Source organism: Tetrao urogallus (genome assembly GCF_951394365.1).
Source record: "Tetrao urogallus genome assembly, chromosome: 9".
NCBI lineage: Eukaryota > Metazoa > Chordata > Aves > Galliformes > Phasianidae > Tetrao > Tetrao urogallus.
The window spans coordinates 14,392,849-14,514,744 of NC_136822.1; the positions used below are offsets into that span (position 1 = coordinate 14,392,849).

At 49.4% G+C, this 121,896-nt stretch overlaps 4 protein-coding genes across 6 annotated transcripts; 3 read left to right on the forward strand and 1 right to left on the reverse strand.

The window, feature by feature from the left end:
- Positions 1-29,324: 29,324 nt before the first annotated feature.
- On the forward strand, positions 29,325-32,972 carry LOC306949714 (deoxyribodipyrimidine photo-lyase-like; the record flags this gene model as incomplete). The annotated part of the gene is given in 12 exon segments (XM_079539719.1): positions 29,325-29,438; positions 29,442-29,463; positions 29,466-29,523; positions 29,525-29,616; positions 30,397-30,542; positions 30,617-30,799; positions 30,913-31,071; positions 31,360-31,558; positions 31,654-31,806; positions 32,070-32,191; positions 32,300-32,459; positions 32,827-32,972. Coding segments are annotated over 12 exon segments (1,554 nt in total).
- Positions 32,973-35,580: 2,608 nt separating this feature from the next.
- RUBCN (rubicon autophagy regulator) lies at positions 35,581-58,960 on the reverse strand (the record flags this gene model as incomplete). The annotated part of the gene is made up of 23 exons (XM_079539984.1): positions 58,902-58,960; positions 53,993-54,146; positions 52,090-52,173; positions 51,119-51,278; positions 50,006-50,112; positions 49,393-49,533; positions 49,033-49,189; positions 48,402-48,938; positions 47,770-47,814; positions 46,414-46,509; positions 45,370-45,485; positions 44,703-44,904; positions 44,311-44,412; positions 43,434-43,508; positions 40,728-40,788; positions 40,110-40,242; positions 38,464-38,609; positions 38,052-38,116; positions 37,323-37,561; positions 36,876-36,937; positions 36,627-36,780; positions 36,190-36,283; positions 35,581-35,747 (listed from the first exon to the last, which is right to left on the reverse strand). The coding sequence occupies exons 1-23, from the start codon at positions 58,937-58,939 to the stop codon at positions 35,581-35,583; spliced, it is 3,135 nt and encodes a 1,044-aa protein (XP_079396110.1). The 5' UTR covers positions 58,940-58,960.
- A 2,324-nt stretch (positions 58,961-61,284) lies between these two features.
- FYTTD1 (forty-two-three domain containing 1) lies at positions 61,285-72,753 on the forward strand (the record flags this gene model as incomplete). Its single annotated transcript, XM_079539982.1, has 9 exons — positions 61,285-61,387; positions 63,795-63,926; positions 66,665-66,810; positions 67,780-67,892; positions 68,897-68,993; positions 69,921-69,982; positions 70,716-70,790; positions 71,529-71,655; positions 72,658-72,753. 9 exons carry the CDS (start codon positions 61,285-61,287, stop codon positions 72,751-72,753), a joined length of 951 nt encoding a protein of 316 aa, XP_079396108.1.
- A 3,163-nt stretch (positions 72,754-75,916) lies between these two features.
- Positions 75,917-121,200, forward strand: LRCH3 (leucine rich repeats and calponin homology domain containing 3; the record flags this gene model as incomplete). 3 transcript variants are annotated; one of them, XM_079539850.1, is made up of 23 exons in its annotated part: positions 75,917-76,154; positions 93,081-93,225; positions 94,154-94,280; positions 94,615-94,720; positions 94,894-95,030; positions 95,991-96,100; positions 98,924-99,017; positions 99,140-99,260; positions 101,508-101,656; positions 103,868-103,944; positions 105,825-105,917; positions 106,348-106,399; positions 106,547-106,687; positions 107,327-107,374; positions 108,510-108,563; positions 111,761-111,841; positions 112,695-112,766; positions 113,624-113,672; positions 114,124-114,237; positions 114,849-114,967; positions 116,414-116,551; positions 118,724-118,801; positions 121,000-121,200. In XM_079539850.1, 23 exons carry the CDS (start codon positions 75,917-75,919, stop codon positions 121,198-121,200), a joined length of 2,544 nt encoding a protein of 847 aa, XP_079395976.1. The 3 variants fall into 3 exon arrangements, with proteins under 3 accessions (XP_079395976.1, XP_079395977.1, XP_079395978.1); XM_079539851.1 differs by lacking the exon at positions 105,825-105,917; XM_079539852.1 differs by lacking the exons at positions 111,761-111,841; positions 112,695-112,766.
- Between the last annotated feature and the right edge of the window lie 696 nt (positions 121,201-121,896).

The window sequence follows — 121,896 nt, forward strand, 5'->3', positions numbered from 1 at the left end:
AACAGTGACTGAGGAGCATATGCTTGCCACCAGATTGATGACAGGGGACGTCCCAACGCCCAGTGCAGATTTGTCTCCTGCACTGATACATGTCCCTGCAACTCCTCTGGTGCTGGGAACAGAAGCACCGTCCTCAGCCACCAGCACAGCGATTGATAACGATGGGTTGGTGCAGCCTCACCGTGTTGGCACCACAGAGAGGACACCAGGGACAGCACAGACCGTGGTGCTGTCTGATGTCCAACGCAGCACAGGGACATCACCCCACTCCCTCACCTGGATCCCAGCTGAGCTGCACACAGCCGCTGTGCGCCAGTCCCAGGAGGTGACAGCAGGGCTGGATGAGGCCACCTCTCCTCTTGTCACAGCAGCCAGCATCACTGCAGGGAACACCGAGCCTGCACCAACCACGCCTGACCGTGTCACATCTCCCACTGTGCCAGCAACCACAGGGTCTCCGCATCATGTTGGAACACAGAAATCAGGGACCATGATCCCCCCAGGCACAGCCTCTGCAACAATCACTCCTCCTGCCATTGACGTTGTCAGTGAGGCCACAGCCCCTGGAACATCTGGAGATGGGCTGCACAGAGACGCAGCTGTCAACCTTCCCCGTGTCACCTCTCAGCTCCACGCCTCCACTGCAGCAGCTCCAGGCACATCAGGCACGGCCATGGATGTCAGCACTGCAGCACGTGTACCCACCACCCCGTATGCAGCCCTGGCCAGTGCTGAGACAGTGTCCACCACTGCTGTAGCCACCACAGGCACTGCTGTCCTGCAGACTGAGGACACCCTGATGGGGCTGGATGTGGGGACAGTCTCCAGTGTGGTAGCTGATGTGTCGCTCCCAGATGGTGTCCCTGGAGGAGGGTACAGCAGCAGGACCTCGGCAGTGACAGGTACCCCTGCTATCCACCCTGCCAGCAGCACCTCTGGATGGGTAGGTAGGGCTGTGACTCCAAGTTTTGGCTCTGACTCGTATGAACCAGCCACGGGCACACTGTCAGTATCTCCACTTGTACCCATGGAGAAGTGGACGAGCGCCTCTGTGCCACTGAGCAGCAGCACAGCTCCCACAATGTCTGTGGGGTCACCCGGAGCTCTGCAGAGCACCACTGGGCAGCCTGCATCAGGAACATCTGTGCCTCTACAAGAAGGGATCACAGACAAGGAACACGTGAGTGACAGCAGCATGCTGACAGGAGATGTTCCAGCACCCAGTGACAGTTTGTCACCACCTGTGACACTCGCCCCTGCAGCTCCTCTGGTGCTGGGAACAGAAGCACCGTCCTCAGCCACCAGCACAGCGACTGATAACGATGGGTTGGTGCAGCCTCACCGTGTTGGCACCACAGAGAGGACACCAGGGACAGCACAGACCGTGGTGCTGTCTGATGTCCAACGCAGCACAGGGACATCACCCCACTCCCTCACCTGGATCCCAGCTGAGCTGCACACAGCCGCTGTGCGCCAGTCCCAGGAGGTGACAGCAGGGCTGGATGAGGCCACCTCTCCTCTTGTCACAGCAGCCAGCATCACTGCGGGGAACACCGAGCCTGCACCAACCACGCCTGACCGTGTCACATCTCCCACTGTGCCAGCAACCACAGGGTCTCCGCATCATGTTGGAACACAGAAATCAGGGACCATGATCCCCCCAGGCACAGCCTCTGCAACAATCACTCCTCCTGCCATTGACGTTGTCAGTGAGGCCACAGCCCCTGGGCTGCCAGCCCCTGGAACATCTGGAGATGGGCTGCACAGAGACGCAGCCGTCACCCATCCCCGTGTCACCTCTCAGCTCCACGCCTCCACTGCAGCAGCTCCAGGCACATCAGGCACGGCCATGGATGTCAGCACTGCAGCACATGTACCCACCACCCCGTATGCAGCCCTGGCCAGTGCTGAGACAGTGTCCATCACTGCTGTAGCCACCACAGGCACTGCTGTCCTGCAGACTGAGGGCACCCCGATGGGATTGGGCATGGGCACGGTCCCCAGCACAGTTCCTGCTGTGGCATCCTCCAGTGGCAGCACAGTTGGGCAAGTGATGGGGTCAGTGGCCCTGGGATTGGGCAGCCACACACAGGCATTAACAGGCTCAATCCCAGTTGAAAACCCCACAGTGGCTGTCCTTATCCCCACAGCCAACACTAAGAGCACTTCTGCGGTGTCAGCACTACCAGCGCCATATCCTTTCAGTGCCAGCACCGCTGCTCAGCTAGGCACAGCCACGCCAAACCACAGCCATAGTGCTGCTCAGGTGACAGGGGATATGAACTCCTCCTCAGCCACTACCCCCATGGCCAGAGGTGCTGAGCCGGGTGTCAGAAGGGCCACCCCAGTGTCACCATCTGCAGTGGGCAGCCAACGTCCTCCCACATCCCTGGCATCGGTCACAGCACCATCCCCTGCCCTCAGTCGCAGCACTGCTGAACCAGATGTGAGTGTGTCCCCTTTTGTGTTCCAGAACAGCAGTCTGGCAGTGGTGGCATCCTCTGCCACACCAACTGTGGTGGCATCCATCACACCCAGTGCCAGTCTCACTGGTCCAGCAGTGGTGGCACCCTCCGTCACACCCAGCGTCAGTGCCAGTGGTCCAGCAGTGGGAACAAGAGATGCCTCTCTCGGTATGGTCACAACACCCTCCTCTGCTGTCTCTAGCAGCTCTCTGGGGCCACACAGCCCCCGTGTCACCCCAGAGACACCCATCAAGGCCACCAGCAGTTCCCGTGACCCAGCCTTAGAGGATTCCAGCACAGACACATGGGAAGCCACAGCCATGTCCTGGAAGAACACCATCCCCTCCAGCAATGCCATTACACCAGCTGGCTCACCCAGCATTGACACCTCCATGGTGACCAGGCACACCACGGTGTCACCTCCTACAGCAACGGCCAACAGTGGTGCCCAGTCCCCCTCTGCTATGCATGATGTCCCCACTGCCCTAAGAGTGACAAACCACAAGGCCACCTCTGCATCTACTGCCATGTCCAGCCCTGCTAAGGGCATACCAGCAGCCAGCAGCCCCACCAGAGCAGCTCCAGGCTTAGGGGCACAGAGTGGACCAATCACAGCACCAGGGGCATCCACTTATGCCACCCCCCAGAATCCCGTGGCCAAGCCTGGCACTGAGCTCGGTAAGTTGATTTTCTTCCCCTTTGCCAACGTGAAGGAGAGAAGGGGGCCCTCAGCCTTATTTTCACAGCTTAAGGGAGAGAATCCAAGTTCTTGCCCAGCTCCTGGCCATGCTCTTACCCCAGAGGCGATGAGCATCTGCAGGCACACCCCCCTTACCATACGTGCCAGGGTTCACATCAGGTTCATTATTCACAGCATTCCAGCCCAAAATCGGAAGAGTCACCGAGACTGAAGTGCCTCATTTCCTCCAGTTGCAATCCCTGCCTCCTGAGTCACCACAAAGAAAGCCAAATTGGGTTAAATATCATGATGGCATTTTGGGGGAGGGCGGGAGGAGGGAGAAGGCATCCTTGAGGGTGACTCTTGGGATTCCACCAGGGATGGGGGACCCACCACCAAAATCACACCCCAGGGCGAAGAGGCAGCTGAGCATAATGAAAACTGGAGCAGAAGTTAATTGTTTAATTGTTTCTAACCTCCCCCATTAATGTCCTGCCTGTGTCAGTCCCAGCAGTGTCACTGTACCCATTTGGCGCAGCAGAAGGGGACACGGAGTGCATCCAGAGAACAGTGGACTTTAACTCCCCATTGCTGGAGCCCGAGATCGGGTTCCCCTTGGGGAAGGCACTGCGGGACACCCTCTACGTGAGTTCTTATGCCTATATAAGGGATGTGCAGCCTGTTCAGTAAGAAAAAAAAAAACAAACAGCCCACACAAATGGGACAGAAACCTGATTTAATGTTAATTTTTCACCACCTAAAATTGATTTTTTTCTTCTTGGATGTATGGATGCAACCTAACCTGTCATTCTGCTCAGTTTACAGACAATGGACAAATCATTTTTCCTCCCACGGACAACCACGTCCCCTCCAGCCCCCACCCCCCTTCCCAGGGCTTCAGTGGCCACGAGGCTTTACCCGTGGTGGCCGCCTTTTGGGACGATGCGGATTTCTCTCGTGGTGTTGGCACAACCTGGTACCAGGTCAGGGTCATTGGGCACCTACAGGCTGTGACCCTGCTGCCTCCAATCCTCACCCACTGAAACCCCCCTGCAACCACAGGAGTACCCCACCCTCGGCTCCATCCGAGATCCTATTATCCATGATGTGGAAGCAAAGATTCAGAAATACATGCGGGTGCCATACTCTGCTAAATGGACCCTGAAGGTGACGTGGGAGAAGGCTCCATCGTACCCATCCCAGCTGGATGATGCACAGGTGACAAAGGGGAACTGCCACTAACAATGGATTGCAGTGCCACTAACAATGGCACAGCAGTGGGGTGCTGATGGGGCTCTATGGGTTCCCCAGACCAACACGTACCAGGCGGTGCTCTCCACTGATGGCAGCCGCTCCTTTGCCTTGCTGCTGTACCAGGATGGTGGCATGCGGTGGGACTACACCGGGCTGGCAGCCAGGGACGCGCTCATCGGCTTCTCCAGGTGCTGTGTCCTTGTGTGTGTGTGTCCCCAGAGATAGCCTCAGCTCTCTCCTCTAATGTAGCCGTGTCCCACTTCAAGCTTCACTCTCCAAGGAAAACCCACAAAGCTGCCCAGCCCCAACTGGAAACCCCTGCCCACAGTGTACTGGGTGCAGGAACATAACCCTAACCTAACTCTAACCCTAACGCCAGAGCTCCTCTCTTTACCTAGTGGTGATGGCTATGCCCAGAACAGTGAGCTGACTGAAGAGCCACCAGCTGTTAGGTACCGTCCAGACCAGCACCGCAGCTCCGGCACTGGTATGGCACCAGGGGAGATCTTCAATTCACTGCTGGGTGGGATGGAGGCTGTTGAGACCCTTTTTTTGCACAAGCCCCACTGCGGGGTTTCAGTGGTCGCTGCAGTCCTGCTGTTCTTTTTTCCTATTGCTCCCCAGATGTGCGTGGGCTGTGGCTGTTCCGGCTGGACAACCGCAGCCGGGTGAACTACAGGCTGCAGTGCCTGACGTGGCTGCAGGCACAGCCACCACCGTCCACCTGGAGCATGGAGCTGCCACCCTGCCCCTGCTCACGGCCCCAGGCAGAGCTGGACCCCCGATACCGCCGGAGCAGAAGTGCTGAGTCCCCTCCTGCACCTGGGGTGACCACTGTACCCCAAAACACTTCAGATCTCTCTGTGATGGTGCTGCGCACCACATCCCCCAGCCGGATGGGAGCTGGGGTGCGGTGTGTGTATCGCGGCGCAGGGTTTTTGGAAGGATGGCAGGAGAGATTCTGGAGCCCACCCAACAATCTTTCAGACAGTGAGTGGGCACCACCTTGTCCCGGCCCTAAAACACCTGCAGGGTCTGCCTACACTCTGCAGGAACAGTGGGACCCCCACCCAACACCCAACCACTGTATCCCCACAGACCAAGAGCTGGAGGCATTTAAATGGTGCTGCCGGCAAGTGGGGAAGCCTCATTTCTGCACCAGGTACAGCGAGAAGAGACCAAGAGCTGGCTGTGAGGGATATGTGCCTCCCACCCCTGGTAGGTCCCCTTCCTCTGTGGCGGGGCACTGAGCAGATAGCATGGCCATACCCATGTAGGCTGTAGTTCGCAGTATCCCAGTGGAAACTGTTGAGCACTGTGGTTTGCTTTCCTCCATGCAATGATACCAGTGCTTGCTTTCCTTTCCCTTCTCAAAACGACTCCATTTCCTTCGGACCGTAGCCAATGCCTTTGGGGACCCCCATGTCACTACCTTGGATGGCCTCACCTACACCTTCAATGCACTTGGGGACTTCATGCTGCTGCTGGCCAGTGATGCCCACACCAGCTTTGTGCTGCAAGGGCGCATGGCCCGCACCGGTACAGCCCGGGCCACCAACTTCATGGCCTTTGTTGCCCAGTACACCTCCAGCACCACCACAACAGTGAGTAGAGCTACTCTCTGCACCCATTTTGGTAAGTGATATCTCCCATTGTCACCAAAGCAGCCCTTGAGAGGGCTCTGAGCCCGGAGCCAACATGTTGCAATGGTCAACCATTGGTGATCAACCAAGCAGTGGTGGTAACCCAGATGTGCCCTGTGACAGTGGCAGTGGAGAGCACTCACCATCCTTACCCATGCAGCCATCAAAGCTGTGTCGTCATGTGTTTGCTGGGGCAAGGATTGTGCCAACACATCTTCCAGGATGAACACCTCTTCTGGGGGAGGACAGCATCCAGCAGTTTGTCCTCTGCAGGGGGTGGGGAGGGACAAGAAGGAGGGACATCCTGAGCAGTTATCCATTTGCAGGTTGAGTGGACCTTGGGGAGCTCTAATGAGGTACAAGTTCTGCTGAACTATGAAACCATCCAATTTTCCTACTCCCGAGGTAAGGGGGACATGCTGTTAAATGTTAACTGTATCCGAGGAGGATCAGAGGTGTACCCATCCCATAGGGACTTGGCCAGTGAGGTTGGGAATGCTCCCCTCTCTGAATTCAGAGACATCATTTCAGATCTCAGACTTGTGTGGGCTCCTTCTGTGTCTTCTTTCGCAGACATGGATGCTGAGGTGTACTACAGCCCCAGTGTCCTGCTGGTCAACACCTCCTCCATCACAGCCATCTTTGATGGGACCATCTCCATCTCCGTCTCAGCCAACTCTGGGATGCTCAGTGCGGTATGCAGCCTGCTGGAGCAGTACCATAATGGCACCAGGGGCCTGCTGGGTGAGGACTCTGCCAGCATCCTCTCACCTGTCCTCCAGCACTGCTGCAGGGCCAGGGGCAAGGTCCCCTTCCCACCCCATAGCTGCTGGCAGACACTGGGGACTCCAATCCCACAGTGAATTTCCATCAGGTGTATGGAACCATAACCCAGCAGATGACTTCCAGATGCCAAATGGAACTAACATTCCTGTAAACAGCAGTGAGGAAGATATCTTCAGCTATGGGATGACCTGTAAGTCAGAGCTTGGGAACCAGCCTGGCCATCCCACGCTCTGGCGCCTTCTGGCCATGCACTGGCTGGAGAGGTTTGGACACTGAACAAAACTAGTGCCAAGGGAGCCCTTCAATTTCTTTACCACTGCATGGAATCCAGCCCTAAAAACAGCTAGCTTTAAAAACACGAGGTCCTACTCATGATGTGCTCTTTTGCAGGGGCTGTTGGAGAGCACAGCCTGTTTGCCCAGCCCCTGGCTGCACCAGTAACAGCCTTCAACCCCATCTTCTTGTCTCAGCTGCGACAGGAGAACAAAACCCAATATCAGCTGGCAGCCTCGCAGTGCCACGGCTGCAGGGAGTGCATCTATGACATGCTGAGCACAGGGGATGTGGCCCTGGGCTTGGCCACCCAGAGCCTGGTGGAGGACTACCAGAAGAGAAAGGCAGCACTTGGTAAGTGGGGTTTGGGGAACTGGAAGAGCCCTGCTCCCTCCTTGGGGCTATATGAGGCAAGAGAGATGCCACCAAGTTCTTGAGTTGCAGTGCACAGCTGGCTCATCTCCAATCCTGGGAGATGCCACCAAAGTCTTGAATTGCATGGCACAGCTGGCTGGTGATGCCACCCAGAAGGGATTTTGTTGGGTGGCCATGGCTACATCTGCCCAGGGCCACCTCATCACTGCGAGGTACATTGACCAAGAGATGCCAAGAACTCTTGGTGAGCACACAGGGCTGCTCTTCCCTCAGATTCCTTCCCTCCCGTCATCACCGGCAGCCCATTGCTCACAGCATTCAGGACAGAACAAGTCACCAGGCAGTACCAAGCTACGGGGCCGGCTGTACGCTTTGTCCCTCACGTCTCATCAGAACTCAACATATCGGGTAGGGATGGAGAGAGGGGACAGGATGGGGGCAGGACGGGCAGCGCACAGATGTTGGGTTCTGGATGGAACCCCTCCAGGAGGGCTGGAACGTGACCACTATCACGTGCCCCCTCCTCCTCTGCTTCCTGCAGAGAACGGCATGCTGACATGGGAGCCCCGTGGGACAGCCCCGCTCAGCATCACCCTGCAGGCTGTCAGCCCACACCTCCCCCCAGCCTTCCTGCAGCTCAGCTTCACCCTGTGCAGCTGCCGCAGCATCCAGCAGTGTGACTACAGCAGCACGACCACCATCGCCAGCTCCTCCTTGCAGGTAGCAAAGCTCTTGGGATGTCTCCCTCCGCCAGCCCCATCCCATCTGTTCTCGTGTCCCCTAAGCTAGTGTCACAATCCCTTGGCAGCTGGCAGCCTGCAGGTGTGACGATGGATACTGGGGCCCCTTCTGCCAGCACGCACCAGACCCCTGTGCCCAGGGCTGCTTCCCTGGGGTGGGCTGTGACCCGCACACAGGCTGTGGTCCCTGCCCACCTGGGCTGACTGGCGATGGGCAGCACTGTGCAGGTGATGTGGGCTCATTATGGGAATGAACACTGGGGCCCCGAGGGGTTTCGCCCGGTGCCATGCTGCATTGCACTGCAGATATCGATGAGTGTGTGCAGAAAACGGCGTGCCAGGGGAACCTCACCTGCACCAACACTGTGGGCAGCTATACCTGCTCCTGCCCTGCCGATGCAGCAGGTGAGTGCAGGCATCCTGGGATGCACAGCTTTGCATGGGGTAACAAGCAGAACACCTTGGCTCCAAAAAGCAGTGTCTGCCTCCTGCATCAAGTACTCCCATCCCACAGGGGAAGGTCTGGGATGTGGCACTGCCTGCAGGTCCCACTCCTGCCCTGAGGGCTTCTGCAGCAACGGGGGACGCTGCCGCCTGCACCCCCCTTCCTGTACACCCACCTGTGAGTGTCCCCCAGCATTTACCGACCAGCACTGCGTGGTGGCAGGAGGGGACTTTCTGCCCTTGGCCAGCGCAGGTGGGTGCTGTGTCCTACATGGGGCTGTCACCCATCCCAACTCACCCAGCCCTGAGACACAAAGGCACCAATGCAGTTTTGTCCCCAGATCTGCCCCAGAGGAGTGTGCTGCTGTGGGTCAGGGCAACGCAAAGTGCCACAGCTGAGGAAGTCAATGCCACTGTGCGTAGTGGTGGGGGAGGGGCTCTGGCTTGTGGATGGGTGGGACGCTGCAGGTTGGGGTGCTGTTGCATTACCCCCCCCCCCCCCCCCCCCCCCGCCCAGGGATCCAGCTCCACGTGCCCCATGCCTGACAGGCAATTGGGGCTGGGGTATAGGATCACAGCCCACATAAATCTCCCACCCAATCCCTTGGCACAGGTCTCAGCCATCCTGGGCTCTTTGGAGGTGAAGGCATTTTGGAGCAACACCAACATCACCTGCATGTGAGTGCTGAGCAGACAGGGCAGAGCTTAGAATACAAAGAGTTTTGCCCCTACGGATCTGCTTTTCCAGCCCCAGTACTGCTAAACCTTTACAGCAGTGAGCCCCCTCCCTTCTTTCCCCAGTAAGTCATGGGGAAACTGAGGACAGCAGCCAGCTCCTCTCCCAACAGGACAGCTGACGGCCTCACCTTTGCTGTGGTGGCCAAATTTACCTACAACAGCAGCAGCTTTGTCATCCAGTTTCTGAATGAGGAGCTGACAGTAGCCATCACCAATGCTTTCAATGGGCAGAGGGCACGGCGGGAGTTGGCACACTTTGCACACTTACACCTGGACAACATCACGGACCTGGTGAAATGTGAGTGCCCCAGTACCAAGGGTGATGGGACTCCCGTGGCTGTCCCCTGCCATCCAATGCACCCTGGGGTTGTGATGGAGATGGTTTGGTGCTGATCGCCACCAAGGGGTCCTGGGGATGCAGCAAGCGGTGATGCTGCCCCAAACCCCCATGCATGGACCCATCCCTCTGCAGTATCAGTGCCTGAGCTGCAGCATTACTTCTCCTGCTCGCTATATGGCTATGAGGGTTACCAGCTCGACTATGTGGGGACAAGCGGACTGATCTGCATCTCCCCCTGCAAGAAGGGCTACTGCCAGCACGGCGGCCACTGCCAACACCTGCCTGAGGGTCCCACGTGCAGGTAGCTGTGACACTGAGGTGGGCGACACCACCCACACAGCAACCCCTCCCTGTATCCAAATCTCCATCCCTTCCACAGCTGCGTGCCCTTCTCCATCTTCTCCCCGGGCGGTGCTCACTGTGAGCAGCTCGCTGTCAGCCTCGCTGCTTTCATCAGCATCATGGTGGGGGCCCTGGCACTGCTCTGCCTCCTGCTCTCCACTGCCTGTCTGGCTGCACAGCTCTGCCGTCGGCATCGGGAGCCCCGGAGGTGAGCGAGGGATTGGGGCTGGGCCCATAATGTGGGTGCTATGGAGCAGGGTGTTAAGAGTGGGTGTCAGGAGAAGCTTTGCCATGCTGAAAAAGTGGAAAATCCATCCCAGGTACGGGACAGGGGTGTTTTGGGGAAGGAGGCTGAGCTCAGCATCATCCACCCTATTTGCAGTTGTCCGCTGCAATGAGGAGTGACAGCTTCCTTCTCCATGTCTGAGAGCGGTCATGTTTCTTCCCTGTCCCACCCTGTGTTTGGTTACAGAAGGGCTTTCTGTTGATTTTAATTTGAATGCCATCCAAATGATTTCCGCTGAAATTCATGTGTTGCTGGGAGGAGCAGGTCTGGAGCAAGAAATAAAGCACATTGCAGGGGTAGAGCTGGCTGGGGGAGTAGTACCAACCCATCCCCATCTGCACCCTATCCTTGGTATGGGATGTGTGGGGTGGGAAGCTCTGCATCTGAGCCCCCAGCGTGCCAGAGCATTTGTTTGCATTTGGGACAAGGCAAGAAATGCAGTGTATGCAGGAGCTGGGGCTTTTCCTCCTCAATCCCTGTCTACAGCCCCACACTCAGTCAGTGCTCCCCACTTGGGGGGCTGAGCACAAGACAGGGGCTCTCCTGCCCCACCGATATGTTGTCCCCATTCTGTCCTCCTCTCCTAGGACCAAGGGGACCTTCTGGAGAGAGCGGACGTTCTCCTGTGAGTACACTCCCAGCCTGCTTTGTAGCCCAGCTCTGAGCAACAGAACAGGCAGTGGAGTGTCCCTATGCCCCCCAGTTGTCCCCACAGTGCTCTCCCAGCTCTGATCTTTTTCCTCATCCCAGCTCTGATGAAGGCAGAAGAGGGGGCAGAGGCCTCAGGAAGGCTCTGGGAACCACAGCTCCGGGCCATCGATCCGTCCATCCAGGTGTGCCAGGGGTCACTGTCCCTGTGTATGGGGCAGCACAGCAGTGTCCTTGTCCCAGGGCTCAAAGTCTGCTCGGGATGCTGGGGACAGCAGGATCTGCACTGCTGCTGGGGCTCAGTGCAGGGATTGTGCAACTAGAAGACCACTTGTCCTGTGCCCCTTTTTGCAGATGCGGTTCAAGAGACCCCACATCCTGCCTCCAAGCCAAGGCACTGTGCAGCCCTAACATGCTCTGCTCCCAGCAGTGGGGCAGCGAGGTAGGGCTCCGGGCATGGGAAGGGGATGGAACATACAGGGCTGTGGGACATGGCTGTGCCACCAGGACGTGAGTCACCAAAGCAATGGGATCTTCTGCAGAGGACCTGAAGAAGTGATTGGAGTCATCCATAGGAGTGTCTACCACGGAGTGTGCCCCAGCATGGTGCAGCCAGACCCAGCAATCACACTGCATTATGAACTAATCAGAATAAAAATGAGATGAGGGCATTGTGCTGAGTGATGCATGCAACTCCAGCTCTCAATGTCAGATCACACAAGCCAGTCACTGCTCCAAGCCCACTCCCATCCCACCCACCAGAGAGGTAGCTGCACTTCACTGGTGATGCTCAGACCCTCTGATGCTTTACTGAAGGAATGCAACCTGACAAGAACTTTGGTGCTTTTGCAAGAATTCAGGTGTTCTCACGCACACAATATTATTTTTCTCCTATTATTTCCAATCACAGGGTTGAACCAATGCAAGGTGTGAAGGCCCAGATGCTGGGGGCTAAAATCCCCTGTAGTGCCAGCCTCAGGCAGGAGAGCAGGGGCAAGGAACATGGTGACAGTGCCTGTTCCATCACTGAGGGAGCAGAGGCATGCAGGGGACACATAGGGTACAAATGGAAGTGAAGGGTTTGGAGGATCATCCACGGCCCAGAGTGTGTTGTGTGTATGTGACCCGCAAGTTACTCCTCCTCCTCATCTGCAAAGAAATAATAAGTAGTGAAACCTCATCCCTAGCCTCTCCAGGGTATGGGGTGAACCCAGAACCCCCTGAGCCCCTCACCTCTCTGCTCCTTCGAGTCGCTGTCTTCTGAGGAATCCTCTGTGGATTGCAAGAAAGACCAAAGCTCAGTCCACACCCACAAGGCTGCCTGATACTCCACACATTTCCTCTCCTCTGCTCCACACATTGCCCAGCTCCATAGTGCTGTGTGTTACACCAGCCCAGAGCACCATCCTCCTCCAAACCCAAACCCAAACTCGTCTCAGGGCTTTCACTGCATTCACCATGGAGGAATTGGGATGTCCCCCTCCAGCCCTGGGCACATGCAGGCAGGGAACCAACCTGCACTGTGTGCCCGGTACCCATCGCATCCAATCCGTGGTCTCTTCTCGTTGTAGCGGGCACAGAGGCGAGCGCTCCCTGCTTGGTTGCAGCACCAATCATACAGCTTCAGCTCCTGGTCTGGGGGGAAGGAAGCACAGTATCATGGGCTGGGAAGGGGAGGAGAGCGTGGCCATCCACAGTGTGTCCAGAGATGGGCTGGCACAGGGATGCTTCCCCCCTGCACCCTGGTGTCCGAGCTTACCACGATATGGGGATGCCTGTCGGGACGCCCTCCAGTATCTCTCCTGCCGCCCCTCCACCAGCTGCCCCCGGCCATCGTACAGGCAGCGCACACCAGCACCGTGTGAGTTGGGCGAAGCAGAGTGCAGCATGGAGACACGAGCAGACCCCCAGCCTGGAGCAGGGATGCAATCAACTCATTTGGCACTCTGGGGACACCCGTGGGGGATGCCATGGGCTTACAGGGGACACACTGGGAATGGCGGTGCCACTTGCCTCCATGGCCACTCCTGAAGCGCCGGTCCTGCTGGCCTTGCTGCAGGGAACAGGGGCAGGCAGGCAGGTCGTGGCTCCATTCCTGCGGCTCCTGCTGCTGCCCCGTCCACGCCAGGCACTTCAGGCGGTAGTTGATGCCCACGCTGCTCTCCAGCTTGTACAGCCACAGCCCACGAAGATCTGAATGGGGAATGGGAGATAGGACCGTGGGCTGCTCCAGCAGAGAGAACGGATGCTGATGCTGTTGGGTCCCCACCACAGGACCCCAACACCAGGGGGGAAATGGGAGAGAGGCTCTTGCTGAGAAGAGATCTCCAAGAAATTGTATTGCACAAAAAAGGTATGCATCATTATAGAAAACCCCAAAGATGTTCCCAAAGTTTAGCTCGTTTCCAGGGCATCACTCATATTCAGGGAACTCAGTTTATGTGTCTGGATGGGAATGGTGTTGATAGTAAATTCAGTGCCCCCCCCCCCCCGGCCTGGAGCTGTCCCCATGCCTGTGCAGAGCATCCCCCAGGCCATATGTCTACCTGTATTGTAGCCTCTGTAGCGATCAGGGCGATATTTTGCAGCTGGAGATCCTTGGGTCAGGTCATCATTGCGGTAATGCCCATCCCCACTGCACAGGGGGAAGGGGAACAGTCAGACATTGTGGAGTTACTCCACCCTAGCATTGAGTCCCTGTGACACCCTGTACCTGGTGTAGCCGATCAGCACATTGGTGGCCGGCAGCTGGGTGTAGTCCCACTGCATTCCTCCATCCTTGTACAGAATCAGGACATAGGACCTGAAGCCATCAGTGGTGAGGACAGCCTGGTATGTGTTTGTCTGGGGAGAAGCACCAAGGGCAGGTAAAGGACTGAGCAGAGCTGATGGATTTACCATGAGGTAAACCTAATGAGGCTTCCTGAGAAATGGTACTTGGACACCCCCACCTCGTAGGCCCATACCCTGCGGCTGTCACCACGTGCCCCGTAGGCAGGTGCCTTCTCCCAGGTGATCTTCAGGGTCCAGGCTGCGGAGTAGGAGGACCTCAGATAGTGCCGGACCTTCGCTTCCACGTCACGGATGAATGGTGGCTTCTCTGAGTTCAGGGTGAGGAACTCCTGTGGGTTTGGGACACAAAGGGATGAGACCCCAGTGGGACCGTTCATGATGCTGCAACCAGGCGTGCGGTTCCCAAGAAGGGAAATGCCACCCATCACCTGTTCACTCTGCATCTCAGGGGGAATCCATGGACAAAGCAATGAATGAGAACCATTTGAGTTGGAAGGGACTCTTAAAGGCCATCTGGCTGAACCCCTGCAGTGAACAGGGACACCTACAACTCCGTCAGAGCCCCGTCCAACCTGACCACAAGTGTCTCCAGGGTCAGAGCACCCACCACCTCTCTGGGCAACCTGTGCCAGTGCCTCAATCACCTCAATGCAATCACACAGAAGGATGGCTTCACCGACCTGGTAGAAGGTGGTGCCGGTGCCCCTGGAGAAGTCAGCATTGTCCCAGAACACGGCGATCATAGGAACACTCTCGTGGCCGGTGAATCCATGGGCAGGCGGGTTGGGGAGTGTGAAGATGCTGCTGTCGGAGGCTGGGAAGATGATCTGCCCGTTGTCTGTGAACTGTGCACAAGGGGATGGGGTTGGAGCTTTTCTACATCAGGGACTGGAAAGAGGTGCACTCAGGGCAGCATGGACTCACGTAGAGAGAATCATGCAGGGTTTTCCCAAACGGGAATCCGATCTCGGGCTTGAAAAGTGGGGAATTGAAGTCCACTCTCCTTTGCACATATTCGTGGTCATTCTCTCTTGCTCCATACCTATAGAGGGGCACTGCTGGGACTAAAAGAGAACAATAAAATTCAGAAAAAATGTTCTTATAGCAAAACCCCTTGGGCTGTGCCAACAAAAATAATTTTGCTTTCAAGGTGACACCGCCTGGGATGCAGGAGGATGGGGGCACACCGGAACACCCCACTCCTGCTCCCATCCCTCTCCCTGCCCTAGCCCTGCATCACCCACCTGGGGGAAGTGGCGGTGGGGTCGGGGTAGCAGCCGGCTGTCCAGGAGCTGGGAGCATAGAGGATGATACATGGGAACCAACAGTGGACCTGCCACTTGCCCCCAGCCCCGTGAGCCCCATCTTGTCCCCAGGGCTGGAGGCTGGGCCGCAGGATACAGCGGAGAGTGGGGTGGCAGAGGTGGACCCTCTTTGGGCTCCCCCTGGGACCGGGATGTATGCAGGGGTGCTCACCCTACTGTCAGCCCCACGGGCTGGATTGGCGATGGTGGGGCCATCAGCATCCCCCCTGCCTTCAGCTGCTGCAGGGACCCCACGCTGGAGGGGAGGCAGCAGCAGGGCAGCCCCACCTGCAGAAGCAGCTCCCCATTCCCCTGCTGCCCACTCACTTGCTGAAATCAGAGAGGAGAGCTGGGGACTGGTGGCTGCTCCCTCCTTTAGGTTTTCTCTTTCGGATGCAGAAGGCAGAGCTGGGGCAGCATTAGGGGCATGTTGGAGCTCTTCTCCCAGTGGAGCCAGCATCCCAGAAGCCATCTCGTCCACAGGGGGCCGTGGCACTGCTGGGGGGCTGCTCCCACTCTGGGTACTGGAGGCAGAGGCGGGGCCTGCGTTGGGAACTGAGATGCCCCCAACCCCCCTGGCAGAGGCAGACGCAGCCACCATCAATGGGCTGGAGGCAGCTGGAGCCACTGGGACCAGGGGCTGTGTCTCCTGGGGTGAGGTGGGGATGGAGGGGGACGACACTCCCGAGGCGATCTGGATGACAGTTCCCAGCCCGTTTCCCCCACTGGCAGGAGGTGACCCCTGGGCTGAGGCTTCCAGTTTGCCTCCAGCCAGCTCCACCACGTTGACTTGGCTGAGTTTGGCATCAGGAGGTCTGACATTGGCATTGCTTTGGGTGGTGGGGGGAAGGATGGGTATTTCCTTGTTGCTCTGGAGAGCAGCAGCCCCAAAGCCTGAGCTTGAGCCAGCTCCACCAGCTCTGGGGATGCCTGCTCCTGTATCTGCTCCAGCAGCTGCTTCAGGTAATGAAGATCCATCAGCAGATGGGGAGGAAGATATAGAGATCAGTGTAGATCCCTGCCTTCCATCCGAGGCTACAGCTGCTCCTGTCCCAGTTTGGTCCTGAGACTGCCCTGGAGCTTCTCCATCTGCAGAGACAGCCTCAGCTCCATCACGTACTCCTCCTGCAGCAGAATGGAGCCCGGGTGCAGCAACCAGGGAGGGCTGCAGAGCACTGGGAGCACCACCTGCTCCTCCCAAGACACTTGGACCAGCTGTATCTGAAGCAGAGGGAGCTGTGAGCACATCACTGGGGGAGGCAGGACCCGATGGGGACAGAGCAGCAGGCAGCAGCTCCGTTCCAGCCTTCAGCCCAGTGCCTGGTGAGGAGCTCAGGGATGGCTCAAATATAGCTGCACTGCTCACTCCTCCCAGCACCTGCCCCTCTGCTCCCAGCGCTGTCAGACCTGTGCCAGGCTGCGCTCCAATGCCAGGAGAGGGTGACCCTTCAGGTCCATATGATGCTGAGCTAGGGGCATCCAGCACCGAACTAAATCCACTGCTTGGTCCCTCAGCCCCAGGGAGAGCTGTGTCCTCAGGAGCACCAACTGCTGTGTCCCACGGCTGCGATGCACTGAGGGATGGGGATACAGGTGCTTCGGGGGCAGCACCGAGGTCGGGACTCACTGCTGCCTCTGCTCTAGTACCAGGCAGAAGACCTGTTCCAGTTGCAAGTCCAGCTACTGGAGAGGAGCTTAGGGATGGCTCAAATGCAGCTGCACTGCTCACTCCTCCCAGCGCTGTCAGACCTGTGCCAGGCTGCGCTCCAATGTCAGGTGATGGTGGGCCCACAGGTCCAGATGATGCTGAGCTGGGGGTATTCAATGCTGAATTGAAGCCAGTGTCTGGTCCTTCAGCCCCAGGGAGAGCTGTGTCTACAGGAGCACCAGCTGCTGTGTCCCACGGCTGTAATACATCAAGGGACGAGGACGCAGGTTCTCCTGGGGCAGCACCAAAGTCAGAGCTCACTGCTGCCTCTGCTCCATTGTTGGCCTCAAACACAGCACCATCCACAGCAGCTGCAGGTGGGAGAGCAGCACCAGGGGCACCAAGGGCCTCAATGGGCAGGAGTCCTGATCCTCCAGCTCCAGAGAGGTCGTGGCCAGGAGCTGCAGGACCACTTGGGGACAGTGCTGGTGCCAGGGCTCCTTCCCCAGGAGCAGGGGCAGGAGACAGTTCAGTATGGAGCACAGCTCCTGGTGTGTTGTCAGTGGGGCCCTGCTGGATGCTGGTGGCTGCAGGGCTTGTGTCTGTGTAAGGATTTTGGCTCTCTGGGATTTCTGCCTTTGCCATACCACCTGCGCTGTTGATCCCTTGTGCCACAGTGAGCTCTGGGCCATATGCAGAGACCTGGGATGGGACGGCAGAACCAGGAGCTGCTGCTGGGATGGGTGCAGCTGCTCCATCACTGTCTGAAATAGAGGAAATTGCAAGGATGCCACTGTGGGAGGCAGAGTTGGGTGAGGACCCAGTACCAGGCAGAAGACCTGTTCCAGTTGCAAGTCCAGCTACTGGAGAAGAGCTTAGGGATGGCTCAAATGCAGCTGCACTGCTCACTCCTCCCAGCGCTGTCAGACCTGTGCCAGGCTGCGCTCCAATGTCAGGTGATGGTGGGCCCACAGGTCCAGATGATGCTGAGCTGGGGGTATTCAATGCTGAATTGATGCCAGTGTCTGGTCCCTCAGCCCCAGGGAGAGCTGTGTCTTCAGGAGCACCAGCTGCTGTGTCCCACGGCTGTAATACATCAAGGGACGAGGACGCAGGTTCTCCTGGGGCAGCACCAAAGTCAGAGCTCACTGCTGCCTCTGCTCCATTGTTGGCCTCAAACACAGCACCATCCACAGCAGCTGCAGGTGGGAGAGCAGCACCAGGGGCACCAAGGGCCTCAATGGGCAGGAGTCCTGATCCTGCAGCTCCAGAGAGGTCGTGGCCAGGAGCTGCAGGACCACTTGGGGACAGTGCTGGTGCCAGGGCTCCTTCCCCAGGAGCAGGGGCAGGAGACAGTTCAGTATGGAGCACAGCTCCTGGTGTGTTGTCAGTGGGACCCTGCTGGATGCTGGTGGCTGCAGGACTCGTGTCACTCTGGATGTTCGCATAGAGGCTGCCATCTCCTGCATCTTCTGCCTGTGTTTTGTCCCCTGCTCCTGTGCTTCCCTCTGCCTGTTGCCCTGCAGCAGGCAGTGTTGTGCCATCAGGTGCAGAAGATGATGGGTTGGTGGCACCCAAAGCTGAACTCAAGCTGGTGTCAGGTCCATCAACTCCTGGCATGCCCAGACCTGTGCCAGGCTGTACGCCAAAGCTGGGAGATGGTGGGCCCACAGGTCCAGATGATGCTGAGATGGGGGTATTCAATGCTGAATTGATGCCAATGTCTGGTCCCTCAGCCCCAGGGAGAGCTGAGTCCTCAGGAGCACCAGCTGCTGTGTCCCACGGCTGTAATACATCAAGGGACGAGGACACAGGTTCTCCTGGGGCAGCACCAAAGTCAGAGCTCACTGCTGCCTCTGCTCCATTGTTGGCCTCAAACACAGCACCATCCACAGCAGCTGCAGGTGGGAGAGCAGCACCAGGGGCACCAAGGGCCTCAATGGGCAGGAGTCCTGATCCTCCAGCTCCAGAGAGGTCGTGGCCAGGAGCTGTAGGACCACTTGGGGACAGTGCTGGTGCCAGGGCTCCTTCCCCAGGAGCAGGGGCAGGAGACAGTTCAGTATGGAGCACAGCTCCTGGTGTGTTGTCAGTGGGGCCCTGCTGGATGCTGCTGGCTGCAGGACTCGTGTCACTCTGGATGTTTGCATAGGGGCTGCCATCTCCTGCATCTTCTGCCTGTGTTGTGTCCCCTGCTCCTGTGTTCCCCTCTGCCTGTTGCCCTGCAGCAGGCAATGTTGTGCCATCAGGTGCAGAAGATGATGGGTTGGTGGCACCCAAAGCTGAGTTCAGACTGGAGCTGGGTCTGTCAGTTGCTGTCCCCCATGGCTGTGACTCCTCTAGGAATGGGGATAGAGATACTCCTAGATCAGCACCGTAGTCAGGGCTCACCACTGCCTCTGTGCCGTCATCAGTTTGCAGAAGGGATCCAGCTGCAACCCCTGGGGGTGGTAAAGCAGTGCTGGGTGCACCAGAAGTGCCTGTAGGGGCTGGTGGATCAGCACCAAGCAGTGATTGCTCTTCTCTGGTGGGGCTCAGCCATGGGGATGGCTGCTGGGAGCTTTTGGCTAGATTTACAGCCCCTGTGGACAGGGGCACGCTAGTGCCTGCATCTGGGACATCTGCATCACTCTGCACCTCGGTGTCTGGCAGCAGAGTGGCTGTGTCCCCTCTCACCCCAGGTGCTGCAGGTGCCTCACTGTCTGACAGGGCTGAGCCAGGGTCAGATAACAACACTGTTGGGGCCCCCTGATTGTCCCCATCACCAGGTCCTAGCAAATTAGCAGGGCTCGGTCCTGCCTGATCGGTGAGAAGGGAGCTCTGCCCTGGGTTTTCTGCTGTTTCCAATGCTGCCACACTCTCTGGAGGCAGTTGTGATGTATCAGCTGTGCTGAAGACACCATTTGCTGCATCTCCCAAATCTCCGGACTCCAAAGCTGCCCACCCTGGGGTGTCACCCACGGTTCCACTCACAACCTTGGTCGACGGTGTTGGGAGAAACCCAGTGGCACCAGGGCTGGGGATTGATGAGAGGGCACGTCCATCCCCTATGCTATCCCCAGGCAGGGTGACACCTTCTACCTCTGCTCCCGCAGCTGGGGGCAGAGCAGTGACACGGGGGTGCAGGGGGGTGGTGGTCAGCGCCTGTGTCCCTGCAGCTGTAGGAATGGTGACACTGGGTTGGAACATGGCATCAGTTGTGGACTCCAAGCCACCTCCTGCAGTTATTGTGGATGCTGGGACATCTGCAAAGATAGGGGTGCTCCCCGAGGGTGCAGCAGCGGTGGTCCCCGTTACGTTGTGCTTGGTACTGGGGGTAAAGTTGGGCTGTGGGGTGACAACAATGGCAGCAGCTGTGGCAGCTGCCAAACCACTCTGGTTTTTCTGTGTTGCATCAAGAGATGTGGCCACATCCGTTCCAACCTGAGGGACTTCAGTAGGTGCCTGTGTCACTTCCCCAGTGCTCAGCTCTGCATCTCTCTCTGCACCCAGAGAGGAGTTGTAACCAGTGGTCTCGGTCACCGAATCTGGCTCAGCCCAGGAGGGGAAGGATGGGCTCACGCTGGCACTCACGAGGATGCTCTCAGCCATCACGGTGTCACTGACAGTTCTTGTCCCCACAGTGCCCAGCAGCAGGGCAGTGGGTGCCTCGCTCTGCGATGGAGTGGCAGCAAATGGTCCCTCTGTGGTAACAGGGACAGCGGCGGTGGTCCCCAGCCCTGCATGGAGCACAGAGCAGAGCATTACAGTGAGGACAGGACCAGTGGTCCCTTGGCTTGGGGATAGCAAGAGGGAGCACACAGGGTGGGTGGGAGGGTTACACTGGGGATGACAGCAGTGGGACAGGTGGGTCACCCCTTCCCCGGAGCTCCCCAGGGCCAGAGCTGCAGGAGCTGAGTGTGTACAACCACAAGAGCCATCAGGGCAGACAGCAGCACCTGGTGAAATCCCACCGAGGCTTATTTTTAGCACAGCGGTGCAACCACTGGAGGGACTGAGCTGGAGGATCTGCTGACTGCTGGCTCTGGGTGGCTGTAATTAGGGGAGCCCTAATTAGCACCCAGCAAGTGAGACTGGGCGCTCAGCCCTGGCGCTCCGGTCCATCAGGTTCCCTGCGGGCAGCCAGCCCCCAGCACCCAGCATGCTGCGTGCCAGCAACCACGTGCCAGCATGGTTTATGGATCTCAGTGTCTCCTGCCCATGTTACGGGGGTTCCCAATTTCCCTTTCAACCCCCTGGTTCCTCCCCTTCCTCTTTTCTTTCTTCTTCCCCTTCCCTTTCTTGCCTTTCTCTCCTCTTCCAGTGAATAAAGGAATTTGCAGCGGCATCAGCATCAAGGCTGAAGGATGAGATGAGGAAGCTCTGCTGCACTTCAGTACAGCCTTCAGTGTCCTTGTGCAGGGCAATGCCATGCCCCCTACAACACTTTCTTAGCTCTTTGGCTGCAAAGGACCTCAAGCATTGGACTAAGAAAGGTTTCTGACATATCCAGAAGGAAAAAAGCATCTCCCAGCCATACCTAATAGGTAGAATAGCAGGAAAATATGGGACATACCGTGCAGAATCCATAGGCAGCATCCCATGAAGGTCGAAAGCATCCATTCCCTGGTCCCCATGCCTCAGGCAGAACTTTGAGGCGCTGGAAGGGAAGGGAGAGCAGCACGGAGCAGCTCCTGCAGCCAGAGTCCCACAGGTGTGGTCCTGCTCCAAGTCCCTCCTATTTATGGGGCTGGTGAAGGAGGCAGGTCCCCTCCCTCCCCTGCCGCTCTCCCTCCACATCCCCATCCCCAGTCCCATCCCACGCAGCTTTCCCCTGCCGAGGGCCACACGGGCTCAGCACCCACCTCCTTTCATCCTCTCCTGGGGGCTGTGGGTGCCGCATTGAGGAGCAGCCCCTTACAGACAGGTGTGTGTGGCATCACCCTATAGCCATCAACTAGAACTGCTGGGCCTTCTGTGCCCAGGGCAAGGATGCAAAACCCTGCCCAGCTCATGGCTTCCACAGGAAGGTCTGAAAGTAGGGGAGGTAGGATTGGGACAGCCATGAGGTGACCTCAGAGGAGCACTGGGAACCCCCCAAATCTGGCTATGCCAAGTGTGGTAGCAGATGATGGGCAGCCCTTCTCCCATTCCTCCCTCCTTTCCCCCACACTCCCCCTTCCCACCCCCCACCCGGGGCTTCCCAGTGAACGGCATTGCACAACGCCCACCAGCGCACGCTCTGGGAATCGATTAAACGCTCCTTAAGCAGCGATGCCCGCGGGCAGCTCTCGCAAAGCGTCATTAGAAGTGTTGTCAGGCAGCAGCCGGGTACACGCTGTGCCGCCGGAGCCTCCATTCAGCAGGATGCGGTGGCACGGCCAGCGACACCCGGAGCACCAACCCACGCATTGCCCCCTGCCCGCACACCGCGTGTCAATCACACCGCTCCACTCACCCGCAACGAACGCCGACAGCGGGAGTGCTGTGCGAGGCGGGGAGAGGGGCAGGGCGGGTGATGGGTCCTGCTAAGAGGTGACCCAGCTGATGCTCTGCTCTCTCTCTCGGCACGCATACTATGCCCAGGGATTGGAACCATTCAGAGCCCCCCTAAAAGACCTCTCTGCCCTTTGCTCTCCAGCCTGGGGGAATGGCACAGATTAGGGTGAGGATAAGAGCGCATCCTGTGCTGCAGCATCCACAGCATGCAGCAACTGGGGCAGTCATCCCTATCCTCATCCCTATCCTCACCATCATCCTCAGTCCCATGCCAATCCATGTCCTCATCCCCAACCTTATCCCCAACCTCATATCCCCCATCCTCATTCCTTAACCACTCCCATTCCTATCCCCATCCCCATCCCCATCCTCATCCCCATCCCCATCCTCATCCCCATCCCCATCCCCATCCCCATCCCCATCCCCATCCCCATCCCCATCCCCATCCTCATCCCCATCCCCATCCCCATCCTCATCCCCATCCCCTCTCCATCCTCATTCCCATTCCCATCCTCGCTCTGTGGATGGTCCTGCTCCCACCCGACGAAGGATCTTTGCACTGATCCTCATGCTGTGCCCAAAGCTCAGATCCCAGCTGGCCACTGGCCCCCACAAGGATATCCCTCATCCCCAGTTATGGAAGCACAGGATGGACACAAGAGACAAGGACTGGGGCAGAGAGCACAGACAGCAGAAGTGTATGGAAAGAACCTCATTTCTGTTGGGTGTCTTGCACACACCGAGGAGATGCTGGCTCCATACATGGGACTTATTGGGATGTGAGTATGGGATCAGCACTGCTGGGAACCCCATTGCCCGGGGGCTCAGCACCATCCGGCGCAGCCCGGCACAGTGGCCCTTATCGGCCTTCCTGGAATTAATGGGCTGCTTGTTCCAGCCCTGCAGAGATTACGGCATCTCCTGCCGGCAAGGGCAGAGGGAGAGAGCTGGAGGGCCGGGTTATCCATCAACCCTGCGGGTTCTGGATCATTTGGTGTGCTGGGCACTCTGCAGCAGCACTGCCACAGGAGGGGTGAAGGGAGGGGGGGGTTGGAGAGGACACCAAGGTCAGCGGGGGCTGGTGGTGTGTCCCAAAGGTGGGGGTCCAGCTGGGTGCCCAGAGTGGGGTCTGCTCCCAGGGATGATGCCGATGAGTGGGAGTGGGTGGCAGCACAGAGGCTGAGAAATGCTTTCATGGTTGGAGGAGCCCCGCGCTGCGAGGGACGTCTCCAGCTCACATCCCATCACATCTGTGTCTCCATCCCAGGATGGGGGCAGAGGGATGTGGCCAGCCCACAGCATCTCCTCCCCCAGCCACTATGCCAGCCGGGGACTGTGAGCGCCCCGATCCCCTTTTCATCCTACTTCAGGACCTTTTCCTCCTTTTGTGACGCACTTTGGCTGCAGTGTCTCAGCCTTGGCCTCGTGCCACGTCCCGGGGTCTGAATTTATGGATTCAACAGGCGGTGGAATCGGCCCGGTGGGACTGAGCGTGGGAGGGCTCCTGGCCCCATGCCACGGCGTGGGCAGAGCACAAGGATGAGTTCCCATTGCCCCACAAAGCAAAGGGGCTGGGGACCCTTCCAGCAAGTAATATCCCGCTCCCCAACTCTGCACCCTGGTGCACCTTTGTATCAACTGCTCAAGACCTGCACAGGGCTCCATAGCCTCAAAAAGACCCCCCTAAAACCCTACAGTTATACCCTATAGCCATGCTAGGTCCTCACAGAGCCCCATAGTCACCTATAGGACCCTCATATCCCTCTCCAGAATCCCCAGAGACCACAATAATTCCTCCATACGACCTCCATATCCACCTCCAGGATCCCCTTAGGACCTGACAGACCCCTGTGTCCCCGATAGGACCCCCAAAACCCCCCATCACACCAGACTGGCAGCACCCTACAGCACGTGGGAGCAATCCTGGGATGTGTAGGAGATGTGCACTGCCTTTCCCCGTGGACAAATGGATGCACGTGACACCAAGGTGTCTTTGCCCATTCTGCCTGGCTGCAGGGTGACCAGTGTCTGGGAATGGTCCCCAGATTGGGTCCCACAGACCCAGATGTCCCTTTCCCAGGTGGGATATGGTGCCAGCAGGACAGGGCTGCAGGAAGAGACTGTTCCCCCATGAACAACACAAACATTTTTGCTCATTATTCCACTTTTTAATCTCCCTGCGAGGTGACTTGCTTAGAGTAATAATTGCTTCGCTCTCATTTTATCTGGCTAATTAATCAGTTAATAAATGACTTTGCTGCAGGGGAGGCAGACGGTGCGGCCGTCTCCTCAACCAGGGACTGGAAAAAAACAGGGAAGGAGCTCAGCCCACAGGATTTTCATGGCCCCATGGCATGCACAGCTTGTTGGGGGTTGGGGGCTGATGGAGCCTCCTGCTTTACCCTGAATTCCAGCAGGGCCACTGCTGCATGGTGATAATGGGGCAGGGTGGGGGGCTGTAGAGCTATTTCTTAATCATCAGTGTTATGGGGCTGCAGAGTGGCTGTGGGAAGGGGTAGAAAATGGGGCACAGAGGGGTACTGGGGTGCAGGGAAGCAGATGGGACTGTGTGGGTTACCCAGAGGGACAAGGACAGGAGGTGCAGGATGGCTCAGTCCTGCCCAGCATCCCCCGGTGATGGGCTCAGACCAGCTTCTCCCCTCTCCACTGCAGCAGGACCCTGGCATGTGGGAAGGCAGTCTGCAGGTCCTTGTGGATCTGGGGCAGAGCACAGCATCAGCACATAGCAAGCACAGACATCACGGGACAGGGGGCTCCTGTCCCCCCCTCCCACCAAGGAAGGGACCCAGGAGGATCCTCCATTCATTTGAGGGGGCTGAGGGCACAGCTCACCTTGGCCAGGAGCTGCTCCTGCACCGTGGTGTTCCCCATGTCCAGAGGAGTGATGAGATGCATGGAGAGGAAGAGCTGAGATGCACCTGGGAGCAAGGGACACAGCTCTGGTTGTGCCCCATCCATCCTGCACTGCAGCAGGAGCACACCCCACAAACCCCCATGTCTCCACAGAGAAAGCAGTGGGGATGCAGGCCCCCCTGCACTGGCGATCAGGAAGCCCAGTGGCCACCACAACAACAAGGAGGTGATGATGCCCATCGGGCACATGTGGCCCTGCCACCTGTCCCCAGGAGATAGCACTTACTGGCATTGCTTGGGGCATTAGGGCAGGCTGGTGGCAGCTCTGCAGAGGGACTGGTGGTGCCATTCAGGCTCTGTGCTGAGGTGGTGACAGGGGGGGAGAGCTCCGTGCCTGGGCACAGCAATGTTTTGTTAGTGCTGCTGTCACGGAGTGCTGCTACAGGTGGGGGTGGCACTCACCTGGGGTGGCACTGGGGCTCTGTGGTGCCGTCGAGGTGTCTGGAGGTGTTCTTGTGGTCAGTGTGGAGACATCAGGGCTGGTGCTAGTGGTGCTCCCCAAGGGTGGGCTGGGACTGGGGGTGCTCCTGGGGACCACTGTGCTGATGATGGAGATGGTGGTGGTGTCTACCACAGTTGTAGAGGGCTCAGGTGGTGCAGCTGTGTGTGCTGAAGTGGGGGCAGCACTGCTGGTCGCCTGGGTGGTGCTGGGCATCGCTGGGGTGGGGGCTTCTGTGTCCGGGCTGGAGGGAGGAGTGGTGGCTGCGGTGCTGAGCAGCGACACGAGGGGCTCTGTGGATTTTGGCACTGTCACACCCACTGCTGTGGTCCCTGCAGAGAGGTGGCAGAGGCATCAGCCAGTGTGCTGGCACCGAGGCACCCCACGCTGTGCATCGGCCGTGGGCAGCCAACAGCGGGGATCACCGTCCTGAGCAGATCCAGATCCGTGGGGATCAGCCGTGTGGGAGGACAGCACATCCCCAGGCCGACAAGCGGGCACAGCTCCGGGCAGGACCCCCTCCTGGCGCCAGCGATGGCCCCGTCCCACCGCCTCCATCCAGCCCTGCGGCACTCAGAGCCGCCCGTCGGACGGGAAGAGCCGCAGGAACCGGTTACCCGGGGTCGGGTTGGGAGCTCCTCTGCAGCGTACACAAAGCTGCGTGCAGATGTTCAGGAACCGATAACGCGGGGCACAAAGAACGGGAGCGGGGCCCAGGGGAAGGAGAGGGAGAGAAAAGTGAATCCTGGCTCGTGCGTCAGGATTAGGTTTAGCAGAGATGACAGCAGGGGGCTGCTGCTCCGGGCAGCCCCAAAGAGGAGCGGAGGAGAAGGTCCGCATGCAAGCAGCAGAAATAAAGCCAAGCTCATTGCTCCTGCGGTGCATGGCACAGCAGCCACAGTGTTCTACATCCCTGGGCCGCGACGCTTCCTCCCCGTGCATCCCGCTCAGCCCTTACCCAGTGCCAGCTTTGACCCAGCGAGGCTCAGCAGCAGGAACAGGGGCAGCCCTCCCCTACGTGCAGCCATGTCCAGGGAGGCAGGAGCCGATGCCTCCTGGTGGGCACCGCTCTGAGCGCTCCCCGCGGCCCCGGCACTGTGGTTTCCGCTTTGCCTTCTCCCGGCAGAGGATGAGCATCCAGAGGCGTCCCTTTATTGCCCAGGTGCTGGCATTGCCAGAAGGGCTCTCACCCAGCACGGGTGCTCCCAGGGATGGGCACAATGCCCGGCAGCCATCAGCTGCACGGTGGCCCCAGAATGGCCACAAGCAAAGTCCCTGAAGCCAGAGACTTGTGCTGAGCAAGGGCAGTTCCAATGGGAAAAGCCTTGAAAGAGCCTGGGACCCCCTAATACTCCGAGAAAAGGGTGATATGTAGCGGCTGCCGACCCTGAGGCCCTCAGAGACAGCAGTCCACCGTATGTGCAAAGAGGCAGAGCCAGGAAGGGCGTGCTCTGGGCTGAGGACTCATCTCCTGGGCTGTCCGTGCAGCATCACTTCCACAGCACGTGTCACAGCCCAGCGCTGCCTGCAATCAGAGCTGCTTCCTTGTTGCTGGGGTCAGGGATGAGGCCCCTCAGAGGCGCTGGGCCAGGACACAGCGTCCTGCGGGTGTGCTGGGACACGGCCAGAGCACGGCGCTCTGCTGGCGCTGTCACACTGCAGGCACACAGCTGGCTGCCAACATAACGAAGGCACCACCAGTGGCGTGGGCAGGATGCAGGCACCCAGGGGTGCTGGGCTCTCACCGTCGGGCTGTCACCAGGCTGTAGGTGGTAGGACAGGTGGGACGGCTGCTTGGATGCGGCACAGGCACGTGGATGGGTCGTCCTTGGGGTGCTGCTGACATGCCCACCCGAAGCCATGCCCGCAGACCACTCCCACTGCGGCCACACCTCTCAGCTGCACCTTATATAGGGCACATGGGGCAGGAGGTGGGTGCCCTTTAGGGGTAGGGTGTTGTTACTTTGTGTCCCTGTCCTACAGCTGCACTCACCTGGGGTGGCACTGGGGCTCGCTGGGGATGTCTCTGCAATCAGGGTGGACAAAGCAGGGCTGCTCTCAGTTGTGTTCTCCAGTGGTGGGCTGGGAGTGAAGGTGCTCCTGGGGACCACTGTGGTGCTGCTGGTGGTGGTGTTCACCAGGGCTGTGGAGGGCTCAGCTGTGTGTGCTGGTGTGGTGGGAGCTGGGGCTGTGCTGGTCCCTGCTGATGTGATCTCAGCCCAGGTGGATGCTGTGATTGTAGAGAGGGGGCTTGGGGTGGTGGTGGTGGTGATCTGAGTTGTTGCAGTGCTGTGTGTGAAGGCATCTGTCTGCGGACTTATAGCGGAGATATCAGAGCTGGTCTGATCTGTGCTCCCCAGCGTCTGGCTGGGAGTGAGAGTGCTCCTGGGAGGCACCGTGCTGCTGGTGGAGGTGGTTGTGATGTCCACCAGGGCTGTGGAGGACTCAGTTGAAGAATCTGACTGTTCTGGGGCACTGCTGGTCCATAGGGGTGTGCTGATGGCACTTGTGCCAAGAGTGGTGTCCCCTGAGGTGTGGGGCAGAGGGCTGGAGGTGGAGGAAGGCAGTGTAGTTGTTTCAGCTGCTGCCAAATTAATGGTTGAAGCTGGGGCTGTGCTAGTCCCTGCTGATGTGCCAGACCTGGTCTCAGCCCATGTGGTTGCTATGGCTGTGGAGGTTGAGCTTGGGGTGGTGGAGACGAGTTCTGGGCTTGGAGTGGTGGCTGTCATCTGAGTTGTTGCAGTGCTGTGTGTGAAGGCACCTGTCTGTAGAGTTACGGTGGAGATATCAGAGCTGGTCCTAGCTGTGCTCCCCAGCGTCTGGCTGGGAGTGAGAATGCTCCTGGGAGGCACCGTGCTGCTGGTGGAGGTGATTGTGATGTCCACCAGGGCTGAGGAGGACTCAGTTGAAGAATCTGACTGTTCTGGCATGGTGGGAGCTGTTGCTGTGCTGGTCTCTACTGATTCACCAGTGGTGGTGTCAGCCCAGGTCCGTGTCACGGCTGTGGAGGTTGAGCTTGAGGTGGTGGTTGCCTGTGTTGTCACAGTGCTGAGCATGGAGGCATCTGTCTGTGTGCTGGGCATCACTGAGGTGGGGGCTTCTGTGTCCGGGCTGGAGGGAGGAGTGGTGGCTGCGGTGCTGAGCAGCGACACGAGGGGCTCTGTGGATTTTGGCACTGTCACACCCACTGCTGTGGTCCCTGCAGAGAGGTGGCAGAGGCATCAGCCAGTGTGCTGGCACCGAGGCACCCCACGCTGTGCATCGGCCGTGGGCAGCCCACAGCGGGGATCACCGTCCTGAGCAGATCCAGATCCGTGGGGATCAGCCGTGTGGGAGGACAGCACATCCCCAGGCCGACAAGCGGGCACAGCTCCGGGCAGGACCCCCTCCTGGCGCCAGCGATGGCCCCGTCCCACCGCCTCCATCCAGCCCTGCGGCACTCAGAGCCGCCCGTCGGACGGGAAGAGCCGCAGGAACCGGTTACCCGGGGTCGGGTTGGGAGCTCCTCTGCAGCGTACACAAAGCTGCGTGCAGATGTTCAGGAACCGATAACGCGGGGCACAAAGAATGGGAGCGGGGCCCAGGGGAAGGGGGGGGAGTGAGGAACGAATCTCAGCTTGTGTGTCAGGGGTGAGCAGCAGGATGCACCTGCAAGTCGCAGAAGCTCCGTGACAGCTGAGGGCCGGTAGCTGCCTCAGGCTCGCGGGAGACAGCATGGATGGCGACGACCCCGAGGTTCCCACCCTATAGGTGGCTCAGTGGCCCCCAGCCCTGCGCTGCGATGCCCCCACGCGTTTCCCACATCCCTTACCCAGCGCCAGCTCGAACGCGGTGATGCTCAGCAGCAGGGACAGGAACAGCCCTGCTCTGTGTGCGGCCATGTCCCGACAGGACCCAATACCCGGGCAGGATTCAGTGATTCAGTACCCTCCAGCCAGCACCGCTCCAAGCGCTCCCCACAACCCCAGCGCTGCGCGGTTTCCGTGTTGCCTTTGCCCAGCAGCACCCAGGTGGGTCCTTTTGTTTCCCCAGGTGTTGGCACCGAAGGGGGTTTCCACCCAACGCGGCACTCCCAGCGATGGGCACGACGCCCGGCAGCCACCTGCCCCGCGGCCGGGCCGCGAGCGGAGGGGAACGTTGGGTGTGCGCGCAGCCGGCGGCCGCGGGATGGAGCGGAGCGTGGTTTCCTCATTCCCTAGGCTGGGGGCAAAGCCTGCGCTGGGCGGTTGTGTCGTGCGCGGGGTTGGTGCCGGAGGGGGTAGCGCGATGCTGAGAGCACAGCTCCACCCGGGCCGAGCCGAGGAGCGGAACCGCTTCCCCGGGCCTGAGGGGCGGAGAAGGAGTGGGGGGGCTGGGCGGAGAGATCACGCCCATTTCTCTGCCCTGGTCCCGCCCCGCGTTGTGTAACGCCCGCTCCGCCGCCGCCACGTGGGTTCGAGCCGGGGTTCGGGGGCTCTGTTTGGGGCCGAGGATGCCGCGGAGCGGTGGGAAGGGGAGAAAGGAGCGGGATGTGGGGAGGGAGGAGGAGGATGCAGGGACCCTGGGCTCGCTGGAGGCCGCGGTGCGGGAAGCCAGGCGCAGGGCAGCCCCGTCGGTGCGGGATTTCCGCTACAACAAGCAGCGGGCCCGGCTCGTGTCCCGGGGCTCCGAGCTAAAGGAAGGCGCCGAGTGCATCCTCTATTGGATGTGCCGGGACCAGCGGGTGCAAGGTAGGAGCCGGCCCCGTGCCCTGCAGTGCTGGGTGCTCTGGGGGGCTTCTATTAAGTGTTCCCCGTTTGCTCGCCCTGCAGATAACTGGGCTTTCCTCTACGCCCAGCGCCTGGCCCTCAAGCAAGAGCTGCCTCTGCGCGTCTGCTTCTGCCTAGTGCCCAAGTTCCTGGATGCCACCATCCGCCACTACGGCTTCATGCTGAGGGGGCTGCGGGAGGTGGCCGAGGTACAGCCGCTGCAGTGGGCAGGTGGGATGGAGCCGGCTGGGAGCAGCCCTTAAGCCCTGTCCTCTCATTGTAGGAGTGTGCGGAGCTGGACATCCCCTTCCACCTGCTGCTGGGCTGCCCCAAGGATGTGCTGCCCAGCTTCGTGGTGGAGCACGGTGTGGGAGGGCTGGTGACAGACTTCTGTCCCCTCCGTGTCCCCCGGCAGTGGGTGCAGGAGGTCAAGGAGCGATTGCCTGAAGATGTGCCCTTTGCACAGGTGGGTGCCTCTGGAGGATGCACATCCTGGGTCTTTTGGAGAACACAGTGTGCACTGTGCCATTAGGAATGTTGGCTTCTGCTCACATCACCATATCCAGCTTCCTTTCCCAGGTGGATGGCCACAACATCGTGCCCTGCTGGGTCGCATCCCCCAAGCAGGAGTACAGTGCCAGGACCATCCGGGCCAAGATCCACAGCCAGCTCCCAGAGTTCCTCACTGAGTTCCCTCCTGTTATTCGGCACCCACATCCACCGCCCAACCCCCCAGAGGTACCTGCAGAGATGCACTTGGTCCTGGGTAGCCTCATGGCTTTGTGGCCCTAGAAGGGGGACGCCACCCACAAGTGGTGCGGAGATGGAGAGACCCTGGGGGTGTGAGGTTCCATCTCCATTTTCACAGTGGATCTTTGCTGTGCTGGGCTGCTTAATAGACAGCTGGTGGGAGCTGGGGGCTTGCAGGCTGGGGACAGCCCTTAGCTGGCAAGTGGGGGACGTGTGTTAAGGCTGGGCAGCATCTGCTGCTGCGGCTCAGCTCTCATGCTGCTGGTTTGCTCGCAGCCCATTGCGTGGGATGCCTGCTACTCCAGCCTGCAGGTGGACCGCACAGTGCCAGAGGTGGCATGGGCGACCCCTGGCACTGCTGCTGGGCTGGCCATGCTGCAGTCCTTCATCACCAAGCGGCTCAAGTCCTTTGGCTCGCAGCGGAATGACCCGAACAAGGCAGCTCTCAGCAACCTTTCTCCATGGTTCCACTTTGGTGAGTGTCCCGGGCCGTCCCCATCCCATTAATTAAGGGCCAAGTGCTGGTGGCTCAGGCTGGAGGCCCAACTCATGTCATACCCATGCCCCCAGGCCAGGTGTCCACCCAGCGAGCCATCCTGGAGGTGCAGAAGCACCGACGTGCCTACAAGGAGTCGGTGGATGCTTTTGTGGAGGAGGCCGTGGTGCGGCGGGAGCTGGCAGAGAACTTTTGCTACTACAACGAGAACTACGACAGCGTGCAAGGTAGCATCCGTGGGGCTGATGGACAAGGCTGAGGTTGGGCTAATACTCTACTGTGGTCACCCCAATGCCCTGTTCCTGCTAGAGGATAAGCCATAGAACCCTTCAGGTTGGAAAAGACCTCTAAGATCATTGTATCAACCATCAGCCCATCACCACCATGCCCACTAACCCACGTCCCTCTGTGACCCATCTCTGTTTCTTAAGCCCCCCCAGGACCTGGAGGGGGGCAGTTTGCTCAGCATTGCTCCTCACCTCTCTCACAGGTGCCTATGACTGGGCACAAACCACACTGAAGCTCCACGCCAAAGACAAGCGGCCTTTTCTCTACGAGTTGCCCCAACTGGAGCAGGCTGCCACACATGACCCGCTCTGGAACGCTGCTCAGGTTAGTGACCCCCATCTCCTTGTTTTGAGGTCTCTCCTCTGAGACCTGTGTCTGTGCTGGAGCCAAGCCGGCATGGGCTGACTGCTGTGGTTGTGTCCTGCCCTGCAGCTACAAATGGTGCAGGAGGGCAAGATGCATGGCTTCCTGCGCATGTACTGGGCCAAGAAGATCCTGGAATGGACCCGCAGCCCTGAGGAAGCCCTACAGTTTGCCATCTACCTCAACGACCGCTATGAGCTGGATGGGATGGACCCCAACGGCTATGTAGGTAAGCTGGGGAGGGGGCATGGGCAGGTATAGTGTGGGGATGAGAGATTGCATATAAGGAAAAACCTTTTTATGATAAGGATAGTGAAGAACTGACAGGTTGCCCAGAGAAGTGGTGGGTGCCCCTTCCTGGAGACACCCAAGGTCAGGTTGGATGGGGCTCTGAGCACCCAATGGAGCTGTAGGTGCCCCCATTCAGTGCAGGGAGTTGGACAAGATGGCCTTTAAAGATGGCCTGAGTCCCTTCCGACTCAAATGATGCTATGATGGACAGGGGTCTGCAAAGAATCCCTCTCTGGCCTGCTCTCTGGCCCTCAGATGCCTGTGGGTGCAGGGCAGAGCTGATGCTCCATCCCCATGTTTGGCAGGCTGCCTTTGGTCCATCTGTGGCATCCATGACCAGGGCTGGAAGGAGCGGGATATCTTCGGGAAGATCCGCTACATGAACTATGCTGGCTGCAAGCGCAAGTTTGACGTGGATCAGTTTGAGAGCCGCTACACCTGCTGCAAGTGACTGTGATGCGGAGGGGTGAGGGACCCTGAACTGGTTAGCACTGCTCCCTGCACGGGTAGATGTGCTTTTTTCATGGTGCTGGCTTGCACTGACACAGATTTGCTATGGGTGGTGGTGGAGGGCTGGATGCAACAGCAGCGAGCCTCAGGGCTTTGTTGTAAAGCTTATGGTTTGTAGCTTCTATGTTGGCAGCTGCACGGTGAGGGATGCAGCTGCCTTGTCCCTGCTCACACTGAAGCTGAGCTCCCTGCCAGAAGGAAAAAAAGAGAAGTTCAGGACACAACCCCACCTCATATTAACTTAGTTTATTAGGGACGGCATTTTCATTGCTACACTGTGCAGCAGTCCCATTGGGAGGGCTCCAGTGAAATGCTGGGGCAGCTTGTGGTTCTCCCTTAGAAACATTTGGGGCCTTGGCAAGCTCCAGCATCACGTCAGGATGTTAGTGTTGGACATCACCTTGCTCCAGAGCCCTCAGCCAGGTTTCAAGTCCCGACTGTTTTCAGATGGAGGGAAGAAAACACAAATAAACCAAAATCCATTTGCTTTTCTCTAAATACACTCAGTGCTTCTAGAACGGGATGTGGGCAACCTCGCAGCCAGTGCCCCACGACATTAAAGTGCTTCAAACAAAATGGTGTGGATGAAGTTGTGCTGCTCGGAGCCAGATCTCAGGAGGAGGGAGGCCAGCTCGTCCTGCTGAGCTGGATGGCAGCGTGCGGACCAGAGGCAAGAACAGCGGCAATGCTTTCTGCTGGCAAGGTAGACCAAGTTGTGGTAGCTCCAGAGCTTCCAGCTGCAGGGCAGGTAGGAGAGCAGCTGCTCTCCTGGGGAAAATGAGGATAGATGGGAGGAGGCAAGAACTCAGGAACAGGTGGGGAACAGAACTGCTGCAGGCTGGGACCCCTAGAGCTGGTTGTAGCAGGATGCTGCAGCACAGGGAGGAGATGCTGTCCTATCAGCAAGGCTTGGAGTCACCCTGCGGCCACCTCTCCCAGTCCCATCCTTGCCCTTCCAACTCTTCCATTACCCCATACTTTGACACATCTTGAAAGCCTTCTCACAGCATATTGCCCCCTGCCCTTCACCACCCTTGCACGTACACAGGTCCCCCCATCTTTCCTAATATCCACCCTAATGCTGGGTGCATGTGTCCCTCCCGTGATGACTTGATGCAGGACACATGCTATGGGGTAAAGCATCCCTGGCTACAGCATTTCCAGGGCCAGGCCTCTCTCAGATGCACTCTTTCTGGGAGCAGCCCGCTCTGTTCCCTAGAGGGACTTGGTGACCCCTCTCCCAAGGGCAGCAGAGCTGATGGGAAAGGGAACCCCTGGCACTCCCCAGCCCCTCTCAGGGGGTGATGGAACCAGGAGCAGGAAAGCTCTGGAGTTTTTAAACCGGTAAGTCCCAAACAAATTTGTGTGCTCCCTAAAATGAGCATCTCCTCGGGGTGGGGAGCAAACAGTTAAAAATACATACAACCACATCTAAAAAACAAAAATAAAACCAAATCCAGCCAATTTAAAAAACAAACAAAAAAAAAAAAAACAAAAACAAAAAAAACCAAACAAAACAAACAAACAAACAAAAAAAAAAAAAAAAAAAAAAAACCAGGACATAAAGGTTGGGGGGAGGTGATCAGAGGACTGAGCCAAGAGGCTTTACACATCCCGACTGGTACAGGCAGAAGACAGCTGCATGCAAGGCAGGCCCCGGTGCTGCTGCCATGGGGAGGTCCCATATCCCTTTCACAGGAAGAGGCAGCCCTCAGGGAGGACAGAGCAGCAGCATGAAGGGGTTACGAAGTTTGAAGCCTTGTTAACTGTGTGTCCTGCCATGCAGAGCTGCCTCCAGCTTCATGCCCAGCAGTAGCAGTCCCCTCACACAGCTGTGCATCCCAGCTGCCCCCCGTTGCAATGCCTTTAGGGTGGAGGGAGATGGAGCAGCTCAGCATGGATGGTGTGGGGGGAGGCAGGGCTGACATACAGTGTTTACATCATTGCTACTTCCTCTGTACCGATTCTGGAGGGAGAGCAATGGTTTACTGGCAATGGTTCCAACTCAGATGTTAAAAAAGGGAACTGCTAAATGTTCCATCAACCCCCCCCCCCTCAAGCCCTCCCATATTTCCATGTACACACAAACTAGCAGCAAGAAGCAGAATGGGAGGACTTGGAGAGCTGACTTCCCTCTCCCAGGAGCAGATGGCCAGAGCTTCCAGTGTCCAGCTGATGAGCAGAAAGTGCTGACCCCACCAAGGACTCCTCCAGGAAGAAGGGGATGGAGATGGACAAGGAGAAGGCTGCAGACAGGCTCACAAGTGATTGCCTGGTAAAGACTCACTTTCTGCCTACGGGGCAGACAGGACTGGCCACCACCTTTCCCCTCATCAAGGCATCCCAGGGTGTCCATTACCTGGAACAGACTGGATGACAGAAGGTAATCCTTCCCTAACACTGCTGTACAGGGGAAAGCAGATCCCTTTGACACTGCTCCAGGTATGATGAGTATCCTGCCAGTCCTCCTCACCGTAAGTATGCTTGGTTCAGTCTCTGGTGATGAAAGTATAAATAAACCCAGTGCCTGCTCCTCTGCTGCACCGTGCTTAGGTGGCTGTTGCTGCCTCCTGCTGCTCTAGCTCATCATCTTCATAGTCTGAGATGTAGGATTCCATGCTCTGCTTGGCCAGCAGCTCTCTTCGGGCTTGGAGTCGCTCGCAGCGAGGGCAGCGTGTGGACTTGAAGCAGGACTTGTGGTAGCAGGCTTTGCATTCTGGGGGAAGAAAAGGAGAGCAGCTGAAGGCTGGCACAGGCTGCCTGGCTCTCCACACCTGCGGAGAAATGCTCCAGATTTGTCCAGGAGGACAAACACCAGAAGCAGGTGTTTGGCACTGCTGAAAGCAGCAAGAACTCATGCTGTAGAGTACCTAACTTGAAACTGCTGCAGTCTTAACTTTGACCCTGCAGCACATGCTTCACTGCAGGGCAGGGCTGCTGCCCTGGATGAGCAAATACCATTGTAATATTATTTTAAACACTGTTGTAAACAACAACTGATCTGCTGCTGTTATCATGTGGTGCAGACATAGCTGTTCATAGAAGCACTGTGGTCTGGCTGCCTGTGTTTGGCTCCATGCTTCTTACTGGCACAAAGCCACTCAAAAATGAAGAAGCAGACATTGCTGACCCCCTTCCTGTTTCTCCCCATACCTCACCTTCACATGTCTTGCACTTGTTGAGCTCAAAGGGGAAGATGATGTCGCCTTCATTCTGGCAGAACTCGCAGATGAAGCCTTTGGCTTGGCACAGCTAGGAGAAAAGGCCAGGAAAAAAGTAAGCTCGACGCTCCTCATCTCCCTGGAGCTGGATAGTAGGACGCGGTGTCTTGCTCTACCTATGTGGGACAGTCTATCCCCAGCACGAAGCATAGCAAGGCAGAATCAACGTGTTAAGGATAAAGTCAAAATAGGGTAAGAAATATCCCACATGTGCTGGGTAGCAGTTCTGTGGAACAGGTGAGAGCAGCAAGCTTGTAATCAGTTAATTCTGTGATTGCTCTGTATGTCAAATGCCTTCCCACTGGCTATTTACACAGAAAGCCTACCCAAAGGGTGTTTCAGAGCTGTGCAGCAGGTGGCTATAGAGGCCTTACCATGCATTTCTCAACGTGCAGGCTGCCTGCCTTCAGGAGCTCTGTCAGGCGAGGCACCAGGTCCCCCCTCTTGGTGGCACTGAGGTCACTTAGAGAGTAGAGATGCAAATCCTCTGTCAAGTGGCCAGGCACCGCATCGAAGGAGTCCAGGAGACTGCAAGGACAGCAAAACTGGAGCTCAGAGCAGAGGAACTCTACTGAGTCAGATACAGGACAGCAAACAGCTTAACATCGCACCCCAGGACTCACTCTTTAGCTAGCCGGCAGGTCTTAAACATGTTCTTCATGTGGAAGAGCTGGATTCGCAGCAGCTGGAGAGGAAGGAGGGACACAAGGGATCAGTAAACAGATCACAGACCTTAACCAAACACGTCTGCCCCGTTTCCTGCATTGGGGAAACGGCTGCTGTTCCCCTGGTACAGGAGTGTTTACACCACGCTGGATACAGCGAGCACAACAGTCACCACACGCTCCAGGAAATAAACCAAGGCCCAGCTGGACACCAAGCAGAAATACCTTCCCCTTCTGTGCTGCTGCACAGGAAACAAGATATGAACGGAAACCCACAGCGCTGAGGTTTTAAGCTTCAGAAACTGAAATATCCGCTTCTCCTCAGCTTCTCCAGCGCACGATTTACGACTGGCAGCCACCCTCCCCCTGCAAGCCCCACCCAGGAAGGTGAGGGAAGGGGCTTACCCACACTTGGTTGAGAGACTTCACCTTCCGGTACAGGGCAGGATTGATATCTTGCACGTTGAAGAGCGGGTCGCTCCAGATCTTGCTCAGCAGGTCTTTGGAGAAGTTGCTCACGTAGTACTTGCTGAAGTCCCACTTGCGCAGGATGCGGCTGGGGATGACTGTCTGGGCGTTCTCGTGGCAGCACTGGCAGAAATACTTCCCCAGGTACTCACAGTACCGCAGTCGCTTGATGTAATCTAGCCAAGCCCAGGGGAAGGGGGAAGTCAGGTGAGGTGCAGGCTCTGCCCATCCGTGTATCAACATTTCCAGCGAGGAAGGCGTTCTGCCTTGCCAGCTCCTCCTCCGGCCCCAGACTGCTCAACACTGGAGCCTGAAAGCACGCTGCAGGCTGCAAAATTCTTTGAGGACCACAACCCACCTATCAGTCCATGCTGTTAGAGGAGTGCACAAAAGCTGTGACCCAAATTTGTGGGTACAGACACTGCAGACCCACCAGGCTACCAAAGGATAGGAAGGTAAGTGTTGCAAATACTGTCCATTTACAGGTCCTCAACACATGTATGCTGACACGTGAGCAGAGCTGGCAAAGGCCTTAGAAATGACACCATGAAAGAGCATACCATCTTCCCAATGACCTCATGCTGAGCTCTGCTGCAATCCACCCCCTCTGCATCTTCCCACTCTCACAGGTTACTCCCTGCTTTCCAGCTACTGCTCAGCACTCACCAGGATCAGTCCGGATGCCACAGCCTGCACACCGGTAATTCTGCTTGGCCACAGCTACCTTCCTCCTGTCCGGAGACAAAAGATGACATAAGTGAATCCAGGCCTGATGGCACCCAGCACCTGACAACAGGTGCTGACACAACTCTGGACATGCACATCCACATTCCTTGCGATGAAAGTGTGGATGACAGGTAAGCGGAGGAAGAAAGCCTTGTTGCACACCAAAGATAGGAAGCACAGGCACCAGATGGAGATGGCCAATGTGGATTTAGCAGGCTGAGAGCAGAGAAGCCCTGCTAGCCAAGTAGGAAAGGAAAGACAATCAACCATGGAAAAACCTAAAACAAACAATGGGGAAAAATGGGGGGAAAGGGCAGGTACCCAGAGAGCCCTCCACTGTATGAATTCTTACGTTGGGGCTGGGTGAACGTTGAAGATGATCTGTGGTCGTGGGGGGGCCCACTCCAGGTTTCCACGCACCCGAATCCTCAGCTTGTAGATGTCAGCATGTTCTCCATCATCAGGAGAGACGGGCAGAGAGTCGGGGATGGGCAGGAGCTGGGAGAGGCAGGTAAAAGGGTCAGACCCCTGCCTCGAACTACACAGGCAATGCACCTGGCTGGTGCCTGGCACCTACTGCCTAGCCCTGTCCCAACAACAGGCTGTTGTGGCTGAATAGAGGGGCTGGAAGAAGGGATTTCCCCAGGGGTTTGAGCACTCTGCTGTATGAGGCTGCAGGAGCAGAGCCCAGCACTGCTGCACCCTATTTACACATGGGCTCTTCAGGAACTTTCACTATTTCCAAGCAGCCCAGTTTCCTGGGCAGGTCTCCTCATGCTTCCCAAGCACAGCCTAACTCCGAGCTCACTGGGGTGTGTGATGCTTCAGCCCTTCAGGGCATGGGCAAGCTGACGAGCCTGGCAGAGTTGGGCACCGTGCAAGATGAAGATCCTGGTACTGAATGTGATGCCTTCAAGGAGTCTGATCATATGTCACCCAGATCCCCAGAACAACTGCATATCAAAGAGCAACCTGCACTTCAAGGAGACCAAACAGCAGCCTCTGTGAAGAACCCCGTGGGGAAGGGCTGAGCACAAGACAGGTAAACCCAATGCCAAGTTTGTTCTCTGCAGACATTAGTAGGAAAAGGCCAAGGCACCGCTGCCCAGGAAGATGTGGTAGCAACACCCTATGAGAACATGCTGCAGGGGGCAAGGAAGAAGCCATACAGCTGGGCTGAGCGCCTTCCAGGGAGCTGTCAGCACCATTAGAGATACCTTCTGTTCTTCGTGAGGTTTTTCACTTCTTTCTGGTTCCTCCACAAGACCCAGACCCCACAGCCCCACGACAGCTCATTTCCAACACTGGTGCCTCAACAAAGGAACCATTTGGCATGTTGGCAGTCAAGCAGTTAGTGCACACTGTGGCCCATGCATGTTCCCTCCAGGCACACTCCCAGCATCATCCAATCCCAGCGTACCAGCAGGAGTTTTTTGGAAAGCTGCCTTTTCTTATACCAGCCAGGATGCCTAAACAGCTTTTTTAGAGACCGTCTCAGGCCCTGAAAACCAACAGCAAACAAGCAGTCAAGGTGCCTAGCAAGAGCAGTGGGTGAGCAGCCATGCAGGCCTTGCTTATGCCCCAGCTCTAGGGGATTTTGCCCCAGTTGTGCCCAAGCACAACTTTTGCTTGGGAGCCACTGCTGTTCCCAAACTGCTGCCTCTGTCTTCTCAGCCCTCTCGGCTGTTAGCCAAGGCACAGCACAGCAAGCGGCAGGGCCTGGACAAAACCCATCCTTCTCTCCTCCAGTTTCATCAGAACTAGCAAAGGCCCTGGGCAGTGGGCATGAAGCCAGGGAATGTGTGAAAAGGATCAAATAATCGGTGAGTTGGGATTTCCAAAGAGCAGTGAGAGCTCTGCACTGTATGCTTTTCCAATCACCGTGCCTCAGTACTGCCCTGCTCCTGTGCTGGCACCTCCAGGCAGTGCCCATGTACCTTGGTGGTGCCACCCCAGGCACTGTCACCCTCCTGTACACAGACATACTCACACCCCTACCTTCTGCGGGGCGTCATGTTCAGGGACCAGCCATTCCAATTCGGAGGCAGCTGGCAGCTGCATGCCCTCAAACTGCTTCAGCAAACCCATGGCCACAGCTTCTGCAGAGTTTGAATTGCCGAATGAATGGGATCTAGCCAACAAAGGAAGCAGTTAGTACTAGGGGTCTCAAAGCTGTGCTGCTTCACGTTCCCCCATTCTCTGATGCTAATTCTCAGCTCAAGCAGGGACACAGCTTTACACCTGTCCCAGATGAGAGAGAAAGGCAAGGGAAGCTCAGAGCCAGCAGAAACCAGAAGCCAGGCAGGCCATATACTCCAAGTCATGCCAGCTCCTCTTCCCAGCCTCCTACCACTAGAAATTGTGGGGATCTTCCCAGACACAGCCATATCATATCTCATGTCCATATAGCATGTGAATGAATGATCTTTAACATCCCAGGTGCTGCTTTCCAAATTCAAAAATAGGACCCAGCTGTGTCTGACTGGTAAGAAAATGTAGGGATGGAGGGAGGGATGTGCAATCCAGTGCAAATCAGCAGCTGAAGCACCTGGAAGTAGAGCTGGGCAGGAAAGGGAACTGGGTACCAAGATGTCTCAGTGCAAGCTGAATACATACATGGAGTCTGAGGAGAGAAAGGACTTCCTGCTGGAGTCAGGGTTCCTCTTGATGTCTGCATCTGAATCAGAAACAAACATGATGGAGCAAACTGGGCAGGGCTGAAGAATACATTCACTCCAAACGGAAGCTTCATTTTAAAAACTCATCAAGCTGTTTAAAAGCACAGAAACTACAACATCAGCTTCTACCAGTGATACAGAGCAGCAAGGAGAGGTGCAGTCAAATTAATCACCTGTTGGGAGTTACAAGGTAAGGCACAGTGGGATGCTGCAAAAACACAGCCAGGATTTGGTGTGGAAGGTGGTGCAGGTCACACACCAAGTCCTAGTGTTTACACAGCCTGTAACAGTGCACACAGCTGGAGCTAGGAGGGCACAACAGCAAGGTTAGCTGAAAAGTTTAGTAGCTCTTTATACACTACAGGTGCTGCAGGGCATTAGCAATGGGATGCAAAACCCTCCTCCCTATTGAATCATACAACTCAAGATAAGTGGCTGTGCCACAGCTTGTCAGCTGTTGCACCACAGCACTGGCAGCCTGAGTCCTGCACTCGAGAGACGAGTCAGCATCCACGTAGCTGCAGGGGTCAGTCCTATGCAGAGGCACAGAGCCATGAGGCTCTCTCTGGGAAGCAGAGATCCAAGATCTCTGGAATAGACCTGGGCTTTACCACATCCCTCCTCAGGGTCAGGATGTGGGCACCACAGCAGTATCCCAGTGGTACCTCCCCCCCATGCGTGGCTCTGGAGTCACTCTGCTCTGCTACCCACACAGGTCAGTGACACAGACCACTCAGATTCTGTCCAGGCACCAGCTCATGCTTGCTCTGAAGCAGAAAGCTAACACCCCGAGCCATCAGCTTTGCTAGGAAGAACAGGGTTGCTCCAGCAGAATAGGGAGCAAGAAGTTCTGAAGAAGTGCTCTCCTGGAGCAAATGACTCTTCAGCTGCTCCTGGCTTCAGAAAGGGAAGGGTATGCAAAGAGCCCAGGTTGAGCCTCAATAGATCTTCACTAAGTTTACAAACTCATGCTAGCAGAGGTCAACATGGACACATAACACTGTGTTTGACATCCATTGCTAGTAACTGACACACGAAAGCATCCTGATGCTAAGGAATCCACCCATCTACATCATGCAAACAGACTTCTTGTTGCAGAAAAGAGGGAACTCAGCCAAAATGAGCCTCCTAATCATATACTGCACTGCAGATGTATCTACCATGCTCTGAGGCCTTCGGTTCTGTGCAAGAAGACTTTGCATGATCCTAGAGTACGACAAACTCAAGCAAACAGTGGAGCACACACAGTATAGGACAGGCCAAGCACTATGAGGAGATCTTGGGCAGAGCACTGCTATTATCTCAGGGAGGGCAGAGGGATCCAGACCTCGCCCTAGGCTCCCCTAGGGTGCTGGGATCCTGTCATCACTCCCTCCCCACTCTTAATTGCAGACACTCCTCAAAGGTCTCCACTTAGCTGCCCCAAATGTCTCCGCTGCTAATGCTTTCACCATGTGGGACAGTCCCCAGGGGGTTGGTGAACAGCACACAAAGTCAGGGAAGTCACCTAGCCCTGAGCTGCCAGCTTCAGGCCAGGATGAGCCAACTTGCATTGAATTCATAGGATACAGCAGGATTGATGGGAAGCTCTGAGCACTAGGATCTCCAGCAGGAGCAGCACACTGATGTCAAATGCTGACAGCAGAGATCAGCAGCTAAGCAATACCAGGCTGCACATGATCACAGCATCCAGGGCCTCCAGTGGGTAAGAAACACCTCTTTCCAGCTGTTCTCACTACTTTTCCCTCAAAGACCTCTTTCTAGAAGGATTCTTCCCCAAGTCAGGTCTGGTCAGGAAGGGAAGGGCTGGCCACAGTTTGAATCAGAGTCATTGCACGCCAGCTCTGTGGAATCAAGCAGGATGACTCTTCCCCAAGGCACCAACAGCTTCAGAGTGCTTCGGGCCTGTGCTCGCTCTGCCTTGTGGCCAAAAGCTGGCAGTAGAGTCATTCAAAGAGCAAGATTCCTTTCTTTGTGGTTCCCTCCTTGTTTTGTGTGTGATCAGAGAGGCAATTGTTTTCAGCAGGGCAGCTCCATTCAGAGCCATTGTGTTAGAGGGCAGCACCTCTGAGATGGACCTCTGGTGCTGCAGCAGAGGACTGCTGTCACAGAGCCCAGCAGCTACAGAATTACAGCGCTATGCTTTTGCCTTCCTGAGTCCCACCCCAGGCTAGACAGGTTTTCCAAGCAGCAGGCATGTTTTGTGTATTCAAAATGCTGCATGGAAAAATCCCCTGGGGGATGGTGACCAGGCAGAGCTCCTCTGCTTCCTCTTTGCTCCCAGCAAAGCACCGTCCTTCCACAGCTCTTCTTGCTGACACTTGGATGACACTGTGTCACTGTTCCCAAATCAGAAAGCATGAGGAGCTGGTTTACATGCACTGAGCTGTGAGGAAGGACAGTTGAAATACCCACACCGGAGACTTAGGCCAGGGCCTGACAGTAAATTTCAGTGATTTGTTGCCTGATCTGAAGCTGATCTACTGATGAACTCAATACCTGATGAGCCTGTACAGATTGAGGCCTCTGCACTCCCTGCAACACCCTGAGGGGGCACGCTGAGAACTGTGCACGTGCGAGGCACACACACGCACACACCTTGCACACACACGCACGCGTGCCAAGGGAGCACTGCAGGTACTACCTGAGAACAAGGAAGCCATTGACACTGAGAGGCCGTCCTTGGACATTTGAATCAGGTTAGATCCATCGTTACCATCTGTATAACACGGTGATGACAAAACAGTTCACTTCAGTGCTTTGGCCAGACCAAAGGGAAAGGGCATAACACAAAAGCAACACTCGCATGGGAGAAGCCAGAACTAAATTCACACACCCCTAAAGGGACTTCAAAACCAAGTCCAAAATCTAGCTCTCAGGAACTGAAATGGGGGCTTTGCTGTCAAGTCACAGACAAGAAGATTGAGAACTTTATAAACTGAGACCGGATTGCTCCATCTTCTCTCATCTCACCTCTAAAGTCTAAAGCATGACCGAGGTACTGCTGAGATATGAGCCATCCATCCCGGAGGACAAATGAGGCTTTGAAGGAAAGGGATGACTAGGGACCTAAGGCAGGTCTCCTGCATGCAACAGGCTCAGCCACACTAGCAGCCAGGAGCAGAGACCAGGAGCAGTACAGGTCAGAGGCTGACCAGCACCCGCTGCTCCCACCCAACACACAAGTCTGCTCCTACTGCTTGGGGAGGAAGAAAGCAGGGTGGCAGCCCTCCCATCTCTCCCTGGCTGTGACAGCTGCTCTGTGACCTGGCAAGTGAAATGGAAACCATGTGCCAGTTCTGAATGCTAAAGAATTATAGAGGATTTTGAAGGAAAGTCATGCCACCACATGAGAGAAACTGGTTGATCTGTTCATGCTCAGCATTCAGCCATTTGTTTGGGAAAAGCCATCCTGAAGGCCGAAGGGACATGCTCTCCTTCAGTGTGACTGAGCTCAATGCAACCAGGCCCAGGAGAAGTCTCTCTCTGTGCAAGAAGCTAATGCAGCCATTGCCTCTTACCTCGGATCTCGTACTCCTCCACATCCTCCGCAGAGCCCGAATCAGACAGGCGCGTGGAGCCATGGGAGCTGAACTGGGACTCACTGTCCGTCGCCACAAGGCCTGGGAGATAAAGGGAAGGCAACACAGCCAGGCCATCAGTGTGAGCAGCTGAACGGGGCACGGACAGCAAAGGGGTAAAGTGATAGCCAGCTGTGACCAGGGAAGGGTGGATGGCAAGGATGGAAAACAGGTTCTGTGGCTTCAAAATGAAACCACATTCCTTAACTCAGTGTCACCAGGGCACGAGTGTTACGCATGTATGGTATCGGCCCCACTACACTGTAATATGGCAGGGTTTCACAGATCTCTGCACCACCCTGTTAGAAATGAGCCCAAAAAACATCACCCACTGTCTGAGCCCATCTCCTGGCAGCTAGAGAACATGTGCTTGGTGCGGATCTGCTGGCGCCTAATGCGAATCTTTTGTTTGAGCTCCTGGATCTCCTTGTCGCTGTCTTCCTCTTCCTCCTCCAGCTGCCGGCTCATCATGTTGCATTTCATCAGCTCGATAGCAGCAATCAGTGACTCTGAGATGCTGAAGTGAGCATTCTCCTGCAAGGCAAAAGCAAAAGTATTTGAGGCTGTAGCACAGGGAAAATTGGGAAGCCTTGGTAAAATATGGTTTAATATTTTCATCCAGAAAGGTGGCAGAAAGACCTTATACCTTTCTGGCCCTATGAAGTCTCACTCTTCTATGAGAACCTAGAAATCAAAGCCTTTTGAGGCAACAGAATTGTTGCAAAACATAGGGCAAGTCTTACAAAGTGGATGTGCAACATCTCCATGCTGGGGAGTCAACACATGCCCGTAAGGAGCCACAACAGGCAGCCAAGCTGCTGCATGTAACGCTACATGGGCAAATCTTTGAAGCCAGCCATAAATGAGCAACTCAACTTGAAAGTTCTATGCCCAGCTCTATAGCAGGAAATAGCATGTGATTATCTCCCCCGCAGAGGAAGGTAGCACTGAATCTGCAGTAAAATTTCTCCAGAGAACACAGGCTGCTGCCTCCCTCACCTTTTCCAGATCTGCACAGCTGCCAAAGTCCTGCTCAGAGAGGTAACTGATGAGGGACTGCCCTTCTGAGGGTCTTCTGAACATTCCTTCCCCCGAGCTCAGGTACTGGCCAGAGTCTGGAAAAACAAGACAGCAACATTATGAAGGAAGGACCAGGAAATCCACTGCTCCAAGCACTGGGTAACAGCCCATACTCTGTGTCAGCACACTGGCTAGTTCACACAGCCAACAGCTGTTTATCCCACTTTACAGACAGAACTAGATCCAGCTTCATCCACTGTAATGGAGAACAGCAACCAACACAGGGCCATTACAATGACAGCAGGCATTCTGAAACCATTCAGCCCTCCAGAACATCCCACCCTAAGCAGGAAGGAGCAGGAGATCACTTGACTGTTCTGGCTGCTATCAGATGTTCTCCTGCTTCTCTGTGGCTCTTGGACAGGAGGCAGCAGTAATTTTGGAACAATGACTAGGGCCAGCTCTACCCTGGAGCACAAGGAGACCTTGACCTCAGGCAGCCCTAGGGCACCACCACAGCACATCATTAATAATCATCATCCCCACACATCCTGAGCAGAGCTGCTAAGACAGCAACCACGAAAGTACTCCTGGCAGGCCCTCATAACAGCCTTCAGGTAGCCAATGTTTGTTATTCGGGATAAAAAGAAAGAGAAGGCATATGCCAAATAACAAAACAATATGAATAACAGACATGCTCTAGCATACTGTAGGTAGCAGAGTGGATACACACCCATGCCAAAAGGAAAAACTTTTAATGAGTTGCTCAGCATTGATGCTGCTGGACCCACAGAGGCTCCTGCAGAGCCCACATCTGAGCACTGCAGCGAGTCTACATTCACCCAGAAGGCCAGACAGACCTTCAGGGTGCAATCTCCAAGCTAACAAGCCTTTCCAGTTCCCAACCAGCTCACTACAAGCCAGCTCCTGCATGCCTGCATCCCACAAGCAGGTGCCAGAAGCTGAGGCTGCTACAGTGCATGCCCAGGAGCAAACATCCCCGCTGATGCTCACTGTACTTACCATACTCCATGTAGAGGGAGCTGGGCGTGCTCAGTTCGCTGCTCTGGGTGGAACCAGAGACCATCCCTCTTCCTCCACCTGTATCTGAATGGGATTCTGCAAGGGAACAAGACAACACCAGGCACATGTCAGCAATCCAGAAGTGCCAAGCCCAGAGCATGGTGTGAAATGAAAGGAAATCATCATCATATGGGTGGGCACAAATGGATGGGAATCAACACGGGAAATCCTCCACTTGGCTCACCTGCTCTGTGCCATGCCTGAAGTCAAGCCCAAGAGGGAAGACAACTAGAGGGGCATTTCAGGCAGCATGGGATGGGTGAAAGGGAAAGAAAAAAAGGCCATGACAATTATGGATCAGTCAAGTCCTGAGCCTTCTTCTCTTTATGCTGTGCAAATCTGGAAAATGCAATAGTTCCTGCAAGCACCTCTGACAGCCTCATCTTCCTCCTGGAGCAGTTCCAAGGAAGAATCACCCCATAAGGCTGGGACACGAGACATGGGGAAATCTAAGCAGCCAAGGGATCTGCGAGGCTTGTGGCCTGGACAAGGGTGCAAGGAGGCATCTGAAGGATACACTCTTGCTCAGCTGGGAAAACCCAGGTTCCCTGCACACGAGAGCCAGGATCACAGTGATCAAGGTCACCTCCCCACACATGTTGCAGGGCTGCACGCTGCCAGGCTGAGCTGGTGGGGACCGCCAGGAGCTGGCCTCATTGGGGACAAACAACCGCCAGTGTTTTGCAGACAGCAAGGCTCCAGAGAGCAGCTGACTTGGCTGGGAAGGCCCAAAAACAGCCTACTGCTGGAAAGCAGCACAACTGCAGCTCCTGCTGAAGCCAGAGCCAGAGCAAGGAACAGGGCTAGGCACATCTGTCCCTGCTTTTGCCAACTCTAGGAGGAGCCTTCCCAGCCATGGACTGCTCAGCACCCAGTGCCATCAGCATCAAACATGCAAAAAATCCTTGCTGCAGATCTGCCCCATGAAAAATATCACATTGAAGCCCACGCCTTCAGGGCTACCAGCCCTTGGCCACCAGGGGCAACCTCTTCTGGCTCCCAGAGTAATGAGGGGGAGGAGACGGCAGGGGAAGAAGCTCAGGGACTTGCTGGTCAGCACTTCCTAACGCCATGCAGAAGAGCTGGGTGCCAGCCTTGGTCTGGACCACTGCTGCCAAAAACCAGGCTGGGATCTTCAGTCAGGCCACATGCATAAACCTGAGGCACTTCAAAGCACCTGGGACTCCTGGGAGAAAAAAAATTTTGTTTGCTTTCTAAATGGATATTAATGGGTTGATGGAAATTCTGAACTGAATGCAGTGATCACTAATGAGGCTGTTTTGCTGGCTCCCAAACCTGCCACTGGATCTTCTATTATAATGGTGATATCCCTGAGGCCTCCTGGACAGACAGAGGAGGAAGAGGGCAGCATTAAGGGAAAGAAAACAGAGACAGACTGGTTACTACGCAGCAAGAACTTTTGTTTCTCCCATGTAGGCAGCACCAGCAGGACTGACTCCCACAAAATGGTTGTCCCTTCACTCCCAAATCCTCCCACCATGCATTCACACACTCAAGAGCACAGGAGAGCCCAGCAGGTTACCAGTACCATGACAAGAGGCTCCAAAGTCTGCCATAGCTCTATCCCCCAAGTGGACAGGACCAGAGGGAAAGGAGAACAGCTAATTCTGCAGCATCTCTGCTATTTGTTAAGCTTCCAGTGAAGGCCACAGCAGAGCTGCTAACACCGAAACTAGACTGGCCCACAGCATTCTGATGTCAGCCCATCACTCCAGTGTGGAGCAGAAAGATGGAGGGTAACAATCAAACCTCCAAATGCTTGCCCACTGCTCCCGTTGCTCATCTGACACGCGGAGTTGAAGGGACAGCCAACATCCCAATAGTGGTGACTCCCACCTGGCCATGGTTCCACCACTGTGCCCACACCCCACAGCCACCCCACGCACCAAGCAAAGTAACCCCATTACCGTGCAATTTCCCCGAAGCCACGTTGGTGTCAGAGTGTGAGCGCAGGTGGCTCTTCTTGAGGACGCCCTGCGACACCGATGACTGTCCCTCTGAAAAGCTGGACCGGCGCAACAGGCCCAGGCCCCTGCTGCCACATCCGTTTGCCCCCCGATCCCCTGAGTCCAGCTTCTGGGAGCTGCTAGAGGAGAACATGTTGGAGCTGCTGCTCTTACTGCTGCTGGTGCTGCTGGTGCTGCAGGCCCGGCCACGGCGCCCCAAGTTCCCGATGGCCAGGTACTCCGGCCCATCGTTAGCATCGCTTTGTGATTCATCCTGACTCCCTGTCCAAGTGTCCTCACTCTGGCTGGTGGTGCTGGAACTCATCTCGTTGGCTGGAGAGAAGGGGTCTTTGGGTGAGGGGATGTGGGATGGAGGGACAGCGCTGGGCTGCTCCAGAGGAGACCTGCCCTCGCTGAAGAAGGAGGACTGCGAGGCCAGGCAGTGTTCCTGGGGTTGGCTGGAGCTTGAGCTGATGGAGGAGCTTGCTGGTCTCCTGTCTGGACAGAGAGAAGAAGAGGATGTCACATATCCTCTGTGTGACCCCCTAAGCCAGCAAGGAGCCCAGCCTGAGCTTCCAGCACCTCTGGTTACCTGAGAGCCCAGAGGAGGTCGGGTGAGGCAGGCTGGAGAAGGACCCACAGTGGTGCTGCTGCATGCAGCCTGGAGACAGGGTATAGAAAGACCCAGGGAGCGCAGTCAGGCTCTGACTCTTGGTCACTGAAGACAGACCTTCACCCTTCCTGGTGAGCTGAAGAGAGGAAGCATCAATAAATCAGCATCTCAAAGGAGCAGCTTAAGAGACAGAAAAAACTGGACCTGCAGGGCCTGCACAAGCACCTGGTTACCAGCCAGCACAGCCCTGGGGCTGCAGGATGGGAGAAACACACTGCAGCAAAGAAGGGAAGCAGCTCTTTATGCACAGCGAAGCAGCAAGCTCCATCTGGAAATTACCAGGCTCTCAGCGAGATGATCTAGGCAGCCCAGTGCCCCAGGCAGGCGGCTCTGTTGTCCTACAGCATCGTGGTCACACATCTCTCCTGTCCCAGCAGAGGGACCTGAGGAGCACACGGAGGGCAGTGATGTGCCGGCCAGCTGAAAGAACACAGACCCTATTTAATGAAGCATCATTAATTGCTCTCCTCTGGGGAGCTCTCTGCAAAGAAAGCAGCTGCTGTTCTCCTATGAGGAGAGGGCAGCTGGCACTGGGAGGCACTGGGATGGTGGCGTCACCAGCAGGAGGGGGAATCTGGCTGTCCTGGGTGCTGCCCAGCCCTCTGAGTGTGGCTGACCTTGAAGCCTGGGTCTTTTGGAGAAGGCTTTAGAGGTGTCTCTTAAAAGGATATGGTTCCTGAGCCTCATATTCAGATTCTTGATGACAGCCAGAACCGAGGTGCCTCACTACAGACATTTCCTCCCATCCCCCCAACCCCTTCCTTTTGCTATTTCCCAAGTCCAGGCCCTTGTCCAAGGGTTCTGTGTGCTGTGAATGCAATATTGTATGAGCAGCCGCAGCCGTACAGCATTTAGGGAGGGCCAGATGCAGAAGCCAGGGGTCTCAGCTCACCATGGATGTGTCGATCTGAGCCAGCAGCCTGGGGTTGTTCTGCTCGACAGCCTCCAGGCACTGCAGCATGGCTGTGACGTGGGCGTCACTGAGCAGGAAGGCTGTGTCTGCAGAGAGAGAATTACTGTCAGGGGGCTTTCTCCCCACTGCCACCAGCATGAGGGTAGCAGGAGGTATATGATGCTCTTCCTGCAGCAGTCCGCAAGGAAAAAAATTGTAAGAAAAGCCACCAAAGTGCTGGATATAAAACTTGGCAATTTTAGGAAAAACCTACATGAAGAGGAGGAGATGAGAGCCTTCCTCACCCAGCTAAAACCTGAGCCAAAAGATTTGCATTCCAAATGATTGTATCTGGTTCAAGGTTTTGTCTTAATGTGGGGGGCTATCGAAACACTTCTCTCTTCAGTACTCTAAAATACAAGATTAAAGAAAGATCCTGTCCCAGATCAGTTTAGATATCTTTGTCCTTGCTATTTATCTTTACTTTCTGACAAATTCTCAAGTTTTCACAAAAGTTCCTAATGTGCACGAATGGACTACAATTTTCACCTACAAAGGAGAAACACAGCTGCATTTCCACACATCAGCAGAGGTCAGACCTTCATCTTTTTGTTTAGAAATATTCCGGGGGAAGGGAAAAAAAACCAGCACTGTTTGAAACAGATTCAAAATTGACTTTCTTTGCACATTTTATTTCTTTGTAATGGGAAATGCATTTCTCCAAGTTTGCAGACCGGGACATGGACTTGAAACCAGACTGCTTGACTACCTGCAGCAGAAACCTTTGAGCCCATGCAAAGAAGCTGCCACAGCCCGATCTCCTAAGAGAAAGAAAATGAGAATATCCAACGCATTCAGACTTGCTCAAGCTCCTGTTAGGGCAGCAAGGAGGACCCAGACAAGCAGGATGAAGCATGTTGCAGACAAGCTCACTGCAGAAAACTAAAGCTCAGCTCTTCTGACCTGCATCCATGCATATACAGTATGACACAGCACGCTTTGTCTGACAGCACAGATTGCACAGATGCAAACTACCTTTTCTGCTGCTCCCCTCAAGCATGAATTGGAAAATCTGTTTTCATACAAGGATGAAAAAGACTCATTTCTACTTGCCTGTGTAGAACTTCCTTATGTACTGCCTGTTCTCCAGGAGAGGTCTGAGCTGTGCCGAGAGGCAGTGGAACTGCAGGCTGTGCTGCAGCCACAGCTGTGCAATAGCTTGGTCACTGTGGCTGTCTGGGCTGGGCTGGCTGTTCTCATGCAGGCTGATGAACTGGAAATGAACCATGAAGGCACAAGTTAGGGCAAGAACAAGTAAGCAGAGGAGCAGGGGTCGTTCCTCCTCACAGCTCTGCAGTGCCAGGCACTGTTGGTGAGAATGCAGTCACATCCAAGCAGCCACCAAGGCAGCACAGGGAGACAAAAGCACCGGAGAGGAACAACACTTCAAAGGTCAGCCAACATCGGTGACCAAAGTCCTACCCACAGCCACCAGCAATATGAATTTCAATGGCATGTTCTCCTACCCCTGACCTGGAGGGACCCCACACTCCCAAATCTAATTGCTTTCCTGCAGTGACGGTCATGTTTTTGCTGACACATTAACTGATGTGAACATTCTTGCTGCTCTACAGCAGACTGCAATGGAGAGCATGAAATCTGCTCACATGTGACAAAGAGCAGCGCGGTGCCTTCAGGTCTCAGAGCACTGAGGGCTGAAAGAATCCCTGTGCATCAGCAAACAGCAAAAGCTAGGCACAGAAGAGCCAATGAATGGTCAAGGCAAATATACAACCCAGAAATGGAACAGATGAAACCTCTGGAGATTTGTACAACACCATAAATCCCCACTGTGTGCACAGAAGCATTGCTTGTGCCAATTCCCTTGGTGATGCCTGCTGTACCCAACCAAGGAGGCCAGCCTGTAGGAAATTAGCAGCTGAGTCTAACCTTAAACCACACCAAGTTCCTGGGATGTGGCTCACACACAACCACAGTGCTAGTTCGTCCCTCACCAGTGGGTTCGCAGCCCAGCTGCCTTCCTCCCCCAGGCTGGGCACACCAAGGCACCCACCAGAACTCACCTTCTCCAGGTGATGAGCAGAGCTGGGACTCAGCCGGCGGATGTCCTTCACGAACTGCCAGTAATCCTTCTGCCTGCAGTACACCTGCTGGGACAGGCTTGGTTAGGGCCCACCATACACACGAGCCTCGAGTGACACAACAACGACAGTACAGCTGGCTCAGAGAGCAAGGAGACGGCGTTCAACCCAGAACCTGTCAGGAGCTCCCACATCACTGGTCCCTTCCTGCCAGAGATGGACCTGGAGCAGCAGGCAGCACAAAACACATCCCAGCAGAACCTACAGCAACCACTGTCCTCCCATGCCAGTCACCAAGAAGGACACACCAGCATGGCTGAGCACCACAGATAAGAAATGTGATGCAGCACGTTCTTGGCATTGCATTCCTATCAGCTCCTTACTGCTGTTTGCCTTGGCTCTGTTCAGACAGTAAGTTATTTCTTCTTAGTTATTCTTCCAGTCAAAGAGGAACTGCAGAAGAATTGTTTTCCTCAACACTTTATCATGTTTAAGCACAGCCCCAACTGTTTCTCTTTCAAAAAAAGCTGATTTTTTTTCCTCCATCTCTGCTTCCTCTTTCACAAGTGTCAGAGGAAGGGGTTTTGTTTTGTGGTTTACTTGTTTGGGGGGGTTACTTGTTTCTATTTTTAAGACCAAAGCACCAACACAGACATTTTGTCCCTTTATATTCAATTGGGGTTTTCTGGATAAAATAATAAAATTCATACAATAGTTAAAAAATCTCTTACAGTGTACATACAGATTTTTTATTGTTTTAATTTATTTCTAGTCATAGCAAAAAAAGCTGATACAAAAATACATAACTAAAAGGAAGTTTCTCTGGAGTAAATATAATAAAAATCCTGCTAGGAAGCTGTACTTCTATGGGCCTCCCTTTGTAGCTAGTACAGATGGAGTACATAGCACTGTATAAATGTATAGACATACATATACAGAGAGAGAGAGGGTATGTATAGGCAAAGCACTTGTAAGAAAGAACTGCCTTTGCACACAGCATCGGGAACAGCACTGTGCTGCCCTGTTTTGCAGGTGTCTATTTCCTCAAGCTGTGGCATGAACTGTTACTAACACAGAGACAAGCAGAAATCATTCCAATCTCGCTTCCAAAGCCTCCGAATAGCACGTCTATCAGAAAAGAGCACTGTACTCCTCCTACTTAAAGGGTAACTTCTCTCTCTGCTCAAAGGAGATTGCTGGCCCACACCACTGCAGACTGACAGCACAGGGCATGACTTGACCAAGTGCTACGTGCAGCTCTCAGATCCAAGTAGCAAAGCTGAGATGGACTCTTCCATCGCATACATCGCATACAGCTCCTGGGCTCCAGCTGTGCAGCCCTTCTGGCTCCTCTGCACCTGGAGATGCCTGCAGTGTTGGAGCTGGTGGGAACGCTGCCCAAGGCATGCCCTGCAGGCTTGATGTAATTCTTACTGAGAAACAACTGCTGTAATTGCAAGCTGAGGGGAGATCTTCAGCGTCTGTGGAGGCTCCCCAGAGCAGGAAAGAAAAATTCTTCCCAGCAGTCATGGAGATGGGGACAGCTGGATGAGAATGGTGGAAGCTGGATACAGGCCCCTTTCACACAGAGCACAGATCCGGCTGCCAGCCCCACTATTCACACAGCTAACCAGAACTAGCCAAGGCCTGAGGCTTCTCTTGCCAGGCCTCGCTGGGGCGTTGTCCAAGGACACACAACGGGAGGTTGGCTCGTGGCACATACAGCACTGCTGCTTTGCTGCAGGATGCAGTGCGGCCAAGGCAGGAGCAGGCCTCCCCTCAGCAAAAACACCTAAAAGCACACGTGATGGAAGGAACACAGGCACTTCTGAGGCGAGCTCAGCTCCTGCCACAGGACTGCAGTGTGAGGGGGACTGAGGCCTACCTTGTCGTGGATGAGCCCATGGTACAGGATGCTGTGCATGTCCCTGCAGAGCCGCTCCAGGCCGCCATACTTGGACCAGACGTTGGGGTTGCTGGTGGACACCAACCCTTCCACTGTGGTCTTCAGGTTGCCCAGCAGCTTCCAGTGCTCTTTCCTGCAGAGGAACACAGAGGGTTGCCTAATGAGCACCAGATTCAGGGCACGAGGAGATTCACAGCAGGCCAAGCTCACTCCATAGGCTCTGGTCAGAGCGAAACCTTTGGTGGCTCCAATGTACGTTTCATAGATTCATAAACCACAGAATCACAGAATGGCTTGGGCCAAAATGAACATATAAGCCCAGCCAGTCCCAAGCCCTGCCATGGGCTGGGTGCCCCCACCAGCTCAGGCTGCCCAGGGCCCATCCAACCAGGCCTCAAATGCCAAAATGTGCATTCCTGCAGGGTTTTAACAAAAGCTTTGGAGATAATGGTTTAGAACGAAAGTTTAACCTTTACATTGGCAAGAGAAAACTCCAGTGTTTTAGACACCCAAAATCAACCAGATTTTGGCCAAAACAAACAAAACAAGCAAATTTAAAAAAAAAAAAAAAAGAAATAAGAAAAAAGGAAAAACTGCTTTTTTGTCCTCGTGGATTACAGTGTGGGCTGTAAACTTCTTGCAGCACAAAGAAGCATGCTATCAAGCAGTATAATCCCACTACTCAAAAATAAGCTTTTCTTGAAAATATTCCCATTTTGAGAGTGCTTTATTATTTCAGAACTGATTAAGTGAATGAGCAGATAATAAAATACTGGCTCTGCCTCAAGCTCCCCTGTATCAGGTCTCTGTAGGGAAACCTCACTGGCTTTAGCATTTACCCAAGCTTAGCTCACCAGGCAGCCCAGCCAGCCAGCAAAGCTTGTCACTTGTCACAGCAGCTCCGCAGCCAGGCTGCAATTCGTCAGCAAGCCTGAACACACTGTGAACACACATCAGCAGGAATGTGCTCACGCACAGCTCGATAACACCACCGCTGCCCAGAAGAGAGGAAGCCCTGTGCAGGGCTGTGAAAGCTGCACTGCAGGAATTCCTAGAGCCGTACACTGCAATCGATGCCACATCATCCTCTGCTGTTTGTAGCCCCATCCTCTCTGCCACTCCAATGGTAGAGAGAATGAAGCATGAGGAAATGCCGCTATGGGGAATGAGGCAGAAGGAAATTCCCAGCAAATCAGCCAGCCTGTGAAAGGCTGGAGAACTGCAAAATTGAGATGTTTCTATATTGCATGAGACCGAGCAGCTAAATGTTAGTAGATCCAGAGAAAAACTCAACAATGGAGATGTGTTTGCCCCAAGCCCCCCAGGTTTATGCTGGTTCGTGCCTGGACAATGGCAGCTGTTTTCAGACCAGCCTAAAGATCAGAGTTTAATCATAGATTCCCAGCAAGCAGGTTTATCTCAGGAGAGAATGAACTAAACCAAAGGCAGCGTCCTGGAGCAGATGTGACCTGAAGAGACAGAGCAAACCTCATTCATCTGAACCAAGAGGCTTTTCCAGCCCTGCCCCCCTGCACCAAGCTCTGAGCAGCGGCACTGTCCCTGGCCAGAGAGCAGCTGACAGACACAGAGCTCCACCAGCTCCTCCCCAAGGTCTTTCCAACACTCAGAGTGTGGAAATGCAAGTGAAAGCTCAGCCACGCTGCTCACTTTCCAGGTCTGTGAGTCAGGGAAACTCCCACCTCATTATTTTGTGCTATAAAAAGCATGCAACGAGCACAGAGATGCAGGGTAGCAGAGCGTTGTGCTCAAAGACCCATCTCACTGCAGGGGCAGCTGTGCCCCCCCAGAGGTTGGGAAATGGGGACTCCAACACAAAGGAACCCTCACACAAAATATCATAACAGTGCCTCTGCCACTGCACTCAGCACGCAGGAAACAGTGAGCAAAATTAGAGCACCTTGGCAGAGATGATTCAGAGCCTCCCAAAAGTCAATTAAATCCCTCAGTCAACAGAGAGACTCCCACTGGATGGGAATCATTGGCTCAAATGATTCAAAAGCATTTCACAAGTCGGACGCTTAGGACTCTACCCATTCCCATAGGACTGTATCCATGCAGCTGCCTCTGGGCTGGAACACGGTGCATGCAGGAAAGCATGCAGTGACACAAGCCCAAATAAAAGAAGAGCCATACACCTGGCTGCAGGTGACAGCGAGGCAACACATAGCTAACTGCCCTCAGCTCAGCCTGGACTCACAGGTTAACCCTTAATTTGTGGCAGGATCTGCTCCTCTCTTATTCACAGAGATGCCAGGAGGGATGGAAAAAGACAGGGTGCCAGCTGCCCTCCAGTTCCCCATTTCAGCAGGTGTTCAGAGCAGTACTGAGAAATCTGCTCGGTTTTGTACCAAATAAGGAGAATTATTTGCAAGCTGTTGTAAAAAAAGCCTCACTCATCCTGACCTGACACAGGGGTAAGGCAAATTCAAATCACAGCACGAAAATACTTCTTCTTCCAGGAAGTACAAAGCAAGCAACATGCCCAGGAGAGGTCACAGTACATGAGCAGACGCTTGCCTGCAAGGGACGTGTGTGCAGCTTTCCCTGTGCCCTAGAACAGCCTGCTTTCCCTATCCACATCAGCTGAGCGTGTTTGCATAGCTCCTCGCTGTACCCCAAATGCTGGGCTGGGAAGAAAGGAAGAGAGCTGGCAGGACAGAGGTCAGCCTGCTCAATACATGGGGCACCACCCGAAGCAGTTCAGCTGGAGTCAGGGATGTGCTTGAATGCACTGATTTATATTTTCCAGGCGAGAATCAGGACGTGATCGGACTGCAAAGGAGATGCTGAGAAAAAACAGCTCGAGCTCAACAGGAGCAGCAGCATTTCCTCGGGGAAAGCACGGCTGGGGTGTGGCTGCAGTAAATGGGGTTATAGTCTGAAGGGTGTGCTGGTGCACCGCTTCATACAGGAAAAAAGATAATTCTGCCCTGGACATGCCGAAAAATGAATTGGTCATTATATGAGAGACTGATAACACCGGATATCAGTGAGACCGCAGGCACATCTCTCTCCCTCCCTGCATACACCCTCTGACTCAGCCCCCACTTCCAACCTCCAGCTCCATGGGTCTGGGCACTCCCTCCTTATTATACCACACCAGCTCTGTTCCAGATACAGTCAGACCAATCTGTGGTCAGGAATTGTTCCAAACAAAACTGAAACTTTTGCTTTGCAGTAAGAAAAGAAGGAATAGAGCCTTGCAGCTGGAAATCACTTAATGGCACTGCTGATGAAAATGATGGGGAAATTCTGCGGGAAATTCTGCTTGTGCTCCCTGGGCTTTCTCAGTCCTTCCACATTAGCTAGGACAGGAACAGCTCCTGGCCCAAATCAGCAGGGGTGACTCAGGGCAGGTGCAGGGAACAACGCTACTGAGTCAGGTAAGTTTCATTTAAAAGAGAAGAAACAACAAACCAGAATCATGGAGGTAGATGACATCCCCAAACCTGAATCCTTCTTACCAACCACGTGTGCTGTGTGCACCCCAATGCTCTGCAGGATGCACCAAGCAATGGCTGCTCTCTACCTGGAGGCATCGCCTGATCCTTCTTAGCACACTAAGGAGCTTGGATTGAGGGTGCTGGGGTTATTTGTGGGCAACAGCAGGTGACTTCTGCTACATTTCCCAGGGACACAGCCTGCAGCTCCCAGGGCAGCAGGTACCCGTGGCTGTGTGCATGCTGCTATATGCACGGGTTCCCCTGACAACAAGCAGCAAATTTCCTTCTGCTTTGCTGCCTGCTTGGTGCTTCTGGGAAAAGAAATTAAAGAAATGCTGGCTTAGTTCGATTCATCTACAGCAATGGCAAGGGGCTCACAAGGCAAAGGGAGTCCCAGAGCTCCCCTCGCCTCACAGCACCCTCCCTGCCTGGTAAACCCACGGACCACAATCTAGGGCACCTCACTGGGAAATAGGATGCTACATCATTTGCACACAGGACAACGAAGCTACACCAGGCCCCTGCCAGAACCTTCCCCTAAAACCTAAACCCAGCACACACAGCTCTGTGTGCAGGCAGTAGAGGGGATGGATGGTGCCACCTCTTCTCCGGAGCAGTGGCACCACATCAGCCCCATACGATGCACAGCGATGCAGACTGGCAGTGCAGGACCAGTGCCTGCGGAGGTGAGAATAGCACTGAGATGGTTCTGGAAAGAAGCGAAGCAGACACAGCCGCTCCATGCTTTTACCACCCAGCCTTTCTGCACCTGAGGGTCTGAAACACCGGCTCAGTAAGGGTTAGCAAACCACGCTGTCCAAGCAGGCAGCCCGAACCTGCGTTATGGCTCTAAAAGCACCGGCTGCACTCCTGCAGATCCCGCCGGCAGCAGCCCGGGCGCAGAGGCTGTCAGATAAGGAACGCCGCTCTCTCGGATCAGGTTTCAGTGAACCTCTCGGCTGACATCCGTGCTGCGCTCCCGACTCGAGCACAAACCACAGACCTGCAAAAACCTGGAGCGAATGGGAATTACATCGGAACGCCCCCGGGCGCGGGATTTGTTACCCGCACAGAGCCGTGCCCCAGCCCAACCCGGGGGACTCGGGGCACTCCGCAGCGCCGCTCCCACCTGTCACGGCCACGTGCGCTCAGCAAGAGCCCGACGTTTGGACTCGTATAGAGGTTGAAGCGATGCCCGCAGCCCGATCGAGGGCGGCACGGCAATCCGAGCCCGGCGAACTGCGTGGGCATCGGCACGGCGGAAGCCTGGCGGCTGCCGCCAGCCCGTGTCCCCGTCCCCACGCGTGTCCTCGCCCAGCTACAATCGCACACCGCCGCCGTCCCCCCGCGCACCGATTCCCCAACGCGTCCCGTCCGCGCTGCGATCGCCGCGTGTCGCCGCTCCGTCCCACGCGCGCCCCCACCTGCTCTCCGCGCGCCCCCCGCGGGGCTCGACCTCCATCCCCGGCGCGCGCGGCCCCGCCGCCGCCACCGCCCCGCCGCCGTCACGTGGAGGGGGAGCGCCCGCCCCGCCCCCCGGCTTCAGTCATGGCCTCCAAAGAACTACAACTCCCGGCATGCCCCGCGGCCCCCACGCCACTCTGCGCTTCCCAGCGCGCCCCGCGCGGAGCAATGACTACAGCTCCCGGCGGGCGGTGCGCGCAGTGCTCGAGCTTTGCCTCCGAGGTATTGACGCTCCGCTCTCCTCGGTACGCGGGCACGGTGCTCGGCTGCGTCCCGCGGGGGTGAGCCCTGAGCCGCCTCTAATGAGCTGTTAGCGCTGGGGATGAGCCGCACGGCAGCGTTAAACCGCGGTAATTCCTCACCGGGATAACCGCTCACCGCATCGTGGGGAGAAACAAAACCCGCAGCACCGGCCAGCACGGCGCTCGTGTGCTGAGCACTGAGAGCAGGGTGCCAAGGGGCTCTGCAGTGCAGTGCAGGGGGTGTGGAAAAGGCAGCGCGGCTGCGGGACTTTCTGCCAGTGAAATGAAACTTAAAAGGGGAAGAACTGCTGCCATCGGGCTGAGAGCCACCGGTGCCAGGTTACAGGGGTGACAACAGCTCCGTGTGTCTGCAGAGTTGTTTGATGCCTCCGAGACGGAAGGTTTCTGCCGTCTTTTGCGTTGTGAGAGCTTCCTGTGGCCGAGCTCTGAATTGCACGAGCTGCTCACTGCTGTGTGTGTGCCGTATGGAACCACCATCACTTGACCACGTACAGACGCAATCCCGACAGAAAACCAGGAGCTAATGCTGCTTTGATCACTTCTACCAGCTTCGTGTTATTGCAGCCATTTAGAACACAACAAAAGTATTCTTCAGCATTGTAACGTTTGTTTGAATTTCTGTTGGCCTCAACAGATGGCAGCTGGTCTCCTGTTTGGGTAATAAATGCCACGGATGGATGTGGTACAATCTGGATTTTGTCTGATTTCCACCTGCCGCGAGGGCAGACAGCATCTGCCACCTTTGAGGTTGGCATATTTGTTTTGGGTAAACGGCGTTTGTTTGTCAGTGTGGCACCAGATGGAGCAGCACCCTACAGCATCACAGGAACTTGGTATAAGGGTTTTTTGTTTCTTTAAAAATGCACATTTTATTTAAGAATTCTGTTATTAGCGTTTATCAGTGATCTGCTGATGTCATCTTTCCTTTAGTTATGTAACCTTTAAAAACCTGAAGTCCTGCTTGTCGTTAAGAGGAAGATGCATCTATTATCAAATATGCAGCTCCAAGACCCCTTTTCTGAGCTTATGCAGCACATAGGGGCTGACAGAAGAAAATGGGGATAGTACTCACAGCATTCTGCACTGTGGTCATGAGCTCCTGCTTGGATGAAGGAAAAATCTCACCAGCTGAAGGTATCCTATGGCATTAACTGAGCCATTCCTTGCTAGCCAGTGTAATTCAGCAAGTGGAATATCCAGAATTACTTTATTGGCCGTATGTTTAAAAGAAGAGATGCATACACTGATGGAACGAGGCCCTGATAGTAATCTATAGCGCTTTGGATACTGCATTGCTCTGATCTCTAAGGTCACACAGGAGGCTCGGGCTGTGACATGGGATGACTGCTATGAGCGGAGGAAGCTGATAAGGATTTTCCTTTCAGCATTTATCGCCAGGTTCTGAGGGAAGCCCAGCCTGCGCGATTGTTTTTGCCTATCTGCGCCTTCCTTTGTAGCTCTGGAACTCGCTGACTGGTTTCAACCAGCAAGACGTAGGAATTTCAATGGTAACTGCAGTCCCTAAATAGAGAGCTCCACCAGATGAAGGAAAGAAACAGCACTGAGCGACAGAAGAGGCAGATCCCTGCCTCACGGAGCGACTGCTGACCCCTCAGCAACGCATTTCCAAGGGATGGAAATACACAAGCAAAAAAAAAAGAAAAAGGCCTTGCTATCATCACTAACTGGCCTCGCCATCACCGCCTTCCCCACAGCAGCAGGCCCCGTGGCAGAGGACGGACCCTGTGGCAGAGGACAGGCCCGGGACGTCGCAGCGCACCCACAACCGCCTCCCGCGCCCCCCGCCCCGCTGTACCTGCTCCTCCCGGCCGCCAGGGGGCGCCGTGCCAATTCCCGCGCGGGAGGGGTGGAAGAGGCAGCACCTTTCCTCGGCGCAGGCGTTCACTCTCGCGGCTGAGGAGCCGTTGCTGCGCATGCGTCGTGGGCGTGCCTGAGATGACGGTGTTGGGAGGGGGGTTGCGGCGCACGCGCCGTTCGCGCTCCGCGCATGCGCACTTGCCGCTCGCGGTCTGTTAGGGGCGGTCGCGGGGAGGCGGCGGCGGTGGTCCTGCGGGCGGCCATGAGCGCGTTCGGGGCCGCGGCGTTGCCGTCCGGATCCTCGGCCGCTGCTGGGACTCGGAGCGGCAGCAGCGACAGCCTGGAGAAGATCGACATGTCCTTGGGTGAGCTGGGTGACGCGGGGGGCTGCGGCTGATCCGAGCGCAGGGTGAGGGCGGGGCGGGGGTCGGCAGGTCGGGCCGCGCTTCCAGCAGTTTGAAGCTGGGAACCCGCCGGGTTTCCTTGGAGCTCGGCTGAGCGACTCGATCGGACAAATAAAGCGTGCGGCCCGGCAGTGCCACCGAAAGCTGCTGTCGTGTGCTGTGGGGCTGCTCTGTTATCGAAGGGTGCTGCGATGGAACTGAGAGATCTGCTTCGGAAAGTGAAACCGGGCGGCTTGGCCCTTGTGGGTCACCTCATGTTCGTCCTCTTACCGGGTGTGTGCGCTCTGCGGGTAATCCGTTGTTGCTCTTTGTTCCCGTGGTGGAGACGATTTGTGACATGAGGGTTGGGGTTCTGAATGTGAAGCACCACGCAGCATTTTCTCTTTATGGAGTAGCACGCCGTGCTACTTTACCCAAGCAAGGTTATTAGAAATAACCCCATCAGCTCTCGCTGGTCAGCTATTTTTATAAAGTCGAACATTTTCTTCTTTTTCTTTTGAATTTACCACTGCTCTGTGTTCTGGACGTTGACTGACAACAGGTGGCAGAGAATTGTGCTGTTGTGGTGACATTGTGTTTACCAAACTCTCCTGCGTGGCAGTGACCCTTGACTTGCTCAGTTGCAAGGCATGAGAACAGTTTTATCTGCGCCTCCTGCCTCTGAGTTGCAGTTTTATGGCCTGCTGGAGGCAAAGATGCAGTCCCTCATCTGGCACAGTGTAAAAAGTTGACATAATGTTATTCTGGGGAACTTTGAGATCTTCATGTTGAGGGTTTTCTCATATACTAACCAATATTAAACTTTTCATTGCTAGCGTGTTATGTGCTCTGAGGCTGAGCTTCCAGTATGACAGTGTTCCTACGTTATTCTGTGTAATTTTAAATCTCTGACCTCAGACAAAATAGGAGAATACTTCAGTCGGTCTTAGCTAACAAATGCATAACGTCCCAGATATCCTTCATTTCCCCAAAGAAGAAGATAGCTGAAAAGTAAGTTCTTTTATTTAAAAAGCTTTCAAGCATACGTGCACCAACAACTAACTGTCCCCCCAAAAATGGGAGTTAAGTTGGAGCAGATGAGCTGTGAAGCAAGGGCTGGTGCTCACTGAGTGGTGATGGTTGATGGGGGTGGAGTTAAATGATACGAAGAAGCACACGTTCTGCTTGGAAATGCTGGGAGGTTTTATGTTTGACTCAGCATCGTGTTATTACTGGAACGAAGTTCAAGCAGTGCTCCTGCTTGAGTAGTGCTGTTGGCAGTGAGTTTTAGCTATTTTGAGCTGTATAAAACAGGAGTGGCTTTAGTTTCCTTTGTCATATAGACAGGATAGTTCACAGAATTACAGAATGGCCAGGGTTGGAAGGGACCTCAAGGATCTTGAATCTCCAATCCCCCTGCCACAGTCGGGGCCACCGACCTCCCGTTCAATACTAGACCAGGCTGCCCAGGGCCCCGTCCAGTCTGGCCTTGAGCACCTCTAGGGATGGGGCATCCGATCCTTCCTCTAGGGATAATCTCTTTGGTACAGAAGATTCTATGGAAATCCAACCCTAAATGAGCTGTACCAGCATCCCTTTTCCTAACAAATTTTTGTTTTCCAAATTTTAATTCATTTTTGTAGCAAAATAACCTGTTTTTCTCTTACCTTTACTTCAATGGGATGCGAAACACCTAGTTGCTTGACTGCTGTCTTCTGAGCCAGCTAACCTGATCAGCAGATGAAATCATGCTGCTGTGCTGTGGTTTGCTGTAGACAAACCTGTCAGGTTTTCATGAGTTTACCCTGAACGTTTTCATAAACCTATTAAGAAATTGTTTAATGTTGTTTCCTAAGTAATAAGTAAGGTGACTGTTTGGATTGCAGATATTTTTTCCCATCATCTGAACCTGAGTGAATGTTTGAAGATAGCCTCAATTTTCTTGGTATGGTTTTATGAAGTAACATGAGGTGAGAGTGCTGTGTCTTGAACAGGAATTTGGGCTGAAATCTAGGAAGTGTGAGAATGAGGCAGGTTGATCTTTTCTTTAATTGTATCCAAAAACTAACAGGGTCATTTGATTAAAATGTGCTGTTTGAGTAAATACCACAATTTTAAAAGTACCTTGGATGTTCTGAATGTATGCAACTGCTTGTTTCCTAAGGTAATAGGGGAAAGAGAGAGTTAGTAAGACTGACAGGGGCTGGATGTTTTATAGAGATAATATTTCTGGAACCTTAACTTGTACGTGCTGGCTTTGCAAGATTAACCAGTTTGTTTCACATGACTTTAATCTGCTCAGGTTTTTTCTTTAGATATTAAATGTGTCTGAAATGCGTCACATCTTTCTTTTCTTTTTTCTTCTACTTTTTTTTTTTTTTTTTTACAGATGATATAATTAAACTGAACAAGAAAGAAGAGAGGAAGCAGTATTCCCCCAAAATGAAGAGAGGACTCCAGCAGAATCGAACTCAGCAATTCAGGACACCAGGCCCCAAGTGGGGGATCCAACAACAGAAAGGTGGGTGGAACCAGTATGCTGTGACTTGCCAGGCCAATACAGAACTGAGGCACCTGAGGGACGCTCTCGGTTAATGGAAGGATCTGCTTGCCTTCTGATATATGGATGTAGCTTCAGAAATTGTGTTGATATTTTGTCCCCCTTCAGAAAAGGATAGAAGGAGTGCTCATGCTGAAGCCCTTGTATTAGGAAATGCAGAGGCCTTGCCAAACCTTAGAGCTTTGTGAGAAAGAGCCAGCATGTTTGTGTACGCTGAGTAGAAGTCACAAAAATAGCTGTACTGCAGTCTGCAGCACTGCCTCTGGGGTTTACAGATGGATAGTGAAGAGTGTGTGAGTCCATTTTTCTTGTTAAGGCTATGGGTTGCAAAGGAAGTACCATGTCAGCCTTCTTCAGCCTGTGTTTTTACAGTGGATTACAACAGCAGGGAAAGAATCACATAGGCAGGGAGTAAGGAGGGGAAAAGTGCACAACAACAGCTTTACTGGAGATTTCCTGAATAACTTGCAGTTTTTTCAGTAAACAGGAGTCGTTCTGAAGATGATTCCCATGTGTCCAATACATGACTGTCATCTGCTAGAAATAAAGTGTTTTTAATTCTGTTGAGTTTTGCAAAGTACCTTTTTAACGCTGCGTGATGCTGTATGCAGGAATTTACCTCCTCAGCTAATCACATGTTTAAGTTAGGACGTGCAGTTTCTTGCTTAGTAGCATTGATTTAAACCACATACACATCAGACTGGTGCATACACAGTAATCCCCATGTTTTCATTGTCACTGCTTAATGTTTGTTGTAGCAGCAGCTGGTATTCAACAACTTAGACCCATATGTCTTCAGAGCCTATGGAATGTCATGCAGCTCAAGGCTCCAGAGTTTTTCTCTTTAAACAGGGCAGCATAGCAGTGTTACTTAACCTGTGCATCTTTGATAAATTCTTGGAAGTACAGGAAAGTGTTTTACATCATTTAGGCCAAGGATAAGAATATTTGTGGGGTGACAGTGAGTTTAAATGGTGGACTTTCAAACGTAGGCTTGTTTACAACCACAGCTGCCAAATGCGATTGTTCATGATCTGAAGGGCACAAAAGAAGCAAATATCACAATTTAGAGTTTGAGGAAGAACGTGAGCTTCAAATACAAAATTCAGAATACAGCTGCCTTGGCAGTTACTTTAATCTCTTGAAACTTGCCCTCCTTTTCTGCTTTCGTTCTAGGAAAATGGCAAACTTATTCCAAAATTACTACTTTCATGTGTTGAAGCATTGTGAATAAGTTACTGTTCCTTTCTACCCATTTCCTTCCATTGAAGCAAATCTCTCCTATATTGTTTTTGAGCAGAAGCTCTCATTAAGCAGTTCTTCCAAGCATTTAAGTTATTACTTGTAACCAGTAAGCAAATTTACTGCTGCTCCGTTGCCATTGAAGTTGCTCTGAGAAGCGGACAGCTACAGAGACCACAAAAGTTCAATGGCATTCAATTCCCTCTGGTTTTCAAAGTGGCTGCCAAACTCTCTGGAAGGAGGCAAAGAACTTGAGCTGGGACTCTTTTCAGCTCTTGTGGGAAGAAACAGAGAGAAGAACATTGTTCGTGTGACTGAAAGTTGTCCTTGGTGATATACAGAATGCAGCCACACAAAACCCTGCAGCCTGAGCTGACTTTGAAGTTGTCATTTCATTGAGCAGAGCTTGGTCCAGAGAGCTTGTGAGGTCCCTTGCAGCTTAAATATCTGTTTTTCAGCTCTTCTGTTCATAGAGAAGCGTTTGCTAACTGTACACGGTGTGCCTACATAGAATTTTCTCAAGACCAAATTTATCCAAGCTACATTCTGATCAGTGACTTTGCTTCCTATGGTGGCTCCTGTCTAGTGAAGAAGCACAGATGTGTTGCCAATGCCATAACATCACATGTATCAGGTTTAGATGCGTCTCTTGCTGTAGAGCTGTCTTCTTAGTCCTACATTTATCTTACAGTCTGGGGTTCTAGAGGAGGGGATGACTTCAGGGTAAAACTGAGGCACTGTCTGTTTACACAGCATGAAGCTAAATGGCTCCAGACAGGGTTAACCAAACCCTTGTAACTGGAGACTTGAGATGTTTACACTACAGACCTCAGACTCACAAGCCTTTTATATCCAAAAGCTGCTGTCATTTCTCAGTCTTTTCCAGACTACCATGCAGACTTCTAATTGAAAACACTTTAAACATGATGTAATTTGTATACTGTTTAATATGGCTCTGTGGTCTTTTATTCTTAAGACGTGACTAGGGAGCAACTAATCTACATAAATAAACTGGAAGCTGTTCCTTACCCATCCCCCTTATTTTCTTTATTAAACTGTTCATTTAAAATTTGCTGAGTGGCTGGGGAGCTGAATTACTTGCTTTGGTTTTGTGTTGTTCAGCATTTGATGAAGGTCTATTTTAGAGTTTTTGGTAGTATCCTATGCCAGAAAGACTCCTTAATTATTCCTGCAGATGTGTCACGTAACAAATTTTGAACATAAATAATGCAGAGGGAGAGAAAAATGAAGATCTATACAAGAGGCTGGTTAATGCTGCCTAGGTTAGGATCCCAGCTTACTGAAGTAGCTGTCTGACCAAACTGTCTCCAGGCGTAGTGGCAGCTTCTGCTCCAAAGCTTGAAGCCAAATAGCTTGCATCACCTGCTGTCATTTTTAACACAGTAAAATTGTTATTGCAGTAGGAATTTTTGAACTCCTCACTTCTTTTTTTGCAGGTTATGGTAAAAATCATTTGGGACACAGAAAGAAGATTGTAGGGAAGAAGCGTCCTTATGGAGTTATAACTGGCTTGGCAGCCAAGAAAGCAATGGGTTCACACAAAGGAATTAGTCCTCTGAACAGGCAGCCACTTAGTGAGAAGGTAATTAATGCATTTCCAATGGTGTGTGTAACTGCATTTCGTGTAACCCTGGCTCCACAGGAAGTAAGAACAGCTTACAAATGGAATGCATGGGCTATTGAAATATATTCCAGTATGCTTGTTCTACATCGTGCAGGCATCTGATGCAGTGTGTTGTGAAGGGGGGCTGTCTTGGCCAAGTGGTGTTTGCTTTGAAGGAGATGGGTGATGACAAAGCTTGAAAGCTTCTGAACGCTTAATTAGATTGCAAGGCATGGAAATTCAAGTGCAGAAAGGTGTTCTGTGCAGGTGTAGTGGTTGTTGCTGTGCTTTCACAAGGAAGGCTCCTTTGTTAGGATTTCTTGTCATTTATGTCACTGCTAGAAACCAGTGAACCCAACAGATGTGCAGGTGCTAAGCGTATGCCTGTTACAAAAACGAATGTTGCAAAATACTTCCCTCTGTGTGCTTCCTGTTCTGCATTCCTCCAGTGCTTTGTTGCTTACTTCGCAGAGTCTGGATTTGTGGAACAGGGATTGCTTTTGGATTTCTGCAGAATGACAATTGTAAGGGTGCACGGAGGATGTGTTTTGTTGGTTATATGGGGAGATAAGAGTAACTGATAAGCTGTGCTTTTTTGTTTTGCATGGTAATGAGGGGAATGTATGACTCTTGAAATGTAGATGGTATTTCAAAAGTTACAGTGTGTTTTGAAAGACAGACGTAGCCGAGTGTGTTGTGTGTGTGGCTTGTAAAGAAAAGTTGAAGTGTCAGTTATGACATCTGACAGTTGGGAAGAGCAGAGATTTTAGACTTTGTAGATATCAGATATCTTCAGTAGTACACAACAGAACTCAGTCTTCTGATTTTCTGTGACCCTGAACAGATGGTTTAAGCACGTGCAGTTAGCTATCCATGTCCCAGTTTATTAACTGATGGTTAGGGTATACATTACAAATACCCACTGCGTTCTGTTTTCTTGTTTTTAAGAACACACAGCGGAATTATCCCGTCCTGAAAAAGAAACCGAACTTGCGAAGGCAAACTGAAATGCAGAGAAAACAAATTCCAACCCTCAGGAGACCTGCCCCGCTAAGCAGGAGGTAAAATACCATGTTTGCTTCCCAAATTCTTCTGGACGGCTTTCCAGAAAGAATCTCATTTGTGACTGCGCTGAGGCCAAGAGAAGATGGTCAAAACTGGGAGTAGAAATGCAGTCGAGACTGTTGAAATGTGTCTGAACTTTGGCAGAGCTGGAAGCTGAGTGTGAGATGGTCTTAGTACAAAGACAGATATTTACTGCTGGGCAGAATACTTGGGAAGTACCTGTGTTTGTGAGGACCTGGTATTTCCTTTCGTTTACATCACAGGCAGCCTGTGTGAAAACGGCTCTGTTGCTTAAAGGTACAACCACAGTTGAGTGAACTTTGTAAATATCTGTGTCTTTTATGGGAGGTGGTGCCACCTTCAGTTTCATGGACGCTACTGCAGATTTATTTGAGCCAGAATTCATTTATGTCTGCTACAAACTGCAACTGAACTGGTTTCTGCAGTGGGAATTTTCACTGTGTGACTGTTGTGGAAACTGTAAACACAGCTTTGTTTGCAGTTATCAACACAGCTTTTCTTTTTTTTTTTTCCATCTAAAAAGCAACATTTAAAGTGCTGGAGAATAAAGCAGATAAAGCAGAATTAATAACCAGGGCAGTAGTCCTGATGACGGGTGCTGCACTTTGTAGAATCACCAAGTTCCAAGATCATCCATTCAAACCGTCCACCTGCCATCAACATATCTCTAATATATCACTAAACCTTGGCCTTCAGTACAGGCTAAGAGATGTGTGGCTGTGGTGCTTGCATAAATAGTTTGGTGGTGGACTTGGTGATCCTAAAGGTTTTTTCCAACCTAAATGGTTCTGTGAGCCTGTAATGTCCAGTCTCTGAAATGTCTACATTTTTAAGTGTGTTTTCTTCCTAGCAAGTGAGAAGCTTATTACAATTGAAATGTTCTATCTCAAAGAGGCAGCTCTGCAGATGTACTTCACAGTTGTCTCTCTGAAATGTTGTCTGTTTATGAAACCTTCAATAACCTTTCTATATATTGCAGGAATAACATGCCATCTGCTTTTGCCAGAATTGGAAACAAACTAAATCAGCAGAAAGACACTCGTCAAGCAACTTTCCTGTTTCGAAGAGGATTGAAGGTAACAACACATCACTGGAAATGGCAGTATTGTGCCACAACATTCTAAGCTAACCTGTAGCACTGGTATTAATAAATCAAGTTTAAGCATCAAATCTGAGTAGAAACTTCAGGAACAGCAGAAACTGTTAAGGAGGCACATGTTCCTCTGGGGAAATGTACTTCTCCCCTTCAGTTGTTGTAGCCTATTGGGTCTTACTTCCTGTGTCGGTGTTGCTGAACTGTTTGAAGGGTGTGGAGCTTCTCCATTTCAGGACTGTTGCAAGCTATTACCTTTTCATCCTACAAGTGTTGGAATGCAATGACAGCTTTCAACAGTTACCTTCAGCAAAATGATAGAGCGGTGTTTTGGAACCTGATTAAGAGATCCTTTGCATACAGATAAGCTAGTCATAGTTATTTTGAATACAAGCAAGAAAATAGTGCAGCAAATGATAGCAGTGTTCTTGTTTTTCATTTGTGTCCTCATCCTGTATCTGCCGTGGGTTTGACTATAGGTAGTTCCATTGCAGAATTATGGGCAGGATCGGGAGAAAAACAAAACCAAACTCATTTAAAATAGCAGTGGAACTTAAGAGGTGTTTTGGATATTATATAACATGTAATCAGGTGATACCAGGACAGCAAGAGAAACATGGCTAACATTTTAACTTGATGAAGTGTTTCCTGAGGGAGTTCTCAAAGATGTTTCCATCTCTATTGATTATTTTATTAATGATTATGTTGAAAACGTGTTGTGTTCTTACAGTGATTTCCTTCCAGTGTCTTGCAAAAGTAATATGACAGATATTTTTGTGTCTCTCTGAAAGTAAAGCCCTGTTTGTACAAACAACTTTCAACTTCTGTTTTTTGACTGCTCTATCTCCAGCTGCTGCAACGATGGTTGGAACAGTATGCAAATGCAGTGTCTGTATTGATGTGATTTCAGGTGCAGGCCCAAGTGCAGCCAACAGAAGATCTTGATACTCAGACAGCAAAGAGAACTCGTCAGTAAGTATTCCAGTTGGAAAACTTCAGTATGGTTGCTTGTTTGTACTGCTGTTCTCCATTGAGTTCCAATTTCTGCTCCTGGTTTTTGTAATACATTTTTTTTCTGGTTGTTTTTTTTTTTGTTGTTTTTTCACCTGTAGGCATCTCAACTGAGTGACAGTGAGCCTCCTCCTACTTTTCTCAGTTGTTTCCTCAATTGTCTCCCAATTTAACCAGGAGGAGTTTGTTTGCATAAGGTGCTTGCAGGACCGAGGGGGAAGGCGGTAGCTTCTGAGGAACAGACTAGTATCTGCCACTCATGCATACTGCTTTTCATTCACAGCCTGAGATGCTCTTTGCAGTTTGTGTTGGTAACAGTGCAGGCTGAGTAAGCAGCATATGCCACTGAGCTGCAGTATGTCATCTCTTGGATTTTCTTCTAACTAGTAGAAACTAACTTGGCTTCACCTGTGGCAAGGAGCATGAATGTCTTCAAGTGAACGTTTCAGTCAGTACTGCAGCTTTGGTACACCTTGCCAGCATGGGGTCTGGAGTTCACCTGATAAGTTTAGATAACATGGATACAAGGATCAATAACCAAGATTGTAGGCTGCATGTGGTCGTCTTACTGACTGACATTTTTAAAGCTTGCACATTCTTTTTTAGCAAGAGTTTTAGAACTCTTGGAGATAACCTGACTGAAATTTCTCTGATTTTTTTTTTTTTGTAAGTGATTTCTGTGTTTTCAAACTAGATGGCGAACTTCTACCACAAGTGGAGGGATTCTGACTGTGTCCATTGAGAACCCAGGAGCAATCATAACCCCAATGTGAGTTTTAAAAATAGTTCTCAAACATTCTCAGTGTAACTGAAATTGCTGTTCCTGAGCCATTTAGCCAGTTCCTTACAGATAGTCTTTCCTCAAGGTAACCACAGCTTATTGTGAAGACTTCTGAGTGTCCCTTTCTTATTTCTGAGCTGTGTTTGAGTTTCACAAGGCAACTCCCAGTCAGGGGTTTGGAGTGGTGTATGGAGTTGAAAAGCGGTGAACTGGTAGATTTTTCACCTTGTCTGCCTCTTCCATTTCAGGCTGTTTTGTGGCTATTTTGCTCCTTTGACTGAATGAAAATGAATGTGCATCTAGATGATGAGTGATGGTAATTGTTTCTGCCTGATCAATAACGATACTGGGAGAACTGTGTTTGAAGAAAGCATTGCTGTATTTGTCTTTGTGGAATTGAAGTTCCTGTTGATTCACAAGGTGTTCGTAGCATTTTGTCTGTAAGGAAGACTGTACCAGTTTTTATTTTATAAATTTATGACAATAATTAACCATGAATAATGGGTTTGTCATTGCAAGATAAAATTGCTTCCTTTTGAGAGGCTTGCTTTCTAATAGCAGTAACAAATGGTTCACTTTCATAGTTCTGCTTGACTTCTTGAATATGAGCTCTCCAGCTTTTTAGCCAGCCTAATCAAGTGGCTTGATGAAAAATAGTTCCATGTGCAGTCAGGCTTCATTGCATAAAACACGTGTTTGTTGTGTCCTAATCTTCTTCTCTCACAGTTCCCAGAAATTGCGATTAACTCGTACTCCTGTGCCCCCGTTTCTGATGAAGAGGGACCAGTCTGAAGAGAAGAAGATTCCCAAAGGGGTTCCGTTGCAGTTTGATATTAATAGTGTTGGAAAGCAGGTAAATGCAGTTTCATTCCTTAAGTGTGGATGTAGTTTCAATGCAGATCAAATCTGGTGAGCCAAGCACTTTCTTCCTAGACTCACTGGTGATAAAAAGTGGGAACTAGTGACTGCTTCTTGTTTCCACTTCCAGTTCTTCCACTACCTTGCAGTGTAACTTCAAGCAAGTACCTGAACTCACTGTTCCTGTTCTTCTGGTTTATATCTTACATGCCCACGTGCTTTAAATGGGATGTAAATTGCTAAATGTTTCTAAAAGCCTTCTGGTGTTCCTGCTGTTCTTAAATCAACTACTGTGTGTAATTCAGGGATGAGCTTCATTTGGTGGCATAGCCTGTGTGGAATCCTGAAGTTAATTTATAGAGCAACTTTTGCTGTGTGCCTAGGGGTATTTAAAACAAGGAGGAAAAAGAAAAAAATCAAGTATGATGACATAAACACTTGAAAGATGAGAAAATGTTCACTGTTTTAATGAAGTTAAGTAATTAGATGCAGAAATCTTAGTGTTGTCCTTGAAGGAATTCCTACTGGCTGACAGAGTTTGATGCTGGAGAACTTGACCACAAGATGAGACTGTTCTTGTAATCAGCTTCTTACTGCCATCTGCAGGAAAACTATGTGGGGTCAGGGCATGGGTCTGGATTTGTTTCTTCTGTGAACAAGCAATATGCCAAAAATAGTCTGCTGCTGCATTGGAGCAGTTATTGAACTTCTGGTCTGGACTTCAGTCTGCAGCCTCAACTGGATGAACTGGAGAGAAGCTACATTATAGTGCTTAAACAGCTGCATTTGTTCAAGCTGCATAGAATCTGTAGGGAGAAATGGGTGTAGTTGAAGTGTCCTTTTTCAGTCTGTCTGTCCTCAGTTTAACTTCTCTACATTTTTCTGAGGAGGCTGTCAGTCTTGACAATGTGTGTGAGCGAATTCCAAGAAATGGAAGCTCTTGACTTTGCAGTGGTGCCAGGAGGGGCTCAACAAAGTTCAACTTCTTCTTTTCCAGACAGGGATGACACTGAACGAACGTTTTGGGATCCTGAAGGAACAAAGAACAGCGCTGTCTCAGAACAAAGGGAGCCGTTTCGTAACAGTGGGCTAACCTGACCAATGGACGAGCACTGATCCCACCTGTCTAAGAAAGTGAGATAAAAGTGGGCAGCAGAATACATAAGTCACTGAAATTCTCCAGACTTCTTGCTAAGGTGGTGTCAGAAATAGCTATCTTTATTACTTCCACTTTGAACAGTAAAGACATTTGGCCCTGAAAGGAGGGAAGAGTGTGGGAACTGTTCTGCTAAAGTGACACCATTACCCAGTTGGAACAGATTCTGTTGCCCAGATGTTGACAAACACTGATTTTGGTTCATCTTGCAATCAATATATAAACATGAAGTTAAAAGCTTTTTTTGTTTGTTTAAAAGTACTCAGTATCTGTTCTTTGACACCTTGTTATAGTAAAGATTGTGTCAGTGTTTCATTACAGCTACCATTTTATGGTGTTGGGGTCTGCCTACGAACGTTCCTCTGGACTGAAGTTTGGCACAGAGCCTCGGTCCGTGAATACTTTGGTAGTGATGTAGCAACATTTTTCATGGGAGCATTGGTTGTACTTCTTTGTGCTTTTGAAGTTCAACTTTTTTTTCTTTTCTTTCTTGAAGACTTAATGTTTTGCATCCTCTTTTTCACAAATAAAGCTGTTAGTTGAGACCCATGATATTAAATCGGGATGGAGACCATTCTACTTTTATCTTTAAAAAGTGGTCCAGGTCACTTCAGAAGAATACTGCTCAGGCAATGTGAAAGCAACTTATACTACAAATATCTGGGCAACTTTAGCATCATCTGCAGATAGAGTATGTCTTGTCTCCTATCTTTTTCCTTGAGCAACTGCTTACTATTTTCTTTTGTAAGTGTTGTTTTTTTCCTCAAACTGAAGGCAATAACCTTACATTTTTAAGTAATTTCATAGGAATAAATGTAACAGTTCACAAGAAGGTCAGTGGTATGGTAGAGTTCCTTACCCCCCAGGTACAGGATCCTTATCTTGCAAACCTTGCCCTGAAGGCTTTTCTCTGCTTTGTGCAAATGGCCAGAAGCATGCAATCCAATGGCGCCTGTTTGTATATACCAAAGAGAGGTGAGATGTGGGGCTCAGTAGTGGGCTCAGTAGTGGTCAGGCATCTTGAAGCTGGCTGAAGGTGGGGAATGTTGCTGGGAGAAAGCCCGCAGTCCAGCAGTGTAGGTGAGGCACTAAAGCAGGAGCACGTGGACACTTACGTGAGGCTTGGCATTGTGTGTCTGAATTTGCAGGATGGTAACAACTGAGTCATTGCCAGTATTGGTTTGTATCATCCCTAAAGATGTGGGACCTGTTCAGAATGAACACACAGATAAAGCTGCTTCCAGCCCAGGTTCTGATCGACTGAACCTTGTTCTACAGCAATGCAATTGAGGTACAGCCAGGTGAAGGAATGGTCAGCTTGCTGCATCCATCAACATTTATGGTGTTTGGAGTGGTTTTAATTCTTTTTATTTTTCTTGAAGAGTTTACATTGAACTTCTTACAAAACCAGTTTCCTTGTGTTTTTATCTCAAGTTCGTTGTTCACTCGCGTTTACTGGAGACTTCAATGTTTAAAAGCGTTGACTGTAGAAGAGCTTTCATCATGCAGCAATTTTAAGTCAGAATGCATCCTCGATGCTATATAGTACTTAAACCCTTATTTTTGATGTTGACAAATATACCTTAGCAGAAACAAACCGAGCGTAATGGTATTAAGGTGGTTTTTTCTTAAATTACTGATAGGATTTTTTCTGAAAATTCTCACTGTTAGAATTTGAGTAAATAATGTGGTGTCGCTCATTCTGTTTCAGTGTATACATTTTCCATGTGCCAGGATGCAACAAAAAAAGAAATCCTTTTGCATCAACGTAGATGCAAAACATTGATGCAATGCATCAAAAAATACCAGTTTGTATTTAATGAGAAGATGCTTTACACTGTACCTTTTGGTATTTTTTGAAGAAGTTTGATCTATTCTGAAGCTGTTAATTTTTTTTTTTTTTCCAAATAAAAAAGTTAAAGGTTTCATACTGTCTTGTTGCTATTATAACTGCTTGGGCAACGTGTTGGTTTTGTGAATGTTCTGGTATCTTTCTTAAGGAGCTGTAAATGATCAGATTGTTATTAAATGTTATGAAGAAGGTAACAGTAAGCAGAGTAATGTAAAGAGGGCACGTGCTCATTGCTCATATCCTGCAATTAATCACTTACTGCAGTGGTGCTGTGTAAGCTCACTTGCCTTTACAAGAATTAGGGATGTGCTTTCCAGCAGCACTGTCAAATCCCGTGGTTTGGTGTGGTTATCACACCAGGTCCCTTAACCTATCTGCGTATTCATTTTGCTGTGATGTGCCTTGCTAATGTAGAGTCAGTGCAATCCCTGCTTTGTGCTGCAGGGTGGGTGTGAACACCCCGATAAGCGGCTGCAGCAAGCTTCTGCAGTGAGTGCTTGGTGGCAAATCGGCATTAAGCAATAGCGATGCTGCCGTTAACTGGTGGTGGAGGAACAAAGCACCGTTTGTATGGAAGCGCTGGATAAGGTGCTGACCGCCTGCTTCAGCCGTGGGGCACTGTCGTTCTGAGCAGCTCTTCGCTTTCTGCTGGCATTTATTGTCAGCCACAGAATCATAGCATGGCCTGAGCTGGAAGGGACCCGTGAGGTCCAACTCCTGGATTATGATATGCCTGATATGCCATATTCCTGATATGCCATCACCCAGAACTCAGGTCTGATAGGTCTGTTACAAACACCTTTCAAGCTTTGGTGCTGCCATGGGAAAGCACACAACAGCTCGTATTTTCCCACTTCGCTCGAAAATCCACTTTTTTTTCCCCTTTTTCTTTCTTTGCTGCTGACGGCGCACTGAGCAGCAGCGTCCCACACCGCCTGGCACCTAAACTAGAGCTTTTCCACGCTGCCGGCGCTGCAGCCGTTGTCGAGGGCAGGTGCGCGCCCCCGCACACCGGATTACCGAAACAACTGACAAAAAACCCTAAGCAATGGCCGCTTTCCGCCGTTTGTTAGCCAGGTGCCGGGTAAGGGACGGAGGGAACCTTGCGGCCGCGCGTGCGCGCCGCGCGCCCCCTGTCAAGGCACGCGCATGCGCTCTCGCCGCCAGTCGGCGGGCTCTCCTGCGCCTGCGCGGCGGCGCGCGAACGGAGCGGCGGAGAGCGGCTGGGGCTGCGCTGCGAGGGGGGAAATGGCGGCCGCGGTGCTGGCGGCGCCGGAGGGCGGCTCCGCCGCGATGCCGATGGGGAGCGCGGCGACGTGTCCTCCTCCGGCCGGTCCCGCGGGCCCCGGCTCCTGGAGCCGATCCTTGGACCGAGCTTTGGAAGAAGCGGCAGCCAGCGGCACGCTCAGCCTGAGCGGCAGGAAGCTGCGCGATTACCCGCGGGCCAGCGCCGCCAACCACGACCTCAGCGACACCACCCGAGCCGGTGAGAGACGGGACGGGACGGGACGGGAGGGGCAGCGCCCGCAGCGCCGTGCCCGGCCCCGAGGGCGGAGGGGCGCGGTGGGGCCACGGGGCGCCCGGTGCCCGCTATCAGCGATGCCGTGCCGCCTCCCGAGCCGCTGCGCCGCGCGGTTCCGCTCCCCGCCCTTCTCGGCGCTCCGCCGGGGCGCGTTGGGGTCTGCAGGCGGCAGGGCGGGGATCCCTCCGTAAGGCTGGGCCGTTCTGCCTCCCATTCGGTGTTTCCGAGGATGAGTTTTACAGAGGCTTTCTGCGGCGCCTTCTGCTCGCGGATGTGGTTTTTGCCAGCCAACTTCTTGTTTTGGTGTACGTGTGTGCAGACATCTGTGTGTGTAGACATCTGTGTGTGCACGTACCTGTACGCACCTCCTGTTCCTTACCCTGCCCTGCCGGCTGCCAGGTGTGCTGAAGGCAGAGCTGTGGGCACCTGCTGCCGCTCTGCTGCTCGTGCTTTGGGTTTGTAGCTCCTCGAGACAAACGTGGTGAGTTTGACTTGAGAGCCTCTCTAACGTATAGCTCCTTGTCGGGGTATAAACTGCTGTTTGTCTGCTTTGAAGGGCTCTTCACAAATGCATCTCCACGATGGATGCACAGGGGGTTAATCTGCACTGAATGCCCCATACGTTGGTGGGAGATTGGGGCTTTTTGTTTATGATGCTATTCACTTACTGTACTCTTAAACAATTTGTGGGAATTCTTGTTTCCACCAAGGTTCCCATCTATTGTGATGAATATTTGCATTGTCGTTGTTCAAGAAGCATTAAATTCTAATAAGCGGCAGTGCATGCCATACACTTTTGTCTGCTTGTTATCACAGTGAGCCTTACCAAGAGCAACAACTGCTCCTAAGTTGTAAGAAGCAAAGCTTGTTAAATGAGGGGGGACATCCTTTTTGAATTGTCAGCTTTTAACACCACTGTGGATAACTACGTTGTGTACTTTATTATTGTTGTTGTTTTTTTTTTGTCAGTGCTGTTTATTCAATGACTTTTTTGCTTTGGAAAAGGCTGAGGCAGTGAATAAACTCCACACAGGCGTTTCTTATCCTCAGTTGTCAGCTGGGTGCTCAGGTACAGGTTTAGTCCACACCTTTCTCAGCGTTGATTTCTTTGTGTTGTGAAACTCGCAGCTACGTGGTGGTAGCCACAAATAGCACTGTAACAAGCAGAGATGTGTGCTAGGTGTAATAAACACCTAGAATAACCCACTGGAGCGTAGACTGGAGACTTGGTGCCTTCTTGCATGCTGTGCTACAAAGACTTGAAGCACGTTTGATGTTCCCCAAAAAATCAATGGAATTGCTTCACAGCTGTAAAAGTGAAGGTGAAAGAATATATATTCAAATCTTAATCCATTTTATGTGCCAGAATAGACGCTTCTCTGGCATGAATCATGTCGTACTGGTACAGCTCATTCCCATTCCTGCAGTAACAAAAATAATTGCACGTTGCTGTTATTGCCTCCATCTTCAAGATGTGGCAGCAAATCGCATCCCTCATTTATGCAACTACGCTGCTAAAAGTGGCACCCAGTGTAGCCCCAAGCCTTAGCAGAACCAACAGGCTTGCCTGGAAGGAGGTGTTGGCACAGTTGAGCCACTGAGGCGGTCAGCAGGAGGAGCAGGGTTAGCTGGGTACCCAGTGCAGGTTTTGAGGTTGGTGATGTGAGGACACAATCAGATATCAGCCCCAAAAAGTGCATTTTGAAATGGGAAATCCTTGTGAAAGGCGTGGGATCTTCCTTAGGTCAGGAGTTGGTGCTTGTGCTATCTGCAGTGCTCAGGCTGCAGTAGCTGCTTGTTGCATAAACTCATTTCCTAATTCTATTTGCTAACAGAATAAATAGTTTCACTTGAATGGGGATTCCAGAGGTATTTACTCCACCAAACCCCAATTCACGTAACCTTACTTAAGCAGCTTATATTCCCCCCCTCCTTTGTTTTACCTGCTTTCCAGGTGGCTCTGGACTGCATTGAGATCATTAGTGGCTAAGAGTCCAAAATACCTACAAAATGGATGTGATGAGCACAGTTCAGGACAGGCAGTACTGCTTTGCTTTCTGATTGAAAGCGAAATATGGAAGTAAGGGTTTATTTAAGTGCTAGACTACTGTACTGCTTTAACACCCTTACATTTGGTAAGTATATTTTGCTGCAGAACAGTAATTTTTAATTGACTGGTTTTTTTTCTGTCATTAATACTTTGTCAGACCTCTCTGAGAAGGAAATTAAAAGTAATTAAAGAACAAACACTGAAAAGAGAGTCCTGAAGGAGGGCTGTGCTCAACAAGTATCCTGAAAGCAATTACTGTTTTTTATTTTTAATCAAACTGTAACAAATACCAGTTATTAAAAGGATGTGTTTATTTCTAGCGCATGCTAGGAATAAATACTTGAGCTTTTTCCTACATGGTGTTTCTATACAGTTTTCAGGGCAAATTGCATGCAGCTCCTCCTTGTCACCTGGCTGCAGTAAGGGAATAAACAGAAGATTTGTTATGTGGGAGTGGGAAAACCAGGTTCCTCATGCAATCGCTGGCCTCAATCACAGAACTTTTTACTGGAAATGTCACAGCCTCAGCTGCCTCTGGGCGCTGCTGCCTTCCGGCTGCCGAAGCCCCGTGCATTTGGAACCACTGCTCAGGGCAGGTAGTGGAGTTTGTACTGAGCTCCTGGCTGTTTCGTACTCAAGCTGGAGTTAAGATCCCATAAGAGGTAAGGATTAGAAGAGAGAAAAAGCAGCTTAGAATCATGCTGGAGGTGGTCCATGGGCTGCGGTGGGTGAGCAGGAGGGGGCAGCTGGTGGTGTGTGTGATGCAGCAGTCTGCTGTCCGTGTGGGATGGCTCGTGCCCAGGGAGTGATGATGATGGTCACCTGGGCACTGAGGAGGGCAGGCAGCTGTTCCTCCTGCTCATTCCTTACAGCTCAGGGGTTTAGGAAATGACTCAAGATTACAAATCCTACTGATGATGAATAATGAGGAAACTTCGTTAGCAAGGCAGGGATGTGTGTCTCTTTGGTTGAAGCTCCTTCATTTAACAGCCATTATCCATCCCCATTTTATCTGGATTGAATTATGACCCGTTTGTTCATTCCACTCTCGTTTTCAACCGTGGAATAGGAAAAGAAGTGGCTGTAAACCATCCGAGTTAGATTTGAAAGGAAACGGAGTTGCGTTTTGCCAGTTGTAATGCAGACTCTGATGTCATTGTTTGACAGCCTTCCCAGTGGCCTGAAGCATATATTGAGCAGAGGAACGATTTGTCAGACCCACCATGACAGCTGTAATTACCTAAACCACTCGCTGTCTCCATTTTTTAAGGAGAAAATGGGGATGTGTGGGTTTATGTGTTATAAGAAATGACATGGCAATGGACTAGTGAGGTAATTATGTGCTGAGCACTATGTCTTGCTTCTGGAAGATGCTAATAGTGAAAAAGGACTCTGAAAAGGAAGAAAAAAACTGCCTACTGCTGCCTGTTGAATGACTTTGCCATTAAGGTATCCGTGGTTCCCTTTATAGCAGCTCTTCACAGAAACTGTAGAAGCCGAATGTACTCTCAGTAAAATTTCTGTATGCTCAGTGCTTGTATGCATTTATTTAGACTACAGTGGCCGTATGAGCATTCTGCACTGAGAGGTCTCTCTGGTATCCTTGTTCCTGCCAGAAGTTCAGTTGCAGTTACTCAATGAACATCGAATGGGTTGAGAAGTGCGTTGTGGCTCTACAGCACTGCCTGTGTTTCCCAAACATTTGTTCAGAAAAGCCACAACAGCAAAGGCTGAACCATGCTAAAATTTAATGACTGTTTGAACAAAACTCTTCTGGGTTGCTGTACCTTGAATGAAATTCATTATGGTTTTTGGGGTGACTTGGAGAGGAGCGAGGCGGCCCTCTGCTCAAGAAATGGGATGTCCGACTGCAGTGATCTCTGTAGTTTCAGTATTAAACACAGAAGCTTAATGTTTCATTAGAATAGTTCAGAGCTGTTCTCAGGTACACAGACTTGCCTCCACCCTTACCAAAACCCACGTGGAAATGCGCTGTGCAGTGGTTCCATGCATGCCTGGAGAGGAGGAGGGACGATGATGCTGTCCCCAGACTGTGTGACTTAGTGAGCAGTGCTCTTTAGTTGTAGGCAGCTGCATTTTTTGGTTTTATCTCCTAACTGTGCTTCATAATTTGACCATTGCTCCCATTTGGTTTCTTTCCTGTTAACACTTCTGTTACTGGATGGTCTGGATCATGTGTGTGTCCCATGCATAAATACCAGCAGTTCCTAGGGATAATAGGGTTAAAACCTGAGCATGGTGCTTTGATAAATCCAGGTCTTGCTTTTTTTGTTACCTTCTAAATGCAGAGAGAAGCTGACTGTGGTTATTAAATACTTTGTGTTGAGTTTTGATGGAGGCTGAGGCTTGCAGTGCTGCTCACAGCTTCTTGGTGCTCAGGTGGTCTTTTTGCTTTGTGTTTTACAGAAGCTGGGAAAATGGAGTCTGAGCTTGTAGTTTCTGAGCCTTGTTGCAATAAACATATTACATGACACTTGGAACATCCTTATTTCAATGAGTTGATTTAGAAAAATGAAAATAAAGGAATCCCACAGTCCGACTTCTACTACTAGTAAACCCTTCTAAGTGGTGCTCAGAGTTACGTATGCTTTTAGTTACTCCTCCGTAGTGTTCCACTTCCCCACCTCAATCTTAATGAGATCTTTTTTTTTTAATAAGTACTAATCCGCGTGCACAGTCTTAATTATTTTTGAGTACAACTGTAGCTGTGTAAGAAGTGGAGAGGGGTGAGAGATTCTGCGTGAAAGACTTCCTCTATTTTAGGAGGAAGTGCTTCACACCCAGAGAGTGGTGACGCACTGGGACAGGTTGCCCAAGGAGCTGTGGATGCCCCATCCCTGGAGGCATTCAAGGCCAGGCTGGATGTGGCTCTGGACAGCCTGGTCTGCTGGTTGGTGACCCTGCACACAGCAGGGGGTTGAAACTAGATGATCGTTGTGGTCCTTTTCACCCCAGGCCATTCTATGAGAGGTGGATGTATCGAGTTCTGCAGTCGCACAAAGGACAGGTAAGAGTTGAGCTGCTGTGCGGTTGGACAGGCCCTGGGGCTGCTTGCCGCATTGCCATCAGCAGGCAGGGCCGAAAGGCTGTATGAGACTAGTTTCTCAAGTATAAGAACCAGCAGTAAAGAATTAGTTACAACAAACAACACAAATTATATGGCACGTGTTCAAAATAACATCGCACAGTAGCTAAGGAAAAGGCTCCAACTCAATTCAAGGGCTCTTCTCTCCTTTCTGATGAGTGGTGTGGTTTCCAATGGCGTTCTGCAGAACAGCAGCGGTGCACGCAGCTGAAGCCCTGGGCTGACCTCCCCCTCTGCATCACACGGCTCAAACCCCGTGCTGTAAACCTTTTAGTGACAGAGTGCAGGAGGCTCTTTGGAGCGAGGAGTGCCTTTGTTCTTTGCCAGCTGGTAATGTCATTGATTTGGAACTCAGAGCAGTGCACTCGCAGCACTCTATATGTAGGCGAAGCACTCCAGCATGAGGATACACCCAGCAAATCCCTCTTGCAGTGGAGCCCAGGTGTTGACCCTTGGAACATAGCAAAGCCTGCTCTTTGCAGAGGCCTGTAGGATTAAATGAGCATCTATTGTTTTCCCCACTGCTCGACAGACTGTGTGCATTTTACTCTCTTTATTCTGGGTATTCATGAAACTCAGCTGTGAATATAGGAATGCTGCTGTTGCCTTGGGCTCTGGTTGGTGCTCCCTGCTGCTGGAAAGGTTTCAAACACTGCTGTTCCCTGTAATCTCTGTAGCTGGGGCAGCCTGGGCTTCCTCCCTGTGTTTGTGGCCTGTCCCCAGCAGCGTGCCATTGTGTCTTCTGTCCCCTTTTCATGTTTTTCATCTGCTTCAGCCCAGCTTCTGCCTCAGAGCCTCTTTTTCTTTCCTTTTTAACCTATCTCAAATGGCTCACACATTGCCATCTACATTCTTCTTATCCGGGCTGTTACTGTGGTAAAGATGGGTAATCTATTTCTTAACATTTAGTAGAAAATTCCTTTTATATCCAATGAGACCATTAATTTTAGGATGCTGATGGGACAAGTAGTAATTTAAACCTGCTTAATTCATTATTACTATTATTTATGGCCTTGTAATTTACCTCTCCGTTCAGTCACACAGCCCAAGGCTTCTATTGGCCACTGGGTTGGTGTCATACACGCTGTTCTGCAGGAATAAAAGAGTCACTGAGCACAGTAATGGCAGCACAATTATGTGCTTGTCACTGCATTGACTCCTAGCTCAGCTATGGAATAAATGTTTTTGTAAAGGGCAATAACTGAATGTGGTTATGGGCCATAAAATATCTGCTACTCGCCTTTATTCTTCTACCTTGCCAAGGGGCAGGTGGATTTTTGCTTAGTAGGGTAGAAAAAAAAGAAAAGATGTTTGGAAGCCGTCTCTGCTAAAGAAGCAGGCTGATTGCTGGAGCCATAAATGTGTTGCAGAATAGGCAAGCATTTTATATTTTATGACTCTGCTGTTGTGCAAATCCTGTCACATCATTTAGTGATGCCTGTGTCAGGAGATTGTTATAATTGCCATTAAAAGTTATGCGGTATGAAGAAAAGTCCAGAAGCTTTCCCCAGACTTCACTGGTGGTTACATACTGCCTGCTTGTTCTGTGGGTGCTGGAGGGTGTTTTGCATGGAGAATGCTTTATTCCACTCTTTCACATGAGCTGGTACTGCTCGGTCTGCCCTGTAGTTGCTGTTCTCCTTGACAATACTGTCTTATTCTTTTCCCTGTTATTGAATAGTTCGTGTGTAGATGGCATTTGGGTGAGGTAAGGTGCACTGGAAGTGGTACTTCTTTGTCCACGTGCTTCTAGTGCACGTTATTTAGATGTGAAATACGTGACATATGTAATCCTTTAAGCACCTGCCATCTTTGCTTTTACAAATATGTGCTTAAATTAAAAGTTCCTCTTTTAATTTGTTCAAGAAGGACGTGGAGCTGCTGGAGTGGGTCCAAGGGAGGCCATTGGGGATGCTCAGAGGGCAGGAGCACCTCTGCTATGGGGACAGGCTGAGCAAGTTGGTACTGCAGGAGGTTTCAGTACTTGAAGGGCCCAACAGGAAAGGTGGGGAGGGACTCTTCAGCAGGGAGTGTAGTGATAGAGCAAGGGGTAACATCTTTAAACCATGAGAGAGGAGATTTAGGTTAGGTGATAGGAAGAAATTCTTTACTTAGCAGTGAGATGCTGGCACTGCTGCCCAGAGCTGTGGGTGCCCCATCCCTGGAAGCACCAAGGCCAGCTGGATAGCCCTGGGCAGCCGAAGATGGTGGGACAGCCAGCCGAGGGCAGGGAGTGGGGCTGGGTGGGCTTTGAGGTCTCATCCAAACCATTCTGTGGTCCTGGGCTTGTATTTCTCAATCTGACTGCATCCTTTCAACGTGATGCAGTTCTTTTCAAGTTTTGACCACATTGAATATGCAATAGATGGAAATACAGGGACTTCTTAGAAGCACTCATTGCAAGCTGTTCGTGCAGGTTCTGGTATAAATTAAACAGCATTGTCTCCTCAGGCAGGGGGGTGGGATTTCCTTTTCTGATGAGTGACCACAACACATGTCTCTGGAGCTTTCTCAGTAGTAACCAGCAACGCATCTGATACCTGACAACTGCTCAGGACCTCGGGGATTACAAGAGCAAATAAACACAAAAGGCTGACTGGCATCACGAGAGCAGCTCTTTGCTCTTGCAGGGCACTGATGCGATGCAGTGCATGAAGCAGAGGCTCTGTAGCTTGGCCTGGCCAACGACTACTGCACACATGGAGAAGCAGTTTATACTTTTGTGTTTCTCAAGTAGAGGCGGTTTGGTCTATGTTATAATCATATTGGAAGAAAATGTATTAATATGTCAAATAGATGATGCTTCTTATTATTGGCTGTTACATTTCAACGCTGTTTTTGACCGTAATGATAGAATGGCCCTTCTGTCACCACGTCTCCCATTTCTTTGCACCTTGCTTTTCCTGCACCGTTTGTGCAGTGCACCCTGTGCTGTGCTGTGTGAGGTGTGCATGGAGCTGTGCAGCTGGACTTCACAGGCAGCCACGTCGTTTTAAAGTGAGAGAGCACAGTTTGTGCCCCATGAGCCGAGAGGAAAAGTAGAAATGGTAAGCCACCTGTCTTACGTGTGGGATTTGGGTTTTGTTTCATCTGCAGTTTGGTGGTGCACGAGTATTAATTTTTTTGAAAGCGTTTTATATGCTGCTGTGTTTTCTTTCCATGCAACTTGATTTGAAAACAGCATGACTAAATGATGTAATCTCCTAAAATCACATGTTGTGCAGGGATAAGCAGCACACAGGAGGAACTGGGCATGCTAACAGTTTTCAAGCTGAAAACACCCTTCTTCGTAAGCAGAGAATGAGACCTCAGTTCACAGAGCAGTCAGCCTACCTCTGACACGCAGTGTCATCAGAGATGAGAAGATGAATGGAGTTCAAAATGCAAATGGCATCGTGTGTTTCTGTGCTCCCTGTTTCTCTTACGTGGTATTTCTTCTTTGGCTGTCGCTGCAGTTTCATAGGGATGGAGAACTTACTGCTTGTGAGGAATGTCAGATATTATCAGGCGGTACGCACTGTAAACTAAAATGGTGGTATTTCCCAACAAATTTTATGGTGGTGCCCTTCACAAACTTCTCTTGCGGTCTGGGGAGTTTTGCTTTGCTTCTGACAGAAGTACAGGCAGTAGAAACACAGAAATGCAGCCTTGGGATACTTTGTGACTTTATAGTTGAGCTCCAAGAGATCAGTGTTATTTTCAGGGTAGGACAGGTACTGCTGTTGCAGGGCCGCCATCATTGCTAACGCCTCAGCACAATTTGTGTATAAACTTCACCTTCTCTGCTTGACTCACATTTTCCTACCGACGCAGCTTTCTTGTTGCTGATCTCTTCCTCATTTATACTGAAGCTAAATTAATCACTTAATGTGCTGTTTTTGTCGTGTATTTTCTTAAATTAAAAAACCAAATTGTATGGTGTGGCCAATTAGTGAAAATGTGTAACCCCTCCCGCGTGATTCATTGGCATTCTCCTTGCTATGCACGTGGACTGTGTATCTTTCACTCTAGCTCTATTTTCAAAGCTTCTGTGTGCTGTTTGCTTTAAAATTCCTTTATTTTTGGGTTGGTTTGTTTAGTTGGGTATTCCTTTTGGGCCCAAAGATGCTGTAAGTGGGTTGGGGGTGGGGAAAGATGAGTTACGTGCTTCACACCTCCCCTGGCTGCTGTTGGGTTTCTTATATTTGTGAACGAATGCTCTCTTTTTTTTCTCACATCTTTGTGCATAGGCTGAGCTATAGAAGTCACAGTGTTAGAGACCTCCTTATGAAAGGCAGCAGCGGTGCTCTGTGGAAGTGGAACTCTTGTTGCTGTGCACTGTGCTCAGACTTTACCAAGAGTTTTCAACAAGAAGCTTTCATTCTCTTCCTCCTGCTTCAGTACAGGGCTGCTGTGTGTGCAGCTGTCACACGTACAGAGCTGCCTGCAGCCTTTCAGAGGGAGGCACCCCTTCCATGTGGACCAGCCAAAAACAGCAGTGACTGCTGCAGCTTGAGCGTAATTTGCATGGTTGACTCATAGGAAAGAAGTGGGCCGTTAAGCTGGGATTGGTTGGGGTTTCGTTTTGAAAAACTTATTTTCAGTTGTAGTCAGACTGCTTGGTCATCTTTGCTGCAAGAGATTCATGAGGCTTGATTTTTTGGGGAAAAGTCATGCACAAGTTGATTCAGAATATTAATGTGAGATGGTAACGTTCATTTTGATTGCCTTGCTGCTTTTTTTTCAGCACGTTTGGCCTTTCAGATGGTGGTATATGAAATGGTGACCACCAATTCTGCGATCCTTGATCTTTACGAATGCCTCTGTGATGTGTTTTCAACTGAAGGTGACTTTTATGGCTTCCAGATTCGAAATGTATTTTATATCGTGAACGTATGTTTTGACAATTGCTGTCACTTATCCCCCCGTTTGGCTGCTCTCTCTGATACAGGATACTTTCCATACGTATCCTGTACCCTTGTTTAATTTCTTGACTTGGAGATGGCTCGTATCATGCAGATGACTTGGTAAGTCTCCAGCTCCTTTTCAGGAATTCTGGCTATAATTGTCCTATTGAACATTGCAGCACTGCTTGTGTAAAGCATAACAGGCTTTTTTTGTTAGGAATGATGTCAGCATGAGAGATGGCCTCAAGGAGTCATTAAAAGAACACAGGACTTTTGACTGTTAGGGCTTTATTGACTTTCCTCCTCAATGAAATACCATCCTGCTGAAGGCAGAGCAGTGTCTGCAGTGGTAGAAGGCATGTTTGGTGACCTTACAGCATAGTGTGATGGAGCTAAATACCATAAACATGGAGGCACTCTATAAAGAGCTTTGCAGAAATGCATAACAACAGGCATAACGTTTTATAGAAGTGCTTGGCTTTCTCTGAAAATAATTGGCTTTTTTAATCAAAATTACTCTTGTTTTTTTAAGACCTGTGAGGTTTTCAGTTCAGGTTTGAGCTGGATTGTTTCTAATTCTCCACAGAAGGCATAAATGCATTTGTAGCTAAAACTTCTTTCGTTCTGCACTATCCACCTTTTGCTGACTTTGATGTATCATTCGATTTACGTTGTCTGCAGGGGAAGAAAAAAAAAAAAAGAGGTAAAGACAGGTAAATTCCTGCCAGTCAGCTGAAATATACGGGGAACATGCAGAGTGATCTGAGATGCACTGTTGTGCTGCAGCTGGCTGATGGACCACCAGGTCCAGAACAGCACTGCCTGAGGGCTGGGCTGGGTCAGCACTGCATAGCAGGGCCTGCTGCTCTCCTGTCAGCGGGGCCATTACTTACTTTATATCATCTGCATTATGGTTTGTATTAATCTATGGGTTTGCTTTATCCACAAGCTTTGCCCCCTTGCCCCTGTCTCTGAATAAATGAGTGTTGTCTGTGGATTTTATACAATAGACACTAGATACCATGCTAGATACCACGGTCTAATCATGAACTGTGGGAGCTAATATTTATCATATGTTGGTTGTGTCCATCTTTTCCCTGGAAAAGCCGTATGTGCAATATAGTTTCTTGGCAGGGATCTTTTCTATTTTAAATAACAGCTTGTGTGTGCAATGCCATATGTACAGACTGCATGCTGCATGGGATAAATGGAAAAGGGGGAGAAGTGAAACAGAAGGAGATGATGATGTGCATGAAGACCTAGAAGCCCTCTGTGTGGTTACGGACAGGTCTCTGGACCGTGAAAAAATGTGTTTCTTTAGACTTACAGAGGTAAGGAAATGAAAAGTTGCTATATAGAAGGCAAAACGTTTTCTCTGGTAAGAAGCAAAAGCCTTCCCATTGCAGGGCTATCTTAGCCACCTGTTGTGGAGGTGGTTCTGTCCTCTGTTGGAGTATGCTTCCAATACAGCTTACTGAGATACGAGGACAGTAGCAATTAAAAACAAACAAATAACCTGATCTCTTAAATTAAAGAAAGTACAGGGAAGAAATACAGAAGGAAAGCTGCCTTTCATGCTGTGTGTGCTGGGTTGAGGGCCTGAATCTGCAAATCTGACGCGTGTAGTGTCTCTAAGTAGTGTGGTATTGCAGCAAAGCGTTTGCAGCATGAGCTTGGTCTCCTTTTGTAGTGAAGATGTTTTACTCCTGATGTGAAAAAGAAAATAGAATATGTAAGTAATGAGAACTTTAATCTGATTCCAAGTCATGTCTGCTTAGATAATTTCTATTAAACACTTCTTTTTCCCAAAGTCACTTTCTTTGTTCCACCTTCCAAGCTTCATCACAAAGGCAGGGCTCCTGCCTGCTTGGCAGTGCGCAGACAAGAGCTGCTGACCTCATGGTTCCGCTGGAGATGCAGAGTTCAGGTAGATCCTCCCAAGTCAGCTTCAGGCAACATTTACAAGAACAGTTTAAGCAGCATAAAAATAGTCTGAACTAACTTGACTGCGTTCTTGCATGATGTGGATTGGGAAATGCTCAAGCAAGCATTGCAGAATCAGTAGCTTACAGCGAAGTGAGGAGTGTCCAAAGAAGTGATAGTTTAACACCAGTGTAAGTGGATCCCAGAGCGAGCATTTCCAAGGCTTTCAGATACCATTTTATACTGTTCTGGTTAGAATAGCATGAAAGGCTGGCCACACAGGTGGCTTTTCTTTCTTTCTTTTAGATAAAGTCAATGGGGAGTAGGTTTGAGTCAAGCCAAATGAGCCTCCTTTGATCCAGGTTTATCAGTGAGGGAGTGTGTGCTGCCTTACCAGCTTTGTAGGCATAGTCCAAAGGCTGCTTTTCCTGCAAATAAATACTGTGTGTTTATATATATATATATATATATATATATAATATGTATAATGCAAAAAGAAGAATCTGCAATGCAGCTAGCTAGCAATGAACAGAACTTCCCCAATTTAACAGGATTTGGTGACCTGGAGACCCTGGTTCATTTCCTCAGTGTTAGATATCTTGCAACATTGCATTGCTACTTTCACTTATATTTGTTTGTTTGACTTGATATTTTAGGGTTGTGTAAAACAGAAGCGTGACTGTTCTGTTGGCTGGGTGCCTGAATTGGTGAGGAAATTGAGTGAAGTTACTGGAAGATAGGGATCACAAGGGAGTGGAGGGTAAAAATGTGTTGTAAGCAGAGTGTATGTAAAAGCTTTATAAACATCCAACTGCATAGGAAGGGGTTAGAATTAATCCTTATTTTCAAGCATGGATGTGCAGGCCTACACCTCCAGTGCTGTAGCAGCACGTACAGCCACAGTTTGTGTTCTGCCTGTACTCTGTCCTCTTGTCTGCTGATGGTCATAAGGCCCAGCTGCTGGCTCATCTGACTTCCTTCAGCATGGTTCTCATCTAAAGTCTCCAAATTCTTCTCCCTTCTCATCTGAGAAGCAGTGGCATCTCATTCCTGAAGTTCTCGATTTGCTCCACCACGTGCCTTCCTTAAAATACTGCGCAGTGTCAACAAGTACGTATAGTAAGGAGAAACCTTGGGAATGGATGCCTGGACCCTGCCCTGTCCTGGTTACTCTGAAGCTCAAGTTTGTTAGTAGCTCATGCAGTGAAGAACCAGAAAAGTGCAGATATGTGGTTACCATAAGCCAGCTGGTCTGATCCTGGGGCTGCCCACCAGTCGTGGTGTCTCTCTTCCCTGCACGTGCAGCCACACGGTCTCATCATCTCCCTGGTATTGATGTGTTAGAGCTTACACAGCAGCACCATGAATCAGATCGTGCCTCAGAAGGGCTGAATCTATTTGTGGCTTTGGTTTTTTCACAGGATTTGCTCACGGTAATGAGATCCAACTGGCTGTGTGGTTGTACCATCAGCAGCGCTGGCACGGCAGAGGGGATGATAACGCGTGGCCAATGAGGAATGCTTCCCTCCTGTCACAGTGCTGGGTTAGATTGGCTGACTGCGAAGCCACAGTGTGTGTTGAAGCAGAAATAAATAAGGCCTGACATCAGCTTGGTTTGACTAGGCTACTGATTGGCCTGCTGCAGAGCCACAGCTAGAGGAGAAGCAGCCGAAGTGTGTTGATGTTGGGAAGTCTCAGTTCCCTGCGGGGATTAGAGCCTCTCACTTGTGTCTGTTTGCCAGTAATCACACACAGACAACTGCGTTCTGGTGGTGTTCTGCAGTTTCCATCGTTTATTTTATGTTGGAAATTGATGCTAGAAGTTGGGGACTGTATTTCATCGTAGGACTAGAAAAATAACCAGGGTGAGAATACTCTTTGTTGTGCCTGGACAGTGGTGCTGTTGCACTGACAACGCAGATGGAGCAGCCTCATCTCTGTTCAGTAAGTGGCGCCTTCTTTTGCCCTGACTTAACAGGACCTCAAGAGGTATATCTTAAGATGCATAGGAAAACAGTTGGGAAGAGTTGAGGTTTGGCAGGATTAGCAGGTAGATGGTAAAGTCGTGAGATGACATTTCTGAGGTTTGCTTGAAATTAGGGTGATGAAAGCGGTGGTGTTGCATCACAGCAGGAAGAGGTAAAATCACCCCTGTGGCAGGAAATCCGCCGAGTGTGCAATGAAGCTCTGAGGATTCCAGTGTTTCCAATGCTTGAAAAGGAAAATATTCCCAGGCAGTGAGCAGAGAGACTACCAAGTCTCAGCACTGTGTCCAAGAGGTATTCTTACGGTGTTTTTTAGTCTCCTTGCAAAATAAAATGTCATTGTAATAACATTGTAATAACACCAGTGGTTCATCTATTTGAGGCTGTGCTTTCATTTCATTCATTTTAAGTCGTTTTATGGGTATCTTTCCTTTAAATCAGTAGGGTTTCAATTACTGCTCTTCAGTTTTCCTTTCAAGTTCTGAGAAGTTTCAGAAGTGGGACATCAGTCCAAGGAAACAGGATCAACATGCATGTATTTATTTGGTTAGTAGATTGAATGACAAGCACCAAAAAGCAAAGTTAATGTTTGCATAACAGTGTGCTTTGAATGCACTTAGAAATGCAAATGATGGTTCTGGTAGTGTTGGTTCTAAATGTCATAACTGAGCTGTCAGAGGATGTCACAAAGTCTCTCCAGATTTCTGCTTGGTGACATTACCTAAAGATGCCCATAACAAACACAGTCGATTTCCAGGGGGCAGCACTTATAAAGGAGTTGGTCGTGTGGGCTGCTTTCCGTGTCTGTCAGGTTACATCAACTGCTTCATTGCTTTGTTTGAAGCTGCTGGTGGGAAAGCCTTCTTGTTATTGCTGGGGGACCATGGAGTTTGTGTGTGTAGAGAAACACATCCCTGCTGATGGGGATCCCAGGTTGTGAACGTTGCTCTTGAACAGCCGTCCTTTGTCCTCCTCAGGTGGTTGATTCCACCTTTTTTCTAGCTGTCAGTCCCAGTCATTGGTTGGCCGCTGTAATTATTTATATTAAAATATATTTTCTCTGTAGGCTAATAAATCTTGCATTCTTCTAGTATAAAAGGAAAACCATGAGAGTACTTGTAAGTTAAAACACATGCTTGGTAGTGTCAGGGAAAAGAGGAATGTTGTTGCCCTCCAGCAGAAGCCATCTCAGCTGGGCTCACATGGGGCAACAGCCACCAGCCCCCCTGCATCCATCCCTGCTGCCACACCTGCAGCTGGGCTCAGCACAGGGCCCACCATCCCCATGCTGTGGCACACTCTTCTTTCTCGTCTCTCACTAAGAGCTTCGTTCCAAAGAATGCTCTCCCTTTGCCAAAATTCCTCATGGTCTTGCCTTCAAGGAAACACATCCATTTTTAGCAGGCTAGGAGTGCCTTTTTCTTTCTTTCTTTCTTTTTTTTTTAAGCAGATTTCTGTTAATGGTTGCTTTAACCCATGAAGGCTAAACACAAAGAACCACTTCTAGTTCAAGTTACAGTTATCTGTATTTCACTCATATATTTAGTCCTAGTAAAATTCAGCATTTGTGCTTTTGAGGGGGGAAAATTAGCATGCTTGCTATCTGCATTTCATGCTCTGTCAGGTAACGAGGGTTTGCACACATTGAACCAGGTGCTTTTGATTTACCTCACTTCCACTTTCTGCTTTGGAAAAGCAGCGAGTGCTGCTGTACTGCAGGTGTACGGCACTGCCGGGCTGCTGGGATTCTTTGCCACTTCTCTCCTGCTTTTGTTAGAGCTGTTCCTTTCGCTCAGGTGTTTTTAGGATGAAGGTGAGAGAGAACAGAGCCAAGTGCAATGACTGCTTTTCCCAACCTCGAGTCTGGTCCCATTGCATTGAGGGGAGGCTGGCAGAGCTCGGTCATTGCTGCTGATGGCTTTGGTGTGTTATTTTGCAAAGTCATTTCTCAAGAAATACTGAATTGTGGTTGGTGTCCAGCACTCACATGCTGTGGGAGTCCAGACAACAGACCAGCATGTAAACACTCGGTCTCAAGCATTCTTTGGTATGATAAAGTGAAAGAAAAAGCACCAGAGATTTATCATGTTTGTGGTTAAACCTTTTCCAAAACAGTGCAGTGCTTTTTTTTGTGCCTCCTCTGCCAGAAAACTGCCACATTTGGTGGTAGTTTTGATTAAAGTTTGTCTTGCTCAGCAGGAAGTGTTGGATCACAAAGAAATAGCAAATCTTGCTGCTCACAGTGAGCATTTCTCTGCAGCCAGGAAAGACTGGGGATTGAAATCCTTGCATTGCATGGTTAGATGGCAGGGTTCAGGTGGGATCTGTGCAAGGCAGGGGATGCCCTCTCCGTGTTACAGAGAGCGTGTTGGCGCTGCGTGGAAGCATGCACTGTGCACACTGTGCTGTGTATTTTGGACTAGAGATTAGAAGCTGAGATTTCCAGGCAACGGAGCACTAACAGGAGGCTGGGGGGAGAGTACTTGTGGTCTCTGGTTGAAACCTCATTTAGTTTCAGTTTGATTAAAGAAAAATTATTTTCTCCATTACAGCAGCACTCACTCTATACCAGTGATTAAAAAAAATATATCTGTAAATCCATAATGTGAGGATGATCATGGAACAGAGATCTGAAGCTGGGCTCTCGGTGTTCTGAACTAGCTCCTTTAAGCTTCAGGCAGTTTGGGATGTGAAAGCATGGCTATGAAAGGAATGTTGCATCTGCCTCTCTCATTGTCACTATCAGGTTCTGAAATATGTTGATTTATTTCCCTTGTGAAATGAGAATCACTTCATAATCTTGAAAATTTTGCAGGTAGGATGGCAGAATGGAATCCTGTCCAGTGCTTGCCACGATGTGATGGAGAACATGCAGATAATACCTGCCCTCAGGAAGTTGAAGATAGCTTCTCAGAAAGGGTCTTTTTTCTTCCCCTTCAGATTTGTCACGGAACAGACTGTCAGAGCTTCCTGCAGAAGCATGTCACTTCGTCTCCCTCGAGAGCCTTAATTTGTACCAGAACTGCATTCGATACATCCCAGAGGCTGTTTTGAACTTACAGTCCTTAACGTTTCTAAATATCAGGTAATGATTGCCTTAAAAATTTTGCTTCAGCATCTTGGTAGCCTAGGTTTTTAAATTCGAGTGCTCCCATGAATAATGGACGCTGTGTCATCATCTCACTGTTATATTGTGTGGATTTGAAACAAAGCAGTCTGAACGCCCGCTTGGATGGGCTAGGGAACATAAGGATTAAGCAGCAACTGGTAGAAGTGAAGTATGAGGAAGGAAGCTAATTCCAATGTAAGGTACTCACAGAGAAAGTTCCAGTAGTTTTCAGTTAGTTTGCCTGGTTTCCCATGAAAGAGGATATTGTTGTCGGATGGTCCGTGAAATTCAGATCTGGGCACCTGAGTGCTGATGGAATATAACAGCTCTTTGCTGTGTTTTGTTTTGAAGGAGAGTCGTTTTCCCTTTATAATCCATTCTTATCCTGCGTGATTCTCATCTGAGGTCGCAGTCTCATCATATGACCTCCTATTTGCTTTAATAGCAGTCTGTTGTGAAAGGTACAGATTGGATTTTGGAGCAGCCAAGTTCATCGTACTGAAATTCTCGATCCACGTGACTTACTGAATATTTCAAGTATATTTCTGATTGAGTATGCAGTGACTTTCTCTGTGGCACTTTGTATGCACTCACCTGCAGCGCTGCCTCTTTGCTGGCTTTTGGGTGGTGAGTTTTCAGCAGCGCCCAGAAATGTCATGTTCCCCAACGCTGAGTTCAGAAGCATCAGGACGTGCTTGGTACTTGATATTCAGAGCGTGCTCAGACACAGCTAGATAAAGCAGTGCTGCTTCAAGGAGCTGTAAAGACTTTGTGGAAGTAATTTTACAGTAATTATACAGAAACTGAGTTGATAAACAAAACAGCGCGTGCTTTTTGTGTGTGAAGACGAGAGGTGACTTCTCATGATGGTTCTGATGATCTGATTTTCTTTCTGTCCGAAAAGTCGAAACCAGCTTTCAACGTTGCCAGTACACCTCTGTAGTCTCCCACTAAAGGTTCTGATAGCAAGTAATAATAAGCTGGTTTCCATACCTGAAGAAATTGGGCAGCTCAGAAAGCTGACGGAGCTCGTGAGTATACAGTTATTTTTTAACAATCACTACTTAATCTTTAACTTAAGGGATTTAATTAAGTTAAACACATCAAATTAAATTGATTTAATTAAGAGGTTCAGATGTGCTTCAGATAATCTGATAAAAACTGCTCAGTAATTAAGATGCTCTCTGGGGATGTGCGTGATGAATATTCTGTCTCTCATTCTGCTAAGAGCTTTGTGATGGTAAACCAGTCACTGGTGTGCGCTAGCAGCTTAAATCTGCTTTTGGCCTAAGAAGGGTTTGTATCTGCCATAGTATCTCCCTCTGTCCGTGTGCAGGGCACTAACTCTTTGCTCGTGCTGTGTAGGATGTGAGCTGTAACGAAATTCAGACCATACCTCCGCAGATCGGCAGTTTGGAATCCTTGCGGGACCTCAATGTCAGAAGGAATCATTTGGTGCGTTTACCTGAAGGTGAGACTAACACTGTTGGTTGTAGCAGCTGAAACTTGAAGCGCTCCTTTATTTTTAATGCCTTTTTATTGCTGTGAGTACCAGCAGCAGTTGCATTTAATTATTTGTAAAATAGATACATGGAATTTTATATACTTTTAAATCTAAATTAAACTCATATCTTCTTCTTCCAGAGCTTGCCGAGTTGCCTTTGATTCGATTAGATTTCTCCTGCAATAAAATAACAACAATCCCAGTTTGTTATAGGAACCTCAGGCATCTGCAAACCATCATGTTAGAGAACAACCCTCTCCAGTCACCCCCTGCACAGGTAAACTGCGGTTGGGAATTCACATGACTGCTTTAATTAAAAAGGGTGGAACAAAAAGCTGAGGGATTGTATTAGAACCTTTACTTAAGAGCAAGGGAACTTTAAATAACTTGTATTTTCTGAAAGTGTTAAATATTCAGCACGGCTTGAAAAATCAATTTTTCTTTAATTTATCCCTTTAGTCTCACCTGTGGCATTATGTGAAAAATTCCCTGGTTAGCACTGTGCTATTAGCAGGAGATTTCAGATGGCTGTAGTTTTAGGAAGGGCATAGGAGAGAGGAAGCTCTGTTAGGCAAAGCTGGTTTTGTGCCGCTCAAATGTCAAAGTTTTGGCTGAGGTCTCAGCGCTGCTGTGCGCTGATTCACTTAGCAGAAGTGCTCCAATTGGCCTTTGAACTGGAGACTGCAATATGGTTAGTGACTAATTCCTTTTTTAATGTATAATCCGTTGAGAATTACAGGTTCTACTGTAAGCTGCTGCTTCTGAATCAAGAGCGGCACTTGCTGAAACCTGTCATCTCCATAAGGTTTTGCCTCAGGTTTTTGCCTCCCTTTAGAAAGCCAAGAGGCTGTGGCTGGCTTCATTCACTTCACATTTGAGCTTGCTTTGGCAGTCTGCCACTGCCATTCAAAGCTGGGCATGGGTGGGATGCATCTGTTCTTCAGCCAAGGTTATAAATTCTAGTAGTTGTACATGCTTATATCTTATTTGCATGCTGAGATTTTAGCATCCAGCTGACAGAGTTGCATGCAGACCAGATGTACTCGGAAGAGAGCTTCCATTTGTCTCACGGGCATCTGATGACACTGTTTTAGTAAAATACAGTAAGGTTAGAAGGCTAGAAGATGCATTGGTTGGCATGAATGTGCTCATATTCTTGACTGCAGATTAAAGCCCTGTTGATTGTTCTGAAAATGCGTTATAAAATTATGCTTGCTTCCCTTTTCTTCTTTTGTAGATATGTATAAAAGGGAAAATTCACATATTTAAATATCTCAACATAGAAGCATGCAAGATAGCTCCGGATTTGCCTGATTATGATAGGAGACCCATGGGATTTGGATCTTGGTAAGTTTTGCACCACCCAGGTTCTTAGTTTTGATGCCCTTCAGAAAAGCTTTGTCAGCCTTCTGGATTAAAAAGAAAAGAAAAAAAAAAAAAAGAGAAAGTAGATCCAAAAATGATTGTTCTTTGGCATGCTTGCTGCTGGGTGTGGTTTGAAAAGCATTAGCTGTGTTATATCATGGTACATTCTGGCAAGGTACTGCTTTATAAGAAGCAAAGAGTAGTTCAGAAGACAACCTTGGAAATAGCATCTGAAAGGCAACGTTAGAGGTAATGCAGAGTAAAAAGATGTTGGCGTCTTCGCAGTGCAGGGGGCATGCTGCCTTGTTATTGACAGGAGTTCACTTAATAAAATCTCAGTATTTTCTACATGCTCACTGAAGTTTACCCCAGTGTGATTTGTAACCTTTCGTACATAACTTTATAACCGCTGTGCTCGAGCTGCAGGTGTAAATGCTGATCTCCACCCCATTAGCAAACTGTTATTGTTGGCAAGCTTTCACTTGGCAGTATTGCTGAGTATTATAACACAAATATTGGAACAGTCAGCTGTATCAGCTGCTGAGTTTGAAGATGTCTGGAGAAAAGCAAGAGTTAAGGTTTATTTCTGTTACATGAAGCAGAAGAAAGGAAGTCAGTGAAGTATGAGACCAAATATATGTAAGAATTACCTCAGTCACCTTGGAAGATAGTAATAATGTGTGGAGAAGTAAGTTGCTAAAGGATGTACTGCTCTCTTAGCAGCAATAAAACAAACCAGAGGGCCTCACAATAAATCGTTATGAGTCAGATTTCTGAAGCAGGGTTTGCATGAGGGACTGACAGCGATTTCAGCAGTGCTGAGCACCTGAACTGACTCTTCTTTTTTTGTGAGGTCAGCTTGAGTATTTTATGGGTGTTACTCACTTTCCTAGAATATAAGCTGTTGCAGATAGTACTGTGCACAGTACTGTCCTATTCCTGACAAGAAGAGGCTCTGAAAGATAAACTGTTGTGATTGCACTCTGACACATTTTGTTTTTAGAGAGAAATTCCAAAATAAATGAGCCTGCATGCTCAGTGCTTCCTGTCTGTAACTATGGACTACTATTAACGTTTTCATTAATTGCTTTTCTGACACAAGGATTAATGCATTTTAATCATAGCTTGGAATTCTGACTATAAAAGAAGATGAAAATGTGTATCAGAGGGCTTTTCCATGTTTGAGGAGTAACCAGGTAGCATTTTGATGCTCCTCAGTTCTGTGTAGTGGTTCACATTAGGTCAGGGTTCTCAGAAGATTCTGAGAATACCAGTGCCCTCAAAATGGAAATATATGGCAAACAGATTTTTTTCTTCCCCTTCAATGAGCAATATTTTATATCTGTTATTTATGTTCTGAACTGCGAGCATAAAAGCATTGTTCTGCTGTCAGTGTCTCAAATTGATTGCAGTGGGCAATTTTGTCTTTTCTTCTTCCCACCCCAAACAGGAGTTATTATTTTCCCCCTTATTTTTTTTGCTAAGGCTTTACTGTATACAGCTGAGCTTTCTGCTCAGATTCCAGCTGTAGAAATGGGCCTTCTTTGATCTAACTCACACACCGAGAAGGTCTCAGAGCTTGTCTTTTGGTGTCCATCTGCAGATGCACGGAAGATGCATAGCCTGATATTTCTCATCTGCAGCTCTCCATTCCTCCTGTTACTTTATGTCTGTTTGGAAGCACAGCCAGCCCAGGGTAGGAATGTGAAAAAAAAAAAAAAAAAAAAAAAAAAGGCAGTGAAGCTGTAGAAATCCCACGCATGCATTCACTGCTGCCTAAATAATGGCAACAAGAATCATTTAAAAATAAGTATTTCCTGAAGGAGAGATTTTAAGGGAGCAGCAACTTGAGAGCAGTACCATCGAGAAGATGGCCTGCAATTTGGTTATGATGGGTGAAGCAATTAGCTTCCCAAAGTTCGTTCTTCCATGCGTATTGTGTAGTAATTACTGCTGCAGTTCTCCCTGGGGCTGCGGGTGCCAGCAGGACAGTTGGGCCATTGTGAAATGCCATCTGCGGCGGGTCAGACAAGTCCCATTGTCTCTGCTACAGCGATCTGCAGCAGTTGCCAGGCCTGACATCTGTGATGGCTGTGCTGCTGGATTCTGGCATTTCTGAGCCCCGAACTTGGGAGAACTGTGTGGCCCTTTGGCTGTACGTATTGTCATACAGGCACATGTCTGATGCCCTCATCGAGACGTGTCACTGACAGTCAGGCTCCACAGAGGAAAACTGTACTTCTCTATTTATTATGTTATGAAGTATTTGAAATGCCCTGCTTACCGTGCAGCTTCTGAGCAAGATAATTACGATGCAGAAGGCAGTTATGTAGTGCATTCTGTGTATGTTTGTGTAGAATAAATATATCCTCATATTCGTGTATTTTTAGTAATAATGCTTTTATGCTGATTTGTGCAAAAACGTTGCAGGAGGAAGACAGAAGTGTTTTTCAACCAAAACATGCCAGTAATGGAAAATGAAAGCTTGACTTAATAAGCAGTGAAATAACAATTCTGTTTTCTTTGTTACCATTTCTGTTAGGTCATGTTTGAAGTATAGGTAAATACTTTGGATCAGGTTATCTCTTCAAGGTGTGAGATGTGGCAGGTGGATGGTTGACTGAGAGGCATATTTCAAATTACAAACACATCCTTCTCGTTCTGCGTGGCAAATGCAGTGTGATGCTTTCCAATATGCTGAGCTAACGCTGTGCTTGGTAGCCTGTTCTGCTTTTAATAGCTGCAGTAACTGACAAATTCTCAGTGGTGTTTATATTACTGTATCTAAAACATTGTGTTTGACAGCCACGAGGAACTTTATTCCAGTCGTCCATATGGAGCACTTGATTCTGGCTTCAATAGTGTGGACAGTGGAGACAAAAGATGGTCAGGGAATGAAGTAAGTATTGAAAATCATTTGTGTTGAGTGCCATATTGTATGAGAAAGAAAACTGCTAAGTGTACATCTGGAAGCGTATTCAGTAGGTAACGTAAAATGTTTGTTCTGTTTGTTTTCTGAAGCCAACAGATGAGTTCTCAGACCTCCCTTTACGTGTGGCAGAAATCACTAAAGAGCAGAGACTGCGAAGAGAAAATCAGTATCAAGAAAACCGAGGGAGCACAGTCGTAACCAATGGTGGAGGTAAATGGTGATCTTTGGCTAACAGTATTTATTGTGGTCGTTATGAGAGTTTTGGAATATTTGCTATGAGCAATAGGATGGCCAAAGACAAAGATTCAGAAAGACTGTTGTGTAAACAGTATTTTACATAAAAGCAAAATCAGACAGCATCAGAGTTAGGATTTTCAGGGAGGTATTATGTCAGCTTCTGCATATATGCCACAGTTGTGTGAGGTCACTTGAGTACTTTGAATAGTGTTTTGGAATCTTGAATTTCAGCTCATAAGGTTTTGCTGCTTGAGCTACTCGGAGAAATTACAGCAGCAGGGAATGGTCTGTGCTCTGTGTCCACTGCTTTTGCAGCAGGATGAGCAGTTTTGTCAGGGAATTCCTGACGAAGCAGGCGTTGAGCAGTAGATCTGCCTTGCTCCAGAATCTCAAGTCTTAATCCAGCCATGTGAGGCAGCTTAGAGGGGCAGGTACTTATAGGCATGATCGTGTTTTTAGACCTCAATTTGTTGCCCCGTGGTCTTAAAATGGCACTTTCTCATTTGTTCCATAGATGACAGAGCTTCCCATGTTTCTTGATCTACACAGTCTTTATCCATTTTAGCTTGCAGTAATCTGCTACTGCTGGCTTAAAGTTCAGTCCTCTTTTTGTTACCATGACCAGTTTTAGCATTCTTCTGCATCTATTTCTTTCAGTCATTCCCTCTTCGTTTCACTCACTGCCACGTCTACTAATTCAATTTTCTTCTGCTGTTTTCCATTTCCCCTAGGGGTTCCAGCTCATGTACCCTATCTGAGTACCTTCCCAATAATTTCCATCTTCCTCATCCACCTCCTGTTCTCTTCCTTCCTCCTCTCCATATTCAGTTTTTGCCATCTTGTTTTTTTAGTCTTACTCTTTACAGTTAAATTCTGGCCAAGTTAGAAGAGTTGAAAACATGATGTTAAGGGAAGCTGTGGGCAGCCTTCATAACAGCTAGTGCTGCCAGCTGCACCTCTGAGACTTAACTTTATTTTGTTCTTTGGGTTTTGTACACCAGGCATTTCAAAATTCATCATTAGTCTTTAAGGTGGAGCACAGTCAGTGCAAGTCTCAGCATACGACTGCCAGTGACACAGGGGATCTCTGTTAGTTTTGTGCTTCTAACACTGCTCCTAATGTATTTCACCTTCTACTGTAATATTGTTATTAATGTTTAATAAGCGAGGCTGGAAGGAAGGTGGTTGTGGTGTATGTGGTGTGACTTTTGTTGGGTATCTTTGAGTGTGGGGTGGTTTTTTGTTTGGTGTTGTTTTGTGGTGGTGGTGGTGGCGGGTTGTTGTTGTTCAGTTGTTTAGGATTTGAAACTGAGATGGAGATAAAATGAAGCCAAAATATATAGGAATGCTGTTCTGGATGGGTGCAGTAGCAGAGGAGGTGGCATTGGCTGTAACAGTTGCTAGATTGTGTGGTGAGGCAAAGAGAGGTCTGTTATAGGCAAGCAGGAAAGAGGCGGAGGAGTAGGAAAAGAATGTCTGCAAGAGAGTGTATAGCAAGTCTGGGGAGAGTTTCAAGGTCAGGAGAGCTCTGGTACTCAGAAAAGAAACTCGTGCTTTCCCTGCGTCCACAGCACTGGATTTTTCAAGCTAGTTTACTCACTGTTATGACTCCCAGAATTCCTGGGCAGAATGCACATTCTGTGCACGTAAAATAAGACTTCTGTTGTTATTTTGTGTTGTTTTCAAGGGCTTTCTTGCTTTCTGTAACATGTTCCATTACTTCCACTTATGCTTTTTGTAATAGTGGCATTTGCATCCAGATAGCTTGGCCATGCTTCTTTGTTTTGTTATAGTAGTAAAAATAGGAGAGCTATGTGATAACCATCCTAATTTGTCTGAAGGTGATGAGTTAGAAACGAGATAAATTCAGCATGTACACAGATCATTGCACAGTCTGTTAGTTGGTAGATGCTTTAAGCATTGAGACAGTTACAGTATTAATTTTGGGTTATTGCTGAAGTATCCGCAGCCAGCAGTTCAGAACTACGTTTTGTGTGTTACTCATTGCTTTCTGAAAACCATGGATTTTATCATTACTTCAAAACCTGATGTTTAACTAACATTAGCAGGCCAGGCAGGATCCAACACCTTTGAGGCTGAGCTTTCCAGACGGAAGGAAGCCAGTAGGACCTCAGTTCCTGGCACTGTTTTTGTGTTGTTTATTTTCCCCTCCTGTTGGTCGTCTAACGATGGCTGTTTCCTTTGTGTGTGCATTTCAAGTGGAACACGATCTCGATCAGATCGACTATATCGATAGCTGTGCCACAGAAGAGGAGGAGGAAGAGGTGAGGCAACCCAAGTGCGTGGACTCAGACAGCCTCAGCTCACAGTTCATGGCGTACATTGACCAGCGGCGAATCTCTAATGAGGTGGTGCTTTTACTTTAATTAAATTCACATGCCACAGAAAAGCCTTTGTGTTTACGTTAATGCTTCTTGTCCTCACAGGTTTTCTTATAGAGGGGGGGAAAAAAAAAAAAAAAAAACATATTAGTATGGTGTGGTCTGATCTGAGGGATCTGTCGAGCTTTGTGGAGGGTCAGGGCTGAAGTGTTAAGCTGCTCCTGAGTGTCCTTTGGGAGCTGTGGGATGAGTCTAAAGCAGCCACACTTCTGCTGCATTGTGGGTTTTTGCAAGCCTTGTGCTTTAGGTTTGTGTGCAGTGAATGGTTTTCCAGAGGAGTACTGTCATCAGAAAACACACAAGTTGATGCCTCTGGATGATAACTGGTGATACCTAAGATTTTCATGTTTACCTGATGAATTACTCAATGAATAAATGGCTTTTTTAAGGGAAAAAATGCTCATTGTCAACTTAAAGATTTACTGTGTGAATTTTGCAGCTCCATTAATTTGGCTGTTCTTGATTACAAGGACACTTACTGCCACGAGCATACATTTTACATTTAGACTAACTTCAGTACTCAGACTGTTCAAAAAGCCCACTGTATGCTGCAAACAGTTTCTGTCTCTTTCAGCTTTGAGCAGGGCTCTGAGGTGTCACCACAGGTTACAGACTTGGATGTGTATGCAGTCACCTGTCTGAACAGGAAACGTTGCACTTTGAGATCAGTCTGGCATGCAGCTGTTCTCAGTCAGCAAAAGCATAGAGTTGAAAGAGCAGTGGATAAAAGTGTTGAGATGGGTTAGAAAGTTTTCCAGCCAGCTTTTTGCAAATATCTGGGTACAGGCATGAATAGCTCTGGACTATTTTCTCCACTCACGAACACTTCACACACACATACATAGACACAAAAAAAAAAGCTTCTTTGTTCTTTCCTCCCAGCAAGTTTAAACAATATCTTTTTCATTTTTGTTCTGAAGTATCTTTCTGTTCAAGCTGGTGTGTGTAATACTTGCACTGGAACGCTGCGTTTCAGGAATCCCCATAACCGCCACCTAATTCCTGGAGTCACAATACGTGCACCTATTTACCCACAGCATGCAGATGCAGAACTGGGCAAAACTGGAAAACATCTCTGTTCCAACTGCAGCAGCCTCTGCAGTGAACGCTGTGTGCTTTAGGATGGCAGACGTGGCAGAGTCTCCTCAGAAATCAAACTCCAGCAATGGGTTTTTAGCCCCACCGCGTTGCTTTTTACGTTCTGTGAGTCTTCAAGTAGTGCCTGCGTGCACAGCTTCACACTTCAGCAGGGTGTTATATGCTGCATAAGCAACCTGTCTGAGCAGATCTTTGGTGGTGGTTGGTATGCTTAAACAGTACCTGTTATGCTGCAGTTCACGTGTCATTTCAGATCACTGCGTGTTTTGAAGCAGAAAGATACTTTTGGGGGGGAGAAGAAAATCGTGGCTCTTGTAGGATCGTGTGGGTCTTGTAGTTTTCGTGTAGGATCACCTCTGTTTTGTCCACTTGGTGTTACTGGTTGCTATGTTAAACGTCAGTGGCACAAATATCCATTGGAGACGCATTCCTTTTGGAGATCTCAAGTGCAATATCAAATGGTGCCATTTAAAGCATAGAAATGAGCAGAACTCAGAAAAGGCAGCTGCTGGCAGCACAGTGCAGGGGGGTTTCACTTAAGTACTGGAAAATGATTAATGTCAAAAAAGTTGGAGGTTCTGTATTCATAAAAATTAAGCTGTTCACAATATGTTTAAAAAGATGACTATTCTAAAATGCTCTACAAGTTGGAAGGCTAACTGTATTGCAACATAGCAAGTGAAAACTGACAAGTTAATCTTGATGTTTCCATTTTTCTATGTTAATGGGTATAACTAAAAGTTGAAAAATATCACCAGGAGCAGTATGTCTCTGTTCCCAATGAGATCCATGGCTTCATACCTGAAATTAAGCTGTAGGTATTCATCTCATATTTTCCTTTTTTATTCTCCTGTGACCTGTCATAGGGCATCATTAGAGAGCATCAGCTTTGTATTCTGTATGTTGAGTCTGCCTAGTTGGAAATAAACATCTCTGAGATGTGTTTTGTTGTTCTTTCTTGGATAGCTGGCATACTGCTTGTTAAAAGTGTAGCTATACGAATGCATTAGATGCACTGACTTTTAAAGAGCTTTATTCTGGATGTGTTGCTAACTCAGTCTCCCGTGTTGTTCTGCACAGAGCTCACCAGCAAAGCCAGTATCTACTAGAGAATGTCCGAAGGCTGAGGACACGAGGCGGTATTTACAGCAGAACAGGTAAGAGATGTGCTAACACTGCTTTCTGCAAAGCTTTGTGCTGAATCCAGAGCACCTTCACTGGGTGGTTGTTTTTTTTTTTTTTATTTTGTTTTCTTTTGCTTCACTGGGAGCATGCACAGCGCTTACAAATATGTTGTTACTCCAGGTTTGGAATTCATAGTCTAGTCATGGCACTGATCAAAAGGCTTGACTATCCCATACCAATGCTCAGATTTAAATGAGTTGGTTAAAAAATCTGCCAAATTAAAGCATGTAGTTCTAAACAGATGTAATATATGCTTTCTGTGATTTTAATTTGTGTTGTGATTAAACAACAGATACATTTTTATCTGTAAATATGGGTCAGAACTGGACGGGATATGAATGAGGAGGTTTGGTTTGGGTGTCCTGTTGAAAGAGCAGAGAATAAGGAAATTGATAGGTTTTTGATAACATGAAATCAAAACTGACAGAACCTTACATATACTGTTGAAACACTGCAATCTTCTGTGGAGCAAAAATGAATGCAAAGCAATCAGCAAAAAACCAGCTCAGCTGAACTAGGAATATTTTAAAGAGAGAGAAAACTGCAGGCTCTCAGTATGTCATTATTTACACTGTCAGTAAAGTGTGGTGATGTTTAAAAATGGTCTTCAAAGAAAACGAGAAATCAAGAGTAATGTGCCATTGTTTCCAGAATCGTGGCAGTGTTTTAACAGGGATCTTGAAATGTGCAGTCAGTGTGTAAATATAGGAGCTGTGCTGCTGTAATGGAGGATAACTCCTTCAGCATATGTCAGCATTCCTTACTCTGTGGAGTCTATAAGTAAAGCATAAAATAATTTGGGGTGAACGTAACGTTCTCTTCCCAAATGAAGCAAATGTTTCTGGCTTGAAAGGCCAGTTTGGTTTTGGTTTTATGATACTTTGTCCCGTTTGAACATCTGTGGTCAACATAGAAATAATTACACAAACAAATTCCATCTGAAGAAAGCAAGATGGAAAGGCAGGTTAGTCAGGAGTAAGCTGCTGCTTACATGTACAGGTTGAATGATAAAGGAACTTTAGGGTATCCATTGTTAGCAAAATTTAACTTGAGAATGGCAGTGGATCTCCATGTACAGGTTGTTCATTAAGGATCCAAGGGAACTGGAGCTTACTTGTATTCTGGTGCAGCTGAGCAAAATTCTTAATGAGGCACTGAAAACAAGCAATATTATTGCCCTCAAGATTACGGAAAAACAGCCATATGACAATTGGCAGCTTTTAATGTATATAATTTTAAGTATATATTAGAGAAATATTTCATTTGTGCCATCCACAAGCTGTAAGCTGCTTCCACTATAATTCATTTCATGCATGCAGCCCTTTTGTTCTTTTTTCTTGTTTTTAACATGCTGGAGCCATTAAAACTCTTGAAGAGTTGGATGTAATGCCAGCTTCGTCTTAAGGGTACTTACATTGGTTGATTCAGCTCAGTAAATACAGTTGTTGCCCCCGGTGGGCTGTGGTGCAGTTCTGATACAGCAATGCTGAGTGCACTCTGCTGTGAGCACACTTCCTGGCACTTAGTTGAACCCTGAATCCTGTTCTTTCCAGGAGCAGAAAGGCCTGTGATCTCCAGAATGTAACAGTAAGAGAGATTCAAACTTACTGTGTTTTGAAATCGTTCTGATAATTAAGGAAATTACACCCATTAAATTATGAACTGCAGTAGTTGTGACCTAACTTGGTATCCCATTTCTTTAGTTGTTTGAAATTCCACCTTTGTGGTTGTCTGCAGCTAACTGTCTGGGCAATTAGTTTTACAAACAGCTGTAATCTGGAGAAGGATTTGTCTGACAGTAGTGTTTATGCATCAGTGGCCAATCCCCCTTCCACCTGGTGTTTGCCTGCAGGGACACTGAATTACGAAGACCTGAAACTCTAAATTTGATGCAGGACAGAGAGCATCACCAAGTGCTAAGGAGTTATGTGGACAGGACAGAGAGGTAGGGAGAAGAAACGTATAGTTCCTACTAAATATTTTGTAATTATTTTCTTTGCTAACCATAGTAACCAGTTGTTCCTCTACATAAGGGTCATCTGGAGAGTTCCTGGAGTGGTTACTTAATCAGCTCCAGTAGAATGAGTATTAAGTACTGGGTATCTCAATGTAATAAGCCAAATGTACAAAGCCATTGATACATGTTGAGCTGTGGAAGCATTTAAATATAGAGTTCAGGAGAAGAGGTAGAAATAACTGCACTGAGTCGACCATGAAGTAGTGAAGTCAAATCGATATTGCAGCAGTTTGACATCTTGCTAAATAGCTACTCTTACAGAGTTAATAAGATCCATGTGCATCACTGACAGCTCTGTGTGATTTCACTTTTTTAAATTTAAGATTGAAAATATACTTTCTCTTTTTCCATTTGGCAGACCCCCAGCTGATTCACCTTACTTTCTCTCTCTATCGAGTCACCAGAGTCAGGTAACACAATGAACTCTTCTGTCTTACTCTTCTGGCTAAGTCTGATGCAGAACCAAACTTAGGCTAGCCCTAAGACGCAGCCTGTTTCTCTGCAGCCCATCTGTCTGTAGCTCTGTCTGTACAGCACAGTGCACTGTTTTGTTCCAGGTGCCCAATGCAGACCCTGAGCTGCACCGCAGGCACATAGAGCGTACCCGGAGGGAGGCACAGCTGGCAGCACTGCAGTATGAGGAGGAAAGGATGAGAACAAAGCAGATCCAGAGAGAAGCTGTTCTCGACTTTGTTAAGGTACCTTTCCTTTAGTCCTCGGTAGATTCCAAACTTTTATCATTTTCTTTAATGAAAATGAATTGCTATGGTCATTAACACTTGCGTGCTGCACTCTTGGGCATGCGTGGTGTTTTATAAAGCAAATGAAGAAGCAGCTAGGGTTTGAGCTGCCTATGAAGCGAGGCTTTTCATTAACACAACTATCATAGTGCCCTGCTAATATTGTGCAGAAAATAGTTGTTTCTTTTTTTTTTAATTATTGAAGAAAATCAGCTCAGTCTTTCAGTTAAAAACTTACCAAAATGCATCTTCATCCACAAGCCTTCTTGTTTTTTTCTTCTGTTGCCTTTGTTATTCATGAGAACTTTGTTCTCAGCAGTGGAATTCCTCCCTTGGGTTATATTTTGAGTCTGTTATGCCTCTTTAAGATGCAAAAACGATTTGGGCTTTTTGTTTTCATACAATATAAAGGCTGGCTTTTGACTAATAATATTAGTGAAGTTTCAGCTAGTGGAAACTTGCAATCAGTCTGGTACATGTTTTATTTAAAAACTAGGACTATTTCTGTTTTGAAACTTCTTAATTACGCTGTAATATTCAGAGCTTTTGTTTCTCTGTCTTATTCTTTTAAATTGGTCTTTTTTTCTTTCTGTATAGCAAAAAGCATCCTTAAGTCCTCAGAAGCCAAGTCCTCTGGATAGTGAGGTAAGACTCCAGCAAGAGCATTACTTTTCTCCAGGGGAAAAAAAAGAGGCTATCTCAGAAATCAGAGGTTTTCCTGATTGTGGAGAGCACTTCAGGACTGGGTTATAGCATAGCATTTCACATTTATTCAGCCCTTGGTTGACACCCCAAGCACACACCTCCCCTTATGGATCAGTTTAATATTTCCTTCTGTTCGTGCAGATTGCCTGTCTGAGTGTTTTGTTTTCCTGTATGTTTTCTATGTCCTATATGGAAAATAGATTTCACGTTCCATTTCAAGATGCTGCTTGGAAGCAATACAGATCACTTTCTAATGGGAGCACGCAGGCAGGTTTAGTGGTGCAGTCATTTCTCATTCGCCGGTCAGTTTCCTCCATTTGCCTGTCGTAATTCCAGTTATCCCAGAAAGATCAGCTATTTTTATTTTTGAGGTCTGTTTGCTTATTCAAAACAAAAGAAAAGAGCTTTATTTTAATATCATTTTATAGGCGAAGGCAATAAAAAGGGGACAAGAAATCATGCAGAGCTCAGTCTTCTAAGATGTACAGAATGAGCCTGTGACATCTGCTCACTGTGTGCATCACGTGTCGGTGTAATAAGTGCTCTTCCACTGCTTGCCATCCCCTCTTACATGAGGGAAATTAATTCACGTGGCAGCGTTAATCAGATCAAAACCTTTAACAGCATAATGCAACTCTATTTATATATATATTAATGCAAGCATAATTATCTCTTCAGAAGCTTTTTTCACCTTATTTTTGCTTTGAAAATTACCAAAACGAGGGATATTTGAAATAGTCTTTGCTCCTTTTTGCTCTTCTTAATGTTCTTTTGTTCTGAATTTATTCTTTTAAAGGGTCCTTTGTTCTCCCATGCTAAAAACTGAATACGTGGTTGTCTGTATGTGCTTGAGACAACACAGCAGGGTAATTGATTCCTTAAGTGATAGGAGTACCCTGTAATTCCTGGGTCATGTGGCTGTGTATTCCTACGCAGTTTTGGCTGCTGTATGGAAGTGTAGAAGCAGTGCCTCACAGTGCTATAAACAAGCAGCACGTGTTCCAAAATGTCTGTCTGTTCACAGCTGTGTCGTTCTGTTTGTTTCTGACATTACTCCATCTCTCCCACCTCCCAGTGTCCCTTTCCATCCAGAAGGTCTCAGCATACTGATGATAGTGCCTTGTTAGTGGTAAGATCCTGCACGCAACAGCCTTTTTCTGTGGCAGATTCTGGAACATGAAAATAATGATGTGTTACGGTTGTCTCTGATTAGACCAACTCCTTCAGATCTAATCTAAATAGCATAAAACATGACCTCTTGTTTCAAAAGTGACTTATCTTGAGTATGCTGATGTTTGTACTGTCAGCCATTTCTTAATAATATAGTGATGTTTTCCTGCAGAATAATTAAAGCTTGCTTTTTGCTAAGAGCAGAAGGAAATTACTACTAATGAAGAACAATTTATAAAATTCAAAATTGACCTCCGGTAGCATTACATTGATTTGCCCTCCATTTAGCTTGCTTCCTAATTGATGAGCTCTCCAGTGTCAAATAAACAACTCTGAATACATGCCCCCACTTGAGCTTTGTTTGCATCCTGCACCAAGTGCTTGGCATGGAGTGGTGTCCTGGGAACCACAGCACAGCAAGGGGGAAATATTGCTGTACTCATAAGTGCTAAAAGTCTGAGCTATTCCTTGTTCTCTGCTGCTGGTTAGCGATGAAGATGTCTTTCTTACCTATTTTGAACACTAGCAAAAAGGAAAACTTTTATGTGCTTCATGTTTTATGCTATTTCTTCTTTTATGGCATCTTACTGATGCAGCATAATTAAAGAATATTATTAATGCCACAATCCTTGTCTGTAGAAGGAGAATACACTTGATTTGCCTGCTGTTGCATGACTGCATGCCTGGGACTTATGTTCTTAGCTCACGTGCATCCCCACCACCTACCTGAATTCTCTGTAGGCAGTGCTCTCAGAACACATCTCTTAGAACGTGTTGGTCAGTGTTTTCTCTCTTCATTCAGACGTCTTGGTGTTCTGCTGTCTCATGCCCAGCACTGTGAGGGGGCAGAAGAAGGCTCCTTGTGAAAGGAATGTGTTGTGATCGTGCTTGTACCTGTTGACAGAAATCACACTCAGCCAATCTAAATACAAAAGCTCCTTTATATGCTGTAAGAACCAGGAGAGCAGACGTGGGTTTTGTGAAGTGCTGACAGTGAATTCATCTTCGGAATGTATTTCAAAGATGATACGTTTTAAGGACCCCTTTTATTTGTTAGTGTCATCCCATGGTTTTTATTGTACTGAATTCTGGGTTGTATACTTGGAAGTTCAGCAAACTGATTGCTAAAAATTCCATTCACGGTGGTTTCTTTTGTTCCTTTATCCAGGTTGAATCCATGCACAAAAAAGGGGCTGGGGGAAAAAGTGGCCGGGCTGGCAGGGAAAGTTGGAACCATATTTGAAAACAGTTTCTGCATTACATTTTCTTGGGATTTCTTGCTCTTTTTCAGCAGCTCTAAACTCTGCCTCCCATACATCATGCTTTCAGGGTATGAAACACTGGTTTTCTGAACTATGGAAGTATGATCTGCATATCTGTGCTGCAGTAGAAATGCATACTGTGTCTAATGATGACAGATGCCAGGACAGCTGCTCGTAGGGATTGCTGTGACTGGAACGTGTAGCTCTGGGCAGCTCATGAATTTGCAGCAGTTGTTTTTTTCCACTACTGTATTTTGTATGTCAAAAACTTGTTTAACAGCAAGGAATCGATCACTGGTTTGCTTAAAAAACAGAAGTAGTCATAAGAGTTGAAATTTTACTTTTACCTTTTTTAATTCTGTTGCATTTCCTTGACATTTCGTCTGTTCCTATGGGCTTGAAGTGTAGCTAGATCTAAGTTCTGAGGCTGGCTTTTTTTTCCTTCAGTGAAGCATAGGGGCATTCATATCAAAGCACCATTTGCTACTGACAGTTCAGTGCGTTTTTTCCATTTACATCCTTTTCTCTGTATCATTTCCTATGCCTAAACACTGCATGCCAATAAAGCTGCATTCTGTCTATTGGATTTTCCACTAATTGTTCCAAAAAAATTAATAGTTACCTCGAATGCAAGTCCTTTATTTTGGTAGTTCTTCAGGTGTCGTTACCTCTTTAGCAGAAAAATTCCTAGAAGTCAAATTTAAGCTGTTATTTTCCTTTTTAAATCTCATCACGTTTCTTTTGCTCCTCTTGTCTGTTGCCATTTAACACAGATTGAAATGCATTTGTGTTGCAGTTTGCTCTGGTCATTCCTTCCCATTGGTAGGTACTTACAGGGCAGCCTGTTTCAGCTCACAAAATGGCCTTCCATGCCTTCTGTGAGCATATACAGTTAACTTGCTTGTTCCTTCTGCATCCCTGTGATGTGATGCAAAGTGGGGTTTGGCTGTAGGACTTGAGTGCGTGTTGTGATGGATTTCACTGTGTTGATTTATAACAGCCACACTAACTAAAGCTTTGCTCACAGACAGTTGCTGGCCTCTCTGAGAAAACCTACAGTGTAACTCAGTGCTGTATCACTCATATCCCATTTGCCATTCTCACCAGAGTACTCTCACTGCAGTTGGGAGTGCTTATTAATACGGCATCAATGCTTCAGACTTGGGGTAGTGATTTCAGTCTTGCCTGCTTTTGAATCTCATCTTTCCCCAGATGGCTTTTTTTCCCCTCTACTACTGTACGTTACAAGGTGGGTTAGTGGGAGATGGATACTAAAGGCACCACTGTTGTTCTCACAAACTGCTTGTCAGTTTGTCACAAAGCCTGTGAAATGCCCAGTGGGCACCAGGCAGCTGCTGTGACCTGTGTGTAACACCCATGTTAATGCTGCTGTGGGCTGCTTTCGTTGTCTTTTCTTCTTGAGGTCTCAAATGTGACCTGGGACCATCATCACAGTTAGCACGTGGGATCTCTGAGACATTTGAAGTTAAGCCTTTTGGGCATCAGTGTGCTACAAGTAATAACAGCATGAGAAAAGTAAGCATGACTTGAATTATGCTAACTTGTGCCCTGGTGGTTTCTCTCAGAAGTTATCGTCCATTTGTATGCTCAGACAACTGACAATCAAACTGATGTAAAATAGCCTTATTTTTAGTTAGCGCAGAGTCGTAGCTGGGCTCTGCTGTGGCATTCTTTCTATCTAAAGTTGTTTCTGGCTGGGGACATTTCTCTAACTTCATTGCTACGCCTAGAAATGAAGAGTAGCGTGTGCAGTCGTAAGTCAGAATTGCGGCACCCTGATTCTTCTTGTATTGCAGCTGCCTTCTCTTACAGTTGTTCTTTGCCTCACTTCTTCCTCTTTTGCCTCCCTTTCTTTTCTCGCTGTCCCTGACAGAATGGCTTTGAGCCTCTCTTTGTGTTTGAGATTGACAGTAACACCAATACCATTAAGAGAAGGCCAGGGACTCGCAAACAGGTGAAGAGCATGCGCTGTGTTGCTGTTGTGCTTCCCTTACCCTCTGTGCTGCGTTCCACCCTTTGCCCACTGCTGGGTTTGTGGATTGTGACTGCTGCTTGTTAGTCTGTGTCAAGGTTGTCCTGCTCTTTTTGCACAGGAATAAAGATGCATTCGTGTCACAGACCACCACCACTTGTTTTATTTTGCTTTTTGCTATACTAGCTGTTACGTTTGCTGAAATGACATTTTGAAACTTGTAAAGCAAACAAACGGAAACAGCAAAAAAAGTGAGCGAAGGAGGCTGTTCTGAGGATCAGCTGCTGTCTGCATGGGGCATGAAGGTGTTTGTGTAAGGTTTGCCCTGTCTGTAACATCTCCTTCCATGTGTAATTCACAAAGATCAGCATTAGGTATCCGTGGCAGAACAAACGCGGTCCTTTAGCCCATTAAATGTGAGTCTCTCTGATCTTACAGAGTTGATAGATTAACTTGAAGCATTAAAAAGAAAAGTGTTTAGAGTAGTGGCTCAGGATGGGCTGTTAGAGGGTACACTTTCCTTCAGGTGTTTCTTTAGGAAGTGCTTACCTGCCTGTTGTTCAGTTTTGCTTCCTTTGGCACTTTGTTGCGTGTAAAAAAGAAAGTTTCACCTCCCAAGCTCATTAGCCAGAAAGTTCAGGAGGGTAGGAAAGCTTTAACCACAGTTTGAAAAGCAAATACCTGTTGTGCCTGCCTTTTGCTTTTTAAGTGTTTCCAAGCACGTGACCATGATCACCTCTTCCTTTCTGACTTGGTTACTCAGTTCCACCTGTGCATGTGCCCTACCAGCTGCTTGCTAACACTGCTGCTGCCTTGTCTTTCTTTCTGCATTCAGTCCCTCTCAGGGTTGAATCAAGACAGCTGTGCTACTGCCCTGCCTAACGCCTCTGCCCTCAGTCCTGCCAAGGTATCTCTTGCTATTGTCATTCACCAATAAAGCCTACAAAAAACTGGGATCCACACATCTGTTTTAACAGGTGTTGGTATGTCAGCTTCTAGTCAGAAGTTCAGGTAGGGTATGAACCTGATTTACATGATTAAACTGTAATAGCTGTGACCTCATCTTAGCTTTAGGCTGTGTCTAAGCTAAAAAACATGGTAACCCTTCTGCTCCTTGTTGTCTTTGATGTTGCTTTTTTTTTACAAGATGATTTTCTCTTCACAAAGTCGAGTTTATCAGAGTACTTCTACTGTGTTCTTTACTGGCTTGCTTTTCCCATTGAGTATGGGTATCCTATAATTTTCTTCTGTGGACACTGCTATTCTGAGTGCATTCATCATGAGAAATTGGCCTGTGTTAAGTACTATAGTAAGATTAAAGTGTATTTTGCTAGGGAAATTGATATTCAGTGAATAGCAGTTCTGCGTTATCAAGGTGTCACAGTCTGTGCATTCTTATCCGTGCTGCTGTTATGCAAGATTAGCATGTTCTTTAATTAGCTGCTCTGGCTGTGCCTCCTCTGCAAAGGATACTTAGCATCTTGGTGAGAAGGAGTAAACAAAGAGAGCATTGCACTGTCAGTGCTGTTTCGTCACTTCTTCCTCAGAAAAGAGTAATTGTGGCATTTCTGCAAACAAAAAAGCTAGCTGCTTTCTGCAGAGATAAGGCTTGGGGAACAACTTGTGTTTGTCACATCTGGCTTTTCATTCTGAAGTATGTTTAGATGGATGGTGCCTTGCATAGAACACAGCAAATAGTAAAAATGTAGTCACAACTTCTTCCAGATTAGGACCATTTATGCTCTTCTACTTTTTTGTCTACAGAGTGATGACAGATCCACCATCTCTCCTGGCTCACCCTCCACTCAGACAGGTAACAGGGAAAGGAAGCAAAGCTTCTGAAAAACAAGATCAAATCATCTGCCTGCACATTTGTTCTATGAGGAGAAGGGAGTGCTGTGTGTGGCACTGCTGTGCTTGGGAGCTTACCCACTGATTTAGGTCTCCTTGAAAACACGCGAGGGGAGAGGCAGCAGGGTTGAAGCATGTCCTCAGGGACAGTGTAGGCTTTGGCCCACAGATCCATTCAGCTGCAGGCAGAACAGTTGTTGGAAGTGGTATGTGGAATGTGCTTTGCATGGCGAGTGTCCTTGGAAGTGCCTTTTCCTTTCCTTTTATCATGCATGCATGTAATTTATTTTGTCATTATATTAAAATTTGTTTTTTTTTTTTAATTGCCACGTTGCTGAACCCATTTCCTATTTAAATTCTAACCGTTTCCTTCTTCCTCATTTCCTTTCCTGTGCCTTCCCACATTTGTTTAGTCCACCTTTCCCCTGCACATCCTGGTCATGCAGCCCTGCCTTCCTATAGAAACCCTTCCCAGCGACCCGAGAGTTTCCTTTTTCGAGCAGCTGTCAGGGATGAAGCAAACAAAGGTAGGTTATGTAACTCACACATCAGCCTGTTTTGCATTGCCTCTTATTAACGTTTGCCTTACCTAGGTTTTGCACTGCTCTGTTACTTCAGGTCATTATCATCAAACTAGCTTTAGGGTTCAGTTTGTAAACATGTGGCCCTATACTTTGTGAATGACCACTGTAGTTGTGAAAATGTAGGAATCTGTTCTTCTTGGTCTTTGTCCTTACGCCTGAAAAGGTAGCAAGGAAATGCCATGCAAGCCTTCAACAAGTTACAAAGGCAGCTTGATAGAATTTGCATTATATGTAACAGCATATGGCAAAATTGCAAAGCCTAAAAGGCTAAACTCTTTCAACATACTTCATCTGTCAAAACTTCGTCCTCTTTTTGTGAATGATTGGTAGCCAGCAGAAACAACAACATCTGAAGGGAAAAAAAGATGTGCTAGGAAACACCTCGTTTAGATTAGCAGGTCATTAGTTTGATAGGTTAATAGGCTTTTAAAGAAGCAGATTTGTGAAATGGAATGCCCTGTACCCATTCTGGAACATTGTGGGTGTGTAATGCAGCAGTGGAGGGCAGTCAGCCAAACCATACTTACTGATTTCTCTCCATGCTGTTTTTTCAGTGATTGCTTCATCATCTTCCCGTGCCTTGTCTCCTGCTAATGATTCTGCAGACACCAGAGTTAGGCAGAGCTCCAAGCAGCGTGAGGAGGAGCTGGAGCTAATAGAGCAGCTACGTAAGGTAAGAGCTGACAAAGCCAGTGAAGCTCTCGTTGTGTGCCGTCATGTTAAAGCTGCCCTTGTGTTCCAGACTGATTGTGCTGAGCCAGTTATGATGAGGAGTTGACCGAAATGGAATGGCACTGTGCAAGCTGAGTGTTTCTGTCAGATGGAGGCACTGGTGGTTGTTTTTTTTTTTTATTGTGGATAAAGTTAGATCCAGCTGCAGTGAAATACACAGCTTCTGGCTGGCCAGTGATCTCTGCTGTTAGATCTTTCGCTTATCACCCTTCGTACTTGTGGGAAGCTCCATGGGAAGCTCCCTCAGTGTCTTTCCTTTTAATCTCTTTATACATTTCATCTTTGCTATAAAGCCTATAGAAAAGCAGGTGGCAGGCAGGGACTGCTGCCAGTCGTGATGACAGCATACTTTCCTTGTGTGCTCTGAATCTACCTGTTGACTCTTGCTTTATGCTTAGTTAATTGTAGAATATCTGTGGCAAAAATCTTCCTTACATTCAGGCTTTTTGTTGGTTGAGGGCCAGCATGCCCTGCTTTGTGCCCTGACATTGGCTGGTACTGACTGTGCCAGAGGGCATTAAGGTAGTGCTCTGCTTTGCCCCAGGCACACTTGTGCTGTCTGTGAAGGGATTCCTTGAAGTGCTCTAATGCTCTGAGCTTTCTCAATAAATGAGAATTCCTTTCTAAAGCTGATTTTAAAAGCTGTAAGCATCCCAGGTAGGCAGAGAGTTGGTTCTTTCTCTGCAAACTGAGTAAGGACAATCTGCTCCCTCTAAAAGGAGAAAGCTCTCTTAAGTAAAATGAAACAAAACTCAGCATTTGTAGAGCCTTTCATCTCTTATCTCAGAATGCTTTATGTGCAGTCTCTCTCTTGTTCTGCTTCCTAGGTAAGATTAAATCTTTTTTGTATACTTAAGATTTTAGATTTAACTTAACAACTTGGTGAAATCTGCACAGCATTTGAAGTAAAACCTGATTTGAATTTATGTTCATTCCTTGAACAAATGTTAACTACGTCATTTTTAAAAACTCTACAAAGTAATTGTCTGTATTTTTTCTTTACTGAGACTTTTATTAGCTGTATCATCCTCCAGTCGACAGTTACTTTCAGTTCCCTTTGCAGAGCCGTTTGCTGAGATGTGACGGGTTAGGAACATTGTTCTTAGACCCTGATTTCTGTTATTTTTGGAGAATGGTCATGTTAATCCCAATGTGCTGTGCGAAGAAAACTGTTCATCATTGAACTCAGGTGCTCCCAGACCGTGTTCAGCTCTGGCCCAGCGCAGTGCAGGAGCCGTCTTGGTGTCGCTCAGAAAACTGTTCCAACCAGCCTGGAGAACAGACAGGGAGTTGTAACTCAAATGCTTCTGCTCTTAAAAAACGTTCTGCAGACTGAAACGCTTGGAAACCAGCACTGAATGTTTGTGTCCGTGTTCATTTTCCACAGAATATCGAATCACGGTTGAAAGTGTCGCTGCCCAGTGATCTTGGAGCAGCTCTCACGGACGGCGTTGTTCTGTGCCACCTGGCTAACCACGTCCGGCCTCGGTCTGTCCCCAGCATCCACGTCCCCTCACCTGCTGTTGTAAGTATGTCACAATGACAGCGTTTTGTAGGGGTCCAAAACCCTTCCAGCAAAGATCTGTAATCCAGGCAAGTGTGAAGTTCATTATTTTCATTTGTGAACGTGCGTGACAACCTTTCTGTGCAGTGTCTGTGGTTTCGCGTAAAGCCTACGGGTTTGGGTTTGTTTCATTTAAATAAAGTTACTTCTGGTACAGGTTTCCAGAAATCATTAGGATTTTCATGTCCTCCCCATGTTAACTTGAAAAGTAGTAAAATAAGAGACGGTTAATCCTGAAAAACAAAATAGGATGTTTCAGAAGATCAAAAGATCTGAGAAATTCAGGAAAACGCATAGAGGAACACAACGTTCCCTGCATTATTTGAGATCCTGCTGCACAGAACAGCAAGAACAAGCAGAGAGGCCAAAATGATTCCTGTATCCATTTCACAGCTCTACGAATTTCTCCGCTTAGGAATGTCAGCAGAGCACACTTGAGCTGTGTTTGCACGTGCCTGGAGAACAGCATCTCCTGGAACAAAGTAAATCCGCTCAGACCTTTGTGATAACAAAGGAAAAAGGATTGTTTTATCTGGGGGCTGTTCAGAGCAAGAAAAAAAGTGCACAGAGAAGTTTGGCAACTGAGGAACTTGTTCCTCTTACCTAACTGCAGTGTTTTTGTAAGGCAACGAAGGTAATATGTTATTGGGTGCATTATTGTGTATCACCTTGGGAGAGCTCAGAATTAAAGTGGGATGCAGAGCTGTGACACAGCGACAAATTAATTACGGTCATCTGTCATCCAAAAAAATAACAGGTATGTGGCAGTCAAAAGGTTCAGTGAGAACGTTTAGGATCACAACTTGGAAGTACAGCAGAGAGACAAACTGCTTGTGATGCACCTTCACGTCATCTTAGAACTAAATAAATAGGGGAAGAAGTTTTTCCTGTGAGAAGAGTTTGAAACAAGCACGTTGTTTGCTTTTTTTTTTAATTTGGAGTCAGTCCTTGTGTTGGTTGGAATTTGAGCTGGCACTTACAGGGCTGCATACTGTATCATTGTGGTTCCTCCTGCTAGGAATGATGTGAACAAGGAGATGTCTTCATTATTTTGAGCTGGACACGCCAACGTTTTAGGCAGATTGTGGAATCATTAAGAGAAATGCAGACAGCTGCTATTCACGATGCTGGAGTTGTCAAGAATATCTTCTCAATGGCCTGGTTTTATGTGCTGCTGAATATTCTGTTACAAGTTAAATCATGGCTTTGTCATCGATGTCGCAGAAGAGGCAGCCTGTGGCTGGATGGCTCCAGCAGCAGAAGAGGCATTGCGTCTTTGCTCAGTCACAATGTGGTCTTTGTGCTCCTTCCATCCTGCAGGAGAAAGAAGGCAGCAATAGCCTTTAACCTGCTTTCTTGGTGGGGTACGTGGCAGGCTGGGGGGCAGAGGAAGAGCCCCAGCGGTCTGCTTTTCCCCCCTCTGAAGGAAAACCACTGAACTTGGAGGCTGCTGCTGCACACACTGTGGGTAGCTTGTGTGAAGGAACAGGAAGCTCGTGTCTCTTTAATCAGAATAAGCTTCAGGAATAGAAACAAGACAGAGCTGTGCAGTGCTGTGTCCAAGTAGAGGTGAGAAAGCCAACTATGCAGAAAAAAGTGACTTGAAAAGTGACAGTGAATCCACCTGCAGGAGGCTTGTATGCAGCAAGTCGCAGTGCTGGTTTTATTCCATGGTATCTGGGTTCATCTAGCCTTCATTTTTTTTATCTCTTTATTAACTGAAACCAGATTTTCAGTATTTATTTAACATAGTAATCCAGAATGGACTCCAGGTTGCTTCATATCATTAAACTGTGCTGAAATCACGGCACAGGTGCTACGTGTGTGCATGTTTCATTCAGTATGTGTCTTAAATTATCCCATTACAGTCACTAAAATGTTAGCCTGTTTTATGTAACGCTGTGCACTGATACAGTACAGGTTAGAGTTGCCTTAAAAAATCATCCAGTATTCATAAAGTAGCTTTTCAGAAAGCTTGGAACTTGCTTTTCTAAGCAAACTGCAGCACAGCCTGGTTTGAATTATACAAACTTACTGCCGTGTGGGTTTTTTTTTTGGCAAAGAGGTTTATTAAGAGTTTCATTAAAATTAAAATCCTCCCAATTAAGAGCACTTTGCCTGCTTCTTTTGCAGCCGAAGCTTACAATGGCGAAATGCAGACGAAACGTGGAGAATTTCTTGGAAGCTTGCCGAAGGATCGGAGTGCCTCAGGTACATTTTTCTGCTGTTCTGATGTTAAGGTGCAGATGTGATTTTGTGTTTTTATGGTCAGGAAAAGAAATCAGTGTTCCTTGAAACGTCTGATGAAAATGAGGTGATTAAAAGTTCAGGAGGCTCACATGTGAGGTAGCCTTACTGTGTAGATAAGACCCTGCGTTGTCTTCTCCAGTAAAAAGAAGTTGGGTGTAGTTTGTCTGTCAGAGGTCTGATTCACTGACTGCTGTGCCTTAAGTGCAGAACAGCTGGGTGCAGCTTGAGCCTGGCTTTAAAACTGCAAGGTATTTGATAGTTTTCTCAATATTAGGTATTTGGCAGCTTAAAAGTGGGATAAAACTTGGATGATGTTTTGCATGTGTAACTTCAACTCCAAAGCATTTGATGTTCCTTCAGAACAATCCTTTTGTGTGAACATCTGTACCACCTTGCCAAGAAGTCTCACTGTTGTTGGCCTTTCTCTGACAGTAGCTACCTTTGCACAGATCTCATTCTTTGTGCTAAGTACCAGAGCTAGAACTCCAATCTCTGGTTTTCTTTCTCTCTTCTGAAATGAGTCCTGTTACTGTTTTATGCTGTCCCCTCCTTACCTCTTTGTCTTCTTCAGCGGCTGCTTCAACACAAATGATTTCAATGTCATGTTTTTTCTTTATTTTTCTTCTAGTGTATAAATGTGATTGGTTTCTTATACGTACACAGTGTTTCTGCTGTAGGTGCTGTTTTCTTTTTTATGTATTGTGAAAGGGAAAAGTAGACCCAGTGACTCATTTCCCTGCTGTTTCTAAAAGCAGTGCTCTCAAGTCAATCCTGCAGTATTTTCTGATAGCTTCACACAAAGGCATTTGAGCCATAGGGATTTTAGGATAGAATATTTATTGAGCTGCCCAGCAGTTTCGCATGACTCACTGTGAATGGCGTTGGAACATGGTAGGAAGCCATCAATGATCGTTCATGTTCTGAGACGATGAGGTATTTTAGTCCCTTAAGAAACAGGAGCCTGCGACTCCCAGCAGGACTGCACAGTGTAGATCCTGGAGCAGAATGGTTCAATCCCATTGCAGCTCCCCTGGTCACAGCTCCGTCGACACGGAGATGTAATTTTTATGGGATTTGGGTACAAAGCTGATCTCTGAAATGGCGCGCCTTTAAAAACAAGAAAAGAGCACTCAGGACAAGAGTCTCCTATAGAGCCACTCTGCTCCATCTACTGCACCTTCTGTTTAGGATCCTCCTGTTTTTCTCAGTTCTCCTGCTTTAATGTGAAAGAGTTGAAGGAGAATGTCTCTGGGGAAACCCACTGCAGTACCCAGCTGAATTCTAACGTTGCTCTCACATGTCTACATTACATGTCTGCTGGGATGAGAAGTAAGATATCAGGATGAAGGAACAGCGTGGCAGCCTCGTGTATTTCTGCTGAAAAGATGCCTGCAGCTATTTCTTTTCATTTGAATTCCAATTACAAAAATGAAGGGCTTGCTGGAAGCATGGATCTATGCAGAAATACCTTCTAAGAGGAATGCCACTTTACGTAGAAGGTGACTTTTAGGAAATACAATCACAGGCATCAGAGTGAAGCGGCCATTTCCGCAGAACTTTGCTGGCCAGTGCTGTGGCATGAAAAGAAACCTCCAGCTAAGCAGATTGGTGTGCATCTAGATTTCATTGGTGTACAGCAGGCAAGTGAGACACTGTGGGAATGGTTACAGAGCACTGAAACTCCAGTAATAGATTAAACTCTAATTAGTAATAGATATTTCTGCAGAATGCTGCATTCAAGGATCAGTTACTCAAAAAGAATCCCTTCTGCTGTTTTCATTAATTATGGTACGTGTGGAGACTGAGCACAAGCACTCAGTGCCAGAAGCATGTCACAAAGCTGAGCTGCAGGCTGTTTGCCCTGCAGAAATGGCTTTCACTAGGGCATGTGTGAACTGCTCTGTTTTTAACTGCCAAGATGGTTCCATGTGTAAGTTGTGGAGGTTGCAGGCTCCTCGCTGAGCACTGTGTATCTGCACTTTGTGTTCTTTGAAATGGGGAGTTGTACAGATTGCTTTGTGAGAAATAACCATGTTACACTTCTTGAACATGCAGATGATCTGAAATGTCTGACTGACTGCTTAGTGGATGTTGCTATGGCTAACTGACTGACCTTTTTTTCTGTCTGTTTTCCCTTCCTGCTTACACACTCTGGACAGGACAATCTTTGTTCCCCTTCTGACATTCTTCAGCTAAACCTCAGCGTTAAAAGAACAGTTGAGACTCTTCTTTCCCTGGGGACAGATTCAGAAGAATCCAGTCTTCTCTCCCTTTCTATTCAGCTCTGGGGCTTTGTGGTGTTTTACTGTACTCTGATGCTAATGCTCTGTATGGTCTATCGCTGCGTCTTTTTCCTCTAGCAGAGGGACGGTGCTGCTGTTTCCTCCCTCCATCACTCCAGTTCTCTGTAAAGGATTTTGGGTTTTGTCAAGACCGTGTGTACAAAGTGCTCTTTCTCACTTATGGGAGAGAAGTAACGGAGGTGACAAACGCAGTGTGTAAACACATCGATGCACCCACACAACCACCTGTGGCAGAACTCACGTTTGTATTTGCTGTGTGACGTTGAGCAGATGTAATGCTAGGGGAGGAGGTGCTGCCTGTGGGCTGGAGCAGGGGCCCGAGCTATAGGGGCACACAGGTGTGTGCTACAGGCTGACTGCTGGTGAGGGATCTAGCACTAGGAGAACTGCACTGTCAGTTTGTTTCGGTTTCCCTGTCTGTATGATTAGAACTGCACCCAGTTCATTTGTATCAGTTTGGTAAATTGCTTCCGGATGATCTGATGAAAGAGGTGTTAAACAACACAAAGTATTTTGAACATCAGTGACCTTGATTAGCTCTCACAGTCTTAGGAGTCGTGGTCTGATAAGTTTTGTCCACAAAATCTTGGGATTTTTTTTCAGATCCCAGCTCCTTATCCCTGCTTCTAAGAGAATTTGACTTTCCTTTTGATAGACTGCCATGTTTTATGTATGAGTCAGGGGTTTTAAAATAGCTGTCCATGAATCCTGAGCTTTTTGAGCTTCATAACAGATCAAAAAGGAGATTTGCAG